This window comes from Cynocephalus volans, chromosome 10 (genome assembly GCF_027409185.1).
Source record: "Cynocephalus volans isolate mCynVol1 chromosome 10, mCynVol1.pri, whole genome shotgun sequence".
Taxonomy (NCBI): domain Eukaryota; kingdom Metazoa; phylum Chordata; class Mammalia; order Dermoptera; family Cynocephalidae; genus Cynocephalus; species Cynocephalus volans.
Genome location: NC_084469.1, coordinates 45,242,661 through 45,375,832, shown reverse-complemented (window position 1 = coordinate 45,375,832; position 133,172 = coordinate 45,242,661). Strand labels below are relative to the sequence as shown.

The 133,172-nt window shown below is 40.2% G+C and overlaps 1 protein-coding gene and 1 long non-coding RNA gene across 4 annotated transcripts; one reads left to right on the top strand and one right to left on the bottom strand.

Annotated features, from left to right (window-relative positions):
• Positions 1-26,228: 26,228 nt before the first annotated feature.
• Positions 26,229-132,823, top strand: ULK2 (unc-51 like autophagy activating kinase 2). 3 transcript variants are annotated; one of them, XM_063113217.1, is made up of 28 exons: positions 26,229-26,734; positions 27,758-27,850; positions 29,022-29,063; positions 30,760-30,801; positions 50,994-51,026; positions 51,365-51,401; positions 56,034-56,207; positions 56,948-57,021; positions 59,216-59,317; positions 60,429-60,487; positions 61,906-61,988; positions 75,644-75,691; positions 76,037-76,125; positions 81,382-81,553; positions 86,487-86,547; positions 102,671-102,808; positions 106,563-106,708; positions 108,526-108,606; positions 110,136-110,422; positions 110,778-110,965; positions 111,386-111,489; positions 122,288-122,437; positions 123,935-124,143; positions 126,051-126,229; positions 126,701-126,819; positions 127,173-127,330; positions 129,640-129,775; positions 130,573-132,823. In XM_063113217.1, exons 1-28 carry the CDS (start codon positions 26,645-26,647, stop codon positions 130,629-130,631), a joined length of 3,153 nt encoding a protein of 1,050 aa, XP_062969287.1. In that variant the 5' UTR covers positions 26,229-26,644; the 3' UTR covers positions 130,632-132,823. The 3 variants fall into 3 exon arrangements, with proteins under 3 accessions (XP_062969287.1, XP_062969288.1, XP_062969289.1); XM_063113218.1 differs by lacking the exon at positions 30,760-30,801; XM_063113219.1 differs by lacking the exons at positions 29,022-29,063; positions 30,760-30,801 and having other exon boundaries at positions 26,230-26,734.
• LOC134389645 (uncharacterized) lies at positions 99,529-110,513 on the bottom strand. The gene is made up of 3 exons (XR_010024707.1): positions 110,301-110,513; positions 107,015-107,126; positions 99,529-101,623 (listed from the first exon to the last, which is right to left on the bottom strand). It is a non-coding gene; the product is annotated as an uncharacterized LOC134389645 (long non-coding RNA).
• Positions 132,824-133,172: the final 349 nt, after the last annotated feature.

Genomic DNA, 133,172 nt, shown 5'->3' with positions numbered 1-133,172 from the left:
ATAAACTTCTTTTCTCTTTTAAGTACTGACAGCTAAGTGGCTGACGAAGCACGTCTCTCTGGTGACACTGCCTGACTTGCCATGACTACCGCCCACCTTCACTCCTACAGGAGTGGGGGCCATGTTTGTACACAGTGACCTTTTTCTCTCTCACCCTCTCCTCCCTTCCCCTCACATACCAGTTGATTGGACCAGAGTTGAACTCCTGATCCAAACAGGCCTAAGACAGTTCTTTTTGTCCCCTCCCTATGCCAAATGGGCTGAACCAAAACAATTCTCTATCTTAAGAATTTTTCATGGGGAAAGTGAAGATACTGGTCACTGTCTGGGATGGTAGCTTGTGTGGGGCACTTACAAAGTCAGGAGCCAGCACTGCATGCATAAGCAGAGGCATGTGGGCCTGAGAGAGCAGCTGCCTTGGTAACCCTGAGGACTTCTCTGGTTTCTACATCAAGTTCTTTATCCTTGTCTTGGACTCCATTAATCCCTCAGGAATTATCGGAATGAATTTTGATTTTTTAAAATCAGTCCGAAGTGAGTTTTTATTACATGCAACTGAAAGGACCTTGATAATCATTTGTGCTCAGCATGTCTGGAAAGTACTGCTGAATTCTGGAGAAGAATTTTTCTTTAGTAAACCTTCCTTGGTCACCTTGTGTATTCTCTCAAAATGAAATCCTAATCTAAAGGAACTGAAAGACAGTCCCTCATTTTTGTAGTGAGGATATTCAAGCCCAGGAAAGGGGTCAGTCCTTGGCCTGTTGTGGGATGGTCACCATTGGAACCCAGACCTTCTGGGCCAGGCCCTTTTTATCCTTCCCAACATCCTTCTGAAAGATAAACATGATCCCCACTTTTAGCAACTATAATAACCCCAGAAATAGAAAGCATTTTTGTTAATGGGAAACTGACACAAGCTTAAAATGGGGAAAAGAAGATAATTATTACAAAGTTTTAAAATGCTGACCACTTTTGTGTACTAAGCAAGGTTTCTGGCCTTTGGCTGGAGCCATAAAGTGAGGAGTAAACCCCAGTAAAACCCCTCAGGGTCACAACTTGAGCTGCCCACACTCATAGTTACCTGCTGAGGCCCTTTATAGGTAAACACGGCACTGAGGAAGCCTCTCTGCTTGTGCTGTACTGGGGATGCCCAGAGTAGGGGGGATGGCACTATGGATTCTGGGCAGGTGGAAATGGCCGTGAAGGGCATTGGAAGGACCATGGTGAGCAAAGGCCCTGAGAGCATTCATGTTCTAGGAGGGTTTCTGCCCACCTGCTTGCCTGGCACATAGGAAAGTGAGTATTCCTGCCTTTGTGCAAACAAGTATTTCTTCAGTCTGTTCCTTTTAAACTGCCTGTCTGGCACATTCACAGTGTCACAGAACTCACCTGGACTCATTCAGCCCCTTGCTTAGGTGTGGTGGTGCACTCTCCACCCCCTGGCACTGCTGCTCACGTGTAAGACTAAGCCCACTGTCTATGGGGGTGGGCAAGGAGCCAGAAGGAGTGGGGTCCAGTTCAGCCTGAAGGGATCTGGGATTGTGACAACTGTGGCATTTCCCCCAGCTTCAAATACCCAGCCCTCTATCTTGAATGTGCCTGTGGGTTCATCCCTAAATGATCCCACCCTTTTCTCTGCCCACCTCACAGTAGGAATCCCACATGCTTGTGAAAGGGGCTCACCTGAAAGAAGCACCTGGCCAGGACTTAGGCCTTCAGACTATGCATAGCTCCACGTGGTGGGCCTCAGCCTCACCTCTCCATCCAGACCTAACATTTCCTTATTTTGGCAGAGAGCAACCTTTGTACCTTCTAATTACAGAACTGTTTGTTTAGTGAATGTTCACCCATTCAGATGTTCACTGTGTAAGTGCCCAGCACTGCTTACAATGAAAGGACACAGGAAGGGATAAAACAAACTTCCAGGCCCTTGGAGCCTGCCTTCTACTGAGGAAGAGATGGAAGTTGAAAGTTGCGTCCATAGTGTGGGCTGGTATTTTAGAATGGCCTTTTGAGCCCATGACTTAACTCCTTTACCCTCCAAAGTCCTACTGGAAGTCATCAGGCTGTCCTGCTGGACCCATGGAGAGCTGCAGCTTACAGTGGTTCTTAAACTGTCTCATGCATCAGGGTCTCAAGGAGGACTTGACAAAAAACATGGGTTGCTGGCCCTAACCCCCAGAGTTTCTAATTAAGTAGATCTGGAGTGGGGCCCAAGCTTTTGCATTTTTAACAAATTCCCAGATGCAGCTGCAGTGCTCTGGAGACCACACTTTAGAAAATCACCACCTTAAAATCTTTCCTGTGAATTAGGAAATTAATATTTTCATTCCTGTCTATTGGAAGTGCCCAGGCCACACAGAAATGTATTTTGAGACCTGTAACTCATGACTTGCTCAAACAAGTGCAGAAATCTGCATTAGTATTCAGATGTTTATAAAAGCCAAGAAAACGCCAAAACCACCCCACTTTCTCAGTCTCTGGGAGCCTGGGCAGGTCTGAGGCCATCAAGGCAAGTCTCTCACTGTAGTAAGGCTTTGAAGAGGCAACAGAGCAATCTCAGCCCCATTGCGTCTGCCAGGGACAATGCCCCAACCCATTCCTCAGGGTTGAGACCCAAGGTCCCAGTGGAACCTTTTGCAAAAATCCTGTTTGGTCCATTTCCTTCCAGGTTGTCCGTGCTCCCACCTGCCCTCTGAGGTCCTGGCCTTCCTCGCCTTCACCGACCTCCTTTTCACGCCCCTCCTGCGGGACACTGGCACCCCATTCTTCCTTTCTTCCCCTCTTCCTTCTACCCCCTCCTCTCTGTTTCTCCATCCAGCACGTATTTGCTGAGGGCATGTTATGTACTGTTTGCTGGGGACAAACATACTGTCTCCTTCTTGCAATCTAGAAAGCAGGTAATGACAATTCAGTGTGACGAGTGCCACAAGAGACTAAGGAACCCATGGGGGCAGTTTAGGTGCCCTTCCCCTCCCCACTCCGTATAAACTTCCTGACCATCTCAGTCTTTCTCCAGGACATGCCCATTCTGCATGTCTCTTTGCTCAAGGTGATAAGTGCAGGTCACTCCCCCTGCCCCCATCAGCTTCAGCATTGTCCTAGAGTGTCCTGGTGGTGCTGCCTCTACAGCTTTGCTCCACGTGCTCATTCAGTCCCTTGCCACCTGCAGAGACTGTCCTCTCATCTCTTCCACCTGCTTAGCCCCATGGTGCTCCTGGCTGTTTCTCCAAGTCTTCAATACACCACCCCCAGCTTTCCCCACTCCTCTGCTGTCACCCCACGAAATGTCACTAACCATGATGACGATTTGTCCAGCAACCAGGCCTGCAACTCTGACCTGCTCTGTTCCCCCAAATGGTTTTCCGCTCCTCAGTCACACCCTTAACCAAACTTTGTCATCTCCTGCAACTCAACTGCTCTACCTCTGGTTTCTCCTCACATGCTGTGGCACACAACAACTTCAGACAAAGTAATTTGTGTGTGGTTGCAGATTCCTCCTGTTGGAATGCGTTAAGAGAGGGGAGGGAGGAAACACAGTCATTATCCCAAGAAGATATTCCCTCACTGTTGCGAGACAGGTTTTGTAAACCAGCCTTTCAAAGAGCAATTTCAAAAGCAATAAGTAATTTTGTTGTAAGGATTAGAAACATACACCTACATGATAAATTGGGGATGGGTAAGGACAATCCTGACGTGGTGACTCGGGTCAAACTTCCCAGTAAGAGTGTCAGACGTGTTTTAAAAGTGCTGCATCTCAGACAACGTAGACTCAAGTGAAAGAGAGAGGCTTCAAGAAACTGGCTCTCGATATCAAGAAGACATTGATGTCCAAGATGCGTGTAGAGAGAGAACAAAATTGTGACTTGAAATGTGAGAATGGGAAAAAAGCAATATTTTATATTAGTGTGTTATATATAATGTTATTTTCAATATGCCTGTGTAATAACTGAAGTAATAAATTAGACATTGTAACTAGACATCTGACTATTTCATTGACATTCCTAAAAGTTTAAATACTCTGATACCTTAGTTAAAAAATATTTTTTCATTAGTAAAATAGGAATTTGCCTTAAATATAGGATCACCTATATGTTTAATGAACTCTTTGTTGTCTGCTGAATAAAGTCCAAATTCCATGTTTAGCATTTAAGGCCCTGACCCAGCTTCCTAGATCTCGGAACACGGCATCCCTCCCACTCTCCTCACTGGGCTTCTAGACCTCAGAGCCAGTGCCTTTGCTCCAGCAGTGCCCACATTTAAAATGTCCTCCCCACACTCTAAGAGTCTTCTGGTCTATGATGACTGACTCACTTTTTCCACCTCCTCCTCCTAAATCTTTCTCTGATGCCCAGTCTGGCTGAGTCCCCAGAGCTGTCCTCACACAGTGTCCCATTTGGCATTATTGAGAGTGGACCTGGGCCTGTTTGCCCCACCAAATGTGAGTGAGCTCTTCCAGGAAAGGCTTGGGTTTGACCTCAAGGAGCATGACCCAGGAGATGGTGGGGGTAAAAGTTTGCTTTAAATGGACCAGGCCCAGCTAATGGCCTTTCTGGGCCCATCTGCCCAGGCTCTGAGCTAAGCCTTCCTATCCCTTCGGTGCTGAAAACACCCTATCTGTTTCTAGTAAGAGGCTGACCTTAAGAAGTTCTTCTCTTGCGCTAGTCCAGCAGTTCACAAGGTATCAGTCTTGAGTGCCCAAGTGTCCCTGAGGCCCTTTCTGGAGGTCTGCGAGGTCAAAACTTTTTGTAATCTTCTCCATGCAGTTGTCATTAAAAAAAAAAAAAAAAAAGCCGTTTTCCCATGAGTTCGGCATTGGGGAAGCAATAGTAATTACTAATTTTATGAAATCTCAGTGCTCAAGTCCATGTTTTTAGTGTTGGGTGTGACAAGCTGGGAAGTCCGCATAAAGTGTTTCTGCACACTGAGGTGTCACGGTGTCTCTAGGAAGGGCGCTTTGTGGCTGTCCCAGAGGTGAGCAGACTCAGCCACCATTTTCATGGGGTACCATTTTTACCTGAAAAAAAACCTGACAAACTGGCTATTCAGACTTGGGTGTTTAAAAGACATTTTCTTGAAAATGAATGAAGTGAGCCTGTCACATCCAGAAAAACAACACTGTTTATTGCCAAGAATAAAATTTGAGTTTTCAAGCAAAAACTGTAATTTTGGACAACTGGTATACACCAGTTGATAGCTTCCCAATACTTAAAGGCATTTCTGATGAGATCTGGCTAACAAATGTGACCTTTTAAAATATTGTATAATAAAACGTGTCAACGTGGGGGAGATTTGCATAATCTAGTGAACCAGTATTTTCCAAATGGCTAATGCATGATGAACAAAGCCATGCCTAGGTAAAGGATCCATTCGAGGTGTAAGATACACCAATCGATTTTAATCCACAGTGTGAAAAGTTCATTGATATGGTTCAGATTCTTTAAGAAACATCCACTTGTCAAATTTTTATGTATTATCAAAGAATATCCACAATATCTGAACAGGCTGTTGTATTTACTCCTCCCTTTTCCAAAGACATATCTGTGAGGCCAGATTTCTTCAACCAGGAGAGCTTATCACAACAGATTGAATGTGAAAACAGATATAAGACCAGCTGTCTTCTGTTAGCCAGGCATTAAAAATATTTGCAAAAACATAATGTCACTTTTATCACTAAATTCGATTTGGAAAATATAGATTTTTCATAATAATGTTTTTTTCTATTAATTTTTAATGGGCTTGTTATTTTTTAATAAGTCAAAATTAAACATTTAAAATTTCTTAGTTTTAATTTTTTTTTTTTTTTTTTCTTTTTTGGTAGGTGACCAGTACAGGGATCTGAACCCTTGACCTTGGTGTTAGCAGTCTACTCTCAGTTTTAATTTAAAAAAATTTATTATTTTATTTTTTTATTTTTTTACATTCTAGGATGTTGTGTGGATCAGTTGGGGGGAGGGGGAGAGAGGAAAGGGGAAGGAGATAGGGTGGGGAGTAGGAGGAAGGGGGGTAGATAGTCAAAGCCTGTGGCACTCCCCTTGTTCTGGCAGGGGAGCCAGGGGATGTCAGTAGCAGTTGGGTTGTGGCTGGGCTGGATGCAAACTTCAGGAGGGTATGGCTGAGGCCCTCAGCCCCCCACCACCCTGGCTCAGGAACCCAGGGCACTAATGCCAGCAGCTCAGTGGTCATTGCTGGGCTGGATGTGGATGTCAGGGGGGCATGGCTGAGGCCCTGGCCCTCCCCACAAGGACTTCCGGTCCTTCTAGGTTTTATAGGTCTTCTTTGGCAGTGTTAGACCTTTACTGGTTAATATCTGAACTTTGTCTCTGATCTGTGGGGCTTTTGATTTTTCTTTCAGTTCTGTGTTGGATTATTCACTGTTCCCACCACTTAAACTCTGCACTGGAACTAATTTGTTGTCCTTTGGTTACTTCTAAAATGGGGAAACTTCTTGTGGGGACCAGCACTTGAGCTCTGTGGCTGAGCTGAATTGCTGCTTTGCTGCTGATTCCCTGGGGAAGGCTTTTTGTGCAGCTCAGGTTTTAATTGTTGACCTTGTAAGCACTTCCAGGTCTCATGAGGTCTCATACACCTGGGTTGTGTGGAAACTCTGGTCTGGACCTGAGTCTTTTCAGCAAACTGCACCCCCTGCATTTCTATATTCCTGACCAATCTCCACTGAGTGGTCCTGCACTGAGTGGAGGGCAGATCAGCTGTCCTTGTTGTGCCCCAGTGTTCCTCGGGTGGGCCCGTCTCCCCCACCAACCACACTCCAAACACTTCACATAGAATGGGCCATGTGCCGGTCCCTTGTGATGACTCACCAGCCTCTAAGTGGCTATTTTTTTCAGTTGTCTGTGGCCGTTCACTCCTGTGTAGGTCCACAGGAACCTGTTAATGATCTTGTTGGCCTGGAGGCCACCAAGTCCCTCTTCTCTCCGGCAGCCTCCAAGCAACCTCATATGAAGGGCACAGCAGCAGCTTTTGCCAGCTTTTTTGCTCCATGTGCTCATCTTGGCCAGCCTTGAAGTGGTCGGGGCTTGAAATGGTGGGAGAGGTCCTTTCTCTCATTGTGGCTTCTCCCATCTTCATGAACTCTGTGGGTCACTCCTCCTCTTCCCCTGAGCTCTAGTGGCCCCAACTTGGCAGTCATTACGTTTTTTTTTAATTAAATTTTATTTTTTGTATAATTTTAAAAAATTTTTAATTTATCGATATACAATGTAGTTGATTTTTGTGTTCCTTTACCAATTCCTCCTTTTCCCCCTTCCCTCTCCCGCATTAACATCATATCTGTTCACTTATCTCAACAAGTTCAAGGAATTATTGTGATTGTTGTGTCTCTTTTTTTTCTCTCTATTTGTTTGTATATTTATTTATTTTTATTAGCTCCCACATATAAGTGAGAACATGCAGTATTTCTGTTTCTGCGCCTGGCTTATTTCACTTAATATAATTTTCTCTAAGTCCATCCATGTTGCTGAGAATGGCAGTATTTCATTCTTTTTTACAGCAAAGTAGTGTACCATTGTGCAGATGTACCACATTTTCCTTATCCACTCATTTGATGATGGGCATTTGGGCTGGTTCCAACTCTTGGCTACTGTAATAGTGTTGCAATAAACATGGGAATACAGGTGTCCCTTTGACATGATGATTTCCATTCCTTTGGGCATATACCCAGCAGTGGGATAGCTGGGTAATATAGTAGATCTATCTGTAATTGTTTGAGGAACGCCCATACCATTTTCCATGAAGGGTGCACCATTTTGCAGTCCCATCAACAGTGTAGGAGGGTTCCTTTTCTCTGCATTCTTGCTAGCATTTATTATTCTCAGTCTTTTGGATATTAGCCATTCTAACTGGGGTGAGATGGTATCTCAGTGTGGTTTTGATTTGCATTTCCCGAATGCTGAGTGATGTTGAGCATTTTTTCATGTTTGTTGGCCATTTGTATATTTTCCTTTGAGAAATGCCTATTCAGCTCCTTTGCCAATTTTTAAATTGGGTTCCTTGTTTTTTTGCTGTTAAGCTGTTTGAGTTCCTTGTATATTCTGGATATTAATCCTCTGTCAGATGTATATTTTCCAAATATTCTCCCCCACACTGTTGCTTGTCTTTTCACTCTGTTAATTGTTTCTTTTCCTGTGCAGAAGTTTTTAGTTTGATATAATCCCATTCATTTATTTTTTCTTTGGTTGACTGGGCTTTTGGGGTTGTATTCATAAAGTCTGTGCCCAATCCTACTTCCTGAAGTGTTTCCCCTATGTTTTCTTTTAGGAGTTTTATTGTTTCAGGATGCATATTTAATTATTTAATTCATTTTGAGTTGATTTTGGTATATGGCAAGAGGTACTGGTCTAGTTTCATTCTTCTACATATGTATGTCCAATTTTCCCAGCACAATTTCCTGAAGAGCCAGTCTCTTCCTGAGTGTGTATTCATGGTGCCTTTGTCAAAGATCAGATGGCTGTAAGTGTGTGGGTTTATTTTCAGGTTCACTACTCTGTTTCATTGGCCCATGTGTATGTTTTTATGCCAGTACCATGCTGTTTTGGTTACTATAGCTTTGTAGTATTGTCAGGTAGTGTTATGCCTCTGGCTTTATTTATTTATTTAGTTTTTGCTCAGAATTGCTTTGGCTTTTCATGGTCTGTTCTTATTCCATGTGAATGTTTGAATTGTTTTTTGCATTTCTGAGAAAAATGTCATTGGAATTTTGATGGGGATTGCATTGAATCTGTAGATCACTTTGGTTAGTATGGACATTTTCACAACGTTAATTCCTCCAATCCAAGAGCATGGGATATCTTTCTATCTTCTTGTGTCCTCTTTAATTTCTCTCAACACTGATTTGTAGTTTTTGTCATAGAGATTTTCACAACCTTGGTTAACTTTAGTCCTAGGTATTTTATTTTTTTGGTGACTATTGCAAATGGGCTAGCTTTCTTTCTTTATTTTTCTGCTAGTTCATTGTTGGAGTATAAAAATGCTACTGATTTTTGTGTGTTGATTTTGTGTCCTATAACTTTGCTGAAATTCTTTATCAACTCTGAGAGTTTTTTTGTAGAGTGTTTAGGCCTTTCTATATATAGGATCATATTATCTGCAAAGAGGGACAGTGTGACTTTATTTCTTCCAATCTGGATGCCCTTTATTTCCTTTTCTTCCCTGCTTGCTCTGGCTAGTACTTCCAGTACTGTGTTGAATAGGAGTGGTGAGAATGAGTATCCTTGTCTTGTTCCTGTTCTTAAGAGAAAAGCCTCCAACTTTTCCCCATTCAGGATGATATTGGCAGTGGGCTTGCCATATATGGCTTTAATTGCATTGAGAAACTTTTCTTCTATACCTAATTTATAGAGTCTTTATCATGAATGAATGTTCAATTTTGTCAAATGCTTTTTCAGCATCTATACAGATGATCATATGGTTTTTGTCTTTGATTTTGTTGATGTGGTGTATCACATTTATTGACTTTTGTATGTTGAACCAGACTTGCATCGCTGGGATGAATCCCACTTGATCATTGAGTATAATTTTATGTATGTGTTGCTGTATTCTATTACCTAATATTTTATTGATAATTTTTGCATCTATGTTGATCAAAGATATTGGCCTGAAGTTTTCTTTTGTTGTTGTCTGGTTTTGGTATCAGGGTGATGTTTGCCTCATAGAATGAGTTTGGGAGAATGGCCTCTGTTTCAATTTTTTGGAATAGTTTGTAGATAATTGGTATTAATTCTTCTTTAAAAGTTTGGTAGAATTCTGCAGTGAAGCCATCCGGTCCTGGGCTTTTCTTTGTTGGGAGACTACTGATTACAGCTTCAATCTCTTTTATTGTTATTGGTCTGTTCAGATTTTCTATGTCTTCTTGGTTCAGTCTTGGTAGTATGTGTGTATCCATAAATTTGCCCACTTCCTCTGTATTTTCAAATTTATTGGCATGTAGTTATTTATAGTAAGCTCTACTGAGTCTTTGTATTTCTGAGGTATTGGTTTTAATATCTCCTTTTTCATTTCTAGTTTTTGTTTATTTGTTTCTTCTCTGTTCTTTTTTTAGTTAGACTAGCTAATGGCTTGTCAATTTTATTTATCTTCTCAAAAAAACAACTTTTTGTTTCACTGATCTTTTGTATTTTGGGGGGGGTCTCTATTTCATTTAGCTCTGCCATAACCTTGATTATTTCTTTCTGTCCACAAACTTTGGGTTTGGATTGTTCTTGTCTTTCTAGTTCTAAGGTGAAGTGTTAGGTTGTGTACTTGCCATCTTTCCATTCTTCTGAAGTAGGCATTTATTGCAATAAACATCCCCTTTAGTATTGCTTTTGCAGTATCCCACAGGTTTTGTGTCATTATTTTCATTAGTTTCAGTAAATTTTTCAATTTTCTGTTTAATTTATTCTGGGAGCCATATGTCATTAAGTAGAATGTTGTTTAATTTCCATGTATTTGTATAGTTTCCAGAGTTTCATTTGTTATTGATTTCTGTGGTCTGAAAAAACAAATGGAATAATTCCAATTTTTTTGAATTTGTTGAGACTTGATTTGTGACCTAACGTGTGGTTTATCCTGGAGAATGTTCCATGTGCTGATGAGAAAAATAAATATTTTGAGGTTGTTGGATGAAATATTCTGTAGATGTCTGCCAAGTCCAATTGGTCTGAAGAGTTGTTTAGATCTTGTGTTTCTCTGATTTTTTGCCTCAATGATCTGTCCAATGTTGAGAATGGGGTGTTCAGGTCCCCCGCTATTATGGTATTAGTGTCTCTCTCTTTCTTTATGTCTAATAGTATTTGCTTTATATGTCTGACTGCTCCAATATTGGGTGGAGCGTGCGCACACACACACACACACACACACACACACACACACACACACACACACACACACACATATATGATTGTTATGTCTTCTTGCTTGATAGATCCTTTTGTCATTATATAGTGGCCTTCTTTATCTTTTTTCATGATTTTTGGTTTAAAGTCTATTTTATCTGATATAAGAGTAGCTACTCCAGCTTGTTTCTTGTTTCTATTTGCATGGTATATCTTTTTTCATCCTTTTACTCTTAGTCTATGTGTTTCTTTAGAGTTGAGGTGAGTCTCTTGAAGACAGCATATTGTTGGGTCCATCTTTTTAATCCAATTATTCAGTCTGTGTCTTTTGAGTGGGGAATTTAATCTTTTTACATTAAGAGTTATTATTGAAATGTGTTGATTTACTCCTGGCATTTTACTGATTTTTGTATGGATGTTTTAAATATTATTTGTTCCTTTCTTTCTGATTTTCTGTTTGTCTTCTGTGTTTGTTGGTTTCTTGGGATGGTAGATAAACTTCTTTTTTCTTTATTGTTTGCATTTTTGTTTTACTGGTGAGTTTTGTTCTTTCTTGAGTATTCATGGTAGTGATGGTTGTTTTTCAGGTACCAGACACAGTACTCCCTTGAGAATTTCTTGTAAGGCTGGTTGTGTGATAGTGAATTCCTGCAGTTTTTGTTTGTCTGAGAAGTATACTATTTGTGCTTCATTTTGGAAGGACAGCCTTGCTGGGTAAAGTATTCTTGGCTGGCAATTTTTGTCTTTTAGTATTTTGAATATATCATCCCATTCTCTTGCTTTTAGGGTTCTGATGAAAAGTCTGATGTTAGTCTGATAAGGCCTTCCTCATAGGTGACTTGATGCTTCTCTCTTGCAGCTTTTAAGATTCTCTCTTTGTCTTTGAGCTCTGCCAATTTGACTGTAACATGTCTTGGAGAGGACCTTTTGGGGTTCAATATGTTTGGGGATCTTTCAGCCTCCTGAATCTGAAGATGTGAATCTTTCCATATACCTTGGAAGTTTTCCGCTATTATTTCATTGAATATGTTTTCAATGCCTTTTCCTTTTTCCTTCCTTCTGGAATACCCATGATTCAGATATTTGAGTGCTTAAGGTTGTCTGTTTCTCTCTTGGATTTTCTTCAATTTTAAGACTTTTTTCTTTTCTTTCTTTTCTTTCCTTTCTTTTATTTTTTGTCTGCCTATGTTATTTTGAACAGACCATCTTCAAAATGTTATTTTGAACAGACCATCATCAGAAATTCTCTCTTCTGCTTGTTCTAGCCTGCTGTTTAAGCTCTCTGTTGTGTTTTTTTTCATTGAATGAGTTTCTCAGCTCCACAAGCTCTGCTACATTCTTTTTCAGGGCTCTGATATCTTTGTACATTTCCTCTTTCAGGTCCTGTATTCTTTTTCTCATTTCATTGTGTTGTCTAGCTGAGTCTTCTTGTATCTCATTGAGTTTCCTTAGAACTGTTGCTCAAAATTCCTTGTCAGTCATTTCAAGGACTTCCTGTTCTATAGGATTTGGTACTTGACAGTTATTTTATTCCATTGGTGGTGTCATATTTTCTTGTGTTTTTTTTTTTTTTTTTTTTTTTTGTATTTCTAGTATCTCTACATTGGTGTTTAGTCATCTGCTAGAGAAGATACTTTTCTAGTACTCTGGAGTGGGGTTAGCAGAGAGGGAGCTCCTCTTGCAGGTGTATTTTATAATGAAGTTTGAATGGGGTGTTTTAGAACTGGATCCAGGTAGATATTATCATGTGGACCCCATGAAGTTATTTTGGCTGAATTCGGTGTTGGAGTTGTGTGAGAGTGCCTCTGTGACCTATTTCCTTGGACACTTAGTATTTCTTTGCCAGTGAGTAGTCATCAGGAAGCCTATGAGGCAGCACTGGCTGCTGTTTTGGCAGCAAGCCATCCTTATAGCAGCATTTGCTGTGGTGGAGGCTGTCCCAGTCCACTCATTCCGCATTGGTGTCTGCAGCAGTGGCAGGGGATATTGCTGACCCTTAGCTGCCTGTCGCTCCCTTGGGGCCTCACTGCGGTGGGGCAGGGTCTCACCTGCCTGGGTTCCTGTGGGGTTGGCTGGATCAGAGCTGGTTCCTCGGGGCCTCGGCAGTGGTGGAGCACACCTCTTGGGGCCTTTTATCATGCCCTCCAGGTCCTGAAGCCACAGCAGCCTCTCCTGTGTCCTTTCTAAGGAGACCTTAGGTCACATCCACACTATGGATGGCAGCCCAGGCATCCCCAGTCATTGCTTTTTAGTAGTTGTAAATTGGTTGATTGTGGGAGAGAGTAACTCTGCAACCATCCTTCCACCATCTTGATCGGGAATCCTTCTAAGTTTTCATTTTTAATACAGAAAATACATCAGGAATCTTTAGACTAGAAAGTTTAAGAACTGCTGGATTAGTTAAGCAAATAATAAAAAGCATTGAACACATAAAACTAAGGAAGGGAAACTATGAAAAGGGAACGGAAGAAAGAGAAAAGAAGAGATATACTGTTAGAAATAAAACAAAGACTTAGTTCCAAAAGAAAATTTTAGGTTGTCTCATTATATGAAAATGAACTTTTTACATAATGACAAAAGTGGAAATTATAGTAAATTTAAATTTTTTTCCATTTATTAAGTTCTGAAACTTGCCCAAATAATGTTTCAGCAGCCCCATGGATTGAAGATGAACAAAAATTAACAAAATTATGCCACCTAATTGAATAAGATTTTCATTTCAGCAGATTATTTTATATACACTTTCTGTAGATTGGATGCCCCCCCCCCCCCCCCCCCCCCCCCCGCAACCTCATTGAAGCTTAATGCCCACTGTGACTGTTGAAGGTGGGAAATCCTATTATGATAAGTGAAAGGTGGGGCCTTGAAGAGGTGATTAAGTTGATGGTTTAATAGTGGTTATGGGCGTGGTTCTGAGGACTTTAAAAGGGTAGTGATGAGGAGCTATCGCTCCCTCTCTGTTCCACCTACTCACCATGTGATACCCTGAGTTGCTGTAGTCACCACCAGGACAAGATCCTCACCAGATGTGTTCCCTGGAATTTGGACTTTCCAGCCTTAGAAACTGTAAGCAATAAAATTTTTTTTTTCTTATAAATCACCCAGTTCCAGGTATTGTGTTAGAAGCAACAGAAATGGGTTAATACAACACTTGATAACAAATCTATTGAATATATTTTTTTAGATCTCTGACATTATAACAAGAATTAAGAGAAGATTCAGAACCATGAGCCATATTGTTAAAATTGAGACATTCTCTGCCTATTAAGAATACAAGTCACCTTATTACTTTAAATTTAGTGAAGTCATGAGAAAACTTTGATACAGCTCTCTGTGGTTAAATCACAATTCAGACTGAGTCCTCATTTAACTATTGAGACCATATCAGACAAATGATCACCCAACAATTGCAAAACATTAACAAATTACTTAGGAATTATTACAGTAATTTAAAAAATAATTTGTGCTGTATCTTATGTGAGTTGGTAGGAAGCTTTATGGTACATGTTATTTATTCAGAGAATAAAATAAAATGTTTAATTTCCCTTATATATAAATAAAGCATATAATATTGTTAAATGTTGCCTGTACTTTTTATATTAAATATTGTTAAATATTTTTAACATCCCAGATGAAAGAAATATTTGGTCTCTGTCCTTTGTAGCCTCTTAAGGATGAATATTGTTTTAATAGTCTATTATTGTATTGATTCAGTCACTTAAATCATGAACCATTTTTATTTTTTTTATTTTTTAAAAGATGACCGGTAAGGGGATCTTAACCCTTGACTTGGTGTTGTCAGCACCACGCTCACCCAGTGAGCTAACTGGCCATCCCTATATGGGATCTGAACCCGTGGCCTTGGCGTCATCAGCACCACACTCTCCTGAGTGAGCCATGGGCCGGCCCATGAACCACTTTTTAAAAATTGCTCACAATTCCATAGGTCAGGAATTTGGGCAGGGCCATCGGGGTGGCTTGTTTCTGTTCCACATGGTGCTGCGTGGTGGCTCAGCTGAGGCTGGAGGATCCAAGACAGCCTCCTTCCCTTAATGCTTGATGGCTGTCCCCCCCAGGCCTCTTCTTATGGGTGGGCTGGATTCACTTATGTATCTGCAAACTAGGTTTCCTCCTCACAGACCCCATTGTGCCCCCATCCAGGGTAACACTATCCCATCTTCTAGATGGAGTTTTGTCTGGTTTGCGCCTGGCTTCTTTCACTCTGCACTGCATGCCTGAGAGCGTCCACGTCAGTGCCTGCACATGCCCTGCATTCATTGTCTCTGCTGTCCAGTGTCATGCTACATGCCTACGCCACAACTGATTGTTTATTCCACTGTGGGTAAGCATTTAGGTAGTGCCAACTTTATACCTATTACAAGGAGTGCTGCTGTGAACACTCTAGGCCATGAATTTTGGTGAGCATTTGTATCCATTTCTGTTTGGAGTCTACCTACCAACGGGATTGCTGGGTCACAGACAAGCACGTACTCGACATTGAAAGATACTAAAAAGTGTCTTCCAAAGTGTTTGTACCAACTTACACCCCCACCCAGCAAAGAATGAGGGTTCTAGCAGTTCTATATTCTCATCGACACTTGGTGTTGTCAGTTTTTTTATCCGTTTGGTGGGTGTGACAGTGCAGTCAACCTCCTCCTGTCAGGCCCTCAGAACAGTGACAGCTCACGGCCCAGGGAAGTCCTTGGGGGCTGGTGTCAGGGATGGAGCACCAGCCTCACCTCTGGAGCGACAAGGGAGCAGCCCTCAGGGATTGCAACTTCCTGGCAACTGACGGGTCGGAAGGTGATTGGAAAATCAGCCAACAATAAAAAAATAATAATAAAAGAAAAAACTAAAAGAAAGAACATCAGCCAAAGTTGACAGGGGGCAGGCGGCTGGTGGCTTTGTTCTCGCAGTTCGTCCTGAGCGCTCCGATTCCTTCCTGCGTCATTTCTCCCTAAGCGGATCCTCACACACCCCGAATCCAGACCCACACACTCTGCAGACCGGTCATTTCCCGAACAGCCCAGGCCCTTCACACTGCTGAGATTTTGCTACTGTTGTGATCCTTCTGCCTGGTGTGGCTATTCTCTGTCAAAACCTCCCCCTCCTCAGTGGCTCAACTCAAGTGTCACCGTCTCTATAAAGGTCTCCCTGAGTCTCCAGGCCTCCCTATGTCTCCTCACAGCAAGTTACCTGTTCCTTGCACTAGGGCCTTCACAGCTCCTGTCCCCTCCACCTGGAACCCTTTTCCTTCCACCTGGCTTGCTCCCTCACCTCCTTCTCCCCTGTCTCCTCCCACTGGAAGGTGAGCTCTAGGAGGGCAAGGATCTGTGTCTGCTTCATTTATTGGTTTAGCCCCATGCCTAGCAAAGTGCCTGTGTTGCCAGCACCCAGCCAGACCTGTCATTTAGTGGCACTCCTGTGGCACTTCCCACAAGTGGCACTTCCCACAAGCAAGGGTGATCTGTCTAAAGCAGGACTAGAAGCAACTAATCAGATGTGGAGGGAATTATGGGAGGCTAAAATGGATTTCAGGCAAATCTGGAAAAAGAGTCTGGTGTCCATGAGGAAGAGAGGGTTCTCAGGCCAAGCTGGCTGCTTGTGCCCAGGTACAGCAACAGTCAATAACCCAGTAGGGCTGGAATATGGGGATCGCATAGGGGATGAAAGAAATGAAGCTGTGACGATAGTGACGGGGCGCCTCATTTCTTCATCCAATAAATATTTGTTTAACACCTGGACAAGAGAGAGGTTGGGAGTCATTAGTGAAGGTCGAGGAGATAAAGCAGCGAGGGGGGTGGAAACAACTGAGACAAGAAGAGAGAGGTGGACGGACCTTGGGAACCCAAAATTAGATCTTACAAGAAAGTGGGAGCCATTGAAGCCTCTGGTGGGAGAGTATTAAGAAATCTTCCCTGATTTATTTTGTGTGTATTACATTATCTTTACTTATATTAAAAGCAAAAGCAATTCATTATAGGAAAATTTGAAAACACAAGGGGCCATCCAGTCTCAGCATAGAAATTCATAGTTTCTTGCCCAATCTGTTTACAATTTTAGAAAATGAGACAGATACTGGTAGTTTGTCTGAGTGCCTCTGTTTTTTGTACGTTTTACTGTTTTAAAATTTATTTGTGTATATACTTATGTAGTTTTTAAAAAATATATAAGTGGTACTGTAGTATACGTGATGGGGTTTTGTTTTTATATTCTTTTTTGTTTATTTTTCTTCTACATTTGCTCACTTCCCCCTTCCTCTTCCCGTAAGAGACACATATTAACAACCTACTATTGATTTTCCCATGTGAATACAACCATATAGGAATATATGCGAACAGAGGCTTATAAACACGTATGTGGACAATAGCCTTCCTATATATGTCAGCGTTCTACAAACACAGGATCATATGATACACATTTTCCTGCCTCTTGCTCTTTCTTCAAGTTGGCAGAAGAAAACCTAATTCACCCCTTTAAGCGGTTGCGTGATATTCCGTGGTGTGTGTGTTGGGGGCGGTGTGTGTGTTGGGGGCGGTGTGTGTGTTGGGGGCGGTGTGTGGCTGCTGCTGTGAGCTACGCCACATTATTGCATTTGTTCTTATGTATTGGCGCTTTTACTTCTTGGGATAGATTCCAAGGAGTGGAATTGTTAGGATAGCATGGATTTTTTTTTAATGTGATAGATTTTTCCAGATTACTTTTCTAAAATGCTGCCACAGTTCCCAATTCTACCTCTTTAATTTTTGCCAGTCTAATGGCAATAAAATATTTCGTTTTTTTCATGTGCTTTTTCCTGGAAACTGAGGAGTACGCACATCTTGTCATGTACGTGTAAGCCACTTGGCTATGCTATTTTGTGATTTGTCTGTTTGAATGTTTGTCAATGTGCCAGAGCTCTTCGTAGAAATATGTTATATACACACACACACACGTATGTTCACACACACACTTTGTCATTTGACTTGAAAATATTGCTTTTCCAAACTCATAATTTCCCTGTTGATTTGTTTATGCTGTCCTTCACGATACATCTTAAATTTTCAAACATGCTTTTCTGCTTTGTTTCCTGTCTTCTGGGTTTCCTGTCTTAGTTGGGAAGTTCTTTTTTTTCTTTTTTTACATCTAATTTTTGAATCCATCTGAAATTTAGCTTCTCCTAAGGTATAAAAATGAAGCCCTACTTTATAAAATTGCTCTTTAGTTTTCCCAGAATAATTTATTAGGTGAGGCCCCTTTGCTTTGAGACGTCTCAGGCATTCCTTCAAAACACATCGGCTGTGTTGGGCACTAGGACCATCACGACAGAGGCAGGGTTTGTGGTCATTTCCCAGCAGGGCTACGTGGACAGATGATTGGCTCTAAGAGTCTAAGTTCAAAATCAGCACAGAATGGCTCACATGACAGGCTCTGTGAGATGTCCCAGAGAAATGACTCCCGAGTCAGAAAGACCTTTAAGGGGAGCATGTGCCAATCACGGAGGGGCTGGGAAACTTGTAAAAATAAAAAGGCAAAGTCAAGAGGACTCTCTGGGGCCGGCCCGTGGCTCACTCGGGAGAGTGTGGTGCTGATGACACCAAGGCCACGGGTTCGGATCCCTATATAGGGATGGCCGGTTGGCTCACTGGGTGAGCGTGGTGCTGACAACACCAAGCCAAGGGTTAAGATCCCCTTACCGGTCATCTTTAAAAAAAAAAAAAAAAGAGGGCTATCTGGGGGAGAGGGGGGTTTGGTTAAGATTTTGGTTGCCTGGACGCGAGTGAGGCCTCCGACAGCATTCTCACGTGCAGCGCCCTGGGCTGTGATGCCAGATCACCCGGTGCCCGCGGCTTGGGCTCCTCATGCATCTGGGCCGTGGTGAGCCTCTGTTAGCGTTCCAGCCCCCCAGACCGCTCATGTTCTTGTTCATTCTGCAAGTAGTTAGGAGTCAACACAACTGATAAACCCCTGTTCTTGAGGGGCTCGTTCTCTAGTGGAGGAAGCAGACCAGAAACAGGAAAAATGAGTAAAACAGGTAGGCTGTTAGCTAGTGAGGGATGCTAAGGAGGAAACCGAATCTGGGAAAGGAGATAGGAAGTATGGAGGGAGGCATATGATTTTTAAAAAGGTGACCAGGGATGACCTCACTTAGAAGGTGACATCTGAGTAAAGCCCTGAAGGAAGCAAGGGTGTGACTGATGCAGATAGAGAAAGAGCCTTCCATGGGAGAGGGCGGGCAGTGCAAGCCTGAGGAGTAGCCTGTGTGCGGCTCAGCGTGGCCAGAGCCCAGGGGACCGGGCAGGGTGACTGGAGGTGATGTCACAGAGAAAATGGACCAGATACCGTAGGGTCTCACAGGTCATTATAGGGACTTTGGCTTTTTCCTTGGGTCAGATGAAAAGCCTTTGTAGGGTTTTTAACGAAGGAACAACATAATCTCAGTGGGTTACTTTTTTTTTCTAAGACTATTTTTTAAAACACTTTTAGGTTCACAGCGAAAGTGAGCAGAAAATACAGAAAGTTCCATACGCTCCCTGCCCCCACCTCCCCCGCCATCAGCATCTCCCCAGAGTGTTGCATCGATTGCAGCGGATGAACCTGCATACCCAATGGCCTAATCATCGGAAGGCCACAGTTTGCATCACTGGAAGGCCACAGTTTGCATCAGGGCTCACTCTTGGTGGGGTACATTCTGGGGGTTTTGACAAATTTCAATCAAAGTTGAGAGAAGTTCCCCTCTATTCCTAGTTTGGTGAGAATTTTTTAAAATCATGAATGGGTGTTGAATAGAATTTTGTCAAATGGTTTTTCTGGTCTACTTTTTAACAGTTGAACATTTCCTGTAAGTCAGTCAATTGCCCTCTGGAGTATATTCGTGTGTCTCTGCTTCCAGGAAGGTGATTACCGTGGACTCCTCCTGAGAGCAAATCTCTCACTCTGGTCTCCAGCTGCTCATGAATTCAGGTTCACGGACCTGCCAGACTGGGTTCCTTAGGAGGGACAGCAGGCGCCAGCCTCTCCTGGTGACCTCCCTGTCAACATGCCGTGCTGCGTGCCAGCCATCCTCACCAGGTGTCTCAGGGATTCCCACTTGGTTCCGCTGATCTCTGCTTATTTCAGCACCGAGACCACACACGCAGTTTTAGTTCTTGTTGCCCATGGGTTTTGCTTCTGCCTTGCTTTCAGGAGCTTCCTCCCCGAGAGAGAGGTGGCATGTCAGCTGTGCACCATGTGGCTGAACTCAGGGGGATCTGGACCAAGGCCCCAAGAGCAGAGGAGATGACTTTGGGCCCCATGGGCAGGACAGGCCGTTCAGTTCCTCTTGAGTTGGGTGAAGATATCAGATCAGCAATTCTCACCGCAGTGGAGACAAAAAAGGGAAATCTCAGTTTCCCAGTGTTGGCAGTTATACAACTATAAATAAATCCTCATGCTTAGAGACCTCTCGAATGAGGAAACAAGGATCTCTGGATCTGCTGGGAGAGCAGCCTTGGGAATAAAATTATTAGAGAGGGGCGGGCTAGTTAGCTCACTCGACAGAGCATGGTGCTGATAACACCAAGGTCAAGGGTTCAGATCCCCATACGGGCCAGCTGCCACAAAAAAAAAAAAAAATTATTAGCGTCTTTCTTTGCAGTAAACCAAAGAAAATCAACTCTACTCTCTTCTTCATAATGCCAGGGTACTACAAAAAGTTCATGGAAGGGGCCGGCCCGTGGCTCACTCGGGAGAGTGTGGTGTTGATAACACCAAGGCTATGGGTTCGGATCCCATATAGGGATGGCCGGTTGGCTCACTGGGTGAGCGTGGTGCTGACAACACCAAGTCAAGGGTTAAGATCCCCTTACTGGTCATCTTTAAACAAACAAACAAACAAAAAAAAGGTTCATGGAAAAATAGAATTAAAAGATAATATGAATCTTTTCATGAACTTTTTGAAGTGCCCTCGTACATCCTCAGGACCTCCTGATCGCACTACCGGATGTTTCTCAGGTCAGTGAACTACCAGATGTTTCTCAGGTCAGCGAACTTCTCTCTGCCACAACCAGCTACTGAGCATCATTATCTCCACTTCTACAGGTGACACAGAAGCCCAGAGAGGTGAGGGAAGGCTGGAGGTCCCGCCACAAAGATGTGGCGCTGCACAGAATCAAACCTACTTTCCTGCAAGCAGCACAGGGCAGGTAAACCCTGGCCTCCTCGGCCGGGCGTCCGCCGCTGGCCTGAGCTTGTCGTGGAGCAGAGCTCAGACTTTCCCATCTTGGAAACCGCTCACACTCTGAAAATGTTTTGAGGGTCTTAAAGAGCTTTGGTTTATGTGGGTTATATCTACTGACATACACTGTACCAGAAATTAAAATGGAGAAATTTAAAAAATAATTATTTTATAATTCATTTTAGAAGAATAATAGAAGCAGTAATATTAACATAATTACATATTATGAAAAATCACTGCACTTTTCAAAACAAAAAGTTGGTGTTGTTTTACATTTTTACAAATATTTTTAATGCCTGGCTAACAGAAGACAGCTGGTCTTATATCTGTTTCTACATTCCATCTGTTGTGATAAGCTGTTCTGGTTGAAGAAATCTGGCCTTGCAGATGTTTTTGGGAAAGGGAGGAGTAATTCAACAGCCTATTCAGATATTGTGGATATTCTTTGATAATGCACCAAAATTTGACAAGTGGGTGTTTCTCAAAGAATCTGAACCATATCAACGAACTTTTCACACTGTGGATTAAGATCGATTGGTGGATCCTGCACCTCAAATGGATCCTTTATCCAGGCCTGGTTTTGTTCATCATGCATTGGTCATTTGGAAAATACTGGTTCACTGGATCATGCAAATCTTCCCCATGTTGACATATTTTATTATACGGTATTTTAAAAGGTCATGTTTGTTAGATCTCATCAGAAATGTCTAAGTATTGGGAAGCTCTCGAGCTCACAGTGAGGAATACCAGTTGTCCAAAATTATAGTTGTTGGTTGAAAATTCAAATTCTATCCTTGGCAATAAACAGTGTTGTTTTTATGGGTGTGACAGGCTCACTTCATTCATTTTCAAGAAAATGTCTTTTAAACACCCAAGTCTGAATAGCCAGTTTGTCAGTTGTCCTTTCAGGTAAAAATAGTACCCCATGAAAATGGTGGCTGAGTCTGCTCACCACTGGGACAGTCACAAAGTGCCTAGAGACACTGCGACACCTCTGTGCAGAAGCGCTTTATGCGGACTTCCCAGCTTGTTACACCCGATATTAAAAACATGGACTTGAGCATTGAGATTTCAAAAAATCAGTAATTATTATTGCTTCACCAAGGACGGACTCATGGGAAAATGGCTTTTTTGTATTTTTTTTAATGACAACTGAATGCAGGTGAAGATTACAGTGACAACTGGTACAGTTTAAGGTCACTGTCAGATTCCTGCTAAGGTGCCAGAAGTTTGATCACCACTGCTTTTGCCTCATCAGCGCAAACACTGACACAGTGAAAAGGGCATTTCATCTCTTCATGTTATTATGAAAATAGTTTCGACCTCATTGAACCCCTGGAAGTGCCTTGGACACCTTCAGGAATTCTCAGAGTTCACACTTTGAGAACCATTGATCTATCATATTTAATAATATCCTTATAAAGGTAAAGAAAGCATTGACCTCACCCTTATAAAATCATTTATTAAATCCAAACTCTTAAAAGTTATCATTTATTTGTTATTTATCTAGACACTTGTAGTGGATTGAATTATGTCCCCCCAAAACTCACTGAAGCTTGAATTGTCTCCCAAGTATTATGTATTAGAAACTTGGCCCCCACTGTGACTATTAAGAGGGTGGGAAATCCTATTATGGTAATTGAAAGGTGGGGCCTTGAAGAGGTGATTGGATTGTAGGACGGTGCAGTAGTGAATGGATTAAAAATGGTGGTCAGGGGCGTGGTTCAGAGGGCTTTAAAAGAAGAGGAGAGTCTGTCTCTCTCTTTCTCTCTCTGCTCTCTCTGCTTCCATCATCTTGCAGTGTGAGACCCCCGGGTCACTGTCACCACCATCAGATGGACTTTGGACTTCTCAGCCTCAGAAATTGTAAGTGATAAATTTTGCTTTTCTTTATAAATCACCCAGTTCCAGGCATTTTGTTATAAGCAACAAAAATAGACTAATATACCATTCCCTTTTATATTTTTATTAAATTCTATAAATCAGGATTGATAGCAGTTTTCAACTGCTTTGCACTCCAGAACAACAGGTTGCATATCAAGGTCCAGGTCTTCATCCAGTTGTCATTACTTCAAGTTCAACTTTCAGATATTTTATTTAGTTCTACCTTCAGTTTATTTGCTATATGTAGTAAGTGTAAAATTTATCAAGGAAAGATTTCAAGTTATTTCCTTGATTTATAAATTGCATCATTCAGATACAATTGAATACAATGACTAAGTGCCATTAAAACATTTCTAAAATTCCCTAAATGTTTGGCCGAAAGGCTAGGCTTTCTCCCTAACGTTATACCAGCACCATCTGTACCAAATCCAGTAAAGTTTTCACATGCATATTTCTCATTTAAACCATTTTTCTGGAGCACTGACTGCCAAATTTAATACATGCTTTCAGATGTTGTTACCACTAGCTCCACATAATCCAATCAGAAATTCCTGCATCAGAATCTGGGTTTGAGACTGTGCTGTCAGTGCTCGTCCTTCGGCCATGGAGAAGGGGCTCTGAGGCAGGAGGAGCATGCAGCAGGTCACAGGCAGCAGGTGCACACACAGAAGGCAGTCAGTCCTCTCTGAGTCCCAGGCTCTACTGCTAGTTTGCTTTTGAGACCCTGCCTGAGAAATGTGAGTGTACTTGTACCTTTATCTATATTTTTTCTTTTTCACTTTATCACATTTGATGATTGTTATTTGCTACCAATATAGTCCTAAAGAAACATTCCCTTAGCAAATTTCTCCCTTCCCCTGCCCTTTCGTTTCGATAATGAGCCCTGAGCCCCCTGCAATGTTTGCACGTGCCAGGCACTGTGTGGGAACAGCCCCAGCCCGACTCCAGGTGTGTCGTTTTCTCTCCCCTGTTGCTTCCCTGCTATCCAAAAATTTTAACTCATTGCTGTACAAAGGAAGTTTATAGGAAGTATATTCCCCAGACTTTTGTTAGATAAACTGCTCTTAGCAGATACGATCGGTCCATCCCTGGAACTGAATAATTTGGTCTCTACTTAGCTGGAAACCATCTGGGGAGTTGATGGAGGAGGCGGGGGCAGAGATCCCGAGGGCACTGGCCTGGGGTTGGGGAAAGGTTGCCTAAAGCTAGCTTGGCTCTCACTTTACCTAGTTAACAAATGCTTAAATAGTGTTTTGTATGTGCCAGGCAGTGTTCCAAGCACTTCACACTTGTCGCTCATTTAATATTCTTAACAACCCAATGAGGCTGCTATTATCTTCGGTTTACAGATAAGGAAACTGCAGCATGGGAAGTTAAGTAATTTGTTCAGGGTCCTACAGCCTAAGATATGTATTCCAGGAGAGCTATTATTTAGTGAATTTTGTCATATTAAATCCCATATATTACTTAAATACTCATATTTAAAGACAGACTGTAGAGAATCTTTCAATGAGGTAAGAAATCATCACCAAATACATTTTTGTGTATTTGCACAAACTTGCTTAACTTGCTCTCAATTTTTGAAGGCTACAGTTTTCAGCATCTAACACAACCAGCTGGGCCAGATTTTGAAGTAAGAATAGGATTACGTAGGAGTGCACAGTAGTGGGAGCAGAAATCCAAGGCCCTACATTTTGAGGGTGTGAGGAAGGAGGGTTTTCTTGAAATTGTGGCTTTTCTGTTAAAATTTGTTTTCTGTTTAAATTGCTTGTTCTTTCAGTAAAATTCTATTTCTTCCTATCTGCCTTTTAAGCTAATGCCTCTGGAGCATAAGTCATGAGTTGTGTGCCTAAGGTGTTTTTCTGAATATTTGGAGTTAGCTCGGCCCAACAGAAACCAAGTTGATCTGTGTAGACCTCTCTACTGAACCTGCACAAATGTCTGATGGGTGAGCTTTTTGACATCAGAGGGCGGAAAACTCCACTTCCAGATCCTGCTAACACCTCCCGTTTTCTGAACATGCGGAGGCATGCAGATGGCTTGTGCCAGTGCAGATTGCTGGGGAACTCCCTCAAACCTTATAACCAATCCCATATCCCCAAGCCTTGCACCATCCCTAACCACTTCCCCATATATATACTTCATTTTCCACCGTGGACAAGATGAATATGAGCTATATCTACATGTATATCTATATATATATCTCCTGTGTTCTCATTTGGTTGTCTTGTGAATAAACCTTTTTTTTCTGCTGCAAAGACCCCTGCTTTGGTGTTTGACTTTCTGATTGCCAAGGCCAACAAACTCCATTCGGTTGGTAACACTCTCAGAATTTCAGGGCTGACTGCTTCAAGGTTGGCAGTTTTTAGGATACCTGCCTGGCCTTCAGAGACTAGTTTGCAGGAATGAACAATGCAATGAGGTGGTGAGAGATAACCTGAAAGCAAAAACCCTAAAAAAAATGAATACACACTGAAGTATGGGGCCTGAGTTTTCTATGACGTTTTCAAGCATATTGTTTATGCAATAGTTTCATAAGACACTTCCTTGAAGGAAAGTTGACAAATAAGTTCCTTGTCACCTGAACAACTTTAAAAATCAGGTAGAATATAAAGCTCCCTTAAGCCATTTAAGGTAAGCCTGAGGTTAAACTGGCAAGACACCCAGAGTGCCCCAGGAGAGCCCTTGAAACTGTATGCAACACTGAGTCTGTATGCATAAGCATTTCTCTGGAGAGGGTCTTGCGCTGTCATCAGCTTCTCACAGAGGTCAAGAGACCCCCAAAAGGTGCAGAATCCCTGCCCAATACCATCCCTTTAGGGACCGTGAGCGAGCAAACCCAGAAGGGGTGGAGAAGACCAGCAGTTTGGCAACCGGTTACAGAGGGCGTGGGAAAGGCTGGGCTCTAATAGTCGCTCCTTTGCCTTCATGGGATCCTTGGGGTCTACACCGCACAAGTGGCCTCCTGCATGCAGCTGGAGTTGAAGACCTGCGTCTCTGAAACCCTCCTCCCAGCAGACTTGAGGCCGGGCTGTGGCCGGCTGGAGTCTGCTCCCGGGCCCAGCGCGGAGGCTGCAGTTGGTCACAAGCTGCGGCCGCACCGGAGCGTACGCTGGGTCCCCGCTTCTCTGAGTGACCGGTTCGGCGGCGGGCGCCGCAACCGGAGGCGCGCACTCCTTTTCTCGGCGGAGGGAGCGGGCCCCGTCGGCGCGCTGCGTCCTACAAGACGTGCTGACGTCGCGGAGGGCCGGCAGTCGCCAGGGGCGGCCGGCGCGCGGGCTTGCGTTGGCGGCGCCGCCGCGGGGTGGGGTGCGGCGGCCGCAGGAACAGCAGCGCCCCGGGCGGAGAGGGCCGGGGCGGCCGGTCGGGCTGGGGATGGGGAGGGCCGGGCTCCGCACCTCTCCCGGACGCGCGTGCGGCTTCGGGGGCTCACAGTGACGGCGGCGGCGGCGCCCCTGGCCCGGCAGCGCCGAGGCCGCTTCGCCCGCGGCGGCCCGGCCATGAGGAGTGGCCGGAGCCGGGCGGGGCCTCGCTGACCCGGGCTCCGCGCGGCGGCCTCCACCGTTTCCGCTCCGGCCTCTCGGCATGAGTTCCCGCCCGGGCCCGGGGCCGCGGCTGCCCCAATCCCGCCGCCCGCAGGCGCGCTCCGGGCCCGCGGGCCCGCGGTGCTGATCCCGGCCCGCCGCGCTCGCTGCCTGCGCGCTCGCCCTCTGCGTGCCCCGGGGGCGCGGCCATGGAGGTGGTGGGCGACTTCGAGTACAGCAAGAGGGACCTCGTGGGACACGGGGCCTTCGCCGTGGTTTTCCGGGGGCGGCACCGCCAGGTGAGGGAGGCCGGGGTCTCTGACCGCAGCCGGACTGGGTGGCCCTGAGATTTGGCGTAGCCGCGGGAGCCGGGGTCCCCCAACCTGGCCCGCCGCCCCGGGCCTGCCATTGTGCTCGCTGTCACTGTCAGTGTGTGTTTTGGTCCCGTCCTCGTCAGGGACTACCCCGGGGCCGCCCGGAGAAGCCTTTGCAAATGACTGCACGGTCCCTTGCACTTCTCGAGGGTCGCGCATGGACGGACCTTTGGTTTCCCCCCCCCCCCCGCCCTGGGCTGCCAGGGCTTGGCTTTCTCTAACTGGGAGGTGTCACCTTTCGCAGCACTGGGTCCCTGTACCGTCTGCCCCTCCTGGGTTAGATAGACGGGCTCCGAGTGGGACGCACGGTTGGACGCTGCATTTTCAGTTCAAATAAACATGAAATTCAAGCCTTAAAAAATTTCTTTTTTTTCCTTAAGCCTTTGCTGTTTCGCAAGTAGAGTCACACGAGGCTTTAGAATCTAAAGAATTTGGAAAGGCACATTGGGAGTGGAAATAATCAGGGAGGGTTTGGCAGGTCTGATGGTTGCCAAGGGGCAAGTTAAAAATGAACTGACTTGGTTGCTTGTCAGGTAAAGTGATATTGCTTTGCATTTATTATGAAATAAGTTAAAACGCCAGAGAAAAATTAAAACACGTTGTAATCCTGCCAAGCTAACAAATACTGTTTTCGGTTAATTGTATCACCTTGCAAGTTTACATCCACGTTTCTCCATAACTTTTAAGTGGTTGTATATGTCCTTTTTTCATTTAATGCTAGTTACTTACATGGTCTTCATATTATTTTTAGTAGTTGTATTGTAGGACATTGGCTTGTTACACTGTAATTTATGCAGTCGTTTTCCTGTTGGAGATTCAGGTTCTTTTCCATTTTTCCCCAGTTATGTACACTTATTTGCTAAGAACATCTTTGGGCTTATAGATTTTTTTCTGTTGAATTGTTTCTGTGGAATAATTTCCAGGAATAACACTGTTTTTCCTTTTCAGAAAACTGATTGGGAGGTGGCTATAAAAAGTATTAATAAAAAGAACTTGTCAAAATCACAAATACTGCTTGGAAAGGAAATTAAAATCTTAAAGGTATGTTACTTTACATAGTATTTCATATTAGGTTAAAGCTTATTTTAAATTAATACGTGATGACATTCTTTGTAATTTTGGTACTTGGATCCAAGTTTGAGAATTTTCAGTTGTTGCTCTCACTTTTGTATGCTCCATTCAGTATTGTGAAGTGATTTTTTTTTTTTGGCAGCTGGCCAGTACAGTGAACCTATTTGAGAATAGATGTTCTTGGCTCTTGACCAGAGCTTTGAGGGGTTCCGTGAAGACCGATTTTAGATTCTCATAATTTCTTTTTTTCTTTCTCCTAGTTATTGTGTTATTGTTTGACTAGAGGGCCAGGGAGGCCCAGCTTACACATTTTATTCACCTCTTCTGTGGACTCCTTTCACATTACAGTCAAGTTTTCTAGGGGGAGAGAGGGTACTTGGGATCGTTTTTTCTTATAAATTGAAGAAAGTTATTTTCTTTAGAGGTGGTCTTTTTCGATCACTCACAATCAGTATTATCCAATTGAGCTGCTTTGAAGAAAAAAAAGTTCCATGGTCAAATAAGTTTGGAAAATCCCATTCACTAAATACTTCTTGGAGAGTCACAAAGCTCTTTGCTCATTAAAGAAAGTCTGAAAATTCTACAGTGAAGAAACTGGTTTTGTAGTACTTAACCCAGTGCTTCCCAAACTAATATGGGCATGGAACCCTCATCTAACATCAGCTTTCCTCAAAACTATTATCCAGTGGAGAGCTCTTTGGTAAGAATTACAGCTCTTTGAGCTAAGATTACACTGTTTTGTTTGTTTGTTTGTTTGTTTTCCAGGCAGATACTGTGCTTTTTAAAAACACTTTGGAATTTTATGCCTCTATTGCTGTCAGAAGTTGTATGTTAAATTTAGGAGATAATAGAAAGTCTGTGACCATACTGATTATAATTTATCTTGTAAGTGAGAGTATTCACTTTGTAAAGAGTCTAAAAAGTGGCGGTGGTGAAAAAAAATATTTAGGCTCCAAGAAAAGTTTGATTAGGCACATTTCTTCTTATTCTTTAATATTAAATTGTTCTATCTATTAAAAGAAGTATAATATACTAGAAATAGTATATCTATGTGTGTATACTTAAGTTTTTACTTGCATATTAAAATATATTAATTATTAGAATACATACAAATATTTTAAATTCTCAATTTCCTTAACAGGAACTTCAGCATGAAAATATTGTAGCACTCTATGATGTTCAGGTACCATATTTTGGATTTTTTTAAATTAAAGTAAAACATTTTTCTATTTCATATAAATTTAAGTGAATCTTAATAGAAATAAAAAATTGCCTTAATTCTTGTTGTAAAGACATGGCTTGAATTATATGTTTATTAAGAAATTGTTTAAAATAACATAAAGCAATAGGCTAAAATAAATAATGTGCTGTATGAATAAATATATTAACAATTGATAATATGACATAGTGGTGGTATTATTTTAAGTCAAGTAGAGGAATAGTGATACCATATCTAGCATTTCTGTGATAAAAATGTGTGAAAGAACTATTGCAGGCTCATAAAAAATTAAATAGAGCCCTTTTTCTTATTATGAAAATGATATTTGTAAATTGTAGAAATATTAGAAAATAAAACAAAAACTATGCATGTTCATCACCCAGATATATCTGTGATTGTTGACATGGCATACAGTAGCATTGCATGTTCATCACCCAGATATATCTGTGATTATTGACATGGCATACAGTAGCATTGCATTTTATTTGGGTATGGGAAGCCTGAGTTCTAAAGTCATCTTCTCAGACAGTTTCTCTGTAGTCAAAATTACACTTGGAATCCTTTTAAGAGCCCAGCTTTGGAGAAAATTACAGTTTTCTGGGTGGAGCACCAGATGATATATTTGGCTTATCTTTAGGGTCCCTATTACATTTTTTTAAAAACCCTCCTTTAAATATTAGAATCACACTGGCTAGTGTGTTGTTCACCATGTGAGAGCCACAGTGACCTGAGATCTGCAGAGGGAGCAGCAGATTCAGGTTTTCTCTCCACTCTTACTCTAGGGCAGACCAGTGTGCGTGATTTACATGATTTCTTTTCTTTTTGTTTTGCTTAGTCTGGACAGTTGAATTTCAGTAAAGTAAGTGGACATGCTCTGTATATTTCTAGCTAAAACCTGTTCTATATTCACTTGCATCACTCAAATTCATTCATTTTGAAGGTTTTTGGGTGGCTGCTGCGTGCTAGGCATTGTTTTGAGTGCTAGGAATAAAGCAATGAATCAACAAAGTCCTTGCTCTCAGTGTGCTTAATTTTAGTGGGGCAAGACAAAATGGACTGTTCTATTTATACTTTTTTTTTTGTCTTTTTGTGACCGGTAAGGGGATCGCAACCCTTGGCTTGGTGACGCCCGCACCGCGCTCAGCCAGTGAGCGCACCAGCCATTCCTATATAGGATCCGAACCCGCGGCAGGAACGCCGCTGCGCTCCCAAGCGCTGCACTCTCCCGAGTGTGCCACGGGGCCGGCCCTATTTATGCTTTTTTTAATGTAGTCATTTTTAATATAATCATATCATATCACAGTATTTGACTAAACCCATGGTATAAGGTGTTTAGGTTTTTCTCATTACAAAAAATTCTTTAAGACCAATGTATACTGATGGAGTCTGGATGTGTTGTCCCCTCCAAAACTCATGTGGAAATTTGATCTCCAATGTGGCAGTGTTGGAAACATATTGAGTCATGGGGGCAGATCCCTTATGAATGGATTAATGCTTTCCCTGGGGGAGGGGAGATTAATGAGTGAGTTCTTGCTCTGTTAGTTCCCGCGAGAGCTCTTTGCTTAAAAAGACCCTGGCACCTTCTCTCTCTCTCTTGCTTCCTCTTGCCATGTGATCTGCTTGTACCCGCTGGCTGCCTGCCACTTTCCGCCATGAGTAGAAGCTGCCTGAGGCCCATGCCAGATGCAGTTGTCCCAGAATCGTAAGCCAAATAAACCTCTTTCCTTTATAAAGTACCCAGTCTCAGGTATTTCTGTTATAGCAACACAAAACGGACTAAAAGAGAAAATTGGTACCGAGGAGTGGGATGTTGTTATACAGATACCTGAAAATGTGGATGCATCTTTGGAGCTGGGGAATGGGCAAAGGTTGGAGGAGTTTGGAGGACTTAGAAGACGACAGAAAGACAAGGGAAAGTTTGGAATGCCTTAGAGACTTATGTGGTGGCAAGCAGAATGCTGATAGAAATGTGGACAATAAAGGCCATGCAGATGATGAGGTCTCGGATAGAAATGAGTTACTTATTGGGAATTGGACAAAAGATCACCCTTGCTATGCCATAGCAAGAAACCTGGCTGCATTGTGTCCATGCCCTTCGACTTTGTGGAAGTTGGAACTTAAGAGTTGTGAACCAGAGCATTTGGCCAAAGAAATTTCTAAGCAGCAAAGCATTAAGGAAGCTGCTTGGTTGCTTTTAAGAGCCTAGTCTGAGTTATGGCTGCAAAATCATGATGTAAAGCCAGAATTTAAAAGGGAAGCAGAGCGTAAAGATTTGGAAAATTTGCAGCCTGGCCATGCGGTAAAGAAGTGAGAGAAGCGGAGAGCTGGAGAACAATGCAAGGTGAAGCAGATAAACTGGTTGCTAAAGACATAATCTTGGCAGTGAGGCAGCTAGATGCTAATAGTGGAGACAGTGAGAGGAAAGCCCTGCAGGCATTTGAGAAGTTTGGAAGGGTGCCCCACCCATCACAGACCCTGAGGCCTTGAAGAACTGAGTTATCCTGCAGGACAGACCTGTGGCACAGCTGCCCTCAGGATCCTGTTCCCTGCATCCCAGCTGCTCCAGCTGGAGCGGCCCCAAGTGTGGTTTGTGCAGCGGCCCTCGAGAGTAGAGGCCCAAAACCTCGGTGGCGTCCACATTGTGTTAAGTCTGCAGGCTGGCAGGACACTAGAGCAGTGGAGGCATGGCAGCCTCCCCCCACATTCCAGAGGATGTATAGAAATGCCTGGGGGCCCAGGCAGAGACCTGCTGCAGGGATGGAGCCACTGCAGAGGCCATCTACTAGAGCAATGCTGAGCAGGAAAGTGGGGTCGGAGCCCCCACAGGGAGTCCCCACCAGGGAAATGTTTAGTAGAGCCAAGGCAGCGGGACCACCATGGAGACCCCAGACTTATGGAGCTACCAGAGTGGAACACCAGCCTGGAAAAGCCACAGGCACCAATGTGGCCCACTGGGCTGTGCGTGGCAGAGCTGTGGGAACAAGGCTGCCTGATGCTTTGGGGGCCTAGATGCCCAGTTGTGCCCAGGATGCAGGACTTGGAGTCAAAGAACATTATTTTGGAGCTTTAAGACATAATGTCTGAAAGGACGAGTCGACACCAGTTGACGATCCACCGGGGAGAGCTCGTTTATTAACCAGCACACACACATATATATAGGGCTTTTAGGGAAGTCTGATTGGATCACGGTGTGATCCCTTGGGGCATTTGGGTTCTTACATTCCTCGGTGTAATCCCTTGGGGCATTTGGGTCCCTACATTCCTCCCTTTTTCTTGTTTTAGGAAAGGGGACGTTGAAGTCATCGAGCTACTTCCTGCTGAACTGGGGCGTTGTGAGGGGGGGAAAAGGGAGGAAGGTACATAAATACCCATTATGAAACCCCAAAGGAGGGTGGAGAAACAAGTAGTTTCAAAAGGGGAAAAGTCCATAAACGTTCCTTGAAGCCACAAGTCGAATATGCACCGGTTCCATTGTTCGTAGTTGGAGACTGGAGGGAGCAGCCAGGCGTCGGTGGCGGTGGCGAGGGCGTGTAGGAATGCGTTCCCTCTGTAAGGTGGTGTCTGTTCAGCATCGGCTGAGGCGCTCACGAGATGAGGCGGGGGGTTCATCGGTACCTAGAAGCTGGTAGTTTCTAAGCAAAAGCTGGTTAAAGGCCTGATTAGAGATTTTTCCCACTTGAGTTTGAAGCAACCTAATGATGCAGGGCAAGAAAAGGCAGGTTATGAGGATAATGATTAGAGGTCCCAAAATGGGCCAAATCGAAGTTAGGATAGGGTTTAAGATAAAAGAAGAAAAAGGGTTAGAACTGGATGTGGTTCGTAGGCTGGAAGCGAAGTTGGTGAGTTTGATGATGTTTGTTTCTACTAGACCGGATTCACTGATATAATAACAGCATTCTTCCCCAAGGAAGATGCAAGTACCTCCTTTTTCTGCAGTGAGGAGGTCTAGTGCTCTGCGGTTTTGGAGGGTGACCTGAGCTAAAGAGGTGATCTGTCTGTAGAGAGGAAAGAGATTCGGCAGTGGAGGTCAGAGCCCCTTCAAGTTTAGCATTTATGTCTTTGACCGCCCATCCTAAGGCTCCTCCCGACAGGCCAGCTCCGTCCGCTGATGTTGTTAGGGAGATACCGACCATGATTGGGAGGAAGGCAGCCCTTTTTTGTCTTGAGGGTGGGTGAAGAAGATAGAACAGTTCTGAATTGGAGTACAGAGTGAGTTGAGGGACAATGGTGAAGAGAAAGCATGGGGCAGTAAGATTAGGCAGGATGGAGGTAGAGAGGTTTCCATTGCACCAGAAGAAAGAGCCTGGTGGGGCGAAGGTGTGGTTATAAATGGTTGAGGAAAGGAAGCGTTTAAGGGGACGGCTGCCAGGAGCGGTCGCATGAGAGATCTGTTGCCAGGTGTAAATGGGTGACCCTGGGGAGCTAGCAGAGGGGCCTGAAAGCTCCCTGGGTGAAATGAAAAGAACAGGAGAAGGCCAAGGACGACAGGACATGGGCCTTCCCACTTAGGGGTTAGGGGGATTTTGGGTTCCGGGGAAGTGTAGAATACTAATTGGCCTGGGCTGAGTGAAAGGTTATTTTTGGAAAGTGACGGATCTGGAAGTAGCCAGTCCTGGTACTTCCATAATTCGGTGTGAAGGTGGGAGAGCAAGGGTAAGGCCATGGTGGGTGGTATGGGTCCTTCAGTTGCTGTGATTCCCGGGGGTAGGAGGGGCCTACCATACATGACTTCAAAAGGGGAAAGATTGGAGGACCTTTTTGGGAGAGCTCTGGTCTTGAGTAGAGCAAGAGGTAGAAGACGGACCCAATCAAGGTGTAATTCCAGAGACAATTTATGTACTTTAAGGTTCTGTTGGTTCTCTCTACCTTTCCAGATGCCTGAGGTCGGTAAGGGCAATGTAGGTGCCAGGGGAGACTGGGAGAGTTTTTTTATTATCTGGGCGGTAAATTCAGGTCCATTGTAAAAGGTATCAACAAACACTAAGAGGTATTTGAGGCGCCGGACAGAAGGCATGTGCGTAAAATCGACTTGCCAGTCGGCCGCAGGTTTGAGACCTCTGGCCTGGTGGGAGGGGTATGGCCCAGGTTTGAGAAAAACTGGGATAAAGCTTGGGGGCTAGAGTGAAACAGGTCATGGAGCAAGCAAAAGAGAGAGGACTTATCATCATTAGACGGTTGAGGCTGAGAGGGTGTCTGTGAACCTTGGGAGCTGTATGGAAGAATGGGAAGTTGGTTTTGTGTCTGTGGGTGCCGTGCCGCAGTGCGTGCGGCGAGGTCAGCCTTACAATTCCCGCGAGTGATTGGGGAATCGTCCCTCTGGTGGGCTCTGCAATGAATGACTCCTAATTCACAAGGTAAATGGGATGCCTCAATTAATGTGGAGATTAAAGCTGAGTTGGTGATTGTGTTACCCTTGGTGTTAAGCAGACCACGTTCTTTAAGTATATGAAAGACATATTTGGAGTCAGTGTATGAGTTAAGAGTTCTTCCTTCAGCTAGAACGCAGGCTCGCGTGGCGATAAGTTCAGCTTGCTGGTTGGTAGTACCCGTGGGTAAAGGTTGGGCTTCTATAACCGAGTCAAGGGAGACTATGGCATAACCTGCGTAATGAGTGTTTCCTTCCTTGAATGAGGATCCATCCGTGAACCATGCAAGATCAGCGTAAGACAGGGGCCCCTCAGTGATGGAAGAGCGGTAAGGTATGAAATTCTGAAGGCTTTCTACGCAGCTGTGCAAAGGCGTGTTGGGGGAATCTAGTATAGGCAGTAGAGTAGCCGGGTTTAGGGGTGGGCAGGTATTGAAGGATAGGGCAGGATTTTATAGAAACGAGGATAGGAGGGTTAGGAAGGAGGTCTTTTAGGTGATGTGGTGAGAGAATTCTGTCCTAGAACGCCCAGAGCTTGTCCCGTATTTTCATGAACATAGAGGAAAAAGGGTTTAGTTAGATCAGGGAGATGAAGTGCAGGGGCTGTTAGGAGGGCCTGTCGAAGCTTGAGAAAAGGGCGCTGAGGTGAGGAGAGTAAAGGTTCTTCAGGAGGACCCTTACTCATATTATAGAGAGGTCGGGCTAGCAAAGAGAAATTGGGGATCCATGCTCTGAAATATAATAAGGTGGACTCTGGATGGTTTAAGTGAAAAGATTTGAGGTCCTGTGCTAGGGTCTGCCCAAAAATATGAGGGCTATCCCGAAATCCCTGTGGCAGGACCGTCCAAGTGAGTTGCTCAGAGTGGCGGGAATGGGGGTCAGTCCATGTGAAGGCAAAAATGTCCTGAGTATCGGTTTCCAGGGGTATGGAAAAGAAGGCATCCTTTAAGTCCAGAACCGAGAAATGAGTAGAGGTCTCTGGGACCTTGGAAAGAAGAGTGAATGGATTTGATACAAGGGGGTGAATGGGAATGACAGCGGCATTAGCAAGGCGGAGATCTTGGATGAGACGAAAAGCGCCATTAGGTTTTTTTACAGCGAGTATGGGAGTATTGAAAGGGGAGCGAGTGGGACGGAGATACCCCTTTTTTAATAGGTATGGGACTTAACCCGAGGAGGGCTGCTGTGGTTAATGGATACTGAGCCTGGCAAATATATTTGGAGGGGTCTTTTAGTTTTATGTGTATGGGGGAACACTGGGCCAGAGCGGGGCTGGCAGTGTCCCAAACTGTGGGGTTAACAGGGTGCGTTAGGATGGCTAAGGACTTTTTTGGAGGGGTGGAATTAGTAGGATCTTGGGCTTGAACTAGCGCTAGGAGGAAGGAAACGGGGGAAGAGGAAGAGGACAGGGCCAAGGTAATGGAGACTTGAAGCCGTGATACAATGTCCTGACCCAACAAGGGGACGGGGCATTGTGGCATGACTAGAAAGGAATGGGAGAAAACGGATTGAGTGCCTTGAAGGCAGCAGGCTAAAAGAGGGATTTTTGGGGGAAAGATTTGTTTACCTCCTACCCCGACTATAGGAGAGCTGCTGGAGGTGGTGGGGCCTTTATATTCCCTTAAGACCGAAAAGGTGGCTCCAGTGTCCAGGAGGAAAGATATTGGGTGGCCGTCCACAACCATGGATACCCTGGGCTCCTGCTTTGTTATAGAGATGGTCGGGAAGGGTCCAAGGCTCCTTCAGTCCTCCTCAGCAAGGCCCACCATAGGTGGTGTCCACGGTTCGGGGGACTGTGGGGCAGTTGGTCCCTCACCCTTTCGGGCGAGGGGGCAATCAGATCCCCAATGTCCCTTCTTTTTGCATTTTGGACAAGGAGTGGTGGGTGGCCTGGGGGTGGGGCAAGCCTTTGCCCAATGCCCTTCCTTTCCACATTTAAAGCAGGCTCCAGGGGGAGGCTTAGAGGTGGAGGCTGTGGGAGGGCGCCCAGGGGGTTTGATAAGCTGGGCCAACATCTGGAAGTTGGCGTGGTCGGCCTTTTGTTTTCGACGTTCTTTTTCCTCCTCCCGATTATGAAAAACCTTGAAGGCCACTGACAGGATTTCGGTCTGAGGGGTTGCAGGACCCTGCTCTAATTTTTTAAGTTTAGTTTTAATGTCGGGGTAGCATTGGGCCAGGAAATAGGTCATAAGGACATGCCGGCCATCTTCTGAGTTGGGGTCTAAGTTAGTGTATTGTTGAAAGGCCTGAGTTAATCTATTGAGGAACTCGGAGGGAGTATCCTCCTTTTTTTGGACAATTTCTTGAATTTTTTGGAAATTGACGACCTTGCGAGCTGATTTTTTGAGGCCAATTGTTAAGCAAGAGGCAAAACGGTCTCGAGCCTGGATTCCCTGGGCTGTGTTATAATCCCAATTAGGTTCCTGTTCTGGGACTGCTTGGGGGCCTGGCGGGTGATTCGGATTGGTACGATGGGTGTCAGTGGCATGGGTTTGGGCTGTATCCCAGACCCTGCGGCATTCCTCGGGGAGGAGGGTATTGGCTAGGAGCATGAAGATGTCATGATGTGTGAGGCTGTAGGCCTGCAGGATCCATTGGAATTCTCTAATTCTGTAAGGTCAGCTAGGGAAAAGGGAACATGGACCCTAACTACTCCTTCAGCCCCAGCTACCTCACGTAGTGGGGTGATTGTTAAAGGGGCAGCGGGGGGTCCTCGGGAATGGGTGAAAGGGGGGCTTAGTGGGTCAGGGGTAGGTGAGGGTAAAGACGGGGGAGTGGATGGCGCAGGAGGTGCAGAAGGTGACGCGGATGACGGGGTAGGAGGAGGTCAGTAGGGTGGGGGTTCATCAGCAGGGTCGAAGGTGGAAGGACTGTGAAGAGGGTTTACAGGCTAAAAGGACTTGAGAGGGAGCACAGGAGGAGCAGAGGGTGGGGTTCTGCCAACAGGCGAAAAGCCTCGATGTAGGGGATCTCCTTCCATTTTTTTAGGCGCTGGCAGTAGTTAAAGAGGTCTCGTAGAATGTTAGGATCTAGTGTGCCCTCAAGGGGCCATGTGTTTTGATTATCTAAAGGATAATAAGGCCAATCTTGTGTACAGAATTTGGTGAGGAGTTTGGGCTCAATATCCGGCCTGAGGGAAAGGTTGGTGAGGTTTTTCAGAAGGCATTGAAGTGGTGAGTCCCCTAGGGAGCAGGAGGAAGCGCCCATTCTGGTCTCTTAATGGGAATTTAGACAGAAATTGGACAGAGATTTAGTGATAGGACAGATCCTTCAGCTGGTTGGGAAAGGTGGGATCCTAGAGGGCGTCCCCAGTAGGTCACGTCAGTACCGGCAGGTTCAGGTACGAACCAGGAGGAGAGAAGGGAGGTGTGGGTCGTCACTCAGACCTCCACTTCTCTAGGGCAAAAGCCCGGTGCCTGAAGGAACCTAGTGCCAGGATTTTCTGGTCAGGTCCCGGACCGGGTAGTGGAGAGAAGAGAGTGGTGGACAGGAGGGTGAAGGAGAGAACAGAATGGGGCTTTTAACCTCCAAAAATGAAAGTAAAAGTTTACCGGGGCTTTGGAACCTGTTATAGTTTGGGAATTTATTGTGATCGTGAAGACCGTGGTGGGGTGGGGTATGGGCATTAGGGGCTACCGGACGATCACGGCTAGACTCCCTGTGGTAGCCTGAAAAAGGGCTGGTGCCCTTTAGGAAAGGGGGCTTACCTAATGATGAGCCGGTGGTGAGCGGAAGGAGCCAGCGCCGAAAACAATGGACGAGGGTGGACTGTCAATGGTGAGCGGTGGAAGGGAGGCCGGTCCTGGCGGGACGGAGTTCCCGAGGGGCGACTTGGAAAGTGCTGCCGCTGCGATTCGAAAAGTGTTATAGCTCAAGGGAGCCCTGAGGGGCGACTTGGAAGATGTTGCCGCTGCGATCCAAAAAGTGTCGCCGCTCGAGAGAAGCTCCGTCCCGGGTTTCGGCACGAAATGAAAGGACGAGTCGACACCTGTTGACGATCCACCGGAGAGAGCCCGTTTATTAGGCAGCACACACACACATATATATAGGGCTTTTAGGGAAGGCTGATTGGATCAGGGTGTGATCCCTTGGGGCATTTGGGTTCTTACATTCCTCAGTGTGATCCCTTGGGGCATTTGGGTTCTTACAATGTCTGCCTTGCTGAGTTTCAGACTTGTTTGGGGCCTGTTTTTCCTTCTGGCCTATTCCTCCCTTTTGGAATGGGAATGTGTACCCAATGTCTGTTCCACCATTGTATCTTGGCAGTAGGTAAATTTGCTTTTGACTTTTACAGGTTCACAGCTGGAAGGACTTTTCCTTTTGGTCTCAGAAGAAACTTTGAACTTTGGACTTTTAAGTTGGTGCTGGAACAAGCTAAGACTTTTGGGACTGTTGGCATAGAATGATTGTATTTTGTATGTGGGAGGAACATGAGTTTTGGGGGACCAGGGGTGGAATGATGGAGTTTGGATGTATTGTCCCCTCCAAAACTCATGTGGAAATTTGATCCCCAATGTGGCAGTGTTGGAAATTGATTGAGTCATGAGGGTGGATCCCTCATGAATGGATTAATGCTCTCCCTGAGGGAAGGGGGATTAATGAGTGAGTTCTCGCTCTATTAGTTCCCGTGAGAGCTCGTTGCTTAAAAAGACCCTGGCACCTTCTTTCTCTCTCTTGCTTCCTCTCACCATGTGATCTGCTTGTACCTGTGGGCTGCCTGCCACTTTCCGCCATGAGTAGAAGCAGCCTGAGGCCCATGCCAGATGCAGCTGTCCCAGAATCGTAAGCCAAATAAACCTCTCTTCTTTATAAATTATCCAGTCTCAGGTAATTCTGTTATAGCAACACAAAACGGACTAAAACATATACCTTCTGAAGATATCTTTGCTTCTTTAAGTTCAATTTCTAGATTTTGAATTTGGAATTACCAGGTCAAATAGCATGCACAGTTTTAAAGTTTTTGGTTTCAGAATATGATTGCTCTCCAAAAAATTTGTGACTTAAACTTCCATGCATAGAATATGTGGATGCTGTGGGGAGTATATTATTACCTGTTCAAATAGGCGTAATTCATTACTTCTTTTGAGAATTCAAAGTAGTATAGAAAGGGGGGAAAATCTTTTAAGTCAAAAGTAAACTCATCTCACAATCCCTAGTTGAAATGCCGATTCTGCTCAGATGTGTTTGTGTAGCTTGTCTTAGTCTCTGTAGACAGAGGGCACTAAGTGGTACAAGTTAGTGCCAAGTACAAAAATTGTAAAGTAACATAAACTATAATTTCCCATTTTTGGTGAGGTACAGAAAGCACTGGCAGTGGCAGAGTAGGTTTTGCTTCCAGAGTAGAGTATACTTAGATTTTTTTCTATCAGAATGAAAAATATTTTTAAGTACCAACTTTGACTGTAGAATGAGACCATTAGGGAGAAGGTATTGAAACTCTGAATTATCAAACAATTGGGAATTTCAAGGTGACTGCATGTTTTTCTATTTTATGCATTGTATACTACTGGAACTAGATTATAAAAATGAACTTACGAACTGTCAGGCAAATGAATGAAACGAAATGAAATTGGCTATCAAGTAAACAGAGTCTTGACCTAATATTTTAGATTTGCTTCCTTGATTCTGATTGTTCATCAGGGGTTCCAGTATGTTTAGAGACTAGTACAGTAATTTTATCAACTTGAAATGAACATCATTTTTACTGGCCATCAGTTTTGGGAGGTCTCTTTAAAGTTTATGAATTGAGTCTTTTGACATTGTAAAAATCAGATTTCAGTTTAAATGGCAGAAGGAAACATATTTTCCCTCTTATTACAAAAGTGATACATGGCCAAAGTTAAAATAATCAAACATTGTCAAAAATGGTAAATTAGAAAAGAAGTGGCAATTCCCAGAGATAACCACTGTTCGGTGTGTGTCTTTTAGAATTTTCTAGATACATGTATTAATCTGTAGCCATTAATATGTAGTTTTTTAAGCTTTTCATTGAGAGACTTATTATTCGTAGTATTTATACAGAAGTGCAACTTATGAAGTTAAATGTATCTTGGATACCTTTTCATAATCAGCATAATACTGTAGGGCTAAATGATGATTTAGTTACTTAAAACTCAGTTATGGCCATTTGAATTGTTTCTTATTTTTCCCTATTAGAAGCAGTGCTGCAGAGAATGCTGTGTTCATATATGTTTGCTTATTTTTATAGTATTTCTGTACAATAAATTCCATGGAATGGAATTGTTTGGTTAAAGATATCTTTGAAAGGTTATACCAGTTTATTTTGACCAACTGTGGCCTGTCCTTTTTTTAAAAAAATAATCTCATAGGAGGAAAATATCTTGTTTTTAATTTTTTATTTCTTAATTCATTAATGCATTGACCTTATTTTATTATTTTATTTGTATTTCTTCTGTGACTTTCCTATTGCTGCTGCGTGATGCTTCTGTTGTGTTCATTTTTCTTACTGATTTCTTTGTGATTAGTATTTATTGAGCCAAGTAATGAAGTGTGCAGGAGTACAGTGGTGAACAGAGTGGAAAGGGTCCTTGCCCTTTGTGGAGGTCACCATATACCGGGCAAATTGACGTTAAGCAAATAGTGACTAATTCTAAGTGTGCCAAATACTGTAAGGGGGAACTATTGGACAGGCTTGGAGGAAACAATATGGGGGTTTGGAGAGTGGGGCTAGGGACAGCCCCCTGAAGAAATGATGTTTAAACAGACTGGATAGATGAGTGGGGGAAGAGCAAGTAAGCTTCCCGAGGAGGTGAAGGCTTCTGTAAAGACCACAAATAGGAGAGATCACTGAGTCTGAGGAACAGGAGGAGGGCCAGTGTGACTAGAGGACAGGAATGAGAGCGAGTTAGGTGATGCTGGAAAGGTTAGCAGGGGCCAGATGTAATCATTATTCTAGGGACGGTGCAAAACCAATGAAGAATTTTAAAAGCAGGAGAGTGATATCATGTCTATTTTTCAACAGATAAATCTCCTTGAACATCCTGGGCATGAGATAAGTATTGTCAGTTAGGAGTACCTGTGTGCATGATTGTCGATGGTCTAGATAAATATCCACCTCTTGGTAATGTTTAGTATAGTGAAAAAATGATGATTTATTTCCTAGATGGTGCTGGCAAAACTGAGACATCTGAGAAAAAATCAAGTTGGAACCCTATTCTAATCATTTTTCAAAATACTTTCCAAATGAATTAAAAGCTTAAATATATTAAATAAACAATAACAATCTTAAAATAATATTTAGATGATTTTATGTAATCCAAAGGATAGAAAGACATTTTATCAAGATAAGAACTCAGAAGCTGTAAAAGTATGGACATATAAACATTTTAAAAACTTGTTTTATGGCAAGTAATACCACGAACGAATTGACGTTCATAAAAAGGAACAAGTGACACATGTCATAACATATGCATGGATCGCAAACATTATGTTGAGAAAAAGACGCCAGCTGTATACTGCCACTGTGTGATTCTGTTTTTGTGAATTTCAAGAAGAGACAGAACTGAGCTAGGGTGACAGAAATCAGGGAAGTCAGAACAAAGATTGCCTTTTTGTAGCAGAGATTGAAGGCAAAGGGGCACGAGGGAACTTTCTGGGGTGATGGAAATGTTCAGTAATTTGATTGGAAGAGTAGTTACATGGGTGTGTACATTTGTCACAACTCACTGAACTGTACACTTAAATTAGTGTGTATTAGTGTACGTAGATTATTCCTCAGTAAAATGCAAAAAAGGCAATTGGCAGATGATAAATATTTTGAGAAAATATTTACAACACAATAGATAACAGGTTAGTATCTAAAACATGTAAATACTCTCATTTTGGTAAGGAAAAGACAATCTAAAGAGAAAATAAGCAAAATAAGAAAATAAGTCAATTGTTGGTTTTCATGAAAGAAATAAAAAGGCCTAAGAAATGTATGAAAGGATACTCATGAACAAGTAGTTAGGAAAATGTAAATTGAAGTAACAGTGAGGTGTTACTTTTCCCCCGTCCAATTGGCTAACTGAAAAGTGCAGTAATTCTCACTGGTAGAGTTGGGGGAGGGAATAGTGTTTAATATTCTCATGTTTGGACCGCTGTCTGATGATGTCTGTTTCGTTCCTTTTGCTTCCACCTGCCATAAGAATATTCTCAACATTGCCATCAGAGTGGTCCTGTTAATTCAGACCAGGGCATGCCACTCCTCTGCTCAGAGCCCTGCGGTGGCTCCCGTTTCTATGAGAGTAAAAGCCCAAGTCCTTGTTAACACTGTCTGACCCAGTTATCTGACTCTTATCTCCTACTTCTTTGCACCTTGCTGCTTCTGTTCCATCTAAATGGATTTCCTGTGGTTTCCCAAAGCACTCTAGTCCCTGCACCATTGTCCCTTTCCCCCATTACCTAGGACCTTCCTCCTTCATATATCCTGTGTGTACAGATATTCCAGGTGCAGCTTCCAGCCTTCTTTAGGTCTTTACTCATGTCATGTTCTCAGCGAAGCCTTCTTTAGCCACCCTAAATAAAACTGTGGTCTCCTCTCCAGCACTTTCTTGTCTCCCTTCACTACCTTTTTTCCAAAACACTTACTACCCTCTAATATACTGTGTGTGCTTATTTCCTTTGTTGTCTCTCCCTTGACCCTTCCCCCTTAGAATTAAGCTTGAAGAGAACAGGGCATTTAAATCTGTTTGCTTACTGCTAGTGAGTAGAGTAGCTCAGTGCCTAGAATAGTGTCTTTTATTTTTTTTATTATTTATTTATTAAAAGATGACTGGTAAGGGGATCTTAACCCTGGTGAGCTAACCAACCATCCCTATATAGGGATCCGAACCCGTGGCCTTGGTGTTATCAGCACCGCACTCTCCCAAGTGAGCCACGGGCCGGCCCTAGAATAGTGTCTTTTAATATATTAAAATATATTAGGTAGTTTAACAATATTTGAATGAAGAGGAATATCTGTTTCCATTAAAAATAGATATTCACTAAGCAACCCTGACTCCTGGACATCTATCCGTAGCCATAAAAGCATGAGAATTAGGATATATGTCCAAGAATCATTGTTGTAGTGTTGTTTAAAATGGCCAAAACTGGAAACAAGTAAATGTTCCTTAGTAAGGGAAAGGTTAAATAAAGAGTGATACAGCCATACTACGAAATATGCAGTTATTAAGAAGAAAGAGGATGTGTCTCGGTGAGAGAGGATGAAGACATCAGTAGTGGTGAAGAGGCCTGGACAGATTGGGGGGATGTTTGGGAGAGAATTCACGGGACTTGGGTACTTGGACTGCAGGAGGTGAAAAAGAGGGAATCAGAGGGCCGAGCCCGTGGCGCACTTGGTAGAGTGCTGCGCTGGGAGCGCGGCGATGCTCCCGCCGCGGGTTCGGATCCTATATGGGACTGACCGGTGCACTCACTGGCTGAGTGCCGGTCACAAAAAAACGACAAAAAAAAAAAAAAAAAAAAAGGAATCAGAATCGTTAGCCCTTTGTCGTGTGTATTAAGATGTTTTTACCAGTTTGTCTGGAGGTTTTTTGGTCCTATTTTAGCCTTTTTTCTGATATATGGAATTTCTTACACAGTAAAATTTTATCCATTTAAAAAATTTTTTTTATTGAATCATAACTGATTATACATATTTTGGGAGTTCAACGTTGACATGTGTTGATCAAATCAATATTACTAGCATATATACTGTTACAAATTGTACTTATTCTTTACGCCCCTTGTCCAGTTTCTCCCCAGCTCCCCCTCCCTCCCCACTACACCCTCTAATTACCCTCGATTTCTTCTCTCCTTCTGAAAGAGTAATGGTTACTCTGTTGATTTGTTGCCTAGATGATCTGTCCAATGTTGAGAGGTGTGATCAGGTTCCCCAATATTATCATAGAGCAGATGCTTCTTCTGTCACTGTGGAATGGGCTTTGTGGAGAGAGACGTCGTCTTCTTTTCTTTGGTCTCTATTGGTGACTCTCCTTGTGTCAGTGCACTCCAGTGGCTGGCAGACCATCTGTGTGGTGGTTGTGGCATCCAGCTGCTTTCATGGCAGCCGTGGTTACTGTGGTGGCTATAGTGGGCCACCTACATGGAGGTGATGTTTTTGGTATACTTCTTGGTGCTGGCAGTGTGCCTGGTTGTGGGGCAGGGGGTCTGGTCCCCAGATCCATGCCTCAGGTCCCCACATTTGTTCTTTAATGACCCTTAGGTTTTATATCATAGAAGGATTTCTCCACCCTGAGATTATAGAAATGGTCCCCATGGTTTTTTTTCCAGTACTTATGGCTTCATTTTTTTCATATTTGTATTTTTGACCTCTGGAATTTATTTATGTACAAAGGAGTGATGGAGGGACTCAAAGCCCAGCCAGTTATCCCAGACTTTTACCTATTTTTGAGGATAACTGCAGAAGAGGATGATATCTTCTGTAGGACTATTAAAAAGAGTTAGGACATAGGGAATTTGAAGAATTATAGGCAAATCAGGTTCAGCTTAGGTGGGTACTTAGTTATCAATTTGTAAGTTTATTTGAGATCAGTGTTATATATTTTGAATATTTGTGCAACCTTTGGTGTACTTAGTGTCATTGAGATTAAGGAAAGGTTTTTCCACAAACCTGTGTTGGTTTGTGTCGGGTCAGTAAGCTAGAACTGGCTTTTGTATATTGTATTTTGCATCTTTAAGTTTTTTTTTTTTTTTTCTTAATTATATTTTGTCGATATACAATGTGGTTGACTATTGTTGCCCATCACCGAAACCCTCTTCCCTCCTCCCTCTCCCCCCTCCCACCCAACAATGTCCTTTCCGTTTGCTTGTCGTATCAACTTCAAGAAATTGTAGTTGTTGTGTTTTCTCCCCCCCCCTGGTTTTTTTTTGTGTGTGTGAATTTATTTATTTATTTTTTGCTCCCACCAATAAGTGAGAACATGTGGTATTTCTCTTTCTGTGCCTGACTTATTTCACTTAATATAATTCTCTCAAGGTCCATCCATGTTGTTGCAAATGGCAGTATTTCATTCGTTTTCATAGCTGAGTATTCCATTGTGTAGATGTACCACATTTTCCGTATCCACTCATCCGATGATGGACATTTGGGCTGGTTCCAACTCTTGGCTATTGTAAAGAGTGCTGCGATGAACATTGGGGAACAGGTATACCTTCGACTTGATGATTTCCATTCCTCTGGGTATATTCCCAGCAGTGGTGCATCTCTAAGTTTTTTAGAGCTTGATCTGCTATGGTCTGAATGTTCATTTCCCTCCAAAATTCATATGTTGAAATCCTGTCCCCCAAGGTGATGGTATTAGGAGGTAAGGTCTTAAGGAGAAGACTAGGTCATGAGGTTGGAGTCCTCCTCACAAATGGGATTAGTGCCCATGTAAAAAAGACCCCAGAGAGCTGCCTTGCCCCTTACACCATGTGAGCTTGTAGCGAGAAGACTGCCAGCTCTGAACTAGAAGTGGGCCCTCACCAGACACCAAATCTGCCTGTGTCTTGGTGGACTTCACAGCCTCCAGAAGTATGAGAAATAGATTTCTATTGCCAGGCCACCAAATCTATGGTAGTTTGTTACAGCAGCCTGAATGGACTAAGAAATGACTTAAGAGGAAGAGCCCTGGATGTAAGTAAGGAAACCTGGGCTTACAGTACTATTTTTATAGCAAGCTCGACTCAGGATCTTGAGCAAGCCACGTCTTCTCCACGTTGACATCACCCCTCACCGGAGTGGGAATGATAATCACTACGTACTCACAGGCTGCTGTGAGGTTTCTAGTACGACATAAACCCAAGGGAAATAAGCCCGAAGATTGTAGGACTAGTGTTTCCTTCCCCTTTTCCTATGAGATAACCCATAGAAGTTGCCTACGCGTGGAGATTGAATTAAGAAATGTAGCAGAGTGATGTGAGGATTTAGGTCTTAAGAACCAGGAATGGGCCAGCCCGTGGCTCACTCAGGCCACGGGTTCGGATCTCTATATAGAGATGGCCAGTTAGCTCACTCAGGAGAGTGTGGTGCTGACAACACCAAGTCAAGGGCTAAGATCCCCTTACTGGTCATCTTTTTTTTAAAAAAAAAAGAACCAGAAATTTTTCTTTGAGTCTTTTTCTTATTATTTACTTCTTTTCTTTTGATTTGTATTGTACTGTTGTTTTCTCCACATCTGCTTCTAGGCATCTGAATTCTGCTGGAGAGGACCACCTGCTCATACTATCTGACTTTTTAAAATTCGCTTTATCTTTATTGTTTTTTAAATTGCAAAAGTCATAGGCCCTTAGTGTAAAAATAATTCGAATGGTCTAGCAGTGTATAAAGTAACAAAGAGATGCCCTCTTCTTATACCTCTTTATCTCCTTTTTCCAGAATAAACCACTATTGTGTGTCCTTCAAGACCTTCTTTTTTATTTTTTAATGCATATGTGCATGTATACATGAACTCAATATTTTTGGAAAATAAGCGCAACATTTTTTTTTTTTTTTTTTTTAAAGATGACCGGTAAGGGGATCTTAACCCTTGACTTGGTGTTGTCAGCACCATGCTCAGCCAGTGAGCAAACCAGCCATCCCTATGTGGGATCCGAACCCGTGGCCTTGGTGTTATCAGCACCACACTCTCCCGAGTGAGCCATGGGCTGGCCCTTTTTTTTTTTTTTTTTTTTAAATTGGCCCTGTACTGAGGACATCTTTCCAAATTAGGACCACCTCATTAATATTATATTATTTTTACATCCTCCCCACCCCAGTGCCTCCTTGAGAGGCTAGATAGGAGCAACGAGGATGGATTGTTACTGTGGTTTCTCCTTCGGTTCCCCCTCACCATTGCTCTGTGTTGAAATGGATCTTGCAAGGGACAATCTCTAGGAGAATTTGTGGATCGCAGGGTGTGTGTAGGCCTAGTGTTAGTAGCTACTGCCAGTGACTTGCTTAACATTCCCACCAGCAAGTGTTTGACAATTCCAGTTGCTGGCTCCACGTTCTTGCCAACGCTCAACAATTTTAACCATTCTGGTGAGGTATCTAATTATGGCTTTAATTAGTGTTTTCTTGATGACTACTGATTTGAGCACATTTTGTAAGTTTATTAGCCATTTAAATGTCTTCTTTTTGAACTTCCTACAGAAGTCTCTTGCTTATTTTTCCATTGGCTTGTCTGTCTTTTTGTTACTAATTTGTTGGAGTTCTTTATATATTGTGGACATGAGTCCTTTGCTGGATGGATGTGTTGTAAATGACTTATCCCATACTGTGACTTGACTTTTTACTCTTAATGGGTTTTTTTGATGACCAGAAATTCTTAATTTTAATGTAGTCCCGTTTATTTTTTCTTCCTTTTATATTTAGTGCTTTTGTGTCATATTTAAGAAGACTTCCCCTGCCTATCCTAGAGTCATGAAGATATTATCCTATTTTTTTCCTCCAAATCTTTATTGTTTTGTCTTTTACATTTAGCTCTGTGATCTACCTGGAAATGATTTTTATATGTGGCAGGAGGTAGGATCAGGACCAATTTACTTTTACAGGGCAGCCAGTTGACCCATCACTGTGTACTGAGCACACGTTCCTTCCCCTTCTGTACCGAAGTATCTACTTTGTCAAAAATGAGTGGCCATGTATGTGTGAGCCCACTTTGGGACTCTTGTGTCTCAAGCCTTTATCACACTGTTTTTCTTATTATAGTTTTATAGTAAGTCTTGATATATAGTAGTATAAGTCCTCCAATTTTTAATCTTTCTTCTTCTAGATTATATTTAGATATTTCTGGCCTTTTGTATTTTCACATAAATTATAGAATCAGCTTGTCAATTTCCACACAAAACTTCCGCATATTTTGTTTGGATTACATTGAAACTTGAGAATTCTTTGTGGAAAGGTTTTTAATTACAATTCAATTTTTTAAATAGATATGAGCCTTTTCAAATTTTCTATTTCTTGTCAGTTTTAGTAAGTTGTATTTTTCATCAAAAAAAATTTTTTTTTCTATAAAGATGACTGGTAAGGGGATCTTAACCGTTGACTTGGTGTTGTCAGCACCACGCTCTCCCGAGTGAGCCATAGGCCAGCCCCATCAAATTGTTTTTAATTTATTCGTTTCACCTAGAGTTTTACATATTGGCATAAATTGTTCATAAGGATAATGTCCTTTTTTTTTTCTTTTTAGGAATTAGGTTTTTATCTGAGTTATTAAGGAGTTTGAGTAGGAGAATGATAGAATGAAATTCCTGTGGCTTTAATTTTGTTGATGGAAGTGCTGGAGAGGAGAGGAGAGAGGATTTCTCGATCCCGGGGAAGGAGGTGCGTGTGTGGAGCTACAACGAAGCTGCGGGGGTCTGGCCGCAGGTTATACTGCCTCCGCCTTTCTGCTCCTAACGTATCTCTTTTCCGAGTTCTTCTCTGATGCCCCAGTACCATTTGAGTTTTGATTTGTCTATAGGTGACTTGATTTGTTCTGTTGAGAAACATAATACTTTTTCTTTTTTCTTTTGCTGACTCTTTCCTGGCTCTTGCTCCAGATTATTTAAGTACTTCCTTTAAAAAAAAAAATATTATTTTGTGAAGGGGGCCTGAAAGGAGGGGTGTACAGGAGAAAAAATGATCAAATCTGTGGAGATTTTCACTACTTTGAAGGTGAACAAAGGTGAGAAGTCAAGGATATTAAAATATTTCTATTTATTATTTATTGAATGAGTGAAGGAATGAATGAGTAGAGAAAATAAGTGGTCATGTATACGTCCAAAACTGTGAATGCCACGACGGGAGTCTGACCTCTTCCTGTAGAGTGAGCAGAGTTACCTGTAGCTGTTTAGCCTCCCGGTCTGAATTCCTAGCTCTTTTCTCTGCAGTAGTTAGGCTAGGGTACCCTGACAGGCTTGAGCAGCACTGGCTTGAGATAATATTCTTATACTCCATGCTTGAGAAGAAGAAAATATTGTTGAAAGTTATCAATGTTAAATGATTTCTCAGTATTTTTAAGGATTACAAGACATTTTTGATCTGGATTTGATCAGGTTTTATGATAAAAACTGTCTGGTTCACAAGAGATGATTTAACTCTTAGAGATATGTTTTTTGTTTTCATTTCTGATACACACTTGATCTTCTAGCTGCTTGCAGCTGGCCGTCCCCACGTCCTTCCAGACTTCTTATGGGGTGCTGCCGCTAGGGAAGCCAGCGTGTGCTTTAGGCTTGCCACGTGGTTCTCCTTGTTTCTTAGCAGACAGGAAATGGCATCCGTGTTCTTCTGAACTCCATATACCCCCGGGGCCAATGTGTCATCTGGTACTCTCGAGAAATAAGTGAAGGGAATCGTCCTAGGTCCCTGAGTTTCTTGCACCCAGCCCCTTGGTGAATGTGGTGAAACAGCTTTGCAGCAGCTCCTCAGTGCGTGGGAGAGCTCTAGGCTAGCCGTCTTGAAGCACCAGTTCTTATTTTTAATCTCTGTGAACTGATATTTTTATGAAATCCAGTAAAAATGAGCTAGTATAAAAATGAAATTAAAAAGGCAAATGGACGTCCAAAATTTTTATTAGGTTTAGCCAGCCTAAAATTATTTTGTCAAATTGCCGTTTCAAATTCTTACTCTTAATTTCTCTGATTATCACAGTGTGGGGCCAGTACCAAATAACTCACCGACTGGCACTGGCCTTTGAACCGCCCTCTGTGCAGTACTGTTCTAGACCTGCCCGCTTTCTGCCCGCCCTCTCCTTGTGTTTCCCCATAGAACAACTTATCCTTCAGTTTGGGATCTGGGTGAAGCCAAGTGCCACTTAAGAGCTATATTTTGAGTCACATTTGAGCACTGGCTCAAGTTAAGCCACAGGGAAGTGCAATTTAATGAGTTAATGTTATAAAAATTGTCTGTGAAGAGCCAGCTAACCAGTCTTTGAATTACTTACCCGAGAAACAGTCCTGGAGCTACATGAATTTGAGAGACTTTGTAGAATTTTTCAAGTCAGTTCCTTAAATTCTTGAAACATGTTTGATAACATCGTTTCCTTTGCCAACAATTCCCTGACAGTATGACTGCCCCAAATAAACATGAAAAACAGGAAAACTAAACACTAAGCATCCTGGGTCATATGTTCCGGAAATCAGATTGTGCATTTAGTGTTGCTGGGGAGGGTTATAAGTTGTATTGCTGCTCCAGACCATAAGCTGTTCAAAGCAAAAGTGCTTCCCTGAGGACCAAAGAATTCTTCCTTTTTTAAATAAGTGCTAAATTTACCGTGTTTTTTGTCATAGATGTCATTTTAATTCAGTCATAACCAAAAGAGGAGTGTTTCCTTAGTTCTTTTTGTAAGCAGAATTGAACTTCTTGATGACGACATTAGTATGATTAAAACTTGATTTGGCTGTGAAGAGGAGATGCTTAAATTATTGTATTAGGAATTTTAATTTCACTTTCTAATGGATATTGTGATTTCATTTTACTAGTTTAGTAATGTACAAGTATAGTGTTTTATTAATTATCATTTAAAAATTTCTTTTGTTTAATTTTTTCTCTAATCTAAATGATATTTAATATGTTTATTTTTCAGGAATTACCTAACTCTGTCTTTCTGGTGATGGAGGTAGGTAGTATACAAGCTTCTGTTTAATTTATTTCAAACTCCTTTTGATTAATATACAGTTTAAAATTGACAATAGATTATTATTTGAAATTTTGAATTAATAAAACAGTGATCTGTATTCCACTTTTTTCTTTTTTTTAAACTTCGTCCTTCCTACACAGTATATTCTAATTTATTAGGAGTATAAAATTAAAGAATTTTGATTTTGTAAATATTATGTTTTTGGACTAGATTTACATTATACACAAATGATTTTTAAATTAAAATTAGCTGAGAATGGATTGAATTAATCTTGAATCAGTGTCCTTATTTTAATTGCTTTTTCTTTTATATATCAGTATTGCAATGGTGGAGACCTGGCAGATTATTTGCAAGGTAATTTTATGTGTGTGTCAATGTTCAATAAAGATAATACTGAAGTCTGTTCAGTCCTGCACTTATATAGAAACATTCAGTAAATATTTGTGTTTGTTTAATTTGTAGTCACCTTGCTGACCAACTGTTGTGGTTTTGTTCCTAAACTTTACTCGTGTATAAGTACTTATTTTTTTTATGCCTCTCTCTGACTGTGTTTGAGAGATGGGTCCTCTCCCCAGAAGAGAAGAAACTAAATAGAATTTCTTTCTTTCAAAAGTCTTGACTTGGTTGCCAGCAGTGAACCTTTAGTTCTTTCATTTATTTCAAAAAAAAAAAAAAATTTTTTTTTTGCAGCTGGCCAGCAGTGGGATCAAAATTTAAAAATCATAGTGGAAGAATGAATCCAAGAATATATTTTCGTGAATATTTCTTTTAATAAAAAAAAAAAACCAACAAAAAACTAAAAACATTGTAAGGGATTAAAGGTAACATTGAAATTATTTTGTGGCACAGAAGTAAGATTTTAGTACTAGACGGTACATGAAATTCTGTACCCAGAGTGCGTACATGTAGGATATGAAGCATTTGGATCAAATTGTGTTCCTCCAAAGTATTTTCTTTTAATGATACTAGATGAGGTCAGCCTCTACTTGTTCACTCCTTACATGATGCAAGTGAAATATGCACAGAGATAGTAAAAGTTAATATGTTCAGCCTTTAAATAGATCACAGCAGTTGGTGGTAAAAGCACTAAGACCTCAATGGCTGTACACACAAAGGGTATGGGTAGTTTACAAAAAACCCAATATATTGAAAATATTCAATTTGAGACTTAAATATTTATTTATTTAGACACAATATATTTTTATTTTTTATTTTTTTGTTTATTATTTATTTATTTATTTTTATTGAATCATAATTGATTATAAATATTTTTGGGATTCAGTGTTGACATTTGTTGGTCACATTAATATTACTAGTATGTATATTGTTACAAGTTGTACTTATTCTTTATAGTCCAATCTCTATCTCCCCCTCCCTCCCCCCGTCCCCCTAGTTACCCTAGATTTCTTCTGTCCTTCTGGTAGAATAATGATTACTCTGTTGATTTGTTGCCTAGATGATCTGTCCAACGCTGAGAGGTGTGTTCAGATCCCCCAATATTATCAGAGAGCAGATGCTTTTAATGTAACTCTGAAAAGGGTTTTGTGGAAAGAGACATCCTCTTCTTTTCTTTTTCTATGCTGGTGACTCTGCTTGTGTCAATGCACTCCAGTGGCTGGTGGACCATCTGCGTGGTGGTTGTGGCGTCTAGACACTTTTGTGGCAGCCATGGTTCCTGTGGTGGCTGTGTTGGGCCAGCCACATGGAGGCGATGTTTTTGGCATGCTCCTTGGCACTGGTGGTGTGCCTGGTTGGGGGCGAGTCTGGTCCCTGGCTCCATACCCCGGGCCCCCAGTTGGGGCCCTGAGGTTCTGGTGGTGGAGACTTAAATATTTAAAATGTAGGATGTCATTGACATTGAAGCTGTGTAGAGAACAATGTAAAGAACACAATTACATACCCTCCCCAGTTTAAAAAGGAATTATAAGTACAACTGAAGCTCCCTGTAAGTTCCTTTGCAGTCCATTCTTGTCCCTTCCATAGAGACAACCATTGTTCTGAATTTGGCAGTTTAAGAAATCTGTCAATTTAATAAAAAAATGTTTTAAGATGTCACTTATTAATGGGCAGAATACAGTGAGACAGGCAGTTTAATTCACTGCTGGTGGAAAGGAGCTGAAACCAGACTCTGCTGTGCCTACTCGGCCATCTCTGATTTGTGTATTCCTTGAGGTCCTTAGTGTTCCTAGTGAAAGTACCTTTCCACCGGGGTCAGACTGAGTGGCACTTACAGCTTAGAGCCCTCATTAGAATATCAGTTTCCATCATTAACAGACGTATTCACTTTTATAAGCACTCTTACTTGTGTAGCAGATTTAAGTTAATTAAGGTGACAGTTTTACCCATGATCGTGAACTCTGTATTTGATATTCCAGAGAAGTATGGTAGAACAGATCCAACAGCGAAGAGCTGAAGAGCTTGAATGTTGGGGTCAGCCAGGCAAGCAGGGTTCTAGTTCCAGTGTTTACAACACTTAACTGCAGTGTGATTTTGGTTTTTTAGCTTCTTCCTGGTCCCTCTCTGCCACAGTTTTTAAAGGAATCCCTTGTGGTTTGAAAACAAGGACATATGCCCTAAGGACATATGAAAGAAATTCTGGTCCTTAAGGAATTGTCTAGAACTATGCTGTCCAGTACAGTAGCCACTGACCACATGGGGCTCTTGAAATATGGTGGTCTGAATTGAGATGTGCCGTAAGTGTAAAATGCACACTGGCTTTTGAACACTTTGTTGGAAGAAAAGAATGGTTAAATCCCATTAAGTTTTTAATATTCTTTACAGTTGAAATGACAGTATTTTGGATGTTAGGTTAAATACGACTGTACTTCAATAGTTTGTGGAAAAATAAAATTAAAGGATAATACAGTCCTTTCATGAACTTTTTGAAGACCCCTCATATAATATATTAATAATTTCATCTGTTTCTTTTCACTTCTTAAAATGTGACCACCAGGAGAGTTTAAAGTTATGTATGTGGCTCACATTATGTTTCTATTGGAGAGCACTGCTCTTGAAGGTCTGGAATATCCAGAAGGTTGAATGCTGTTGTATTATAACATGGTCACTCAACCTTTTATTTGCTCTGATAAAGAAAACACCTTTCACATTTCACATAAGATATAAAACAAATTCTGTCAATTGCAAGTTTAGAGTAAAACAAATTATAAATTAGTAAGTTGTACTTAAACATTAATTCTTGCAGAATATACTGAGTGTGCCAGCTACAGCTGAACAGAGTCTACTCTCAGTGTTAACTTGCTCAGCAGTACATTCAAAAGAGTTCTGATGCTAGCAATGCCTTTAAAATAATAAGTTTTTAATGCAGGAATTTCAGTCTTTCGGACTGTGTTGAGAGGTACACACCCTACATTTACAGAAATATGTGAATTTTTACTACAGTTTATGCTAAAAAACAGCTTAAACTAGGTCATTGTCCCCCCCCCCCCCATGGGAACTGTCTTAGAATTTGGACTCTGAAGTAAAACATTACAAAAATAAAGCTCTAGTCCTTGCTTTTACCCACCCACTAATATGCAGTAATATATTTGGCATCTGCAAGAAAGTAGATCTGGAGGAACAACACACTCAAAAATTTTAAGTGTTCATCTCTAAGGGATGATTTTTATTTTTATTTATTTATTTTTTTTACAGTGAGCATCAAGAAAAGAACCCCAAAGAATTTTTAAAAGGGAGAATACATTAAGAACAGCCTTCATAGAAAACAGTATTTGATAATTTTTAAACCATGGGGATTTATTTTATTTGAAAATGTTAAGGACATAAATGTCACTTAATATGTCACTAAAATGATTTTAAAACCATAAAATGTCATTGCCATGTTATTAAAATGCTCTTAAAACCATAATATTTCATTTGTTCCAAGTGTTAGATATTTTTATCTTAATTACAAATGGAATGGTTATGTTGAACATATTCTAAGAATTGTATGGACATAGTGTGTTCACAAAGGATTTAAATAGGTTCATGTATATTACATCCTTAATGTACATTCAAGGAATCACACTTGGGACTTTTAGATCCCTTGTAATAAAGAGTTTATATTTGCATACTTAACTACATTTGAGTATTTATTATGTGCCAGGCCTTTTCCTAATGTCTTTGTTATAGGATGTGTTATCGTGTTTAATCGTCACAGCCTCCCCATGCGGTTAGTCTCCTATCCACTTTTTATAGATGAGGAAGTGGCGCAGAGGGATCATTCGCAGGTTCACACAGTGCGTGGAGGAGCTGGGATTCGAACAAAGGCAGCCTGACTCCAAATCAGGCCGTCAGCCTCTACGTGCTCTGCACACAGAGAAGTGCTGTGGTACTTACTGGATAATGACTGCCTTCAAATAGTGTTCATACTACCTCCTTGTAGTAGTGAAAGCGGTTAACTTCTTACAGGTGTCTTTAGTTATGAAAGATACTATGGTGGGACGGGGGTGCTTGGGCAGCGGGGGGGGGGTGGTGGTGAAAGGAAGGAGAAGAGGTGGGAACACAGGTCCCTGACAGGCAGTAGGTAGTGTCCAAGTCTTTCTTTTCAAGGATTTTGCCTGTTTTTAATTTGTGCTTGTGTAATGGTTGGAATTAAATATGGACATTTATCCTAGATATTTCACTAATATGAAGGGGAACGTATCTTTTGGCTTGTAAAGGAGAGTCACATTTGTTGAGCACCTGTTGTGTTTAGAGTAATGTGGGTATCGTCAACAGTAAAAACAGGGAGAAAAAGCAAAAAGCACTGGCAAAAATAAAGATGAAAATGCAAATCAGTTCTCTTTAAAACAGATTTATTACAATTTTTGAGAAATCTGATATCTTTTCATAGACTTCAATTGTTAAAGTAAAAAAAAATGAATAAATGTGAATGTCAGTTCCTTATCTCCTTCATGCTCTCTTTTGCAACTCAATTCTGTTGATAGAATATGTAAATGGTATTTGATTTTGTGTGCTTAAATATTTATATGACTCCTTTTCCAACAGCTAAAGGAACTCTCAGTGAAGATACTATCAGAGTGTTTCTGCATCAGATTGCAGCTGCCATGCGAATCCTGCACAGCAAGGGAATAATCCACAGGGATCTCAAACCACAGAACATCTTGTTGTCTTACGCCAATCGCAGAAAGTCAAGTGTCAGTGCTATTCGCATCAAAATAGGTAACTGGCTGTGTTACCTATGCTACGTGTTGTTTCACGGAAGCAACATTTTTGAGACTCAACATTTGTAGATAATTTTAATTCAGCTTTGTTAGATTGATGTATTTTACTGATGCAATTTTAAAGTTTTTATTGAGTTCATTGATGTCTCTTCAGATATGTGAATCCTTTACATTATTGGCAGCACATGCTAAATCTCAGACGGGGCCTGTGGGCCTGTATTAGGAGCTGTACGTATGAGTCCCAGCAGCGAATCCTGCTTCTGTTGAGAGGGAAGCTGATGCAGTGTGGTTACTGGCCGCAAATTAATAACCCTTATTCTTTATAGCTCTTGGGAGTTTGATTTAGACATCTAAGAGATCATCTAGTTCAGCCTGTGGCAGTTTTTTAGTGCTCTTGTATCAAAATTATTTGACACAGAATTCAAATTCTGTATCTGGTTTTGATATTTAACGAGAACTACATTAATGAACCATTTATGATAATTAGCACTTTTACTCACAAAGCTTAGTGTGCCTTGGTTACAAAGCTGGCAGTGCAGTGACTGGTACACTTGATGATTACTATTTTTTAGCTTGTTGAAATTGAGGTAGCTGTTTTTCTTTGGTGCACAATCATTCAATAAGCTGTTTATTTTTCACAATTTTTTGTGCCTTCTTGTATCTTGAAGAATCATATGATCTATGTATGTTAAGTGTGAGCAAAGGTAACATTTTATTTCTTTTTATTTTGTGAAATAGCGGATTTTGGTTTTGCTCGTTACCTACATAGCAACATGATGGCTGCAACACTGTGTGGGTCCCCGATGTACATGGTGAGTGAGTGAGTGTGTCCTCGTGTGTTTAAAGCACAGCACCATAAGCACTGGAATTTAATTATAATGCTTGTTTCCAAGTAAGATGTGATTTTATATGTAGTCTGAATTGTTACTTATATTGCTAACGTTAATTATATTACCAATAATGCTATAAACAGTCTCTTGCTTTAGCATAGTGGACTATAAAAGTAAGTAATTTTTGCCCATTTGTTTTTACTTTTTAAAAAGATTAATTATTATGGTACAAATTCTCTATTAGATTAAATTTAAAGTAAAAATTCATGAAGAATAGTCATGCTATACTTGATGTGTAATATTAGGGATACTTAAAGGCATCTTTTGGGGGCACCTGTTGAACTATAGGATATACTCATCTTTTGCATGTAGTCTCTCTTGATAAGATCGCTGTATCGTAGAAATTTTTCCCATCAGCCTTACACTTAAAGCTGAAAAATCTTAGCTTTCCTCTTTATCCTTTCATATAGATGTTATCATGTATAACAGGGCTTGGTATGAAGCTTCTGAACTAATTTGAAGTATTAAGCCTGGTACTACCTTAATTCTGGAGCTACAGAATTATGTGAAGTTACCATGTATCTTTTTCAGTTCTAAGTTTTATTTATTTTATTTTTATTTTTTTAAAAGATGACCGGTAAGGAGATCTTAACCCTTGACTTGCTGTTGTCAGCACCACACTCTTGCAAGTGAGCTAACCGGCCATCCCTATATAGGGATCTGAACCTGTGGCCTTGTTGTTATCAGCACCACACTCTCCCAAGTGAGCCATGGGCTGGCCCATCAGTTCTAAGGTTTAAATGGGTTTATATTCAATTAGAAATTCTTCTAATCTAAAATCAACTTTTATCACTTGGGAGAGCATGGTGCTGATAATACCAGGGTCAAGGGTTTGGATCCCTGAACTGGCCAGCTGCCAAAAAAAGTTAGAAAAAAAAAATCAACTTTTAAATCAAGGGAATTAGTAATCAAATTCAAAAATTTTTTATATTAGATTTGCTTTCTTGATCATAATTTTACTGCTTATGTATAATACATTTTATAATTTAATATAATTTAAAAAAATTAGTTTGCACTTCTTGAGTATAAAAAAAGTTCATCAGCCTTAAGGATAGAGTGGTTTGACTGATTATTAAAGGAAGTTGACTCAATAAGAAATTTGCCAGGGGCAATAAATAAAAATGTTGTTCCTGGAAAATAAAATTTCACTACCTTTAAGTGTAAGAGTATTTAATATTTCCATTTAATGTTTGTCCTGATTGATGGACAAACATATTTATATATTTAAATAATAATAATAATAAATTAATAATATTTAAATAATATAATAAATATTTAATATTTAAAAAGCAACATATGATGAAAGGTGGGAAAATACCTGTGACAAAGCAGCAGAGAAATGCCTTTGCTTTTAGGATGATTTTTATTATTATGTGTTGCACCCTAGTTTTTCTGTTATTATAAAAGCCTTCAAATTACAGAAAAATACAGGGAATAATGTAGCAAAGACCTGGGTACCTTCCATCTATATTTAACAAAGTTAACATTTTGCCGTGTTTGCCTTGATCTTTTTTTTTTTTTTTTTTCTAAGATGACCGGTAAGGGGATCTCAACCCTTGGCTTGGTGTTGTCAGCACCACGCTCAGCGAGTGAGCAAACCAGCCATCCCTATATGGGATCCGAACCCGGGGCCTTGGTGTTATCAGCACCACACTCTCCCGAGTGAGCCACGGGCCGGCCCTGCCTTGATCTTTTTTTAAGACAGAAATAAAATATTTCAGAGACAGCCCAAATCCTTTTTGTACCTCCCCATGATCCCATTAGTCACTCTCCTCTCATACCCCTGAGGAAACCTCTATCCTGTAATTGGTGTATATTTTTCTTTATTATTATTTTTATATGTTCTCTTATTGTACATTAATAATAATATGTAGAAACATTTGTTTCTACAACTTGCTTCTTTTCATGCAACATTGTTTTTGAGATTTACCAGTAAATCTCAATATAATAATGTAGTTCCAAGTTCATTGGAATATCATTTGATTAAAGAAATATCACAGTGTGTTGTTTTATTTTAGTAGTTTTTTAGAAGTATGACGTTTACCAGTTAATTTATATATGCATATTAATTATGTAAGTTACGTAATACCTATCTCTTGAATTTTTCTATATCCAGGCTCCTGAAGTTATTATGTCTCAACATTATGATGCTAAAGCAGACTTGTGGAGCATAGGGACAGTGATATATCAGTGCCTGGTTGGAAAACCACCTTTTCAGGTAGGTTGACTTTTATGTCTTCAGTTTTAACGTCATCTTATTTTGCAGCTGCCTTCGACTTATAACATGGAGAATATTTTGAAAGCGGTGTTTTTGGCTCCTTTGTGACTTACTTTGATTTTGTCACAGGCAAAAACTGATGTAGTGAGCGAGAACATGTCTTGCTTTTCCCCTGTTATCTGCCTGCCCTGTGTAGTTGGGCTGGGTGTGAAGCCTGTTGCATGTTTTCCAGGCTAGTGAAAGCTAGCCAGGGTCAGGGCCAACAGCCCAGTGGGAAACGGGTATGAGTGGCGTCGTCAGCAGTTTCTGCCTGGCCTAGTTTTGGGGTCCCAGTATTCACGTGAGAGCTGCATCGGGTCTGGAGAGGTCACTGGACTCTGTCTCTAGCTCTCTGTTCCTGATACTGCTGGGTGAGAGGGTGGTTTTGGCTTTGTAGAAGTTATTTTAGGTCTTTCTTCCTCTCCTCGTCTCCTCCAATATTCTGTCAAGAAAAAAACAAAAACAACACAACCAGCCCCGTGTAGAGTGCAATGCTGATGATTTCTCTGAGTTCATATCGCCATGCTCTAGTTTCTTTCATGACAAAGAAGATTTTTGAATCTGAAAACTGGAACAAAGTGCAATTATTTGCCCAAGATGGTATAAAAAAAATCAAAGACACAGCCAGGTTAGACACTTGTGATTTCCCAGTCGTCTTTGTATGTAGAGGCAGCTTCACTAACTCGCTAGCTCTTATTATAAGGGCGCTCCTGGTTGCTGTGGAGAGGCCGAATAGTAGCAGTGTCCTTAGTTCTCTTCCTTGAATCCCTTGACGGTTCAAGATAAAATACACCTGGATTTCACACAATAATGATGTACCTACTGGGTAGGCCACATAACCTCCAGGATAGTGGCTCTTAACCTCACAAATGATCCATTATACTCAGACGTGCCGAATTTGCACACAGCTTCAGAGGTTATAAAATTTCCTAATGCCCAACTGTGGCTCCTTCGGCAACTATGGCTCTTTCAAGTTCAGGATCTATGTTCTCTAGCAAGCATATGGGTGTCAATCATGGGATTTGGAATGCTCCCATTGTTTAGGAAATTAAACCTTTCTTTTTCTAAATAGGCCAATAGTCCTCAAGACCTAAGGATGTTTTATGAAAAAAACAGGAGCTTAATGCCGAGGTATGTGTTTAGATTACACTGGGTTTTACTCTGTGTGAACAGTGTTATTTGAACTCTGTGTGTTTAATGTATTTTTGTTATTGAATCTTTTTTCAATTGACAGTAATTTTAGAGCATTTGTTATAACAGGAAGTGAAAAAGTTGCTGGCACAGGACAGGTATCTGTAGTGCTATACCATTTCCTCTCTTTTTTAAAATGTAAAGTAAATTTAAAAAAAGAAAAAATTACAAAGTTATATGTGTTCCTTGTGGGGAGAGAGATGCAAACAGAATGTATGTACATGAAGTAGAAAGTAAATTCCTCCCTAGGCTTTGCCTTACTCTGTAGGGATAACAAGAGTTAGCTGTGTATCTTACCAAAATTTTTTTTTTTTTTAATGGATAACAGTGATAAGAAATCCAGATCTTTTTTCGTGGGAGTTCTTTATACATGTTTGAGTGCTGGTTTACAAATATATTTATACGAGAGTACTTCAGAGAGTTCAGGGAAAAATAAAATTGAAAGATAATACAAATCTTTCCATGAGATTTTTGAACACACCTAGTTTAAGACAGATTACATTGTACCTTGGGAATCATTCTGCAGTTTACTGTTGTTTACCCTTCAGTATATCAGAGACGTTGCTCAACAGCAGTGTACAGAGAGCTGCTGCATTCTTTTGAATGGATAGAGAGAGTCCCAGAGTTAGACATTCCGTGTTTTATTTAGTCAGGTCCCTGTTGTTCTCAGTTTTTGGTTACTATGAACACTTCGGTGAAGAGTGTGTGCATGTGGGCGTGTGTGTGCACACCTTTGTGCATTCGTGCTTTTCTTTAGGATGGACTCCTAGACATGAAATTGTTGGACCAAAATGTGTGCTCTCCAAATAGGCTCTCCCAGTTAATACTGTAGTTTAAGAGAATTTACCAGCCTGGAACGTTGTCAGATTTGATGCCTCACAAATGGAGGCGGACCAGTTAACTATTAGTTTAATTTGCATCATCTTCTTCATTACTGAGGTTGTTTCTTTTTAATTTGGTATCCTTTTGTAGTTTTTATTTCATGAATTGTATATTTTTACAACTTATTTTAAGCTCTTCCCTTTTTCAGATGGAATTGGAGGAAGCTTTTTTTCTTGTAGAGAACTTTATAGCAACTATTGATGCAAGGCTGAAGTTGTGTTAAAATTCAGGACTGTCTGTGCTTGTGAGGTGCTGTGACAACAGCAGTAATAAGCACATACAGGAGTCTTCTAAAATTGATGCTGTTTCTCAAAGGCAGTTGTTTAGTACTTTTTTTCTTTAAGGTATGAGGCTTTACCATGGTCTAAATGTAGAATTTGTGAAACTATACATTTTCATTTACCGTAATGAAGACAAAAGTAATGTAACTAATATATATAAACTTACCATTTAGGGTTTTTTTTTCTCTTCCTCAGTATTCCCAGAGAAACATCACCTTATTTGGCTAATCTCCTTTTGGGTTTGCTTCAGAGAAACCAAAAAGATAGAATGGACTTTGGTAAGAAATGGCTTCAAATTTTCCATGCCTTCTAATTTTATTTTTATGTATTCTGGAAAGATTTTAAGTAAGACACTATAGAAATTTTAGAAGAAAAGTAAAGTCAAATTCATTTTCTTTCTTTTTGTTTATTTTCTTTCACTGCTTTTGTTAAGTATTTATTGAGTGTTTACTGTGTTCTAGGTACGAGGGTGCTATGGGTCAAATGTGTTCCTCAAAAGTTCATGTATTAGAAACTCGATCTCTATTGTAACAGTGTTAAGAGGGTCGGAAATCCAGTTATGGCAATTGAAAGGTGGGTCCTTTAGGAAGTGATTAGATTGTGAGGACTGCGCCCTCATGAATGGATTGACCCATTCTTGGAGTAATGAGCTGTCACGGCCATGGTTCTGATGGTTTCATAAGGAGAGCGAGTGAGATGGTTCACTCTCTTGCTCAGCCCATTCTTACCACGTGATACCCTGCACTGTCACAGGACCCTGTAGAAATTCCCAGCTGGATAAAGGCCCTCACCAGATGTGTTCCCTAGACTTTGGACTTCCTAGCCTCTAAAAGTATAAGAAATTTTGTTTCTTTATAAATTACCCAGTTTCAGGTTTTCTGTTATAAGCAATGGAAATGGACTAAGGCAGGGAGATATGGTAATAAAATCCCTGTCCTCATGCAGCCTATATTCTAGTGGGGGAGAGACACAATAAACAAATTATAAACTGTAATTGTATACTATATTAGAAGGTGTTAGGTACTGTGGAAAAAAAATAAGGAATAGGAATGGAGTTGGGGGTGGGGATTGAAATTTTAAGTAAGGTAGTCAGTGAAGACCTTACTGAGAAAGTGACATTTGAACAAGTATTTGAATGACTTGAAATGAGAATGAGTCATGTGGGTTTGTTGGAAGAGCTTTGCAGGCAGGGTGAGTAGCCAGCACAAAGGCTTAGAGCTGGGAGCATGCATATAAGCTTGAGGACCAGCTGGAAGGCCAGTTAAAGACTTGGGCTTTTCCTCAAAGTGTGATAGGGAGCCACTGAAGGGTTTTGAGCAGAGGAAAAATCTGACTAATGTTTCAAAAAGGATCGGTCTGGTGTCTTCTTGAGAACAGACTGTGTGTGTGTCAGGGGAAGGTCAGAAGCTGGAGACTACGGCAGTTACTCAGGAGAGAGATGCATGTGGCTTAGGCCCGGGTAATGGCAGTGGAGGTGGTGAGTAGTTGGATTCTGGATCTTTCTGTGGGTAGAGACAGCAGCAGTTACTGATGGATCGAATGTGGGGTATGAGAGGAAGAAAAGACTGAATTCAAGGATGACTCCAAGGATTTTGGCCTGAGCAGCTGAAAGGCTGGAGTTGTCAGGTACAGACGTGGGAGAGACCGTGTGTGCAGCACAGGCCGTGGGCGCCAGAGGAAGAGTTTAGGTTGGACACATGAAACAGAAGGTAAGCGTTGGATATCTAAGTGCAGGTCTAGGCTGGGCATGTATTTGGTAGTTGTCAGCCTATGGGTGATATCTATTAAATTATTTTCTAGTGTACCATTTAAATTCCTTTATTCATTTTTTAAAATAATACTTATTATTTCCATAGTCGTTGCTCTAAAGATTGCAATATACATCTTAATTTATTACAGTCTACTTCATATAAATACTAGTTGAATTCCAGTAGAATATAGAAACTTTGTTCTTCTAATGTAGCTCCATTCCTTTCTCCCTTTATGCTGTTATTGTCACATGTATTATGTCCTTGTTATAGTCTCAACAATGCAGTGTTAAAACTATTTCTTTTCTACAATCTTATGTCTTTTAGAGAAGTTAGCAAAAGAGAGAAGAAATATAGTGATGCAGTCTTATATTAGCCTGTGTATTCACTGTTTCTGGTACTCTTCATTTCTTCTTGTGGATTCAAGTTACTGTTTGCTGTTATTTTTTGGCTCCAGTACAGTTCCATTCCTTCCTGCCTCCTTCATGCTGTCATTGTCATATACATTAATCTTCATATAAGTTTTAGTGGTTAATTTTAGGTGTCAGCTTGACTGGATTAAGCATGACCTAGACACCTGGTAAAGCATTGTTTTGGGTGTGTCTGTAAGAGTGTTTCCAGAAAAATTAGTGTGTGAGTCTAAGAGGACTAGGTGGGGAATATCCCCCCTCAGTGGTAGGCACCATCCAATCTGTTGGGGACCTGGAGAGAACAAAAACAGGAAAAAAGCAAAGGTGTTGGTCTGTCTTCTGGCGCTGGAGTACACTCGTCTCTCGCCTTGGATGAAAGAACTTCAGGCTCCCTGGCCTTTGGACTCCAGGATCTACACCAGCATTTCCCCAGGTTCTCAGGCCTTTGGCCTTGAACTGAGAGTTACACCATCAGCTTTCGTGGTTCTGGAGGTTTTCAGGCTTGGACTGAGCCGCACTACTGGCGTCCCAGGGTCTTCAGCTTACAGACAGCTTGTCGTGGGACTTCTCAGCCTTTATAATCATGTGAGCCATTTCCCCTAATAAAATCCCCTCGTGTGTATGCATACGTTAATTACATGCATAAATGCATCCATTGATTCTGTCTCTCTGGAGAACTCTGACTAATACAGATTTTGGTACCAGGATTGGTTCTAGAGAATTTTAATGTGAGTTTCCTTAATTGGTTTTGGGGTTTGTGGGATTGGCTCTCTAATCTGATTAGACCTAAAAATTCTAACGACTCTACTTCTAATAAAGTCTGATAGTCCGTGGCATGAACTGTTTATAGAGATATGCAAAATAAGTGCATTTGATACTCCTAATAAAGCACTTATAAGAGGCAAGAAATTTAGTGACTGTACATGATGCTTTTGAACATTTGTGGAAAACCGAGGAATATGATACTTTTGGCTGGTTGCTCCTGGCATTGCTGGACAAAGTGATGAAAGAAAAGGAAGAGCTCAGGGACTTGAGTTCTCTGCTCAAGCGCCACATAGATGACATGAAAGCTTCTAAGGGTGCTTTGAGTCAGAATCTTCTCTCTAGTACCCGCAAGGCTGAAATTGCTGAAAATCATACACAAGCCCTCATTGTGGGACTGGCTGAACTACAGCAAGAGTTGAGCTGTCAGCCTCGCAGTGTGCCTACTGTTAAAGTGAGGGCATTGGTGGGGAGAGGATGGATGGAATCCTGCAAGTTGGGATGGGGATGTGTGGGATGCAGTTGGGGACACTGAGCTCCTAAATTGTGATGACTCATTTGCCAGCAGAACTAGCTTCCCCAACCCTGAAGTAGGCTCCCCACCTCCCAAAGTGGTCTCCCTCACAGCCTCCCACCCACTGTGGTGTCAGCCTTTCCACCTCTGTCTGAGGGGATTAACTGTGCATTGGCTGAGGAAACAGTCAAGCAGGACAATGCTGATTCTCCCCAGGACCCACCCCCACCACCTCTCTTTGCTTCCAGACTGATAACTAGACTTAAGTCTCAGCATGCCTCTAAAGATGAGGTACAAAGTGTGACCCATGAGGAGGTGTGCTATGCACCAAAAGAACTGCTTGAATTTTTTGTTTTATACCAGCAGAAATTTGAAGAACATGTGGGAATGGATATTAAGGGTGTGGAATAAGGGTGAAAAGAACATGAAGTTGGATCAGGCTGAGTTTATTGATGTGGGCCCGCTAAGCAGAGACGCTGCATTTAAAGTTGCAGCATGGGCAGTTAAGAAAGGTGTTAACGGGTTGGTTGGTTGGTTGGGTGAAACATGGATCGAAAGATAGCCCACCTTGAGCAAACTGGAGATGTCCAGTCTCCCTTGGTTTAACGTAGAGGAAGGGATTCAAAGGCTTAGGGAGACTGGAATGCTAGAGTGGATTTGTCACATAAAACCTACTCACTCACACTGGGAGGGTGCAGAAGACATTCCTTTCACCTCTACTTTGAGAAATAGATTTGTGAGAGGAGCCCAGCATCTCTGAAGAGCCCTGTGATTGCTCTTCTCTGTAGGCTGGACCTTAAGGTGGGAGCTGCAGTCACATTTGGAAAACCTAAATATAATGGGAATAATTGGATCCTGGGGTGGCAGGGTCCAAGTGGAGGCACTCAGCTGTCAAGGGTAAGGTGGACGTAGTTACCGTAGTGGACAGCAGAGGCAAAGCAACAATCGGAATAGTCCGACTCACGTAGATCTGTGGTGTAGCTAGTTTATCATGGTGTTCCTAGAAGTAAAAATAGACAGGAAGCCTACTGAATTCTTACTTGATCTGTATAAGCAGAAAACTTTCTGATCAAGTGAACAAAAGTCTAACTTGAATCATAAAAACAGAATCATGGCCCCTCAGTCAATTCCCAGACTTGAATCCACCTTGAATGAAGGGGAGGCTGGGTCTCCCCGAAGAAAGACATTACTGAAAATTTATTTTGGTATATAGTTATTTACATTACTAAGAATTTATACTGTTAATCTGTCTCCCATCCTTCCTCAAAAGGACCTATAGCCTTTTACCAGGGTAACTGTGCATTGGGGAAAAGGGAATAATCAGACCTTTTGGGAACTACTGAACAGTGGCTCTGAACTGACATTGATTCCAGGAGGCCCAAAATGTCACAGTGGCCCTTTAATTAGAATAGGAGCTTATGGAGGGTCAGGTGATTAATGGAGTTTTATCCCAGGTCCTGTTCACAGTGGGTCCAGTAGGTCCCCAAACCCATCCTGTGGTTATTTCCCCAGTCTTGCAATGCAAAATTGAAATAGACATACTTAGCAACATACTTAGCAGCTGTCAGAATCCCTGCATTGGTTCCCTGACCTGTGGAGTGAAGACTATTATGGTGGGGAAGGACAAATGGAAGCCATTAGAGCTGCCTCTACCTAGGAATATGGTAAATCAAAACCAATACTGCATCCCTGGAGAGATCGTGCTACCATCAAGGACTTGAAAGATGCAGTAGTGGTGACTTCCACCACATCCCCATTCAACTCTCCAATTTGGCCTGAGCAGAAGACACGTGGGGGGTGGAGGGGAGGGGAAAGAAGATGCATGGATCCTGGAGAATGATAGCTTCACCAAGTGGTGATTTCAATGGCAGCTATTGTACCAGATGTGATTTCATTGCTTGGGCAAATTAACAGATTTCCTGATTCCTGGTATGCAGCTATTGGTCTGGCAAATGCCTTTTTCTCCAACCCTGTCCATAAGGCCCAGAAGGAACAGTTTGCTATCAGTTGGCTAGACCAGCATTACACCTTCACTGTCCTACCTCAGGGTATATCAGCTCTCCAGACCTAGGTCACAGTTTAGTAATTCAGCTCGCCAGGATCTTGATCATCTTTCCATTCCATATGACATTACACTGGTCCATTACTTTGATGACATTATGTTGATTAGACTTAGTGAGGATGAAGTAGCAACTACTCTGGACTTATGGGTGAGACATTTGTGTGTCAGAGGATGGGAAATAAATCTGTAAAACTCAGGGGTCTTCTACCTCAGTGAAGTTTCTAGGGGTTCAGTGTTGTGGGGCATGTTGAGATATCCCTTCTAAAGTGAAGGGTAAGTTGTTGCATCTGGCCCCTCCTACAACGAAGAAAGAGGCACAATACCTAGTGGGCCTATTTAACATGATTGGAAAGTAGGTGAGAAGGAAATTTGGGGAAGAGGTATGTGGATGGACCTCTCTGAGTGGGGAAAGGATGTGAAGGTATTTGTTTCCCATGTGTATGCCCATCAAAGGGTGACCTCAGCAGAGGAGGACTTTAATGATCAGGCGGACAGGATGACCCGTTCTGTGGACACTAGTCACCCTCTTTCCCCAGGAACTCCTGTCATTGCCCAGTGAGCTCATGAGCAAAGTGGCCATGGTGGCAGGGATGGAGGTTAAGTGCTGTGGATTGGTTGAATTGTGTCCCCCAAATTTCATGTGTTAGAAGCTTAATCCCCATTGTAACTGTTGAGGGTGGGAAATCCTATTATGGTAATTGAAAGGTGGGGCCTTGAGGTGATTGGATTGTGGGACTGTGCAGTAGTGAATGGATTAAACATGGTGGTCAGGGGCGTGGTTCTGAGGGCTTTAAAAGAAGAGGAGAGTCTGTCTGTCTGTCTCTGTCTCTCTGCTCTCTCTGCTTCCACCATCCTGCAATGTGATACCTGCCATCACTGAAGTCCCTACCAAAGAAAGCCTTCACCAAATGTGTTCCTTGGACTTTGGACTTCCAAACCTCAGAAACTGTAATAATAAATTTTGTTTTTCTTTATAAATTACCCAATTACGTGTATTTTGTTATCAGTAACAGAAACGGACAATACATTATGCATGGCCTCAGCAACATGGACTTCCATTCACTAAGGCTGACCTAGCGACAGCCATCACTGGGTGCCCAGTCTGCCAGCAGCAGAGACCAACACCGAGCCCCCAATGTGACAACATTCCTTGGGGTGATCAGCCAGCTACCTGGTGGCAGGTTGATTTCTTTGGACCACTTCCATCATGGAAGAGGCAGCATTTTGTCCTTACTGGAATAGGTACTTTCTCTGGATACGGATTTGCTTTCTCTGCATGCAGTGCCTCTGCCAAGACTACCGTCTGTGGACTCACAGAATTCCTTATCCAACATCATGGTATTCCACACAGCATTGCTCTGACCAAGGAACTCACTTCACAGCAAAAGAATTGTGGCAATGGGCTCATGCTCATGGAATTCACTGGTCTTACCAGGTTTCCCATTATCCTGAAGCAACCAGTTTAAAAGAACTATGGAATGGCCCTTTGAAGTCCTAGTTACAGCACCAGCTAGGTGACAGTAACTTGCGGGGCAGTTTTTTCTGTGTGTGGGGTCATACTTTCTTTGCATGCCTTGTAATTTTTTTTGTGGAAAATCAGACATTTTATATAATATAGCAGCTTTAGATTCGTGCCTCCTCTGTTGGGGATTGTTGTGTGTGTTTGTTTGGTGACTTGCCTGGACTACATCTGTGGAGTTTTGTTTCCACTGCAGGGTTTGAGCATTGATGAGCATTGATGTCTCTCCTCAGTTTTTGTTTTGTTTTGTTTTGTTTTTCCAATTAAAAATAAATTTAAGCCTGGCTTTCTAGGGATCACCCTGGGTCAACCTTTCTTTAGCAGTCAGCCAGTGATTGGTCAGGGGTTGTACTTAAACACTTGGAGGCAGTAAGGCTTCCACCCTTTGTCGGTGCATCTGTGGGTGGCCTGGGGAAGGTCTGCTGGTAGCCAACTCCCTCAACTTTTGTCTGGGAATGTCGTAATTTCTTCCTCAGTTTCAAAGGGCAGTTTTGTGAAGTATAGAATTTTCAGTTGACTTTTTTTTTTTCTTTCAGCACTTTAAATTTATTATCCCACGGCCTTCTGGCCTCTAAAATTTATGATGAGAAATTGGCTCATAATCTCACGGATCCCTTTTACATGACAATTTGCTTCTCCGTTTCAATATTCTTTCTTTGTCTTTTGACGTTTTGATTGTGGGTCTTGGTGTGTATCTCTTTGGTTTATCTTACTTGGAGTTGAGATTTTTAGCCATTTTTTCAAATAATCTCTCTGCCCCTTTCTGTATTCTTCTGCAGCTTCCATAAGGCGTATGTTGGTCTGCTTGATGGTCCCCACAAGACCTGTAAGCTCCGTCCACTTTTCTTCTTCTTTCTTTCCACTCCTCAGACTCAGTAATTTCAACTGTCGCGTCTTCAACTTTGCTAATTCTGCCTTGTGCCTGCTGAAATCTGTTGGATCCCTTTAGTGAATTTTTCATTTCATTGTACTTTACAGCCTCAGAATTTTGGTTTGGATCCCTTTTTATAATTTCTGTCTCTTTGTTGATATTCTCCTTCTGTTCATACATCATTTTCCTGATTTCCTTCAGTTCTTTGTCCTTGTTTATCCTTAGTTCTTTAAGCATACTTAAGACAATTGTTTTGAAGTCTTTTTGAAATAGGTCTGATGTCTGGGCTTCTTCGGGGACACTTTCTGTCAGTTTGCTTTGATCCTTTGAATGCACCATATTTTCCTGTTTCTTTGAATGCCTTTTGATTTTTTGGTTGGAAATTTGGCGTTTGAGTATTACTATGCGGGAACTCTGGAAAACAGATTTTTCCTTTCTCTCCAGAGTTTGCTGGGTTTTGTTGTTGTTATTGTTTGTTTGTTTAATTGTTGATGACTATGGTAGTTCATTTGTTTTGAGAGTTTACCAACTATTTTTGCAGAGGCTGTTCTTGTGTGTGATCACTGAAGTCTCTGTTTTTTAGCTTGTGTCTAGCTATTGTTTTCACAGAGATTTTCTTGAATGCCAGGAGCATTTTGAAGATGACGTTTTCGTGATTGAATGTTTGGTTGGTTGGTATAAGCCTTTGGCTGTTTTGTAGATCTCTGACAAAGTTGGCTCAGACAGTTTCCACTTAATTTTTTTTTTTAAGTGTGTCTGTGGGGGAACGAGAGATTGGAGCTTCCGAGTTCACCAGCTGTCCTCTTCCTGAACCTTTTATTTTATTTTATTTTATTTTTTTTAAAAGATGACCGGTAAGGGGATCTTAACCCTTGGCTTGGTGTTGTCAGCACCACGCTCAGCCAGTGAGTGAACCAGCCATCCCTATATGGGATCTGAACCTGTGGCCTTGGTGTTAGCAGCACCGCACTCTCCCGAGCGAGCCACAGGCCGGCCCTTCCTGAACCTTTTAAATACGATTGGTTTTCAGTGTTAAACCAAACCTTGCATTCCTGGGATTCTACTCGTTGTGTTGTCCTTTTGATATAATGCTGGGTGGTGTTTTCAGTGTTAAACCAAACCTTGCATTCCTGGGATTCTACTCGTTGTGTTGTCCTTTTGATATAATGCTGGGTGGTGTTTGCTAAAGAATTTGTTAAGGAATTTTTGCATCTACATTTATGAAGGATATTTGTCTGTAGTTTTCTTGCAATGTCTTTGATTTTGGGTAAGGATGTTGCTGACTACACAAAACAAGTTGAGATGTCTTTCTTCTTCCTCTGTTTTTAAAGAGTACACGTGGGGTTAATATTATTTCGTGTTGAAAAGTGTGTTAGAAATACCCATGAGGCTATTTGGCTGTTTTCTTTGTGGAAAAAGTTTTATGTAAAGAATTACATTAAAAAATAGATAAAAGGCTATTCATATTTTCTATTTTTTCTTGAGACAGTTTTGGCATTTTGTATATTTCAGGGAATTTATCTATTTAAATTAAATCATTTCATTTGCTTACATAAAATTGTTCACAATATTCCCTTATATCAGTCTAGTCAGAGGTTTGCCAATTTTATTCATCTTTTAATAACAATGGCTCTTGGTTTCATTGATTTTCTTTTCTGTTTGTCTGTTTTATATTTCAGTGTTTCTATTCTTAATTTCCTTCCTTTGATTAACCAGCATTATTTTTATTTTCTAATTTGAATATTAAGATAGTTATTGCAGCATCATTAAGAAATGGGTTAAAATTGCTGTCAAGGAGATAAGTACGAATCAATTTCAGACCAAAAAAATCCAAAGTAGTAAATCAAGAACCAGTATTGAACAGTGCTTAGCATGCATCTACGGGTTTACTGTGATTTCAGACAGCTAACAACCTTTGCAATTATAGAAAACATGAAGACATCTTATGCTGTCCTCCACATACCTGACATACGTACTCACATACATGCATTTATATATATACATGTATACATATGATGATAGCCGAAGAAGAGGACCTGACTTTAAATAATTAGGTGAAAGGTTAAACGTGAACATTCAGTGCAAATATTCACCATAGCGAGCATTCAGAAACATAAATGTTGAGAAAAAAAATTTTTCATTTTCTATTTACTGCCTTGGAGTTTAAATATATGTATAAGTGACTTTAGGAAGTAGGCTTAGCATCTGGGCTTTTGACACTCTTCAGAAAGATCATTAACTCAGTTCAGAACTCTATAAGTTTAATTTCCAGGCTCTTCAAAGACTCTTGTTGAAGGATATAAAATTAATTCCTAAGTTCACTGACTTCATCTTTCTTACCAAGAAGATGCAGTTGTACTAATGAAAAGAGGGTAGAAATTTATAGTTGCAAAAGCAGCAAAAATTGCATGTGTAAGTGGAAAAAGATTCGTCTACAATATAATTTAAAATTTACTTGTTATAAATAAGCATAGTTAAGCAATTGGTATGTATTTCTTCTAATAGCATCTGTTGCTCTCATTATGATAAGGGACAAAACTTAATGCGCGCCAAAATCAGAATACAAACCCTGGGTCCATTGGGTCGCACACTTCTGCATATATACTCTTTAACATGTTCTTCTGTCATTTTAAACGATCCATTAAAGTTGAATTTCATACTTGTCTCTTTTATTACATCTCCAACATTGCTCTCATATTTATTTTTTTCCCAGTTTTTTTTTATTGTGGTGAAATTCACATAGCATAAAATTTACCATCTTAATTTTTAAGTGTGTAATTCACTGGTATTAAATACATTACTGGTGCTTTTACTCTGCCATATTTCCAGAATCCTCCTCATTTGGACAAGTTTCCTTCTTTCCCCAGGCCATTATGCCTGGATAAATGGAAGGAAATAAAGAAGAGAACCTTTATGGGAACAAAAGGTATTTCTTGAAACACTACAGGGTGGGAAGGCTGCTATTCTTAGATTGAAGCTGACTCAATTTCTGTAAAGCATTTGCTTTTCTTGGATTCTAGAGTTAGAAAGAAAGGCCTGTACCAGTGCCAGAAAAAGTATGGCCAGTGATCCTGTTGCCCTGGAGGATGACTTTTTGTAGCATGCATAGGAATAAGAAAAAGCCGGGTAGTTTGCTGATGCCCAGATTCCTGATTGCCTTGCAGAGAAAGGTCCCAGATTCTTAAGTTGTCTTCCAGGCGTTTTCAATTCTTTGACTATTAGATAATCTGGAAGGGAGGAAAAGAGGAGAAACACCCCACAGTCCTGGTAGAAAAGCCCTTGGCCTCAAAGATGAGGTTCAGAGAGGGTCAACTCCATGGGTGGTGACCCTTTGTGAACATGCTCTGTGGCAACACGGCTCATCAGTGCCTCGCACAGCCCACAGGTATGGAGATCCCTTTTGTAGTGGACTGAATTATGTCCTCCCAAAAACTCACCGAAGCCTGAATTGTGTTCCCCAAGTTTATGGATTAGAATCTTAGCCCCCACTGTGACTGTTTAGAGGGTGGGAAATCCTATTATGGTAATTGAAAGGTGGAGCCTTAAATAGGTGATTGGATTGTAGGACAATACCATTGTGAATGGATTAAAAAGGTGGTCAAGGGCGTGCTTCTGAGGGCTTTAAAAAAAGAGGAGAGTCTGTCTTTTTTGCTCTCTCTGCTCTCTCCGCTTCCACCATCTTGCAATGTGAGACCCCTGGGTCACTGTCGCCACCACCAGATGGACTTTGGACTTCTCAGCCTTAGAAACTGTAAGCAATAACTGTTGTTTTCCTTTATAAATTACCCAGTTCCATGTATTTTGTTATAAGCAACTTAAACAGACTAATACACCTTTCTTAGATTTTGTGTGTGTGTGTGGTTGACCCATACAGTGATTAGAACCCTTAACCTTGGTGTTACCAACACCACGCTCTAGCCAGCTTAGCTAACTGGCCAGCGGGATTTTTAGATTATTAAAGTAGAAGCATTGATTTGTAGCCTTTCTTCTTTTATAATATAAGCATAAGAGCAATAATTTCCCTCTAAGCACTTTAACTTATCACAGTCTATCTTCAAATAATATTTTACTACCTCATGGTAATGAAAGAACTTGGCACACCAACTCTTGTGGGGATTGTCCAGTTCCTGAAGGTTTTGAAAGAACGTTTATCCCTGGAACTAGTTGGGTCTTAGCTCCTCTTTGGAGGATAGTTCTTTGACTTGTTGTTATCAATCTTATGCAAAAGATTGTCCTTTCCAATCTTATTCTTATCTATCTTAGGTGAAAACAGCGAGACTTAAAAATGTGAAAGCAGAATAATTATAAAACATGTTTAATAAAAATGCCTATCAAATTAACCCTGATCTTGGAATTTTTAGGGAAAAAAGTGTTTGAAAAAAAGTAATAGTTGTAATACTAAGAGAGTTAACAAATTTACTCCAGAATTTTGGTCTTTTCATATATAATGCGGAAATCCCCATACACTTTTGAATCAGACAGACTGAGGTTTGAATTCTAGTCCCTCAGCTTATTAGCTCTTTGACATTAGACAAGATACATAGCCTTTATGTACCTTAATTTTCTTGTCTGTGAAGGGAAGATAATAATGCCTTGCAAAAACTTTGTGAGATTAAAATGAAGAAATGCTATTTGAAGCCCCCATTTCACGGTCTTAGTGAATGTTGAGTACTTAGTAGATAATAATGCTTATTGTTTTCATATAGGGGAGAAGGTGAATAGTCAGAATATATATTTTCTTAAAAGTTTTGTAAAGTTGGAATTAAACTTTAGTTCATGTAGTTGGTAAATATTTTTATCTTTCATGGGGAGAAATTAAACTGAGAGTTGTTCTGAACCATGAGAAATGTGGGTCAGTAATGAAACAACATATTCATGAATGATAATTTTAAAATTACATTAAGTTTACATTAAATATTTGTGTAGTTTCCGTACCATATCAATTAACTTGGAAAGTGGTTTCAAAGTATGCGCATTCAGTCTAGTTTCTTTATTTATCTTTTGTTTCATCCCCATTATATCCTTTGTAAAAAGTAGCATAAAAATTTTTGCATGTCTAACTAGAATTTATGTATATACGTATATTAATTTTTGTTCTAAAAGAGATCTAAGGTAAAAAACTCATGTTTCTCTTCAAAACCCTCCACATTTGTATTCCTCATTAAGTCTTGTGATTGATATTTACTCTGAGGGGATTTGGGTATTTATTTCAGCGAAATTCATGGGATCCTTCAGAGTAGAAGATAGTTTAGACTAAAGTAGAGCTTATTCCTGCTCTTGTATGACCTAATTTATACCTCCATGTTGGTACTGTGCTGTTCTTCTTGCTTACCCTGTGATAGTTAATATTACAAAAGTCTGAGATTATCTTTGTGGGTTTTTAAAGAAATAATGAAATACTTTAAACATACAGGAAAGTAAAGAGTAAAATAATGAATTTCTGTGTACCTACCTACTTATTATCTTTGTCTAATTAGCAGGCTTATTGTGTAGGTTTTAACCGTGGTGGATAGCTGAAGAAATTATGAGACTGATGTACTGCCTGCTGTGCTGAGAAGCCACTTGGCTGAAGAATTAAATAAAATTAATAGCTTTTTTGAAAGGGTGAAACCAGCTGCAGGAATACCTCAGGTATAGAAGGTTAGCACCTGTTGTATAATTCAGCTGTCTCAGTTTCCTCTGAGGACAATTAACAGCAGCCATAGTTACATGTATGCTTACCAAGGGCCTGGTAATCGCAGTTCTCCCGTGGGCTGTTCACACGCACGCATTCGAGGACACGGCTTCGTCAGTAGTCTTAAAGTGTGTTGTGTTAATGATGGATGTTTTGAAAATTCACAGTTGTTTAAAATTTCTTATTAAGAATTACAATCATTTTTACAGATGATCAATAAAAATAATATGCCTTTATATTTAAAAGAAATGGAGGCTGTATAAAGAAGTTAATAATAACTGTTTATGATCTTGAAGACATTATGTTGAAAACATTGAGATTAACCTATTAGTCAGTGTCTGTTTAAAGGTTGCATTCTCTTTTTTCATTACAGAAGCATTTTTTAGCCATCCTTTTCTTGAGCAAGTTCCAGTAAAAAAATGTGAGTACCCATATTTTCCTTTTTTTAATGAATGCAAGCTTAAAGAAAAACTAGTGTTATGTAATACAAAATTAATTTTTTTTACTGCGTTTCTCAAGATAAGCTTTTCTTAAGTACATATAATTATGTTTATTTAATGACAGTTATTGATTTTTTTCCCAAATCCAAGTTGAAATAGCTTTAGTGATTGGGCTGCGTGTTTGTTTTCATCAGTGGAAGCTGTAATAAGTAGGTGAATATAAATTTTTGGTCAGTACAGAGTAGTTCCGTCAGGTTTTTCTGTTAGACAGGTCGTGTAACTTGGCTACAGCGTGACGTGGCCCTTGTCTGTGTTTGTTCCCTCAGCGTGCCCGGTTCCTGTGCCCGTGTGTGCTGGCTCTGTCTCTGGAAGCTCCTGTGGCAGCTCCCCACCTTGTCGCTTTGCCTCTCCACCAGTGAGTTCTGGCTTTATTAAAATAATTTGAGTTAGTGCTACTGCGTCTGTCCACAGATGGAGCCTGCAAGCGTGTTGTGGATGTGCTTTTTAAGTACAGCGTTTACTAATGCAGCTGAGGTTTGGGAGAAAGAGCGTTGTACACAGCTGGGTCAAATGGACCTGCACTTGAACCTCTGCCCTTATTTAACTGTGTAAACTTCAGCAAGAAATGTCACTTCTCTGGGCCATTTTTCTCAGAACAGTACTGTCTCCTTTTTATGCCTTTTGGGGTTTTGGTGATGATACTTGCAAACAGAGTACCCATCACGAGTAGATAGGCAATAAATATTTATTTTACCTGTGCTATGAACATCAGCTTGGATATTTTTTGTACATAGGATTTCCAGTGGTGGAGTGAGGCTCTGAGCCAGATTTCACTAATTTAGATTCTCTTAATCGTAATTACTGGCCCTTTAAGGTTGTTTCCACTCAAACCTCTTTCTTTTCCTGAAGTTCCCAAGCCAATATCCTCCATGGCTGTGTTCCCTTCCATTTAAGCGCTCTTCCTGATCCTGAGGACTTCTGGTCACTTCTTCCTATTCTGCTGTCCCAGGGTTTTGCCTTGCCCTCTTCTGTATTTTTTTAGACCCTTCCCCCAAATCTCTGTTGCAACCTGGGAGGATTGTGACCTTGAGGCTTTTCCACAAGCGGAAGGTCCAAGGACTCTTGTGGCAGGTATTGTGAGTGTTTTCCAGATTAGGCTGGCAGACAGGGGTTTCATGAATTCTGCTGGCAGAAAGGTGCGGGAGCAATAAAAGGAGGCAATTGTGTGATTAGCCCGTTGAGGCAACTTAGAAGTTAAAGAGGATGGGACTTAGGGGCTTCTGTATCCCTTACTTGCCATATTAACTAGAACAAGTGACAATCTCTCTGAGCCTCTTTTCTCATATGTAAAGTGAGTATGATTTACCTCCTTCACAGGGTTCTTTAAGGATAGATGAGCACAAGCACTTGCTCCTGTGTCTGGCACACGTTAAATACTCAGGCAGTGGCAACTGCCATTCTTCTTATTGTCCAGGGAAATCTCATAGCCCACAGCTAATGCAGACACAGCAGAAGCCTGTTAAAAACAGACAAGTCTTTAAAAAGGCAAAAAACCTGTCTTGCACAACCCTGCAAACTCAAACCAAAAAGAAAAAGCAGATGTGTTAATAAGACTTATATTCCCATGAATTAAAAAAATTAATAGCCAGGCAGACTGGCTTCAGTTCTAGACCTGTTGCCTGCTCACTTGGTAACTTGGGCAGGTCAGCTGGAAAGTGGAGCCATGGTGTCCTCATCTGGAACAGAGGCCTCATTAACCTTAGCTTGCACGGGGCTGGGGCCGTGTGTGGAAAGTGCCTAGCCACAGTAAATGCTCGGTAAATTGTAGCTATTATTGTGAAGTATATGTCTGACACAGTGTGATGCATAATATGAAAAGGAAAGCTTATGCTAGAGAAAGGCACAACAGGGAAGAATCTAACTGGGAAAGCAAGAATAAAGAGCCTGTGGGGTGTAGAGATGCGAAGAAAGGAGAGGCCAGTAGGGGGCGCAGAACTGGAAGTTCATGTCCCCTGGAGAGAGCATGTTGGGGTTTTTGCTGAAAGGGGTGGCACTGAGAGGGGAGAGCAAAGCAGGAGCGGGGCGAGGACTGCTGCGGAAGAGTAGAATGGAGGGCTGGCCGGAGGGTGAGGAGGTGGGAAGCAGAAAGGGGCGTATTCAGAAGCTGAGGTGCTGGTGGAAAAGCCGTCTTTAAGAGGCCTGTATTAAAGCTAATACTTGAAGTGGAAACAAGAAGGAAAGCGGGGCAGAGGGAAGGAAAGCATCATTTGTGTATCATTTCAAGTTAATGAAGTTAGAAAATGGGATGGTCTGATAGACCTTGGACTTAACATAAGCTGCAAAAGTAAGATGATTTCGTACACACATCCCCTTCCTAGGACTGGCATAGACTGTCGTACTCAGGGTTGATACACACAGGCGTGCAATGCAACAGTCTCTTTCACATCTTCCTGCGAGTATCCAGATGCTACTTTATTCCAGAAACATCTTTAAAGGGCAAAACGAAAACAAAAATTCTATAGACAACAAAACAACTCAAATCATTCTTTTAGTTATGATACTGGCTATAGGTTAAATGCTATTTAGATGGTTACTCTTGAATATTTGTTTGTTTTTAACATTTATAGAATGCTTACTTTGTGTTAGGTTCTGGTTTATACTAATGAATGAGATGACCAGGTCCCTGACATGAAAGGGCTTTTAATTTAATTGTGTGGAGATGAAGGAGGTAACTCAATTACTACTAGAAGCATATGTGTATATATACTGCCTCTGGGAACATGGACGAGGGGCATTGAAATCAGGCCAAGGACGTGGGAAGGCTGCTCAGAGGAAGCGGGGATTGTTCGAGCTGAGTTTTGAAGAAAGAGTTAGTAAGATGAATTAGCAAAAGGACGGCAGAGGAATCCCCATACATAAAGTTATAGAAGCGGCAGCCACTGAAGGAACTCTTTAGCTCCCCATGGCCACTTATATTTAAATTCGTTAGTTAAGTGAAATTTAAAATTTAGTTCCTTAGTCACACCAGCCACATTTCAAGTACTCAGTAGCCACAGATAGATAGTGGCTACCATATTGGACAGCTCAGATGTAGAACTTTTCCATCATTGCAGAAAGGACAAGGCTGCTCTAAGTAGTTTGGTCCATTGGTAAGTGGCAAGGAGAGAATAAAGCTAGAGAGGAGGGCAGAGGCCTTTAGATGCTGAGCAAAAGAGGTTACACCGTATCCTTGAAGCTGTGGTAAACCATTCGAATGATTTTAAATGGAGGAGTGAAAACGTGTTTTAGCCAGATTCTTCCAAAAGCAGCGTGGAGCGCTGCATTAGTCTGTCTCCTGGAGGAAAGAGAACAACTTGGGATGATTGCAGCTTTTATTGTTAGTAACTGTTTTGAGAATGAGGCCCTGAACTAAGGCGGCAGTAGGACAGGAGAAGAGGACAGGGTCCAGGTAACAGAAAGGTAGAAGAGTTTGAGACCTAGGAGATTGTTTGTACTTGGGACTTAGGACAACGGAGACCTTGTGGGCGGCTGAACGGGTGGCCGATGAAGTCACTCAGGAGGGAACATGGGAAGCAGTGCTCCGGAGTGTAAGGGGGATGGAGCAGTGTTGTACAGGCATGGACACGCCATCCAGGCAAGTGGACAGAGGGGTCTCGAGCTCATTAGAGAATCTGGGCTGGAGATAAAAGCAGGGGAATCATCACTCTGTAAGTCGTAGTTGAAGGCAGGAAGGTGAACGCGGTCACTAGGGTAAATATAAAAAGTGAGGACAGGAGGGCCCAGGGTGACACCTTGGGGAATTCTGTACTCTCCTTCTCTTCTTTAAGGGGCAAATGAGAATTATGTACCCACAAAAGAGACTAAGAAGGAGTTCCCAAGAAGTAGGAGGAGAAATGAGAGTGGGGTCACTGAAGGAAGTGGAGGAGCGTCCACAGTGCGGGTGGAGCAGCCTGAGGGACAGGGGAAGTGTCTGCTGGACTCGGCGGTGCAAGTTTTCAGCAAGCGTAATCAAGGCAATTTTTCTGGAGGGTTGAAGACAGAAAGTAGATTATGGTGGACTAAGGGATATATAGGAGGTGAGGAATTTGAGTCAGTGAAGATTGAAAATTTCAAGAAACGTTAAGAAGTAAAGAAGAGGGTAATTAGAAAGGGTTTTAGGAATTTGAGATGTGAGAACATTAAACACATGTATGTGCAGAGGGGAAAAAGCCAGAAGAAAGGCAGAGGGTGACAATGTCAGGAGCAGAGGGAACTTGATCTTAAGGAGGTGGGGAGCGTGGAGAGCAGAGCAGAGGGGGAGATAAGCTTCGAATGGAGGAGAAAGCACCTCTCCTACTGCTTGAGGAAGGAGGACAGGGTGCTCGTGGACGGAGGTGAGCTTGTGAATGTCAGGGGAAGAAGCTGAGAAAGTCCCTGCCCAAACCACGGAAGGAGACTGTGGCGCTAGATACTTGGAATCACGTCTTACCTTGACTACTTTTTAATTGTGTGATCTTGGGTAAATTACCTAACCAGCTGAGCTTTGTTTATTTATACGAGTGTGTGAAGTGGATTTCAGAGTAGGGCTGAAGTTAGATGCACATGGAAAACTCTGAACAGGGCCTAGCGTGTGGTTGATGCTCAGTAATTAATGTTAGTCCTTCCGTCTTCCCTTCCCTCCATTACTTTGAGATAAGTCTATTCAAAAAGTGATAAGGAGATTTTGTTGTGTGTGTGTGGGTGTGTGTGTGTGTGTACATATGTCCCCCACACAAAGAGAAGTGATAACGTGATTTGAGACTGGTATCATTGCCTAGTGACATTCAAAGGATCAGCAGCAATGAATTGAGTATTTAAGGTTTGGGTTTAATGAGCATTATAAAGTATTTTTCCTTTTCTTAAATAGAAGCAAAGATTAAACAGGCTAATAGGGACTTAACACAATAAATTATGAAGTTCATTGTTTTAGAAAACCACTGTGTAAGTAAGATGTTCAATCAGAGTTGTCACCAGTGTCCTCGAATAGGCAATGCCCGAGTGTTTCATTAAATACATTTGTATGCTTTTCTTCCCTTCCCATCCTATCTCCCACAACAAACCATCTCCTCCCCCACACAAATAAAAAATGTAAAGAACACACCCTCACCTGTAAGGTTTTCCAGATCCTTCTTTCTGTAAGTGTAAATAAATTTAGTCTTAACTGCAGTTAACCTTATTGATTGTCTACTCTTTTACACAATATGGTCTTCCGCTTTCCCATTTGTAATTTTCTTCATTGTAGATTTAAAACTTTTTGTGTGTAGGATGTCATTAATTTAAAATCTCTGGACATTTTTTGTTTAATCATTAAGTGAACAGTTACTGAGTGTCTGCCTTGCTAGGCCATGAGCTGGGACTGGGGATGCAGCAATGATAAAATCTCACTTTCTCAAAAACTTCAGGAGGCAGACAGGTACATGTGATATATTTCTGAGTATCATTTTTGGGAGACATTTTAGAAGACTTTAAACAAACACTTTTAAACTTTGCTTTTCTAAAGGAAAGATTTTCCAAAGAGATTTTTTTGAAATCTTAGATGAAATCGAACTTTATGCCCACTTTTATGAAAAAAACAATATTCCTTAGTCTAATGGCTATTCATTCTGTCTTGCATTTGATTCCTAGGCCAGTTTTAATTTTGTGTTAATTTTAGTCCCTTCCAGATATGCAGCATATTCAGGAAGAAAACTTACCTTCCCCACCATTGGGTCCTCCCAACTATCTACAAGTGTCCAAAGATTCTGCCAGTACTAGTAGCAAGAACTCTTCTTGTGACACGGATGACTTTGTTTTGGTTCCACACAACATCTCGTCAGACCACTCATGTGAGAATCTTTTCTACTTGTACACATTATATTTCTTAATTTACTAAACTAGCATTTTTTAACCTTTATATCACACCTTCTTGTGTAGGGTACCTTTTCAAATGGGCATTTTATTTAGTTTGTATTCACAGAATTATATACCTACCTTTCTAAGATCTGCTCAGTCATCTGTAAAATAATAGTTTTTGATTCTGAAGGTACATGAAAACTTTATAGGAAATGATCTCAAATTCTGTTTGTATCCAAACAGCAAGAAATAGAGGAAACTGGCCGAATGAGTGAAATTAGCTTTAAGAACAGAAATTAAAGGAAGAACTCATTTGGAAAGAAACTTAAGAGTTGAAGGAGTCTTAAAAACAATCTGGATTTCTTTCAGAAAATATGTAGATTCAGGAATGAGCTTCATAAATATATTGGAAGAATTTTTATAAAAGAACTAGAATCCAAGTTGACTAAATACATTCAAGGTTCTTTGGAATAGAAAAGGGTACTAGAACTCTCCAAAAAAGAGAAGTTAGACAAAACTGTTAAAAAAGAAGAAACTATGTTTGGTCACGTAGAAACAGGATCAGAAAAGCTGGAGATGTGGTTTCTTTAATAATTGAATAATATCGAGTGTTGAGTGTGTGCAGGAGAAGTTTATATTCAGAGGTCCACTTAGTGGTTTGTCAAGTACTTATTTGCTCTGAGCGTATACCAGACGCTCTGTGGCTGCTGTGCGGACTGTAATCCCCAGATTGCACACTCTTGAGGACTTAGTGGCTGGGGAAGGGACAACATGGCCCATAGCAATAACTTGTGGCAGTTTATGATCAGTGCTGTGAGAACTGGGGTACCTTTAAAAATCGTCCAGTACTGTGCTTTTATTTCTTTGTAAAAAGTGTTTAAAACTTTTTAAATTGTGAAATTTTTCAAACAAAATACAGCAGATACTCAAGTCACTCACCATGCTATGCTGCTTTATATATGTCAACATTTTACTATATTTGTTTTAGATGTCTTTTTGTTTCTTTAGATGTGTTTTTTTAAAGATATAAAATGCTGTAGGTACAGCTAAAGTCCCTTACTTTTTCTACTCTTGCCAGAGGTGTAAGAATAAATCCCGTAGATGTTTTTATACTTATACTGTATCCACATAGAACATTTTTGTGTTTTTACAGTTGTAAGTAAATGATTGTAAGTAAATGTTTGCTTCTGTAGTTTGCTTTTTTATTCCCATTTTTGTTACATGTCCAGATGCATATCTAGTTCTCTTTAATATCTGAATTTTATATACAACTAAAGCACAGTTTATCCATTTCCCTACTGATTTATACTTGGATTATTTCTACCTTTTTAGTATTCAAAATGTATTGTTACAGGAGTCCTTGTGTAAATGTGCCAGAATTTCCTTTAAGTGGGTACCCTCAATTTGTACAACTTCACCTCTATAAAATATTGCTGCAAACATGTACCAGTAGTCTCATGCTGCCCCAGTGTTATACTGGTGCTCTCCTGTATTTCCTTCTGAAGATCTTTATTTTTATTTTTTTCATTTTAACTTTACCTGGAATTCATTTTTTTTTAGATGGAGCAAGGTAGGGATTTATCAATTGTCCCTGCGTTATTTATTGAACATTCTGTCTTTTCTCCACTGATATGCAATGCCAAGTTTGTCATATCAGGTTTAAATATAGGAATGGGTGTCTTCCAAGATTCTTCATTTCATTGGTCTATTTGTCTATATTATTTTATGATAATTTTTAGATTTGTGTGTGTCAGTATGTGTGTGTGGTCAGGGAGGCAGGAGGGGCATGAAGCATCTTCCTCGTCTTCAAAATCACCGTGGCTGTCCTTGGCCCTTTCCCCCACATATAGTTTAATTTCAGCCTGAAAAATTCTACAAAAATCATTTTGGGATTTTGATGGGAATTGTGTTGATCTTTACAGTATTAAGTTGTTTAATCAATAATTTTTTTGTTTCTCCACTGAGGTTTCTTTCTGTGTTCTGACACATTTTTATACTTTTCTATATAAAGAACATTCATGTCTTTTGTTTTATTCTAGTTACCTATGTTTTTTTTGTACTAGTGTAAATTTTTCAAAACTGCTCCTGTCAAGGTCTTTGTGCTGCCAAATTCCAGGGGTCAGTTCTCAGTCCTCATCTTCTTGATGTATCCACAACATTTGTAATAGTTGAACACACCCTTTTTAATATTGAAAATTTGTTGTTGTGAAATATATATGTAAAATGGTTAAAACATCAATATAGTTTAAAAGTGATAAGTAACAAGCACTTGAGTGCCCTTCTGATTTTCCATCTCTTTGTTGTATTGCTTTGCTTTTAGGGAAATTTCCTAAATGTTTTCTTCTAATACTTCTATTGAGTTTTTTATTTATGCTGTTTTTTTAATTTTCAGGCGTTCTTTTTTCCCCTTCTGATATTATTTTATGATAATTTTTAGATTTGTTGTTCTTATTTCAAGGTACAATATTTAGTTTTGTTATATGCTCATAATTAAGAATGGAGAATTTAAAAATTGTTTGAAAGCTCTTTACATGGGTGGGTCTTATTGACAGTAAGCCTCTGCATTGGGTGATATGGCTAGGGCATTTCCTTGGACAATTTCTTTTTTGAAAGGCTACTTAGATCCCCCGAAGAAGACTCGTCCAGTCTTCTGCCTAAAGGGTATAAACCTGATACTATTTGGGGGAGCCGTGTGGGGAAAGGAAGTCTGGAGGTCTCAATAGTCAGTGTAATATTTCATCTAATAGCTCTCTCCCATCAAATTTTTTCCACTATAATACTCTTGCCTTTAACTCTTTCTGGTGTTCTGCAGTCCAGAGCCCTCTGTTTTACTCTGCCCCAAGTATAAACATCCAGTCTTTTGCTGTAATGGGAGGTGGGTATTGCCTATCTGCATATGGTTGGGGAAAGGATATGAAATTCTAACTGCTGCTTTTTATTCTGTACTTTAAAAAATAAATTTTATTGTATATATTTAAGGTATACAGCGTGATGTTATAAGATACATATAAATAATAAAATGGTTACGATAGTAAAACAAATTAACTTATCCATCATCTCACGTGGTTACCCACTTTTCCCACAGTGGCATGAGCAGCTGTAATCATTTAGCAAAAACCTGAATACAATAAACTATTATTAACTATATTCTAACTGCTTTTAAATCGACTTTGAAACAAGCCTGCTTTTAGTCCTGCATTCAGTGCCACTCTGAAAATATCTGGTCCTGCTAATTACTCAGCCTTTTGGGGTTCCGTGATGTAAGTTGGTTTACGTCTAGGCTTTCCAGCTGGCTACAGATTCTATCTTCTTGGGTCTACTAGGTCAAATGCCACTTATCTATCAACTTTCTAGCTTCCAAATTTTTGTGGCTGTGGACTTTTCTGTTCTTTTTGCACTCGTGAGTTTAGGATCCTGTTTTTCTCTCCTTCCCTCTTTCCCTATAATTTAATAATAAAAATGTGGTATCAGAGTAGCAATATGAATATTACCTAAAACAGGATTATTAAAAGCCATTTAAAATCTTTTTATCCTTAGGATAATCCTGTTAGAGATATACAGTCAAATCACTCAGTTTTAAAGTCCCTTGAAATAATTTTCCTCTGGAGATTAAGCTACCAAACTGATATATTGTTGGGTTCCTTGGCTTCATTTTACTTTTGGTTTGAAGGGATTCTTTTTCTTTTGATTTAATTTGGTTTCATAATAATGTACAATTCCAAACTCAAAGCTACAAAACAGAATACACTTAGTGAAGCCTGTCCCTGCCTCCTCTACCCTGTTTCTTCCCTTTCCTGTAGGCAACTGTTTATTTCCTTTAAAGTAGACTCCTCCCTTGTCCCACACTCTTTGTTCCTGATTTATTTTCCTTTGTACTTCTTATCACTATCTGACATCGTTACGTTCTTCCACTAGAATGCAGGCTTCATGAGACCAGGGGCCAGAGACGTGCCAGAGAACTGCACTTCTCAATTCCCACTTAAGGACATTCAGCGGTATATTTGTGATTTTTTTTACCCTTTTTGAGTCTAGGTTAGCAGCATAGTTTATTTTATTTTTAAAGGTTTATAATATTTGGTCTATACTGCTATTTCACATCAACACGTATTAATCATACCTTTATAGCCATTTAAAATCTGGGCTGGCTGGTTAGCTGCGTTGTTTAGATTGTAGCCTTATAACACCAAGGTCATGGGTTAGGATCCCCATACCAGCCAACTGCCAAAAAATAAATAAAATAACTTAGGGCAACGTGATATAGTAGACAAGGAATGAGGGGCCCCTGAATTCTGACCTGTGCTCTGCTCCCATACGCAGGTGATGTAGGGGTAGTTAAAGATGGCCTGCGGCATGTGCTTCAGTGTCCAAGAGGCCCACATTCCACGACATCTTGTTCAACGCCCCATGCAAGACCCGAGAGTGTTAGGCAGGAGGATGGGGTACTCCAGCATTAGATTGAACTAGACTTTGTTATATGGTCAGTTCTGTTATAACATGACGTATGCATTCTGTGCATGCTTGCGCAAAGAAAACCATAGAACTTATGGACAAAATGGGATCGGGGGCACAATACTCAAAACCTGTCAGTGACACATGAAAAGGAACATGATAAAAACAGTGGCACAGTTTTTGCACGTTAAGTCGTGAAGAAATACATAAGCACTGCAATGAATATGGCACTTTATCTTGAAAAAGAACTCAAGTTAGCTTGTACACTGGGCATCAGAAGGGTTGAAGCCTGCATAGTCAGCTGGGTGCAGTTTTCTGTGTTCACCTATTATTTCTTATGGACAAAATTACAACATAAGCAAATGGTAAATTTGCCTTGTGCTCAGATTGTTTCCTAACAGTCATGCTGGAACAAAGGTGCGTTTTTTAAACAGGGAGTCTAACAGAACTGATTGTATTTTCCTTTTCTTCCTTTAGATGATATGCCAATGGGAGTGGCTGGCAGACGTGCTTCAAATGAGATCTTGGTGTGTGGAGGGTATGTTTACATATATTTTACTGAAGATTTTCATATTTTGTTATTTTTGTGAGTAGGGTTACGGAACTTTCTGTTCTCTCCCAGCCCCCATTCTTTTTTTCTTTTCTTTACATTTACTTGTATATTTTTGTGGGGTACAATGTTTGTTTCACTACATGCATTTACTGCACAGTGATTCACTTAAGATAGATAGCACAGTCTTGTACCCGTTAGTCCACCACTTCTCACCACAGCCCCCTCCCCTCCTGGTGTCTGGTAACCAATATTCTATTCTCTAGTTCTATGAGAATCACTTTTTTTTTTTTAAGATTCCTCATATGAGTAGGATCATGTGGTATTTGTCTTTCTCTGCCTGACTTACTTTACTTAACACAATGGTTTCCAGTTTCGTTCGTCTTGCTGCAAATGATAGGATATCATTTCTTTTTATAGCTGAATAGTATCCCATTATGTATGTATACCACAGATTTTTTTATCCATTCATCCATTGATGGGCATTTAGGTTGAGCCCATCTCTTGGCTATTGTGAACAGCGTTGCAGTGAACATGGGAGTGCAGGTGTCTTTTTAGTTCTCTCAGGAACCTGCATACCATTTTCCACAATGGCTGTACCAGTTTACATTCCCATTGACAATGTAGGAAGATTCCCTTTTCTCTGCATCCTTGCCAGCATTTATTATTTTCTGTCTTGTTGATAATAGCCATTTTAACTGGAGTGAGATGATATTGTGTTGTGGTTTTAATTTGTATTTTTGTGATGATTAGTGATTTTCAGAATTTTTTCATGTGCCCGTTGCCCATTTGTATGTCTTCTTTTGAGAAACGTCTGTTCAGGCCCTTTGCCCACTTTTCAATTGAGTTATTTGTTTTTTTGCTGTTGAGTTGTTTAAGTTCCTTATATATTCTAGATATTAGCTCCTTGTCTGATGTGTAGTTTGCAAACACTTTCTCTCATTCTGTAGGTTGTTTCTTCCTTTGTTGACAGTGTCCCTTGCTGTGCAGAAACTTTTTAGTTTGATGTAGTCCCACTTGTGTATTTTTGCTTTAGTTGCCTGTGCCTTTGTAGTCTTGCTTAAAAATGCTGCTCACTCCCATTTTGTGTAGCATTTCCCCTATGTTTTCTTCAAGTAGTTTCACAGTTTTGGGTCTTAAATTTAGGTCTTTAATCCATTTTGGGTTGATTTTTGTGTATGGTGAGAGATAGGGGGTCTAGTTTCAGTCTTCTGCATGTTGATGTCCACTTTTCCCAGCACAATTTATTGAACAGGCTGTCCTTTTCCTATTGTGTATTCTTGACACCTTCATCAAAAATCAGGTTTATTTCTGCGCAATCTATTTTGTTCCATTGGTCTGTCTGTTTTTATGCCTGTACCATGCTGTTTTGGTTACTATAGCTTTAGAGTATATTTTGAAATGTGATCTTCCAACTTTGTTCTTTTTATTCAAGATTCTTTTCACTATACAGGGTCTTCTTGGTTCCATACAAATTTTAAAATCATTTTTTCTATTTTTGCGAAGAATGTTATTGGAATTTTGATAGGGATTGCATTGAATGTACAGATGGCATTGGGTAATATGGATATTTTGATGATGATAATTCTTCCAGCCCATGAACTTGGTATATCTTTCCATTTATTTGTGTCCTTTTCAGTTTTTTTAACCAGTGTTTTATAGTTTTCATTGTAGAGGTCTTTCACCTCCCTGGTTAAATTTACTCCTAGGTATTTCATTTTGGGGGTAGATATTGTAAATGGGATTACATTCAATTACATTCTCGATTTATTCTTCAGCCATTTCATTATTAGCCCATAGGAAGGCTACTGATTTTTGTGTGATGATTTTGTATCCTGTCGCTTCACTGAATTCATTTATTTGTTCTAGTAATTTTTTGGTGGAGTCTTCAGGGTTTTCTATGTGTATGATCATGTCATCTGCAAATAGGGATACTTTGACTTCCTCCTTTCCCATTTGGATGCCCTTTTTTGCTTTCTATTGTGTTACTGTACTGGCTAGAACTTCCAGTACTATGATGAATAAGAATAGGGAAAGTGGACATCTTTGTCTTGTTCCAGTTCTTAGAGGAAAAGCCTCTCAGTTTTGTCCATTCAGTATGATGTTAGCTGTGGGTTTATCATATGTGACCTTTCTTATGATGAGGTACATCCCTTCTATACCTAGTTTTATAAGTGTTTTTGTCAAAAAGGGGTGTTGGATTTTATCAAATGTTTTTCTACATCAATTGAAATGATATATGGGTTTTTTTCTTCATTCTGTTGATGTAACGTATCTGTTTATTGATTTGCATATGTTGAACCATCCTTGCATTCCCTGGTATGAATCCCACTCAGTCATGGTTACTGTTCTTGGTTTGAGATTTATTTTCTTGTTTTACAATTTACCTTTTCTTAATTTTTTTAAAATTGTAATAAGATACATATAAAATCTACTGTCTTAACCATTTGTAAGTTTACAGTTCAGTAGTGTTAAATGTATTAACACTGTTGTGCAACTAATCTCCAGGACTTTTCAGTTTTGCAAAACTGAAACTCTGTACTCATTATACAACATCCCCACGCCCATTTCCCTCTCCCCCCCAAAGCTCTGGTAACCACCATTCTACTTTGTTTTTATGAATTTGACTTTTTTAGATATCTCATATAAGTGAAATCATACAGTATTTGTCTTTTTGTGACTGGCTTATTTCACTTAACATAATGTCCACTATGTTCATCCATGAAGCATGTGACAGATTTCTTTCCTTTTTAAGGGTGAATAATATTCCTTTCTATGTATAAAGCACATTTGGTTTATCCATTCATCCATCAGGGGACATTTGGGTTGCTTCTACCTCTTGGCAATTGTAAATAATGCTGCTTTGAACCTGAGTGTATACATATCTCTTCAAGATCCTGTTTTTGATACTTTTGGATATATACCTAAAAGTGAGATTGCTGGATCATTGTACGTTTAATTTTTTGAGGAACCAGCATACTGTTTTCCATAGTCATTGCACCATTTTACAATTCCACCAACAGTGCACAGGGGTTCCAGTTTCTCCACATCCCTGCCAAAACTTGTTATTTATTTTTTGATAATATCCATCCTAATGGGTGTGCAGTGATAACTCATTGTGATTTTGATTTGGTCTTCTCTAATGATTGGTCATGCTGAGCATCTTTTTATATATCTGCTGGACATTTGCGTATCATATTTGGAGAAATGTCTGTTTGTTGCTTTGCCTCCCATGGATTTGTCACCCCTTTTCCCCTGGGTGACAGGGCCGCCAAGGATTACTCAAAGCCTATCTCTTCTGAGCAGTGTGAAGCCCTGAAGGGGTTAATCTCCTGGAACCCTCAAGAGAGAGGCATTCCTTCCATTTGGGAAATTAACCCCGAATTGGGATTCTCTTCTCGCATTTATTCTCCAGACCAGGAAGTTACAGGAAGAGAACGTAGGTGGTAACATTAGAAGGTGGTAACATTCAGTAAAATAAGCAAGGTGACATTGCATAATGCAATTTGAAAGAAGTCAAGTCGATCCACCAACAAAAGCTTGATCTTAGCAAACATTCTCTCTCCTTACTGCAATTTCCTAGTATCTTTACATATCAATTAGTAACCTGTCATCCTTTGAGCCAGCAACCTTGCTGTGCTACAGTTCTTTTTTTTTTTTTTTTTTTTTTTTTTTTTTTTTTTTTCTAAAGATGACCGGTAAGGGGATCTCAACCCTTGGCTTGGTGTTGTCAGCACCACGCTCAGCCAGTGAGCAAACCGGCCATCCCTATATAGGATCCGAACTCGTGGCCTTGGTGTTATCAGCACCGCACTCTACCGAGTGAGCCACGGGCCGGCCCTACAGTTCTTTATCTTACAATAGAGACTAGCCTGGAGAAAAATTTCCTGTCTTTTGCAAGGTTAACATTTTATATGTACTTTTAAGAAGTTAGGCTAAACCTGAAACTGCAAGGCTTTGGAAAACCAGGCCCTGTGAAATACATTTGCTTTATGTGTACTACACATCTGTTCAAGTCCTTTGCCCATTTTTAAATTGGGTTATTTGGTCTTTTTGTTGTTAGGTTGTAGGAGTTCTATATGTAGTTTGGGTATTAACACCTTATAAGATATATGATCTACAAGTATTTTCTCCCATTTGTCTATTTTTGTTTTGCTGCCTTAGCTTTTGGTGGCATATCCAAGAAATCATTGCCTAATCCAGTGTCATGAAGCTTTCTCCCGATGTTTTCTTATAGGAATTTTATAGTTTTAGGTCTTATGTTTAGGTCTTTAATCCCTTTTGAGTTACTGTTTGTATATTGTATGAGATAAGGGTCCAACTTCATTGTTTTGCATGTGGATATCCAGTTTTCCCAGCACCATTTCCTGAAGAGACTGGCTTTTCCACATTTTGTGGTTGTGGCACTCTTGTCTAAGATCACACCACTTGTATATGTGAGGGTTTATTTTTCCACTCTATTCTAATCCATTAGTCTGTATGTATGTCTTGTGCCAGTACCACACTGTTTTGATTGCTGTAGCTTAATGTGTTTTCAAATCAGGAAGTACGAGACCTCCAACTTAATCTTATTTTTTCAAGATTGTTTTGACTATTCAGGGTCTCTTGAGATTCCATATGAATTTTAAGATAGATTTTTCTATTTCTGCAAAAAATGCCATGGGATTTTGGGTAGGGATTGCACTGAGTCTATATAGATTGCTTGGGTAGTACTGACATCTTAACAACATTAAGTTTTCTAATTCGTTAACATGGGATATCTTTCCATTTATATGTGTCTTTAATTTATTTCATCAATGCTTTATATTTTTCAGTGTGCCAATCTTTCACCTCCTTGGTTAAGTTTATCTTAAGTATTCTTTTCTTTTTGATGCTATTATAAATGAGATTGTTTTCTTAATTACCTTACAAGATAGTTCGTTGTTACTGTGTAGAAACACAACTGGTTTCTGCATGTCAATTTTGTATACTGCAACTTTGATGAATTTGATAGTTCTTGTGTGTGTGTGTGTGTGTGTGTGTGTGTGTGTCTGTGTGTGTGTGTGTGTGTGTGTGTGTGTGTGTGTGTGTGTGGAGTCTTTAGGGTTTTCCATATATAAGATTATGTCATCTGTGAACAGAGGTAATTTTACTTCTTCCTTTCCAATTTGCATGCCTTTTATTTAATTTTCTTCCCTAATTGCTCTGTCTAGGACTTCCAGTACTGTGTTGAATAGAAGTGGCAAGAATGGGCATCCTTGTCTTGTTCCTGATCTCAGAGAAAAGGCTTTCAGTGTTTCACCATTGAGTGTGATGATAGCTGTAGACTTTTCATATATACCTTTATTATGTTGAGGTGGTTTCCATCTATTCCTAGTTTGCTATAAGAGTTTTTATCTTTAAAGGGTATTGAATTTTGTCAAATGCTTTTTCTACGTCAAGTGAGATGATCATGTGATTTTTATCCTTCATCTTGTTAATGTGGTGTATCACATTGAACAGTTGAATAGTATGTTGAATCATCCTTGTATCCCAGAGATAAATCCCACTTGGTCATGGTATATGATCCTTTCAATGTACTGTTGAGTTTGATTTGCTACTATTTTGTAGAGAATTTTTGAATCTCTGTTTATCATGGATATTGGCCTGTAGTTTTCTTTTCTTGTAGTGTCTTTATCTGGCTTTGGCATCACATTGGCTTTATAAAATGAGTTTGGAAGTGTTCCCTCCTCTTCAATTTTTTGGAAGAGTTTAAGAAGGATTGGCATAAATTCTTCTTTAAATGGTAGTTAAACTTTCTGGTCCTAGGTTTTCTCGTTGGGAATTTTTTGATTACTGACTCAGTCTCTTTTCTAGTTATAAGATCTGTTCAGACTTTCTATTTATTCATGCTTCAGTCTTGATAGGTTGTATGTTTCTAAGAATTTATCCATTTCTTCTAGGTTATGCAATTTGTTGGTGTATAGTCATTCCCAGTATACTCTCATAATTTTTATTTGCGGGGCACTGGTTGTGTTGTCCCTTTTAGTTAATTGAGTCTTTTCCTTTTTTTTCTTACTTAATCTAAGCGTTTGTCAATTTTGTTGATCACTTTAAAAAACTATTATTTCATTGTTTTTTTTTCTTTTCTTTTTTTTTTTACTCTGTTTATTTCTGCTCTAATCTTTATTGTTTCCTTCCTTCTGCTAGCTTTGGATTTAGTTTCTCCCTCTTTTTCTTAAGTTACTTGAAGTGTAAAGTTAGATTGTTGATTTGAGATCTTCTTTTTTAATAAAGGTATTTACAGCTGTAAATTTCTCTTGTGGTACTGCTTTTGCTGCATTGCATAAGTTTTGGTATATTGTGTTTTCATCTTCGTTTGTCACATGGTATTTTCTGATTTCCCTTATGATGTCTTCTTTTTGACCCCATGCTTGTTTATGTGTGTTGTTTAATTTTCACATATTTGTGGATTTTCCAGTTTTCTTTCTACTTTTGATTTCCAGTTTTGATCCATTGTGATCAGAAAAGATTTGTGATTTCAGTCTTTTAAAATTTGTTAAGACTTGTTTTGTGACCTAATATGTGGTCTATCCTGGAGAATGTTTCATGTGCACTTGTGAAGAATGTGTATTCTGCTGCTGTTGGATGGAGTGTTCTATATATGTCTCTGAGATCCAGTTGGTCTGTAGTGTTGTTCAAGTTCTCTGTTTATTTTTTTGATCTTCTGTCTGGTTATTCTAACCATTATTGAAAGTGAGGTATGAAGTCTCATACTATTATTGTGTTGCTGTGTATTTTCCCCTTTACTTCTGTCATGTTTGCTTTATACATTTGGGAGCTCTGATGTTTGGTGCATAAATATTTATAATTGTTGTATCTTCCTGGTGACTTGACCCTTTTGTCGTTATATAGAGTTTTATAACAGTTTTTGACTTACGGTTTATTTTATCTGATACTAATATAGCCACCCTGCTCTTTTTTGTTACCATTTGCATGGAATATCTTTTTTTATTCTTTTATTTTCAGCCTATGTGTGTTCTTAGGTCTAAAGTGAATCTCTTGTAGGGAGCATATGGATGGATCCTAGTTCTTAATCTATTCAGCCAATCTATGTCTTTTGGTTGGGGAATTTAATCCATTTGCTTTTAAAGTAAGTACTGATAGGAAAGGACATTTTATAGCCATTTTGTTACTTGTTTTCTGCATGTATTGTGTGTTTTTGTCCATCAATTTCTCTCTTACAACCTTTCTTTGTGTTTTGTTGATTTCTTATTATTTTTTTTTTTGGTAGTGACATGCTTTGATTCCCATTTCCTTTTATATAACCTATAGACATATTCTTTGTGGTTGCCATTCTAATTACATAAAACATCTTAAAGTTAAAACAATCTGTTTTAAACTGATAACAGCTAACTTCAATCGCATATAAAAACTTTACTTCTGTGCAGCTCTGACTGCTCTCCTCACTTTGTTATTGATGTCACAAATTACATCTTTATTATGTACTTATTGACATAGATTTAGTCTTTTTATGCCTTTGTCTTTTAGATTCTATACAAGAATTAAAAGTGTATTTATGCACCAAAATGACAGTAATACAGGATTTTATATTTTTCCATATACTTAAACTTTATACTTTTGTATGACTTTGTGTTATTCTCTAGTTCCTTTTAATTTACCTTGAAGGACTTTCTTTATCATTTTTTGTAGGGGAGATCTAAGGAGTAAGGAATTCCCTCAGCTTTTGTTTATCTGGAAAAGTCTTAATTTCTTCTTTATTTTTGAAGGACAGTTTTGCCTAATACAGTATGAGCATACTTCAAAAAGTTCAGGGAAGGACCTGTGTTATCTTTTAATTCAATTTTTTATGAACTTTTTGAAGTACCCTTATATTTTTTTAAAAAAATTTATTATTTTTACATTCTGATGTTGTTGTGGAGATGTTGAGGGGGAATGGGAGAGGGGGAAGTGGTGGGGGAGAGGGTAGGAGGAGGAGGAAGGAGGGGAGGTGTGGTCAAGGCCTGTGGCACCCCCCTCATTCTGGCAGGGGAGCCCAGGGGGCTTGCAGTGGCAGCTCAGCTGTGGCTGGTCTGGATGCCGACTTTGTGGGGGGGTGTGTGGCTGAGGCCCTCAGCCATCCCCCAACCCTGGCTTGGGAGCCTTGGGGGACTTCCAGTCCTTCCAGGTTTTATAGGTGTTCTTCCGTGGTGTTAGACCATTACTAGTTAATATTAGAACTTTGTCTCTGATCTGTGGTTTTTTTTGTTTTTTTTTTCTTTCAGTTATGTGTTCAACTATTTGCTATTCCCACCACTTAAACTCTGCACTGGAACTAATTTGTTGTCCTTTGGTTACTTCTAAAATGGGGGAACTTCCTGTGGAGACCAGTACTTGAGCCGTGTGGTTGAGCTAAATTGCTGCTTTGCTGCTCATTCTCTGGGGAAGGCTTTTTGTATAGCTCAGGTTTTAATTGTTGACCTTGTATATACTTCTGGGTCTTGTGAAGTCTGATACACCTGGGTTGTGTGGAAACTCTGGTCCAGGCCTGAGTCTTTTCAGTGAACTGTACCCACTGCAGTTCTATATTCCTGACCAGTCTCCATTGAGTGGTCCTGTGCTGATTGGAGGGCAGATCAGCTGTGCACGCTGCGCTCCAGTGTTCCCCCGGTGGGTCAGTCTCCCTCAATCCCTGCACTCCAAACACTTCCCATGGGATGGGTCATGTGCTCGTCCCTTGCAATGACTCACCGGCCTCTGAATGCCTCATTTTTTCAGTTGTCTGTCGCCCCTTGCTCCTATGTGGGTCCACGGGAATCCTGTTAGTGATCTTGCTGGCCTGGGACCACTAATGTCCTCTCCTCCTCTGCTGCCTCCAAGCAACTTCATACAAAGGGCACAGCAGCAGCTTTTGCCAGTTCTTGCTCCATGTGCTCACCAGGGCCAGACTTGAAGTGGTCGGGGCTCAAAATGATCAGTGTTCCTTTCTTTCTCTCATTGTGGCTTCTCCTGCCTTCATGAGCTCTGTAGGTGCCTCCTCCTCTTTCCCTGAACTCTAGTGGTCCCAGCTTGGCAGTTATTGCTTTTTAGTAGCTGTAAATTGGTTGATTGTGGGAGAAGGTGATGCTGGGGACCGTCTATTCCACCATCTTGATCAGAAGTCCACTACACTTAAATTCTTGATGACAGTTTTTTGCTTTCAGCATTTTGACTATATCATTTCACCTGCTTGTGGCCTGCAATGTTTCTTCTGAGACATCTTGTGATAATCTTATGGAAGCTCCCTTATAAGTAATGAGTTGCTTTTTTCTTGCTGCTTTCAAGATTCTCTCTTTGTCTTTGACTTTCAACAGTTTAATTGTAATGTGTCTTTTGTCAGTCTTTTTTTGTTTTCCTAGTTGGAGTTGCTTGAGCTTCTTGAATTTGTATGGTGATTTCCTTCCTCAGATTCAGGAAATTTTCTTCCATTATTTGTTCAAATATGCTCCTTTTGTCTTTGTTCTTCTCCTGTCACTTCCATAATGTGTATATTGGTTAGCTTGATGGCATTTTGTAAGTTCCTTAGGTACTCTTCACTTTTCTTTATTCTATTTTCTTTTTGCCCCTCTGATTTGATGATTTCAAATTGTCTGTCTTCAAGTTTGCTTTCTTTCTACTATTTCATCCAGTTTTCTGTTGAACCCCTCTCTTCAATTTTTCAGTTCAGTTTTGTATTTTTTAGCCCCAGAGTCTGTATGGTTCTTTTTTTATAGTTTCTGTTTCTTTGTTGATATTCTCATTTGTTTCATGCATTGTTTCCTGGTTTTGTTAGTTGTTTATTTATTTTCTTGTTGAGTTCATTGAGCATCTTTATGACAGTTATTTAAAATTTTTTGTCAGGATATTCCTAGATCTCTGTTCTTTTAGGGCTGTTTTTTAGAGCTTTGTTTTGCCCTTTGATTGGGCCATGTTTTCCTGTTTCTTTGTATGCCTGTGATCTTTTGTTGGACATTAGGCATTTGAAAAACCAGTTGTCTCTTCCAATTTTTATGGACTTGCGTTGTGCAAGGGAAGACCTAATTCAGTGAGCCTGGCTAGGGGTTCTAGGAACTCTCAAACCTTTTCTAGGGTGCATCTTCTTTGCAGTTGTTTGTATACTTTTATTCTAGTATATACAGTTGCTTTTGACTGTTTTAATTTCCTGTTTCTTCTGAGGAGTTTTTGGTTTTTCATGTTTGTCGTATTTTGCTACCCGTAATCTCTTGCTTCCCCCCAGTGCCTGCCTTCAGAACTGCAGAGTCTGTTGCTCTAATGCACTGCAAAGTTCACCTCTGTTTTCATTGGCCTCCAATATGGTATCCAAACTGTGTCACCATTCCTGTCCATGCTCTGAGCCAGGCAAGACAGAAACCAGTTCCTCACACAGACGCTAAACCAGCCAGAATGCTGGGTGCAAGTTCCACTGTCTTCCTTGTGTCCCAGGGGAGGAGCCAGGAATTAGGTGGTATTCTGGTCCTCCCTTGCTATGCCTGATGGGAGGAGGGACTGGGGCAAACAAAGTGTTAACTCTCTTACCCTCCTCGTCATTGTCCCTTATCTTGTTTATGCACTTGCCTGGTGTTGTAGCCCCTTAACTAGTTTCTTTAGTTCCCAGAAAGATATTTTGGTGCACATATTGCTGTTAATTCAGTGTCTGTATGGAAAAACAAGGACCCTGCTTCCTAGTTATGGGAAAATGAGGACTGGTTGCTTCCATCTTGCTGACATCACATATCTTTTTTTTTTGGTGGCTGGCCACTATAGGGCTCCAAACCCACAACCTTGGTATTATAACATTGTGCTCCAACCATCTGAGCTAACTGGCCAGCCCTGTCATCATTCTTTTTAACATGAAACATTTTAAGTAAAGCATGGGGAAAAGTAAAATATGAAGAATAATATGTTTACCTGCACGCTCACTCCTCAACTCTGTTAAATCCAAACATTTTTGCCTTTTTAACAGTTTTTAATAAAAATAAACTATTACAAGGGCAATTGAAACCATACATATATATAAATAGTGTTTTTTTTTCATGTTTCTCTCAACTAGGAAGGGTTAGAAGGCTAAGCTGAGGTTTTAAATTCCTGGGGTGCAGTGGTGAAGTAAGGGAAACCAGAGAAGAAAGATGTGAATACAGTGAGATACAGGCTTTCTCTCGCTGTTTTTTTGTTTTTGTTTTTTCTTTTTGATCTTGGTACCAGTGATATCTGCAAAGAGCTGGTGGTATTCAGCTTTTGCTAACTTAATGATGTGGCAACAAATAACACCAAAACTTCAGTGGCCTACAACAAGGGTTTATTTCTTACTCATGCTACTGTTGGCTGCGGATCAGCCATGCCTCTGCTTCACATGACTGGTTTCCAGGTTGAAAGAGCTGCTCCTACCGGGAAATGCTGTTTTCAAAGGAGAGAGAATAAGAGTGAAGGCAGAACCACGTAACGACCCTGCAAGCTTGTTCTGCTGTCTCTCTCTTACTGTATGCTCTGAGAGTAGCATGTCCCAAATGGGAGCTGTTCCTTCACCCTCCTTCCCAGAGACTATGGCAGGGAGGGAGTAGAAATGGGTCCACAGGGAGTGTAGAAATGGGTCCAGAGAGAGGTAGTGGACCCTTTGAAAAAAATAATACATCTTACCACAAGATATCAGATGCAAGTGAAAACAGAAATACAAAAAGACTGTTAAAAGTTACGCTGTATGCAAGATTAAAATGTGGATGCAGGGGAAACTTACTCTTCGTGAAATCATTAAGATTTTGTTTCTCTACATCCCAATGGCTGTTATCTCATATGATAATTCCTGTAGTTTTAGTAGTTACATTTACTTCTCTCTTTTTTTTTTTCTGACCAGTAAGGGGATCGCAACCCTTGGCATGGTGTTGTCTGCACCACGCTCAGCCAGTGAGCACACCGGCCATCCCTATATAGGATCCGAACCCATGGCCTCGTTGCTACCAGTGCCACATTCTCCCGAGTGAGCCATGGGGCTGGCCCTACATTTACTTCTTTCCTTAGAACCTCACTTTTATTGAAATTACTTTGAAATATGTTGCTGTGTTGGAATAAGTGATTTTTGTGTAGGGGTCAGAAATTTTCCTGGAAAACATAGTTTCAGTCCTACAATATTATATTAGGAAAATACAATTCAGGATATAGAATTTTCCTTTCTAGCATCCTTTGGGAAATATACGAGGGTACTTCAAAAAGTTTATGGAAAATGGAATTAAAAGATAGCACAAATCTTTCTATGACCTTTTTGAAGCCCCCTTGTATATTGAGAAAAATGTAAACTAAAGCCTTTGAAAGTCTTAAGACGTGATGTTTTTGGCCTGCAGTGCATTTGCATTACGAGGCACAAATTTGTTCTACCATTTCAGGAAAGCATTGCTTAGCAGTGTAAATGATAATTAGACACCGCTGTGAGCCACACTTAGGTGGATCTAGATACTACTCTTAGATGTATTAATAGTGAAATGCCTCAATTAGTAGTACCTTCTCCCTTCAGGTTTTCATTTCATCTGTCTCTAAAAAGGGTGTAGAAAGCTGTACTTTGGCATTGTTGACTGGCTTACTCACCTTTCATTCAGTGCTGGATGGATAACACCTGCCCACTGGTTTACTTATGAGTGCTTACCAGCTACTCACGAAATCTTGCAAAACTGCTTTTAAATAGTATTGATGCACTTTAGCACTTCAAAGGAGTTTTTTTTATAGGAAAAACAAAAGAAAATGCTATGAGAAGAACTCCAAATTGAGAGTAGGAATTTTGAAACTATGTGGTATTTGTTTACGAGTGAAATAGTTTCAGCTATAAGTTCCCTTGGTATCTCAGTGATTTTTCAGTGATGCCTCTAGGCTAACACCTGACAGTTTCATTTGTTAAGTAGTTCTGTTCAAACAACTTAACAGTAGTTTTATAATAATGGTAGTAGTTTTCAAAGTGTCTGGATATTTCCTTTAAAAATTCAATGGAAAAATAAAAACTTTACTATCATGTAATGAAAAATAAATTTAATGTACTTCAGGGTGCCCTTTGAGTAACAGTGGTACCTTGGGGTCCCTCGGTGCACAATTTGGGAACCATGGGGGATAAGCAGATCTTGTACAAACTTGTTTGCTGCCTTTCATTGAGAATACGGTAATTCAAATATGGGAATTGTATATTTACAGGTTTTCACTTGTTTTGATTTGCTGCCCTTCACTTTTCTTTCCTTTGCTGATGAGTACATTTTCACCTAAAGAAACACTTCTTAATAATAGTTCCTATATAACCTACATGCTAGTCTTCAGTACATTCCTTGTGCACCCAGACAAAAAGTAGACAGGTGTGGGAGTTATGATATCAGAATTCTGAAGAGTGGTTCCTACAGCCATTGATGGAGGCTGACTGCATACACAGCGCATGAGGCAGTAGGGCGTGTCATCTCCGAGTGGATTCCTGCTCTTCTAACAGCTCCCTCCACAGACACTAACCCCATTCTCGATGGATCCTTCACCAGCTTTCTATCTGCAGCTGTGGGCCTGTATGCCAGGTTAGGCCCTTATTTCTTTGTTGCTGCTCTGGCCTCTGGGTAACTAACAGCTTATCCCTACCTGTTTCTCCTTCATTTATACAGCGCTATGAGCTTACAGCTATGGCTCAACATTTGGGTGCGGATTGAGCTTCATGGGAACTCTTTCATGCAGAGATCTTTCCCTCTTCCCCCCATCTGTCTCCAGGCATTACATTCTAGCTGTATCCCTGGCTATCCAGATTACTTGTTAGCCTCTCAGGATTTACTCATGGAGTTCTTCCTAAGACAAAGAGGCAACTGAGGATCTTTTGGTATAAAGATTGTAAATTTGAAAAAGTTGTTACGCCATCACCTAGTCTTTCATTTGTCCTTTTGCATTTGTGTTTTCCTCTCAGCCTTTGTGGGGGTGGGTAGAATGATGTGATAGTGCTGCTGTGTGGTCAGACTGTTCAGTCTTCCTAGTGTTCCATGCGGGTGAAAGATGATCACAGAGAACACAGAGAACCCTCTGAGCTGCAGGACCTAGTGGAGTTGAGGAAGATGTGCTGGAGACTCAGGACATGCACAGGCTTTCCCTCTCCTCACCTTGGGCTCAGAGACTCAGGTGACAGTTAAATATTGATGTTAATATAAAGCTAGACAAAAATGACTGCAGTGGTCTTAGCTAGCTGGAGATCAAGGAATTTGTCCAGAGAAGACTTTCCAGATTCTGAGCAAGCCTGCTTGCAGGTCCTGTCCAGAGACTGTCTGAGACAGCGTTTACAGAACACCAGGCATGGCTGTTCGTCTCCTGAGGTGCTGGTAGGAGGAGGAACCAGAGTCATCAGAGAAGCCAAATTATAAGGTTGCTTCAAATTATAAGGTTGTTAATTTTATTTCTTAGGACTCCTTTATCTAGCTTGAGATTAATAAGTACGGGAAAAATATTAGAACTTGACAAAGTGTAAATTTTTTAAAAAATTCCCTGATGTACTTCATCAGGGGCTGAGAGCTTCAGCTATTCTATTTCCTCTTTAAATTGAAATGGTAGAAAGATGGCATTTGTTCATTCGCAGTCTGACGCTCGATGGCTGTGCTAGTTGTTCTATCATTAAGGAGCGTAGGCCGTCAGGTCTGTGAGTGTGCTGGCTCGCAGGCACCAGAGCTGACTAGTGAAGTCTGGTGAAGCTCCAGTTTTAGTTTTGAGTGGGAGAGGGTTTAGTTTTTTGTTTGTTGTATTTTTTTTTTTTTTCTGTTTCAGGATGCAGATAAATGTAAGAATCAGATGTAAAGAAACTAAAAACATAAATTGTTGTATTTCAAAGATACTTATTGGAAATACCTAAATGAAAGAGAGAGTGCATATAGAAGCATACTAAATGGCTTATCATGTAGGAATTCCACTTGGCTATGAACAGCAGGGTCCTGAGTGTAGTGTGCTTGAACTCAAAAGGTTTTCTTGCATCAAAAGAAGTCAGGATAAACAGTTGTTGCCTTTGTTTCTGTGGCTCAAGGAAGTTAAGTGTCTTCCGTTCTCTCGGCCTCTTCTTTGTGGTTTCAAGGTATCTGCTTGGAGCTCCAGCAAACACACCCACATTCTGAGCAGGAAGAAAGAGAAGGAAAGAATAGAAGACTTCCACTTATGTCTCACTGACCAAGAAAGACATATGGCTACCCTTGGCTGCAAAGGAATCTGGGATATGCTGTAATTTAACCAGGCACATCACTACCATTATTAAAGTTGAGTTCTGTTAGTAAGAAGTAACAGGTGAATGTTAATGGGAAAGCAACTAACATCTGCTGCAAATGAGATTTCCATTTTAAATATAAGATACTCTAAAGGTTCAACAAGTTCTAAAGTGATACTTTAGAAGATAGCCACCTTGTTTGTTTGAATGACTAAGTATATGATCTCTATACCTGTAATATTGTAATTGAGGGAAAGTGAGAGATTCATGTGGCGTCTTTAGAATTATAGAAAGGCAGAAGAATGAAACAAGTCATCCTTCTTAAGGCCCAGTACTGTCCCTGATGTATTTTAGGATATGTTGTAAAAATAAATTGAAAGTCATTTAAGGATGTACTGTTTCTGAATTTGTGGAAAGTGAGGAAAGAGGTTATTTATTAAAGAAAACAAGTACTAACACTTCAAAATGTGGACCTCAGATCAGTTGTACGCTTCCAGAGTTACACACTGTGTTTTCAGTCTTCGTGAAGTCAGGGTTCCTTGGGAAAGTTTACTTGCTGCATTCATGACTTTTGCAAACATTCCAGTCATCTTTGCTCTTGAACTTCCTGTGTTTCTTTACCCAGCATATTTTCCTAGAAGTATTTTTTCTCTCACATAGTAATGAACAGCAGAATGTGGGTGGATGAAACAGTTTTGCTGACCTATGAACTTTGCTTGTTGTTGTAGTGGAACTTTTTTCTTAGTCCTCAACACGCCTATGAATGCCAGAGTTCTTTAGATGACAAATGCGATTTTTTTTTTGGCTTTATGTGTTTTTTCACAAGATCATTTCTTATTCATATTCAGAAGTGATCATTAGGCTCCTTCTAAAATTTTCTCTAAATATCACTAATGGGTCAAATAAAAGAAAAACATTCTGACTGGTATTTCCTTTTTCAATAAATTGTGGTTGCAGGCAGTGTCAGCCTACTGTGTCACCTCACAGTGACACAGCACCAATTCCAGTTCCTACTCAGATAAGGAATTATCAGCGCATAGAGCAGAATCTCACATCTACTGCCAGCTCTGGCACAAATCTACATGGTTCTCCAAGGTAAGCTAGTATGTTTTTTTCTTTTAAAAAATCTTTTGTTATAGTTATTACTGAAAGATCTGTTACTTTCCGCTTAGTAACAGATATACTTAGTCTCTAACATATGTATATAATGGAAATGTACAAAATTGAATCATAAAAAAAGTTTTATAATTGATCAGTTTAAATGGTATTTAAGCTTACCTGGATAATATTTAAAGTCATTTAAGGACATAATATTTCTGATTTTATGAAAAGTGAGGAAAGAGGCTGGCTGTTAAAGAAAACAAATACTAATACTTCAAAATGCAGACCTCAGATCAGTTGTAGGCTTCGAGAGTTACATGGTGTGTTTTCAGTCTTCATGAAGTCAGGGTTCCTTGGGAAAGCTTACTTGCTGCATTCATGACTTTTGCAAACATTCCAGTCATCTTTGCTTGTGAACTTCCTGGTTTTTTACCCAGCATATTTTCCTAGAAGTATTTTTGTATGATATGTATATATTTGTCCGCCTGTATAATTACTTTTAAGAATTGAGGAAGAACTTGTTAAAAAATGGAATCCCACCGGCTGTCGCAGATTATTTGCATATCGTTTTCTTCTTCTCATCCTGAGACCCCCACTGAGATGAAAAGTAGAGGAATAACAAACAAAGGTAAAAAGTCCACAAAGACAAGTAAAATAAAAATAGATGTTCAGTGCATGAGAGAGTTTGATAAATTTCTAGAAAACTGGAAGAGGATGGAAGAAGGGTACCTGCTTAGCAAAAGAATGGAGTTTAATGTAAGAGAGTACAAGAGTTCATTGATACAGTTTCAGATTCCACATTGCATCTAACCTTTCAGAAATTACTTGCTGAGTGGTATAGTATCAAGAAGACTATGGCAGGTAACCAAAAAGACTACCAAAATATTCCTTCCTTTTCCAGTTACATATCTATGTAAGGCTGGATCTTCTTCACCCAAGATAACATATTGTGTAACAGATTGAATGCAGAAGCAATTATGAGACTCCAGATGTCTTCTATTAAGCCAGATGTCAGAAATGTGAAAAAATGTAAAATAAAGCCATACTTCTCACTAATTTATTCTGTCTTGGAAAATATACTTATTTTTCATAATCTTATGTTACATGTAATAAACTTATTTTTAGTGAACTAATAATTTTAAAAATTTCTGTTTACTTTCTAATATAGTAAATATTTATAAATATAACTTATATAAACAAAAACTGTCTGGGGTTTTCAGTAATTTTTAAGAGCATAAAGAGGACCTAAGACCAAAAACATTGAAAATGGAAGGCAGCTACGCTCAGCACTGCACCACCAACGCCAATTTCCCTTAAGAACAGGGACAAGACAAGGATGCCCACTGTCACCACTCCTATTTAACATAGGACTGGCAGTACTAGTCAAAGCAATAAGGCAAGAGAAAGAAACAAAAAGCATGCAGATTGGAAAAGATAAGCAGAAGACATGATCCTATATACAGAAAAACCTAAAGACTCTGCAAAAATCCTCTTAGAGCTGATAAATGATTTCAGTAAAGTTTCAGGATACTAAATCATCATGCAAAAATCAGTAGCTTTTTTATACTCCAACAGTGAACTAGCAGAAAAAGAAATCAAGAAAGCAAGCCCATTTACAATAGTCACCAAAATAAATAAATAAATAAATAAAATACCTATGAGAACTACAAATCACTGCTGAAAGAAATTAAAGAGGACACAGAAAGATGGACAGACACTCCATGCTCTTGGACTGGAAGAATTAACATTGTGAAAATGTCCATATCACCCAGAGCAATCTACAGATTCAGTGTGATCCCCATCAAAATAACAATGATGTTCTTCACAGACATAGAAAAACAATCCTAACATTCATATGGAACAACAAAAGATCTCCAGTAACCAGAGCAATCCTGAGCAAATAAATAAATAAATAAATCTGGAGGCATAACACCACCCGACTTCAAATTATACTCCAAAGTTTACCAAAACAGCATGGCACTGGCATGAAAACAGACACTTGGACAAATGGAACAGCATAGAGAACCCAGAAATCAACCCACACCTTTACACCCAACCAATCTTCAACAAAGGCAACAAAACATACATTTGGGAAAAGACTGCCTCTTCAATAAATGGTGCTGGGAAAACTGGACATTCATATGTAGAAGAATGAAACTAGACCTGAACCCCTCACCATGTACCAAAATCAATTCAAAATGGATTAAAAACTTAAATTATGAGACCTGAAACTATAAAACTCCTAAAAGAAAACATAGGGGAAACACTTCAGGAAATAGGACTGGGCAAAGACTTTATGAATAAGACCCCCAAACCACAGGCAACAAAAGAAAAAATGAACAAATGGGATTTTATCAAACTAAAAAGCTTCTGCACAGCAAAAGAAACAAAAGAGCAAAAAAACAGCTTACCGAATGGGAGAAAATATTTGCATGCTACGCATCCAACAAGGGATTAATATCCAGAATATACAAGGAACTCAAACAACTTAACAGTAAGAAACAAGTAACACAATTTTAAAAATGGAGAAAAGAACTGAATAGACATTCCTCAAAGGAAGGATATGTAAATGGCCAACAGACACATGTAAAAATGTTCACTATCACTAAGTATCAGGGAAATGCAAATCAAAACCACAATGAGATGTCATCTCTACCCAGTTAGATTGGCTGTTATCAAAAAGAATAATAAATGCTGATGAGGATGCAGAGAAAGGTGAACCCTCTTACACTGTAGGTGGAACTGTAAATTAGTGCAGCCATTATGGAAAACAGTATGGAGATTCCTCAAACAACTATCAGTAGAACTGCCGTGTGATCCAGCAATCCCACAACAGGGTATATACCCAAAGGAATGGAAATCACCGTGTCTAAGGGATACCTGCACTGTCATGTTTATCGTAGTTCTTTTTACTGTAGCCAAGAGTTGGAACCAACCTAAATGTCTATCAGTGGACAACTGGATAAGGAAAATGTGGTGTATATACACAATGCAATACTACTCTGCCATAAAAAAAGAATGAAATTCTGCCATTTGCAGCAACATGAATGAACTTAGAGAAAATTATGTTAGTGAAATAAGCCAGGCACAGAAAGAAATACCACGACTTCACTCATGAGTGGGAGCTAAAAAATAAACAAAAACAGAAAGAAAGATACAACAATCATAATAATTTGTTGAACTTTCAAAAGGAGAGAACAGAACCGAGGTTACCAGAGGTGGAAAAAGGAGGAGGGGGAGTTAGCAAGAAATTGGTAAAAGGCCACAAAAAATGATTGCATTGTGTCATGTTGAATATACTAATTATCCTGATTTGAGCATCATATATTGCACCAGGGTACTGATATTAAATGCTGTACCCCACAGATATGTGTAATCAATTAGGTTTCCATAAGTAAAATTAAATAAATAAGAAAAAAAAAGATTGAAAATGGTTTGTATATAGTATATCAAGTTGGTGTTAAAGCAAGGTGAAAATAAGATTATGTGTGCAGTTTGCGGAAGGATACTCTGGAAACTTCTAATGGTAACCTTTGGAGTCGACTTGAGAAGTGCTGAGAATTAGGCTGATAGAATACATGGATGGGAGGGAGGCTTCACTCTGTATCATTTTATATTTCTTCCATGTGACTATGTGACATATTTTTTAAAACTCCATAGCATATTGTTAGGAGGTTTCAGGAAAAAATAGGAATAAAGAGAGTCCTAGAACCTGCCAGAGAGGGGGTAATTTTCTTTTTCTTTTCAGATCTGCAGTGGTACGAAGGTCTAACACCAGCCCCATGGGCTTCCTCCGACTGGGGTCCTGCTCCCCGGTACCAGCAGACACAGTACAGACAGTTGGACGAAGACTCTCTACTGGGTCTTCCAGGCCTTATTCACCTTCCCCTTTGGGTAAGGAGGGTTTAAAGCAGTTGTTTTCAACCTTTTTTCACTATGACAAAGCTGACATGATGCACTCTCTTTAGGAACATTGGCTCACAGTGGCAGTGACACTTGCTGATTGGAGGCCACATCCCATCCCTCCAACTCTACCCCACTCCCTCTTGAGAATCTCTGTGTAAATCTGTTAGGACCACTATTGGGAATATAATAATATAAATAGATCTGATGTATAAAAAGCATCTCCACTGGGTTTGGGCTCTAAACACAAAGTCAGGAACCCTACGTTAAAGTGTTTAAAATACCTGTCCCACTTACCATTCCAGTCTGTGAGGACTGGGACATAGCAGCGCTGGGTCCTGTTCACCACAAGGCTTCCAGCTCCAGTAGGAGTGTGGTGGCTGCTTTGTCACAGATCTTTCCACTTCTCCTGGAAACCATGGACAGGAACAAGGAGAAAGCTCAGACAGAACGGCGGCAACATCAGAAACCCAGCAAGACTGAAGGCAGTGAGTTATATGACTCGATCGTTCACAGTTGGTGACAGATCGAACTTCTTGTTCTGCTCTCTCCCTTCTCACTACTGCACTTCACTGTCTTAAAAAAAAGACACAACAACAACAAAAACCTACTGAAGAACAGGTGGTGCAGAGAGGGCCTGGGGTGGCAGAGGTCAAAAGTGCAACAAAACTTCCAAAAGGATAGGGCCCGCCCTCAGCAGAACTGCTGGAGTAAACTAAGGTGCCACAGGAAGAAATCTCAGAAGGAGACAGAGAAAGAAGGGCTGCAAGTAGTTCCCAGGGGCCTGTTGAAGAAAAAGACAAAACCCATAGTGATAATTTCTACCAAAAAAAAGAGTTTAAATTGCCACATCACCTGTTGCAATGGTTTCAAAGCTGTTTTTAGCTGGAAAATCTTTGAGCAAAATCTTGGCCCTCCCTCACCCTGAAGGCAGCCCCTGAGGCACTCCAGTGACTCCAAAGACAAGGTCCAAACCTTACCCTTTGTGTTCAGGGAAAAGGCCCTTCCTCGGTATCTAATTTCTGCCCACTGCCTAATTACTCGGACAAGCCCCTTCTTGTTATAGATGTATGTTTCTTGTCTGCTTAAACTCTCTGAAGCCTTACCCAGCTCTCCTTCTGTGTTACTTTGGGTTCTCAGAGAGGTAAGTGCAAAGAAGGTATTAGATATTTGAGAGATTGACTGGGGGAAACACCTGTGCAGGATAAAGGGCAGGGGCAGGAGGAGGCATGGAAGGTCCTCGCGTTGAGATGCAGGTTTGACACCTGGGAAGGGAGGGAGAATGGGGCACAAAGAGTCTCAGACTGTAGTGCAGTTCTAAGAAGGGTTTAGCCAGGCTGCAGGAGTGGACCCAAGTACTGAGTTGTCTGACCTCTTCAACAGGCTCGAGTTAATGCCTCACTGTACACAGTCATTGGCTGGGAGCAGCCCCGGGGGGCAGCCTGGCCTCAGCCCAAACGTGGTGCGTCCAGAGGAACAGCAGCTGGGGCTGTCAGTCAGCTGTGCTCTGCAGCTGCACTAACTCTTTGTCCTTCTCTGTCTTTCATATACTTGTTACAGGGATTTATCTGTTTACGTGGCTTTCTTTCCTAATGATCTTATTTCAAAGCTGGTTAGATGGGACTTTTCATCTTAATGTGCCCAGCGCCCAGCACAGTGGTTGCTTAATAAGTGTAGGTCGAACTAAATATTTGCTAATTAAAATTTTGTAAACTGTAATGTAGTGCACAATTTGCGCATGTGTTGCCTCCTTCTGTCCTTTATTGGTTTTGGATAATTTCTTCTTTTCCCCATCTCACTCTCCACAGTTGGTACCGTTCCTGAGCAGTTTCGGCAGTGCTGCTGTGGGCATCCTCAGGGCCACGGATCCAGGAGCAGAAGCTCCTCAGGTAGGGGAATGTATTTGGTATATCAATAATTTGAATTCTATTATAAATAGTTTTGAGTTATTTTTTCTAGTCCTATCAAAAGAATAGAATTGACATGAAATATTTCTTCTGCTATCCTGTTTTTTTAGAGTCTTGGTGGTTTAATGTCATATAGCTAATCTAATACCTCCTCTTGGGTGTAAGTCTTAGGAATTAAATAATTTGGCTAAATTTTGGTCATCGTCACATAGATGATGAAAATCAATCTAGAAAATGAAATTTTATTTCTTTAATATTAATAATACTACCCTTGGTAAGAGAGAGCCACCAGTTAGCTTCAGATAAAAAAGAAATATAGATGTTTATCTGCTTTATTATGTAAATGCCTAAAAAGATATGTGTAAGTTACACTTTTATAAGTCAAATTCTATTGTATGGGCATTTGAGGAGTTGGCCAGTTAAAGGAATCCTGTGTTGTTTAGAAAAGCACTCTTTTCTAAGTTTCAGTTTTCATGTTTTGTTTCCTTAAAAATAAAGCTTACATAAATTTCTCCAAATTATAACATTTTAACACTAATTTTATTTATTTATTTTTATGTATAAAGGGTAGAAGATAGTTCTGAAAGATTAAATGTCAGGTTTGGAATTCGGTGAAGCCAGGAGTGGTCAGTAGTTAAGCTCCTGCTGGTGTCTGTTTTTAGCAAGATGATGGTTAAGTCACTAAGAATATTTGGATGCCCTTAATGTTATTGGAGATAGTTTGGCTTGCAAGAAATTGCAAAGAATGTGCAACTGGAGTCAAGCTTAGTGGATCTTGGGTTGGCAACAGCAGGTTTGTGTGGAGAAAGAGGACCCTATCTGACAGGCTCTTGATATGGGTCCCCTTAAGAGGCAATGACATCTGTGGACAAGGACTTTCTTGGTAGAGACATGGATACTTCAAGTTTTAAATGTGTCATTAATGAAACTGACAAAATACATAAAATATCCACATGGTTGTTATTTTTAGACAAAGTAAAATCCAGGAAAGGTCTATTATCTTCATGATCTTCTTTCCTACATTTTATGTGTGTTTTGTTTGTTTTTCCAAATAAAGAGTCATTCTATTTCCTTTAGTTGCTATGTGAGAAAAGAGAATAATTACATTGATATTCCCAAGTATGTACTCATATAAATAGTAGAAATCATCCTGTTCAATGTAGGCCTTTGTTGTTTTCATTAACTTTAACCATTAGCTATCTAGTTCTCTTTGGTGCTAATGAGACCTTGTATTAATTCAAGTTATTTGCTGGCTGCTGATAAAAACCACTAATATACCCATCATCATCAAATTCTATCTCCTGAGAGTATGAACAACAATGAACCTGTCATTGTACAAAACAATGTTGTGTAAAAGATGCCAAAAAATAGTCTCTTGCCAAGTAAACAACTTTTATAGTTTCTCATAAAAACAAGACATTCATCAGAATTCTCATTTTAAGAATTGTCTATTAAGTTTTCACCCTGCACTTCTTCACTTTGGGTTAATACTGCATGCATTTTCTTGTTAGGTTCTCCAGTGCTGCAGGCTCAGTCACCACAGTCTGTCTTGTTGGGTGCTAGACTGCAGAGTGCCCCCACCCTCACGGACATCTATCAGAACAAGCAGAAGCTCAGAAAGCAGCATTCTGACCCCGTGTGCCCATCCCACGCCGGGGCTGGGCACAGCTACTCACCTCAGCCCAGTCGGCCTGGCAGCCTCGGAACCTCTCCCACCAAGCACACAGGATCCTCTCCACGGAGTTCTGACTGGTTCTTCAAAACTCCTTTACCAACAATCATCGGCTCTCCTACCAAGGTGTGTTTACTAAACCCTTCTGTAGGTCATGAACTGATATAGTACTTTATGGAAAGGATTTATGGTGAGAAGAGCTATAATTTTATGAGTACTTACTGTGTTCCAGGCACAGTGTTTAAGTGCTTTACTTGCTGAGTGTTTTATATGCATGATTACATTTAATCCTCATAAAAGGAAATTTGAGGCTTAGAGGCTTAAATGAACTGTCCAGGGTCACACAGGCTGTAAATAAAAGAGCCAGTATTTGAATCCAGGTCTGACTGACTCCAGAGTCTATATGACTGCTGGGTCATACAGCCTGCCAATTCTGAACACTTCATACATCATATTAACTAGCTTACATATGTTTCTTTAGACCACAGCTCCTTTCAAAATCCCTAAAACGCAAGCGTCCTCCAACCTGTTAGCCTTGGTTTCTCGTCATGGGCCTGCTGAAGGGCAATCCAAAGATGGGAATGACCCCCGAGAATGCTCCCGTTGTCTCTTAGTACAAGGAAGTGAGAGGCAGCGGTCTGAGCAGCAGAGCAAGGCAGTGTTCGGCAGGTAAAAGACTTTCCTCTCTAGCCCTAAACACGAAAACGTAATAGTAGAATAAATATATTTATGTTTTAAAAGCAACTAGATCACATTAGTTTAGTAGCTGGCTTATGCCATCCGGTTATTGATCTGTACTGTATTCATTTATAATTTCTGAAAGTCACAGATGCTTACTGTAACTGTGTAAATACACAGATGCTTACTGTAACTGTGTAAATACAAAGCTCTCCCTAACTTGTTGGATATTCTGTTTGTGTTTTTTATTTTGGTCATTGAAGTTTATCTCTATTCTGAATCATTTGGTATCTATTTTTTGTTTCCTTATTCTCTGACTTAATCTGTTAAGCCTTCTATTTTTAAAAAGTGTACTTTTCCATTATTAATATCGCTGTTTTTTTTTGTTTTTTTGTTTTTTGTTTTTTTTAGATCTGTCAGCACTGGGAAACTATCAGATCAACAAGTAAAAGCACCTTTAGGTGGACACCAGGGCAGCATGGACAGTTTAAATACAGAACGACCCATGGATATAGGTAAGAAAAATCTTGTTTCTTTTTAGACAGGTAATGTGTAAGCATATGCATTAGTTTCTTATTGCTGTTGTAACAAACTACCACAAGCTCAGTGGATTAAAACAATAGAAATATATTATCTTACAGTTCTGGAGGTTGTGCCTCCAGTAGCCCACGAGACAGGGGGTTTGTTCAGTATCTTGATAGTCAGCAGTCTTTGACGTAAAAGGACTTCTGACCAAGATTGTTTTTCATCAGTAGGACAATACTGGCCAGAGTTAGCGTAAACTCAGTTATGCTCCTGAGCATTCCTTTCACAGCACCTGGGTCCTTTGAAGACCCGTAGGTCACTGAGATTCCTGAAACTTTCATAGTTGTTCTGGGGACTGTTATGTCCATAGACCACCACATCTAGATTACTCGGACTGCTTGTCAGAAAACAGAAATAAAATGCAGATTCCAGACCCTAAGCCAGACTCGCTTGGTCAGATTTTCCGGGGATGGATTCTAGGAGCTTATGTGTGTAACAAGTTCCCCAAGTGATTATTACATACACTCGAATTTGAGAATCACTATTGTAACCTCTTTGTTCTTGTTTTCTTTATAATTTTTTTATTGACTCCTCCCATGAGCATCCAAAGGAGGACAAATCTGGGCCCGCAAAATAGCTGATTAAACGTGCTTTCTAATCCAGAAAGAGTACTGCAGGATTTAATGTGCTACCGCCCTGTCTTCTTGCCTGCGTGGTTCTGAAGAGACGCCCAGTGCGGCTCTTACCCTTGTCGCTCTGTACGTGGGGTGCTTGTTTTTTTCTTTGTCTTCTTTGTCTTTGTTTCTCTGCAGTCTGAATGTGATATGCTTAGATGTAGACTTTTTGTTATTCATCCTGCGTGGTATTCGCTGAGCTTCCTGGATCTGTCATTAATTTTGGAAAATTTTTAGCCATTACTACTTAGAATGTTTTTTTTTTTTTCCTTTGAATGTGTTTTTCTTTCTGTTCTTTCTCTCTTCTCTTTCTGGTGTTCCTATTATGCATATATTATACCTTTGTAGTTGTCCCATTGTTCTGGGATATTCTTTTGTTTATTTTTTCTTTTCATTCTTCTTCCTCTTTGTTTTTCACTTTGAGCCGTTTCTATGGATATATATTCAGCTTCACCGATTATTTCCTTGGCCGTGTCTTGTCCACTGATAAGCCCATTAAAGGCATTCTTCATTTTTGTTACAGTGATTTTTATTTAATCATAGTTACTTAAATTCTCAGTGTGATAAATCCAGCATCTCTGTCATATCTGAGTCTGGTTCTGATGCTTGACTTGCCTTTTAGTTTTCTGTTGGAGACCGAACATGATGTACTGGAGTGAAGTAGGCCTTTTAGTATGAAGTTTTTGTTTATCCAGCTAGGAGTGAAGCTGTGTTCAGTGTTTGCTGTCGCCATAGGTGTCAGGCTAATACTTTTTCTGGTGTTCTTGTTTTTGCCTTCCCTGTTGTCTTTGGGTTTTCCTAGATACCCCTTCTTAAAGAGCACCTGAGCCTTGCCTAACTCTATATTTTCTGCTAAGAGTTTTATAGTTTAGCTCTTAGGTTTATGTCTATAGTCCAGTTTGACAGTTCTTGTGAATGATGTGAGGAAGAGATCCAACTTTGTTTTTTTACATGGGCTATTCAGTTGACCATAGATGTGTTTATTTCTGGACTCTTAAATCTATTTCATTGATCTATATGTCTGTTCATGCTGGTACCACACTGCCTTGATTACTATAGTTTTAAGTTTTGAAATCAGGAAGAATGAGTCTTCACCTCTGTTTTTCTTTTTGGTTTTGTTCTTTTTTTTTGGTTATTCTGAGTTTATTGAGTTTCCATATGAATTTCAACATCATTTCGTCAGTTTCAGCAGAGAAATCATCTGGGTTTTTGATAGAGATTGTATTAAATCTGTAGATAATTTTGTGAGTATTACCATCTGTCTTTGTTTCGTGCTGCTATAACAGAATACCTGAGGCTGGGTAATTTATAATGAACAGAAAGTTCTTTTCTCACAGTTCTGGAGGCTGGGAAGTCTAAGATCAAGGTGCTGGCAACTAGTGGGGGCCTTCTTGCTGTATCATCACATAGTGGATGAGCAAGAGAGGCCTCACCCATTAACCTGGAGCACTTTTATGATGGCATTAATCCATTCATAAGGGCTCTGCCTCATGACTTAATTACCTCTTAAAGGCCCTAGCTCCCAACACTGTCACACTGGGGATTAGGTTTTCAATCTGTGAATTTTGGAGAGGACACAGACATTCAAACCACAATGCCATCTTAACAATATTAAGTCTCCCAATTCATGAACATGGGATTCTTTCCATTTATTTAGGTCTTCTCTAATTTATTTCAACAGTGCTTTGTAGTTTTCAGAATGCACTTCATTTGTTAAATTTATTCCTGAATATTTTATTATTTTTGATGCTATTTTAAATGGAATTATTTTCTTAATGTCATTTTCAGATTGTTATTGCCAATGTATAGAAATATAATTTACTTTTGTATATTGATCTTGTATCCTGGAGCCTTGATGAACTCATTTATTAGTTCAAATGGTTTTTTAATGGATTTTCTAGGATTTTCTATATATAAAATTATGCCATTTGTGAATAGAAACAGTTTTACTCTTCTTTTCCAATCTGGATGCTGCCTCTTTTTTTTTTTTTTTCTTGCCTAGTTGCCCTTGCTGGAACCTCCAACACAATGTTGAATAGAAGGGGTGAGAGCAAACGTTCTTGTCTTATTCCTGATCTTAGGGGGAAGCTTTCAGTCTTTCACCACTAAGTGTGATGATAGTTGTAGGTTTTTTATAGATATTCTGTATCACGTGAGGAACTTCTCTTCCATTCCTAGTGTGTTGAGTGTTTTTATCATGAAAAGAGGTTGGATTTTTGTCACATGCTTTTCCTGCATCTGCTGAGACAATTATGGGTTTTTTTCCATTATTCTCTTGTAATTGTGTATTACATCAATTGACTTTTGCATGTTAAACCAAGCTTGTAATCCAGGGATAAGTCCCACTTGGTCATTGTGTATATATGTTTTATATGTTACTGGATTTAGGTTGCTAGTATTTTTTTTTTTTTTTGAGGACATTTACATCTATATTCATAAGTTATTATTCTGATTTTCTTATGGTATCTTTATCTGATTTTGGCATTATGATAAGACTGGCTTCATGCAGTGAGTTGGGAGGTGTTTATGACTCTTCAGTTTTTGGAAGAGTTTGTGAAGAATCGATATTCTTCTCTCAGTGTTTGGAAGAAAATACTCATCAAGCTTTCTGGGCCTGGGCTTTCTTTGTGGGAGTTTTTTGATTACTAGTTCACTCTCTTTACTTGTTGTAGATCTATTCAGGTTTAAAATTCTTCTTGAGTCAGTCTCTTTCTAGGAATTTGTTCATTTCATCTGAGTTATCTAATTTGTGTTTTGTTTCGTTTAGTTTTTTGGCAGCTGTCTGGTACAAAGACTGAACCCTTGCCCTTGGTGTTCTCAGCACTGTGCTCTCCCATGTAAGCTAAGTGGCCAGCCTGTGAAATCCTTCCTATTGCTCTAAAGTCAGTAGTGCTGTTCCCTCTTTCATTCCAGATTTTAGTATTTGAGTCTTCGCTTTTTTTTTTCTCAGTTAGTCTAAGTAAAGAATTGTGAATTTTGATCTTACCAAAGAACCAACTTTTGATTTTGTTCATTTTCTCTATTATATATTATGTATTTCTTTGATTTCTGCTCTAAAACTTATTTCCTTCCTCTGCTTGCTAAGGTTTAATTTCCTCTTCTTTTTCCAATGTGTTGAGGTAGAATTTGGTTTATTGATTTGAGATCTTTGATTTTTAATGTAGACATTTACAGCTATTAATTTCCCTCTAAGCACTGCTTTAGCTACCTGCTCTATTTTGGTGTGTTGTATATTCATTTTCATTTGACTCAAGTATTTCATAATTTCCCTTGTGATTTCTTTAACCACTTGGTTATTTGGGATTGTATTGTTCAATTTCCACCATATTTCTTTTTGTTATTGTTTCTAATTTTGTTCCATTTTGGTTGGAGAACTTACTTCATATGAGTTCAGTCACCTTAAATGTATTGTGGATTGTTTCATGGCCTCTCACGGTATCCTGTGGAATGTTCCATGTGCACTTGAGAAGAATGTGTATTCTGGTGCTGTTAGTTAGAGTTATCTATCGATTGTCTGTTGGGTGCAGTTGGTTTATATTTCTTTGATAGTATTTTGCATACTGGTTCCATCTACTGTTGAAAGTAGGGAATTGAATTCTCCAGCCTTTATTGTTGACTCTCTTTAGTTCTGTTAGTTTTTGCCTCATGTATTTTAGGGTTCTATTGTTAGGTGCATCTGTATTTATAATTGTTATATCTTTCTGATGGATTGACCCTTTTTTACATTGTCAAATGTTCTTCTCTATCTCTAGTAACATTTTTTTTAAGTCTATTTTGTCTGATAGTAGTGTAGCCGCTCAAACTTTCTTATGATGGTGTTTGAGTAATATATCATTTCCTGTCCTTTTATTTTCAACCTAGTTGTATCTTTCACAGTAAAATTGGGTCTTATGTCATCTAATCTGAAATCTCTACCTTTTGGCTGGGTTATTTTATTCTTTCACATTTGATGTTATTATTGACATAGTTGGATTACATATGCATTTGACTTTTTGTTTTCTATATGTGGTCATGTCAATTTTTTGTTTCTCCTTTATTGCTTTCTTTTACATTTACTGGACATTTTCTACTGTCACATTTTGATCCCTTTAATGATTTTCACTATTTTTTTTTTCTTTTTAGCTATTTTCTTATTGGTTGCTTTAGGGCTTACAATATACATATTAATATACATATCAGAATCTACTTTAGATTTACAGTAACTTGATTCCAGTAAAATATAGAAGCATTAGTCCTATATAGCTCTTCTTTGTTCTTTTTCTTAGTCTCTCTTCCCTTTTTTGGTGTTATCATTATTATGCATATTCTATATACATTAGAAACCCAGTGATACATTGTTATAATTATTACTTTATATAATTTTGTCTTTCAAAGAAGCTGCGGTAAGAATCAAGAGCAAGTATGGATTTATAGTTTGTTATATTAACTTTTTTTTTTTTTTTTTTTTTAAAGAAGACCGGTAAGGGGATCTTAACCCTTGACTTGGTGTAGTCAGCACCACGCTCTCCCAAGTGAGCTAACTGGCTGTCGCTATGTAGGGATCCAAACCCTTGGCCTTGGTGTTATCAGCACCACACTCTCCCAAGTGAGCCACGGGCTCACTTTCTTCTTTGACATTTCTGGCTCTCTTCATTTGTTTTTGTGGATTTGAGTTACTGTCTGGTGTAAATTCCTTACTCCAATACAGCTTTACTTCCACCTATCTCCTTTATGTTCTTATTCTGAAATATACTACATTTCTATAGGTTATAGGCCCAACAATGCAATAATATACATGTTGTTTTATACCATTGCTTTTTAAATCAGTTGAGAAGAAAGGAGAAGAAATATGCACTTGTGCTGTGTTTTATATGTTCATAATTGCCTTCACCTGTGCTCTTTCTTTTTTACCCCTTACTTGTATTGGGATCACCATCTGGAGTCAATTGAGTTTGGCTTAAAGAACTTCCCTTGGTATTTCTTGTGTCAGTGCACTGGAGTGGCTGGCAGGCCATCTGCATGGTGGTTGTGGCGTCTGGCTGCTTTTGCAGCAGCTGTGGCTATTGTGTCTGTGGTGGGCCACTCAGATGAAAGTGGTATTTTTGGTGTGCTCCTTGCCTGGTTTTGGTATGAAGGGTCGGTCCCTGGTTCCATGCCTCAGGACCCTAGGCAGGCTCTGTGGCAGCAGCTGTGTGCCTGGATGAGAGGGGAGGAGGAGTCGGTCCCCTGCTCCATCTGTTTTCACATTCTAAGATGTTGTTGTGGAGCAGTTGGGTAGGAGTGGAGAGGAGAAGGGGGAAGGAAATAGGGTGGGAGAATGAGGAAGGAAGGGGATGTGGCTGAGGCCCATGGCACCCCCCTCATTTCCTGCAGGGGAGACTAGGGGGCTTCCAGTGGTAGCTTGGTCATTGCTGGGCTGAATGCAGATGTCACGGGGGTTTGGCTAAAGCCCTCAGCCCCCCAACGCCCTAGCTCGGAAGACCAGGGGGCTTCCAGGAGTGGGTTGATGGTCGTCGCTGGGCTGGTTGCAGATGTCAGAAGTCTGTGCTGAAGCCCTCGGCTCCCCACTGCCCCAGCTCTGGAGCCTGGCGTGTTTCCTGCAGTGGCTTGGTGGTCATCACTGGACTGGTTGTGGGTGTCAGGAGTTGTGACCGAGGCCTTTGGCCCCCACTGCCTTGCTTGGGATCTCAGGGTGCTTCGTGCAGCAGCTTGGTGGTCATCACTGGGCTGGGTGTGGATGTTGAGGGAGTGTGGGCATGACTGAGGCCCTCGAGCACCCAACTGTCCTGGTGTGGGGGCCTGGGGTGCTTCCTGTGGCAGCTTGGTGGTCGTTGCTGAGCTGGTTGTGGGTGTTGGGGGTCATGACTGAGGCCCCCATCCCTGCCCCCTTCCTGGCTTGGGGGCTCAAGGGGCTTCCAATCCTTCTAGGTTTTATAGATGTTCTTTGGTGAAGGTGAGACCTTTACTAGTTAATATCAAACTTTGTCTCTGGTCTGTGGGTATTTTGTTTTTTCTTTCAGTTCTTGGTTGGATTATTCGCTGTTCCCACCACTTAAACTCTGAACTGGAACTAATTTTTTGTCCCTTGCTTACTTTTAAAATGGGGGAACTTCCTGTGCGGACCAGCACTTAAGCCCTGTGGTTGAGCTAAATTGCTGCTTTGCTGCTGATTCCTTGGGGAAGGCTTTTAGTACAGCTCAGGTTTTAATGGTTGACTTTGTAGGTACTTCTGGGTCTCATGAGGTTTGGTACACCTGGGTTGTGTGGAAACTGTGGTGTGGACCTGAGTCTTTTCAGCAAACTTCACCCCTTTATATTTCTGACCAGTCTACACAGAGTGGGCCTGTACTGATTGGGGGGCAGATCAGCTGTCCTTGCTGTACCCCAATGTTCCCCCAGTGGCCCATCTCCCCCACTTCCCACATTCCACCACTTCCCATGGGATGGGCCATACGCTGGTCCCTTGCAATGACTCACTGGCCTCTGAGTGGCTCCTTTTCCCACTTGTTCTGGCTCCTCGTTCCTATCTGGGTCCACAGGAACCCTGTTAGTGGTCTTGCTGGCATGGGGCCACCAAGGCCCTCTTCTCCCCTGCAGCCTCCAAGCAACTTCATATGAAGGGCACAGCTGCAGCTTTTGCCAGCTCCTGCCCCGTGTATTCACCAGCTTCAGCCTGGAAGCGTCCAGGATTCTAAATGGTAGGAGTGATCCTCTCTTTTTCTCATCATGGCTTCTCCTGCCTTCATGCCACTCCATAGGTCTCTCCTCCTCTTCCCCTGAGCACTAGCGGCCCCAGCTTGGCTGTCGTTGCTCTTTAATAGTTGTCAATTGTTTTTTCGTGGGAGAGAGTGATGCTGGGGACTGTATACTCTGCCATCTTGACCAGAAGCTTGGTGTCTATTGCTTTGATCATAAGTTAGCTGTTAATCTTTTTTGGATTCCTTTCTGTGTGACAAGTAATTTTTCTCTTGCTGCTCTCAAGATTTTCTATTATGTTTTGGGTTTTGCTATTTTACTGTGATGTGTCTGGAGGTAGATCTCTTTGCCTTTATCCTCCTTGGAGGTTGTTGAGCTTTTGAGACATATATATATATATATATATATATGTAAATGTTCTTGTCAAATTTGGGAAGTTTTTAGCAATTATTTGATTTGATTTCATTGTTTTATTTGAATATTTTTTATAATGCCTTGTCTCTCTGTTTGCATAGCTCGACACAATGAACGGCGTCTCACATTTTCCTGAGACGTTTGTTGCACTTCGTCCCTCCTCTTCCTCTCTTCTTCACAGTGCACCATCTCTGTTGATCCGTCATGGATTCTTTCTTCTGCCAGTCCGAATCTGCTGTTGAACCCTGGTAGTGGATTTTTTATTCCAGTTATTGTACTTTTCAACTCCATAATTTCCATTTGGTTCTTTTTTATATATAATTTCTCTCTTTATTGGTATTCTCTATTTGATGAGGCATCATTCTTCATTCCTTTACTTTCTAAAGCATGACTTCCTTTAAGTATATCTGAACATGTTTAAGATAGCTGCCTTGAAGTCTTTGTCTGCTGAGTTTGACATTTGAACCCTCTAAGGGCAGTTTCTGTGCCTGCTTTTTTTCTTCCTGCATATGGTTATACTTTACTGTTTATTTGCGGATATAATAATTTTTTGTTGAAAACTGGACGTTTTATATAATATTTTGTGGCAATTCTAGTTGCTGATCTACCTGCCACCCCCAGCTTGTTTTCTCCCTTTTTATTTGTTTAGTCTTGGAGGATTATTTTAGTGAAGTCTGTTTGCCCTGCCATGTGAAGCCACTGATGTCACTCGTCAGAGGAATGTAGATAGTCACCCTGGGATGACATTGGTTTGAGCAGGACTCTCTGATCTCTCAAGTTGTCTGCCTCTGTTGGTTGGTATCATACCCAGCTGTTAGCCTCCACTAATTGCCAGTTGATTGCTCCATTGTTTTTGACAGTGCCCTGGAGCATAAATTGTTCCACAGTCTGATCTAATTAAATTGTGGCCCTTTTGCAGGAGTGATCTTTGAGGACAGTCTTGGAGCCTTATTTGGATCACAGGAGTGTTCTTCTTAGGTGTCTCTTTCCCTGGTTCTCTCTGGGAAACGTCTAGATGGTCTGTTGTTTTAGCTTGTTGCCCTTATGGAGCTACCAAAATCTTTATTGTTTTTGACAGTGCCCTTAGGCTTGAACTTCCCCATGATCTATTTCAAATAAAGTCAGTTTCCTGGGGGAGAGCTTCAGAATTCTCTGTCCTCTGCCTCACTGCTAGGCATAACCTCTGCACCACTACTCTGAAGCTGGGGTAAGAACAGTGGTCCATTCTCTTAGAGTGACACCCTAGCTTTGTGAGTGGGGCACTGGGTGGGAGTGGAAGCCTCTGGTCTTCTCGGCTTGCCTCTACTGGCATGGAACATCTGCTGGACAGGTGAGCTGGGATGAGTCCAGTAAGGGCCCAGTGTCTTGGTCTGCTGGCCTGAGATTCAACTTCCACCATATGAGTGGAGGCTGGGTGAAGACACAGTTCTAACTCAGATATGGCAGATTTTCTTGAATAAATGTTTTTTTCATTTTCTGTATGCCCTCAAGAAAATCTTTAGAGACTTAAATGGTGGTTGTCTTTTTTTTTTCTTCTCACCAGTTATGATTGTTTTTTTAATGGGGAGCAGGTCTGTGGAGCTCCTGACACTGCCATTCTGGAACTTCTCTGTACTTTTTGCCAAAAGTCACTCAGTCACTAGGAGTTAGGACAATTTTTAAAACAGCTTGCATGAATGACTATATTATGTCTCATTCTCCTTTGTAAATAAATTTAAATTTCACAGAGCTTATTAGTTCTACATGAATATGTGTTACAATTTAAGTTCAAGTTAATGGATGCAAAACCAGATTTTTTTCATTAAAGAGTATTTAGGCATAAAATGTATCTTTGATAATTTCCATTCTCTTCCTCCTGTCTAACTTCAATATGAACTTTGTCATCATTTGAAATTACAGATTTCTCTTTCTAATGATGAAGTTTCAGTTTCTGAAAATAAAAACTGTTGATAATAGGAAAAACTTAAGATCTTAGGAAAAAATAAAGTCACTGGGTCTTAAAATATACCCAACATCCTTAAATAATTTCATACCTGCTAAAATAAAATCTTGAAGACATTGCATTGAATAAAGAGAGTACATGTGTCATTTTATACATCTTGTGTAATAATAGGTACTCTTGTGTGTGTGTGTGTGGCTGGCCGGTGTGGGATCCGAACCCTTGACCTTGGTGTTACCAAGGCTGTGCTCTAACTAACTGAGCTAACCAGCCAGTCCCCAGCAATAGGTTCTCTTGAACTGATTCCTACTTACTGTCCCCTTGCTCCCTAGGAGATTTTTTTGAGCTCTCTCTTACTTTGTTAATTAGATACTTTAAGTTTGTTTTGCTCTCTTGTTAATAAGGTGGATACTGGGGTAGTTTTTTCTGTATTTGGTTCAGTGTCTCTTCTTTTACATTTATGATTTGTGTTGTTAACTCTTGCCTCCATTTTGTGGTCCCAGAAATGTAATGTTTTTCAGATGCTTGAGTGTGAAAAAGCTTTGGACAACTTTTATTGATCCTGCTTGGTTCGCTGGATGGGGGATTTTTCATCTGCTCTTTATTCAGCACATGCTCAGCCCATCAGCCCCTTCCACGCCTGTCCTACCTCCTTTCCTTCCTGACAGATGTAAGGGTGTGATTCTAAGCATATTTGTATTTTATCTCAACTTTCTGTGTCTTTCTAAAGCTATATTGCTATAGAGTCTCCTTATCATCATTCAGCTTAATGTCATATTTTTATCACCACTTCTCAGTTTCCACTTTTTAAAATTATCCTCAACCAGTGTGACTTGAGTTTATGTGTTTTAAAAGTATACAGAAGTAACTGTGAATACTAGACTTTGATGTGAAGAAGGTTCACAGCTGTGAAGAGATTACTATAAAATATTTTTAATGGAAATACTATAGTAAGTTTTCTGATTTTAAGAATAATAAATGCTTTTCATAAAAAAACACCCTAATATAAAAGTCAAAGTCTCCCTATAATCTTATCCCCAGATACGAACACTGTCAGTGCAACATTGTGAACACTTTTTATTGCAGCCCCTGCAGGAGCCTGTGGTGTGGTACTGGCACCTGCCACAGGAACAGCAGCAAGTTCTAGAGCTGTCCTCTTCACTGTAGGGTCTCCTCCACACAGTGCCACGGCCCCCACTTGTACCCATATGGTCCTTCGACCAAGAACAACCTCAGGTGAGGATCGTCTGTCATCTTACAGTCTTTGGCAAGAATGTTTAGAGTGTAGTATTCTGATAGTGACTTAATGTTGCAACTTAGACGAGTCACTTCACTTCTCTGGGCTTTAGTTTCTTTACCAGTGAAGTGAGGATGACTGTTTTCCTTATCTTAAAGAGTTCTAAGATGTGAAGGAAGCAGCATTTGTGGGGATAAAACACCTCGTAAAGTAAAAGGGCAATATTATATGTATTAAAATGTTATACATATGCACTATGATATAAAAATATAATATAAATGTGATTTCTCTGTGAGGAAGCCCATATACCCATGTAGTGCTTCTCAGCTTCTATATTGAAGGCTTATTTTAGTAGATCCAGTAAATTATTTGAAAATGATAGGTGGTTAGTTGTTTTTGTTTTATTTTTCAGAAACTTAAGTTTTATTTACTTTTTTAAATGTTTTTGTACTTTGGGTTCCAGTCTTTGTACTTGATCCTGTATACATTTAGACAGACTAATAGATTTGCTTTATTATCCATTCACTATAAATCGGTTACTAATACCAAAAATTAATTAAGAAACTATTTAGATTGTACTTGAAATCAGTAATTTGACATCATCTTATATATTGTATCTTATGTCCTTTAAGTTCTCTAATAAGTTGCTAATCAAAATATCAGTAGATGAATAAGCAAAGGACAGAAATAGATAATGAGAGGAAGTAGAGCTAAAATCTTATTTTTAGGATTATTAAACATCTTTAATAAATAAGAAAGTACCATTTTAGGAAAGTAACGTTTTACATCTGTTAACTACACCAAGAATTTTTTTTAAAGTATGATGCCCATTGTTGTTTAGTGGGATCTATGTACTTATTCATGGCTGCGTTAGAAAGTAATGTGACAGTTCTTAGGGAGAGCTATAAAAATGTTTTTAATATTTGATCTGTGGTAATTCCATTCCTGTTTATAATACATTTATCACAAAGAACTCATTGAAAAGATGGAAAACCTATACATTTTATTACATGCATATGAAAATCAGAAATAGTACAAGATGACTTCAGAAAGTTCACGGAAGGATCCCTATTCTCTTTCAATTCTATTTTTCCATGAACTTTTTGAATTACCCTCATATAAGTGACTCCAGATAAGCGTTGTGTGTATAAATTTAGTGAACCACTGTGCATCTGTTGTTTTGTTATTATGAAGTCTATGGAGCAACCAAGGGGAAATGTATATAATATAAATTTGTTTAAAACAGAGTATAAAAAACTGGCTATGATGATATCTGTAAAATATACACACAGACAAGGAATAAAAGTGAAAATGGAAAAATAAAAACTATTTATATGCTCAAATAGGGTAGGGAATTAGTAACTTCTCTTTTTTTACATTTTCTTTATTACTTCAGTGGGTCTTGTTCAATAAGTCAGAGTAGAAGTGGGTGCAGAACTCCCTAACTCGGGGACCGAACTCTGCATCTGCACCGTTTGCCCTGTGTTTCCTTGCAGTGGAGTCCAGCAGCTCAGGAGGCTCTCTTTGCTCCGCGAGTGGCCGCGTGGGTGTGGGCTCCCCGCCTGGGCCGGATATGGGCTCTTCCCCGCTGGGAGCAGAGGCAGCTCCCAGCCTGAGATACGTGCCTTATGGTGCTTCACCCCCCAGCCTAGAGGGGCTCATCACCTTTGAAGCCCCTGAACTGCCAGAGGAGACACTGATGGAGGTATAGAGAAGAGACTATAGTGGTGTGTTAATGTAATATTGATATGATATGAGAACGTCCAGCAGGGCGAAAGAGCCATGTACATTGAACAGTTCTGAGGTTATGTTCTTTTTAACTTACTTTTCCTTTTGTATTTGGAAAACATTGCTGATATATTTTAAGAGTGATGTTTTTTGACAATGACACTCATCCATAACAAGCTTCAAGGAAGTGACGCAAAGATTTCATGTTCTTAAGTTTTATATTTGGAATTCATTTACTACTTATAGGATTTTTAAAGCATAATCTTTGTCCTAAAAACATAACTTTTTATTCTCAAAGTTTACTTTTCCTCACAAGATAAAAATAATACACTTAAACTTAGATTTAAAAAAATAATAAGCCATTATGCCAGGTAAGTTACTAGCACTGAGTAATATACCTGCCAAGCACCCTGGCGGCTGACGTTTGAGATCAGTATTCCCTCCATGGAGTCAGTTTTTCAGGGAAAAACACATTGTACGTAATCTGAAGCATGCTGAGCACAAACCCAGAACAAGAGAAGTTAGTTTTATGGTTTCAGAGCTGTGCCCGCTGAGTTCCGCTCAGCATTGACTCAAGGACAGCACTCATGGAGCCATGTGTCCTCAGTGCCTGAGTACAATGCTGATTTAGCCTGAGGCTTAAATTAAAATGATCAACTCTCTAGGCTGACTAAAGAACAAATTCTCTCTCCATTCTTCTATTCTGTATGAATGAAAATTCAATATTTCATATAAAAGTTATAAAAAAAATTGCATGCAAAGTTTTATTAGTGATTTTGTAGTAATTTTGAAAATATGTCTAATCCAACCTAAAATTGGGAAAACAAATCTCAGTTTTTTCAGTCTCTATCAAGTTAGACATTAAGTTCCAGTGCATTCCAGTGTATTGGAACATGTAGTCTAATATGCTGTTACAAGCAGAGAGACTTTCAAAGGTGGATTGCTTTATTCTCCTGTCTCTATGAAAATGATTCTCATCTTTTTTTTTTTTTAAAGATGACCAGTAAGGGGATCTTAACCCTTGACTTTGTGTTGTCAGCACCACGCTCTCCCGAGTGACCTAACCAGCCATCCCTATGTAGGGATCTGAACCCTTGGCCTTGGTGTCATCAGCACCACACACTCCCAAGTGAGCCACGGGCCAGCCCATTTTTCATCCTTTTTTAACCATAAAAAGAGAATGAGAAATTTTAGTCTTATTTGAGATTTCAAAATACATTTGTAACTAAAAACAAATCTCAAAACAACATTAATCTTAGAATACGCATTTTTATTTTATTTTATTTTATTTTTTGTGACCGGTAAGGGGATCGCGACCCTTGGTGCGGTGTCGCCCACAGCACGCTGAGCCAGTGAGTGCACTGGCCATCCCTATATAGGATCCGAACCCGCAGCCTTGGCGCTACCAGCGCCACACTCTCCCGAGTTAGCCACGGGGCCGGCCTAGAATACCCATTTTTAAATGACACCCCTCTTGATGTTCTTATGCCTACCTATGCTCCTCTCTTTAACAGAAAAGATCACAGAATTAAGAGCCTTGGTGTTAGGAATCACTGTTAACTGATAAACCATTAGAAATTAAAATATTGGTTTAATCTTTCAGGTCCCCCCCCCCCCCGGTAAAAGTACAGTGACCTCATGTCTTTGGAGCTTACTTATGTGGTGGTGTGATACATACATACAACACACACATACCTGCATTTGGTTTCATTTTAGTTTATTTTCTTATCAGCTTCTTGAAATTTAAAAATATCAGTCTCCTTTGATCATTCTGATATTCATAGGTATAGAAAAACATTAGTGAAGGCCATGGTTTATATACAGAAATGAGTGTATATCTGTTCTTAATCTGACATTTTCTAAGATAAATTGGCTTTGCTGCAGAGAGAACACACAGACACCTTGCGCCATCTGAACGTGATGCTCGCGTTCACTGAGTGTGTACTGGACCTGACAGCCGTGCGGGGGGGCAGCCCGGAGCTGTGCACGTCTGCTGTGTCCTTGTACCAGATTCAGGAGAGTGTGGTCGTGGACCAGATCAGCCAGCTGAGCAAAGACTGGGGGTAGGTGCCCCCTCTCCCATTCATTTCCAGATTCTTCATGCTTTCTGTGAACTTGTGTCTGATGTAGGCATTGTAGTCCACAGACGATCACATCTCATTATAAAAAACTTCAAGGGAGTCCCTAAATTATCTAGTTGTACTAGATTACACTGTATGAGCCAAAACTTGGAGATTATGCTGTGTTAGCATTACTGTTGAAGATATTTGATGATAAAGAGATGGTATTGATTTTTATCTGAGTATATCGATTGTATTCAAAGTACACACATCTTTCTCCATGCCAAGCCTTCTCCCTTCCGGAGTTGTTTGTGCATTAAGAACTCAAGGAGGGTAATATTCCTTTAGAAAGGCTATTTTTTGAAAAATAGAAGGGGAGAAGTAAAAAACAAAAACAAAACCAAGAAGGCTATTTAATGGAATCTGCCATGTTGCTTTACAAGCTAACACTCCGCTACTGTTTTCTGGGTGCAGGCGGGTGGAGCAGCTGGTGTTGTATATGAAAGCCACGCAGCTGCTTGCAGCTTCTCTGCATCTCGCTAAAGCCCAGATCAAGTCCGGGAAACTGAGCCCATCCACGGCAGTGAAACAAGGTATGAGAGGAGACGACAGAGTTGGCTGCGGGGTCCCTGAGCTGCCCTTTCTCATCACACCAAGAGAGAACATTTCCAATGAGGAATCACTGTGTTGTCCAGTATTCTTAACAGGGAAGAGATGCTGGGTTTTTGTTTTTCATCATTTAATTGATATGGAGAGAAGTCAGAAGTGCTTATTGTCAATCTTTTCATACTAAAAGAGAGAATGTATGGAAGAATCCAATTTCCAGTCGTTTTTTTCAGTGATGATTCTGTGTCACTTTCCTTGTATCAGCAGGAAAGGTGCTTGTCACTGCATCTTTATTTCTGGAGGAAAATTAAAATTAGTTTCCATCTCAACTTTTTTTCAGTTGTCAAAAATCTGAATGAGCGATATAAATTCTGCATCACCATGTGCAAGAAACTTACAGAAAGGCTGAATCGCTTCTTCTCTGACAAGCAGAGGTTTATCGATGAAATCAACAGCGTAACTGCAGAGAAACTCATCTATAATTGTGCTGTAGAAATGGTAACCCTTTTTAAGGTTTAATATTGTATAGTACTACTTACCTTTGCATATCTGTTGAATTGAATACCTACTTGATATTACCCTTTTAAAAGAGTTTATGCCCTGCCCCTCTCAAATCCCAAGGGTAAATTGTGGATTACCTCCTGCTGAAGAAGTCATTGGACTTAATCAACATTTAAGTAACACTTAATGTAATGTAATTTATAAATTTGGTTTCCACATTTGGTAAAATTTTATTATATCTCTTATTAAACTTTGCTAATATTAGGCATGATCTAATCTTTTTACAGTTTGCATCTAAAAGCATTGGCTGGATCTGTTTCTGCATTTTCTACTATTTAAGAATTTTTTTTTTTTTTTTTTTTTTGTCTTTTTCGTGACCGGCACTCAGCCAGTGAGTGCACCGGCCATTCCTATATAGGATCCGAACCCGCAGCGGGAGCATCGCCGCGCTCCCAGCGCTGCACTCTCCCGAGTGCAGCCACGGGCTCGGCCCTACTATTTAAGAAATTTTGACTTGATAAAACTATTAGAAAAAATACCGCTTTGTTAACAAATCCACAAAAACTCATTTGCTCAGGTTCCACTTACCTTATTGAAGTATTGATGCAAAGTAAAATCTACTTTTCCAATTGTCTGGTTACAGTTTGTCTGGCTACAATTTGTCTTCTGTCTCTACTGGGGAAAAATTGCTCTGAAGTATAAATGAAAGTAAGGGCTGTTACAGAAGTGGTTAAGTGGGGAAAAGTTTATCAACCAATCTTATTTTTACTACATTAACGTAGTAGACCCTCCATCCCATTTTTCTACTTTGAACTGTATACCCTTGGCCTTATTTTGAAAGCCATTAAAATAAACAGTCATATGAAAATAACTTTGGAATATAAACTATTGACAAGAATAATATACATTATATTGCTCTGAACTATTGACATGAATAATGTGCATCATATCACTCTATACTGAATTAAGACTTTATATGATATACTTTTTTAGAATTTTGTGCCAGGAAAAATGTCCTCTCTAAGGAATTACATACAGGTTGTGCCTCCCTAATCTGAAAATTCGAAATCCAGAATGCTCTAAAATCTGCAACTTTTTGAGAGCCAACATGACACTCAGAGGTCATGCTCAAAAGAAATGCTTATTGGAGCATTTTGGATTTTGGATTAGGGATACTCAGATGGTAAGTATAATACAAATATTCCAAATCCAAAACACTTCTGGTCCCAAGCACTTCAGATAAGGGGCTCTCAACCTGTATAATGCTGCTTTCCTTTCTGATAAGAAGAGCCCTGTTACTTCAGTTCCTTCTTTTACTCTGGCTGTTCAGCAAGCTTAGAAGTATTAGCATTTATGTTTAGTTAGTTATTTCTGCTTCCTTTTTATGGCTCTGATTTTCTGTATCCACTTTATTTACTTTGTTGTAGGAGCTTTAAATTATTTTTTGAAAGAGACAGAGCATATTAACAAATAAATTAAGATTCTGGATTACTGAGAGTTCTGGCATTGAATGATTAAAGAGAAAATCAGAATGCTGTTTGGAAAACCCTGTGAATAATACTACTGTCCCCTCTTTCTGGAAAGCCCCTTCCCACCTTTCTCATCACCTAGCTCACTCCTGCTCCTTCTTTATGACTTGGCCTGAACATTACCTCCTGGTGGTTTCCCTAATCTTCTCCTTCCATAGTCTGGGGTGAATATACCTCCCATGTGTTCTGTACCATCTGGTGCTTCCCCCTGTAATGTCATGTGTCCCTTGGAATTAGAATTGCATGTTTTGTAGGCCCATATCTCCCTCCAGGCTACAAGCTGTCCTGTGTATGCACAGTGCCTTATAGGTGCTCAAGAAGAATGAGTGAATGAATGAATGAATGGACGGATGGCTACACCTGAAAATTCTTTGACTAGAGAAGGAAGCCAACAAGTGACTTTTAACATCATTTAATTATATTATAACAAAATTTACTTCGGTGAAATGCCAGGTTGCCCTCGTATGAAGTGTATGTTTAAAATAAACTTTTCAGGAAGTCGTAGAAGAGGCAAGTTAGAAGGATTCTAGTTTAAACTTTGTGAATCCTGACTGAGTGCCAGAAGGCTTTGTTTGAGCGCAGAATAACTTGTCAGGAAGCTGCTCTTTTCTGTTGCTCATCCTGATGAATCTTTAAGTTTTATAGTTTGGTAGATTATATAAGTTCATCAAAATGTGTTAATTTTGGGTAGATTCCATTTAAAGCTGCATCGCTCAAATGGATTTGTACTTTCTTGGAAGAATTGAGAATCTTCTCATTTTTGTTGACCGGTTCCAGGTTCAGTCTGCAGCCCTGGATGAGATGTTCCAGCAGACTGAAGATATTGTTTATCGCTATCATAAGGCAGCCCTTCTCTTGGAAGGTCTAACTAAGATTCTACAGGACCCTGCAGATATTGAAAATGTACATAAATGTAAGTTGACCTATAAGGTAGTGTGTTTATTTACTGCAGTTTAGTTATCTCCTATAGGAATAAATAGAAGGAGCTTGGAGATTGGAATAATATTGTCTAGATTTGAAGCTTGGCTTTCCAACCTTGAGCAAAACGCTTAACCTTTCTGTGGTCTCCATTTCTTCTTTTGTAAGATGAGGATAACACTGCCTAATAATGCATGCAAAACACTGATGGCTTCTGTCGTTGGTCTTTAGATTTCTACATTGCATTACTTTGTTGGCAAGTGTGTGTTTGTGTGTATAGGAGAACTCTTTTATTATTCAGTGCAACTAGTTTAAGCCTCTTGGGCTTAGTGACTGAAGAATCCCATGAAGATCCTATATACTGAAGATTTGGTATAGACAGCAGCATAGGACACCAGGATAATATTATTACTTATCAAATATAAACCCTGTAATCTTGGAGTATATGTGGTCAGACCATATTTTGAATAGCCACAAGGGGATGGCAATCCTGAAATGGTTTGCAATTAAATTGAGCAAGCTAGTTGTTAAAATCTAAGTGTTCTTTATATGATATGCTTATCTAAATCTTACCACTATGCAGCACTAAGCTAGAAATGCTGTCTAAACTGTTAACAGGCTGAAAGAAGAAAATTTACTCAGAACTGTTAACTTTGAGGCAAAGATAGAATAGAAATGACAGTGTATGTAGGGAGTTTGAGAGAATTTGTGGTTTTTTTAGTTGTTCTTACCTTGGTCTTAAAAAATAAATGGTTTTTATTTTGAATTTAATTTTCGTTATTTAATTTCTAGATAAATCTAGTATTGAAAGAAGATTGTCAGCACTCTGCTATAGCACTGCGACCGTGTGAGCACAGCAGGCTTGTCCTGTGGACCAGTGGTGGGAACATGAAGTGACAACGTTTGGGATTACAGCTTGGGTTCTGTCACCATCCCCAGGAAACTGTAGATTCTCAACTGGTGACTACCAAAGAACAAGCAGTGATTTCAAAAAGGAAAAACAGTCCCAAAACTACATATTTGTAGGAAATCTGCCTTATTGGGAAAATCACCTTTTCCTTTCTCTTTGTAGAAGCAGAAGCAGGAGTATCCCACCTGGCTCCTAGTTTGAACTTGGTAAATAAAAGCACCTTAGAATTAGAATTATCAGTACAGTCATTCTTAAGGATAGTTAAAAATGAAACAAATAAGTGGCTCTTCACTCAGTTCACCAGAGCAGAGTGTGAAATTCCACGTGTTTGCTGAGGTGTAAAAGTAAAAATCCACATCTCATCCAGGCAGTTGGATATTTGGGACAAGATTGTCTAACTGTGAGCATGCATCCTTTAAACAGTTGAGAAAGAGATAGCTTAAGAAGCGAAAGATGGCTCTTGGAAGAAATTTTGAAATCTTCAGTTTGATCTAATATGCATACATGTTAATCTTCCAAAATCTTTCATATTGCACTAATTTATTGAAACAACAGTGTATTGGATTTTGCAATTTAAAACTAACTGAGGCACAATGGACTTGTTTAAAATATTTTACTTGATATACACATACCCTTTCCAGAATTCAAATGTATTCTCTAGTGAACTTTTAAATGGTCAAAACTTGTCTTCATGTGAACCTTTGCATTTTTTTTTAAACCTATTAATTTATGCCTACAGATTTTCTCAGTAGTATTTGAGTTGCTGATTGTTTGCTTTGGGCTGCATTTTTTATTGTGCATGCAGAATGGCATTGATGCCTGTGACCTTAGGTTCATTAAAGGCTAGGTTTATTTGGGCAGTATTAGAAAAATATCATGAATCAACAGATACTCTTGAGAATTTTAATAGGGCCAAAACAAAGTTGGTGGTCTAAGGGTTAGTTAGTGGTGTGGAGTTTCTACACGAAGTTAGAGAATGGTGAGGTTTGTTTTCTCTTAGGAAAATGGGCAGCTCTCTCCAGCCTGATGCATTTTTTAATGTTAATCTGACAGTTTACCAAATAGCTAGTCAAGGAGAATGCAGACAGTTAACATTTCTCCAGGAATGATCCCTATGTTGTATATTATTTGGTTTCTTTTACTTACCTGCTTGAATACTTGAATAAACCACGTGCCAGTTTTAATCCTTTTATTTTAATCCTTTTACATAAAATAATCTGAAATCTTTGACAAATTGAGGCTCTTTGGCATTAAATATAATTTTAGTGTACTGATAAAACCAAATAGAAACAGACATGTTTTTTCTTTACTTTGACGAAGTAATGTAATTTTTACCTTATTTATCTTATGAAATTCCAGCAGTTAATTTGAACATTTATTTATAAGATGTTTGTATTTTTAGGTCTTTAATATGGTGTTTCTACCTCTCATTTGTAACCGCATGCATTATTCTTGAAACTAGGGAAAACTCACCGAGTTGTGTGATAGCCTCTTTATTACCGCCTATACAAATGCACATTAAGGTAAAATAAAACTGACAAAGTGTTTCTAGGGTACAGTTGGATCCATATTGAGTAGCTTGTCAAGCCAGATACTTCCTTAATGAGTTTGAAGACTTGGTCATTAATTTCTTTGTCCTGCCTCAGGATTTAAGATTCTTGGTGACTGGCATGCAGGCTTCCACAGACATGGACTGCTGCGCAGTGATTCCTACCCCTCCTTGTTATTAGTGATACTGTATTTTGTATAATTTCTTAGAGTTTACAGTGCACTTTCATTTATATTCTCTCAGTTATCACCTATATTCTCCTCCAAGTTGTAGATTTATTCTGTCCCCTCCTCTTCCCTCTCCTGTCTTTTTTTTAACACAGGATGAAACAGGTTCAGAGAAGAAACTAGGGAAGTGATCAGGCCATGCTTTGTGACTTCCAAGTTCATTCTTCTTTCTTTTGTATAGTAAAGGTCTTGTGGTAGAGGGTGTGTATGAAACGGTGAAGCCTCAGCAGCAGAGAAGAAGAAACCGTAAACTCATGAGTAATGGTTCTGACTACACTTGCATCATCAAGGCTAACTGTTCTAAGAGGTTTTGCCTAGATAATAGCAATAATAAACACATGCTTTATGTTTCCGTGAGTATTTTTTAATTTTATGTCATGTATTTCATAAAATGGAAATGGACCAGTCTGCACATTCATGGGTCAGCACCTATAGTCTAGCTATAACCTGGAAATGTATTGACCATACAAATGTAAATAGAGGAATAATTTGCTAACTGGCTACTCCTGCTGTAAGGATTTGCTTTAACTCTACCCTATACTGGACTTGAAGGTATGTGCTTTAAATAGGTATGTCCTGTTACCTATTTAGAGAGGAATAAGCAGACCATTGGTGGTTCTGCCCTTATGAGAGTCATCGATAGGAGCTAGGAGAGGAGGTCACTGTTAGGGCAGGGCTGCCTCATTCTGCAAGAGTAACAAGGAAG

Bases quoted from the DNA above. Each gene is read 5' to 3' on its own strand.
- ULK2 (XM_063113217.1), top strand. From the start codon at position 26,645: ATGGAGGTGGTGGGCGACTTCGAGTACAGCAAGAGGGACCTCGTGGGA. The intron at 29,064-30,759 runs GTACCATATTTT...CGCCATGAGTAG, and splicing joins TAGCACTCTATGATGTTCAG to AAGCTGCCTGAGGCCCATGC. The intron at 75,692-76,036 runs GTGAGTACCCAT...TTGTTCCCTCAG, and splicing joins GCAAGTTCCAGTAAAAAAAT to CGTGCCCGGTTCCTGTGCCC.